Source organism: Mercenaria mercenaria, chromosome 4, assembly GCF_021730395.1.
Source record: "Mercenaria mercenaria strain notata chromosome 4, MADL_Memer_1, whole genome shotgun sequence".
Classification (NCBI taxonomy): Eukaryota; Metazoa; Mollusca; class Bivalvia; order Venerida; family Veneridae; genus Mercenaria; species Mercenaria mercenaria.
The window spans coordinates 92,902,668-93,046,144 of NC_069364.1; the positions used below are offsets into that span (position 1 = coordinate 92,902,668).

The following is a 143,477-nucleotide window of genomic DNA, read 5'->3' on the forward strand; positions in this document are numbered from 1 at the left end:
CCAAAAGTTAATGCTAAATAATTAAAATATGGCTAATAATGTACCATTTAAACAAATAGATTCTACTTTTTGCGAGAAAAAAAAATCACCCTTATTTTTGGCTAGCATTTGCCTAAAATTGACGTAAGATTTACAATGGGGTAGGCGTAGGTAATTTCAAATATCTATTAGAGTAGATCAGGTTTGGTTTTGATATTTACCTGACTGATACATACAATGATAAGCTATAATTGAAATAAAAGCTTTTAAGATAGCACTTTATGTTATCTATAAAATAAAAATTAAAACAAAAAGAACAAAAAATATCAAGATTCACCAGTTTTTAACAGTTTTTTCTTCATAAATCTCTCAGATGCACGGTGACCCCCAACTTCTTTTCTTTCCATTTTGAAGCATTTTATTGTGTAATTAAAGCTGCAAAATATTTTGAAAATCTTAAAGTCAGATTTTTTTTGTACATCTAAATATAGGAAATTGCTCTTTACTATGTATGAGTAATTTACACATTCATCCTTTCTACACACAGCATTTGAGATACAACATAAATTCCAAACGTGTTAGTTGAAAACGAGTTCTTAAAGGGGAAACTATAAAACATGCCAAGGAAAAGTCGCTGTCTTTTATTGTAGGCGTTAGGCTAATTCAGAAACATTTTAGTTACGTTTTTCTGTTTCTGCAAGAAAAATGATACAAAACAATATAACATCAGAATTGTTGGAAGCATTGAGCACAAAAATATTGCCAGTGTCACATCCCGCGAAGCCAACCATCCACACACAGAGACTATAGAAGAAACATATTGCGGACGAAATACATAAAAATACCTATAAACAAGATACGTTTAAATCCTACAGAAACGGAAGAGGTGCGGGTAAGGTGGGCGGGCTATGAAGAAAGAGTGACATTCAATGAGATGGATGGTAACAGCGTGAGAAATCGCTAGGAATGTCTTTACATGTAGCGAAGAATATGTATTGTAGTACTTTTTAGTTTTTAGTACATTTATTAACTTGGTCAATGTTTGTCATAACCAGATTTAGTTAGATTTAAAAAATGATGTTAACATATACCATTGCTAATATGGTTGTAACAAAGAAACTACAGTTTTCGTTAATACATGTTTAACTGCTGATTCATTCTGGAATAAAACAAAATGAACAACAAGACGGTGGCATTTATTTGGGGGAAAATGTGATAAGGAAATAAAATTGATGTTTCATAGCTTTATTGTAACGTTTCTATATCTTCTGAAGGACTGATAACACCAAAGAACGAGCGCTGCAAAATATTGTTCTCTGAATTATACTACAATGGAAACAATCGGAAATGAAAAATGGTTTTCGTCCAAGAGCTTTCAAAGTTACTTTGACTATTTTAAACACTTAATTCAGTGATAGTTAATACAGTTCTTATATAATTGACACCTTTATGCCGTTTAGATAAATCATATCTGTGAGTTCTAATTAACTAAGTACCTCTACTAATTTTAGATTACTTTGAATATGTCACTGCGTGTTAGACAACATCCATGTTATTTATCTTGTTATTCATTCAGTGCATATTTTAGAAAGCTCTTAAATGATTATCTTTAACTCTGATGTGTACCGTAAAACAACGTTTTCTGGACACTTTACAAACTTGACAGCGCCCGATAAATGCGGCTTAACTATTTAGGAAGTGTCAATTATAGACTGAAATCTGACGCTGGTTTACTCTCACAGAATAGTTTGACGGAAGCGCTGTCAATTAATGTGGCTATTACTTTTGATAGTATTAAAGCTTCATTAAATGTTCAAATGCTACTACCAAACTTTTCTTCTCATGCTTTCATATACACATATTTTTTGTCAGAAAATACCGAAGGTATACGAATATCTGTTAAAATGAATAAACTATTCAGGGATTCAACTAAATACGAGAAATTGTTGTTTTTAAGGGCACAAAATATTGTGGTTTTGGTCAAAAGGGTTGTATCAGGAGAATATAATAAATCTTGTTGATTGACCCAGCCATAAAATCCCCAAACATTACACCGTCGCGATCCAAAGACCCCTGTTTGCACCAGTACTCATATATAATAGAAAAATTATATTGTTTTGCACACATGATATAATAACGGTTCCACAAAATGTGCATTGTAAAAGAACCACCCAGTTGTATTTAGGTAATAATTGCGAGGGTCTGTTTTCGCAAGTTTTTACAGTTGTAGCAATATGTGAATTGAACTCTGTCGTTAATAATAAAATGAATTAAAAAATATAAATAACCATGGACAGCGGATTCTTATCAATGCAAATAATACTCTTTGTCCGACGAAAGCTCGGAACGAAAGTGACTCGAAAATTAGTATTTAGATTTCAACTCGAATCAAAATCCTTGAACATAATCAATCAGCTGTCATAAAATTTAGACGAGGTTAATTCAATAAAGTTTAGAGACTGGCATACAAGAAGGAAAGGACATCGGACAAGTTCAATGCTATTTCTTGACTTCAGTAGCTAAAAGTTTTATATAACAGCTTCAAATACTGATAAATAAGTTATATTTATATCAAACTGTCACAAAAAATAGTTTTATTTCATATTCGTTTCCTTGAAATTCGAACAGTTTGTAACTAAGGGTCATATTTTTGAAAAATTAAAAATGTGTATTTTTAGTTAAAATAAGCATTGGTATTTAAGGTATATCTACTATGAAATATTTTAACACAATAAATAAACTGATACCATGCAGATTATCAGTTTTATTGACATTTTTTAGAATAAACGAAACGGAAAAAATAAAAGTGGAACAAAACGTTTGATCCCTAACTGTACTTCAGTTATTTCAACCCGAGTGCACATGATAACACATTGATCATATCCTATTGTTTGTTTTCTATACATCTATTGCTATACTGTATTTATACACATGTACAATACTGACCGGGCATTATGTGGAGGATTATTATTGAATACATGCAGTGGTGTAGCTGGCCATACATTGGCGTAGATGGCCTTTTACAGTTGAAACGGAGGGGTGCAGGAGACTGCCTATTCCACTGCCGGATCAGGGATGCCTTACGTTTAGCATTTTATATCAGTGGAACAGAACTTCACTAGCTAGTATCAACATTTATATAGATATTCTTGGGGTGTCTGTGTTAGTTCTTTGAGGTCCTTACTAGTATTTCGGTTGGTTTGAAATAAGTTTCAGACGTGTGAGCGAATTGATGTTAATTCTTGGGGTGTCAGTGTTAGTTATGGGCGAGTCAGTATTCTATGGGTGTCAGTGTAAGTTCTGGAAGCAATTGGGTTAGTTAATTAGATGGTGTCTGGTGTAGTTCTGTTAGGGTATAGGATGCTGGATCGAATAAAAGCAAATGTTGCTCTTAAAATGCATTTTAGGTTCGCTTCAACTGTGTCCTACAAAAGGTAAAAAATGTGCACCTAATTGGCACTATTCCCATAGAAGTTCGTCTGTATTTCTTTGTCATGTTTACGTTGAAGTAACGTATGTAGTATGTCGAAGCCACTTGCTTGGTTCTTGACTTACGACAGACGCAGTTGTCTAAGTCCTGATGACACTCAATTGACGGACTTAGATATACTTAAAAGGATCTGTCTGCTTTCTAGCTTCACTTTTTATGTCCCCTATTTATTTAGTTTAGTGTTTTCTGTGCTTGAAATATTTACAAAAATGAATAAAGCTGTAGATATGTAAGGTTTAGGAAACACATTCAATAAGTGTCAAATATTTATGTAAAAATGTATTTGCTGACACCCTGTACGTAGTTTTTTTCAATTTTAAACACTTTCCCACCTGTGACCAAGTGCCATTTTTGCAGCATACGTATATAATAATTATTTACAAAGGCATGTGAAATATTTTGTCGCGTCACTGGGGTGAAAGGTGTTTAAAACGTAAAAATGATTTATGTTCATATTTTAATAGAAAAGAGAATGAGAAATGTCTACAAAGTCTTCTTTTTTGTTCATAAACTTGTAAAATGAAGTCGCATTTATCAAGAAATGGTCTTCAGCTATCGTAACTATGCAATTTCAGAAGTCTATCCCTATGTCACTTTTTCCTTAATCGGATAGGCAATCTGAATAGGAAAATGTCCGAGGTCCTTTAACTCTCCGTGTTTACGACTGCATCGAGTTGATTTTCCACCTGCTCAGACAGAAAAACCGAGAGGATGCATTACAAAGAAGTAAACGCAAAATCGCTCACGGCTGTCGTAGATATAGTGAACTATAACTTGACGCGCTGCATTGCACGTTAACGCGTGTTGTTTGGCGTTGACGTCTGTGACGTCACTATGTTTGTTTTTGACGATTACGTAATTTGCAATAAAGAACACAAGAAGACACAACGCTGTAGTAACTTTATACACCACTTATCCGGTAAAGGCAAGATAATGAGGGTATGTTAGTGGAACATCGGAAGTTTTAATTGCGTTTTCAAGAACATGTGCAAAAATAATGTATACAGAATTGAATGTAATTTCAACATCTCAGTTTACGTTTCTTTTCCAGACGCGATGATTCCGTTGCCGATTAGTTAAGGTCAGCGGTTTTATGTAGCATGGTTGATCTATTGTGATGCGGTAGGATATTATTCACAAGAAAAATATGATATCATACGCATTTTTTTAACAAGAACTGTAGCGAAATAGCGTGCTAGGGATAATGAAATCGCGAATGCACCCTATTTCATTAACTGAAAATAATGACAAAGTTCATAGATAGCCTCATGATTACATACATATGCCCGTGACAGTCCTGATAAGACTTTCTCTTCGGTAAATGTGCTTAAATACTCGACCTACCCTACGACATGCAATGAACGAATTATGCAGTTATATAACAAAACATTGGTGCATTCCGCATGGTAAACCAAACGTTTGTTTAAACCTTTATTCAATTAAAACATGTTACACTTATTCTGATATTAGAAAAAGAACTCACTGATTTTTCAGAAGAAGTATTATTTTTATCCATGCTTTTTAATCTACTTGTTTTATTTCCATCAGCATAAGAATTATAATATCTATACGTGTGTATAAATACCTTACCTGTTGGAAACCTGGCTTGCTCTTTACAACTGTGATTCGAGCATATGAGAAGGTTTTTTTGCTTACACCAAAAATGTACAAGATGTTTGCAACATTTCAATGAAATTGTTTCAGGAAAAACTCATTTCACTTGTAAGTCCTTACACATATTACATGCCAGTTGTTGTACAAGTCATTGTAGTACTGGCACTGTGTTCCTTTGTTTGTTTTGTCCTTGTGTGTTTGCTTTGTGTGTGGTGTGCGCGCGCGCGTGTGTGCGCGTGTGTGTGTGTGCGTGCGTGCGTGCGTGCGCGTGTGTGTGTTGATCATGTGTGCGTTTGGGGAGGCAGCGTTTTTAGAACGTGGTTTTCCCTGTTGGTTATTCTTCCTTGTTTTTTTTTTTGCTCTATTATTTTGAAAGTTAATTTTATAAAATATAATAGACCAAATTCTTCGGGATGTGTCAAGGGAAAACCAATACATTGTAGTTCTATAATTCTTTACCAATAATTTTTATCAGTTTTAACTTGGATATTCACTTTTATCATCATTTTAATATGACTTAAAAGAATGCACACCACTAACACGGGGAGTCGTAGTCTAGTGGTTAATGTGTCAGCCACTCAACCCAGGGTGTCGTAGGTTTGGGTCTTGCTGGGGTCAGGACCAACCTTCTCATATGATACCAGTGCTTAGTTTTCCGAGAATCGGACTCGAGAATGCTTAAAATAAGCTTTAAGCTTTTACAATCGAGCTAAAATAAATGCATAAACTAAGCAGCTGAACCGGTAGACAATAGTCACTACTGTGATATATTTCAACAAATGAACTGGACCAGGTAATATTCATCTGATTTCGTATGTAGGCTTTATTTTTTCTTTCTTTATTGTGTTTGTCACACGTATTGGTTAAGTTTTATCTATGTGATTTCCTGACTTAGTTTTCATTAAATTGAACTTTTTACTAAATAATCAATGTATTAAAAGATGAATATTGACCGTATCAACTCAGCGTTCGTATTAAGACGTGCAAACTACAATGATCACACTATTAAATATAGATGAAACTATAATTCCCTACGTTGTGTACAAAACGGCTGCCAAATCCACCATATTCTGCTACTTTGACTTGCTCTCTTCTCGAAATGAACTCAAAATTTTGAACATGTGGTATCGTTTTTTTTTTTTGTTTTTTTTTTTTGTTTCTTTTTTTTGTGTGAGGTGGGTGGGGGAGGGGCGGGTTTAACATCGCAACGACACAAATGTAGGTCATAAAGTGACTTTCCAGCTTTTGATGGTGGAGGAACACCCCAGATGCCTATCCGTGCATTGTTTCATCACGAGCGGACACCTGAGTAGAACCACCGACCTTCCGTAAGCCAGCTGGATGGCTTCCTCACATGAAGAATTCAACGCCCACATCGATGAGGGGCAAAGGAATTTGAAGTCAGCGACTTTAACCATTCGGCCACGGAGGCCCCCTGTAGTATCGTAACACATTGCATTACGTATGGACATATGACAAAGATTTTATTAGGCAAAATTGTGTTAGGTTTGGACTGATGTTTCCCGAAAGGATATTGCTATTCATGCCCATAGGAGCAAAGTCTGCGCCACTTGTCACATGTTTATTTTCAAATTGCTGTTAGCTAGATTATTTTCAGATAAGCAGACAGATATCATCACTGCCTGAAATAACATTTCAAGCTGTCTGGACGATAATTCATTTACTTTCCATTGGATATGTTCGGAAATAGTGCAACAGGGATAATGCAATCAAACCTACACGTTTTTACACTAACTAAAATGATTATTTAAGCTTTGTCTGTGAAAAACAATATTTTGATATTTTGTGCTCTAAATTATTCATATATAATGTAATTATCTTCATATATGCGTAGACATGACATTTAACAAACACTAAACTATTTTAAAACCATTGCATTGGAAACCATGCATTTTTAGTTTATTTTTTATTTATTCAATTTTTTTTTTTCAGTTTTCTTTTTTGCGGTTTTGTCAATGGAAATCATATGAGATTCCAAAAATAAATGAATGTGAAGAAATTATAAGCGAATAGTTTTCTGACTTTTTCCGCTTAGACCAATCCTTATATCCAATGTTATATAATACAAACTTCCAGCCGCGACTTTATTTGTCGATATATATGATCAGTATAAATCGAAGTGTATGCGTTCATTTAAGCTCTACAGGCCTTAGCTTTATACTGTAATATAATGTGGCGTGATTCAGAACACATGCCAATGGGTATCAGCGCAAACAGTGACTTTCTTCTTTCAAATGCAAAGAAAACGTAACTAGCAATATTTTAATAAGTGACTCATTTCTGGTTGCCATTAGGATATTGAATTTCTGAGTTGTTACAGTTTGATGGTATTTTGCTGGTATGTACGTTTGTCGTAAGTCAAGGTGTAGAGGGCACACAAGAACGAAGTGCAATTCTGAACAAAGTTTAAAAATTCTAGATTCTCTTGGTGAATTGCTACGTCTGCCAAGTTCAATTTCTAAAGAATGAACACTTGTTTTTAATTACGCTAGCGCGTGTCTGAATTTTCTAATAAAAAGACGATCAAGATAAGGTTCATGCTCCAATGCTGATTTGAAGCCTCTGTAATACAAAAGTGTATGATACAGTCGAGACTGCCTTAACGACCCCCTGAATTTAGCGACTCCCTGTCATATGCGACCCTATTTTATGCTCCGGACGCAATTTACTATTAAAAGAGTCTGAATTAAGCCACCCCCTGCCTTACGCGACAAGCGACTGTGAAATGAGGCTCCCGAATCGATATTTAGACCGTTCCAGCGACTTTGAGACGCTCCCTCGCAAGATTTTACACGATAGAGTTACCGTTCTTTATCTCGCGTGAAGTTGTTTGAGACGAGAACTTATTTGTTTACAAAAATGGCTGATGAAAAACATTAAAAAGAACTGTTTTGACATTAGAACAGCGTGTTAAGGCACTTGAATTGCTCGATTAGGAAAACCAGCGTATAAAGTCGCTGAAGAATTCGGAGTCGGTGCATAAATTAACTTTATTTCTGGTGAAACAAAAATATGACGGTACTTAACAGGAAAAGACGAAATAAACACAGATTAAAGATGCAGTCAATAATCGAATAAATGTCAATGAACAATTAGTACACAAAAATATAATATCATAAACCTCAGTGTGTAAATAGTTCAAATGGAACATTTATATTTTACTGCTCCCCTTTATTTTCTTGCCAGATCATGAGCTTAAATTTGTTTTAACAACATCATACGAATGATGCAAATTATTTGAAATTTATATTTTATCAATATGCAATTAAAGAAATAGTATTTAATCATTTTCCACTCCTACCTTAAAAGAGGCCAATATATAAGTATCCGATATTCATGTACTTTAATTGGAAAAATATATGAAACCAGCGTCATCCTGTTAAGTGAGACTGTTTTAAGAGACTCCCTGTCATATGTGACCTTTTTCGCTGCTTCCCAAAGTCGGTCTCTTAAAACAGTCTCGACTGTATTTTGTCAGTCCCTCATTCCACGATTCTTAAACTGGTCATTTAGACTTTCTCTAAAGGGCATCAGAAAAAGCCCTTCATTTTGAACACTTTGAGGTTCCCAGATGTAACCAAAACCATTCCTCTGGAGAAGAGATTTGACTTTTATGACCCAGTTATTTTGATCATTTTTATCAAACAATTTCTGCATTAAATAGCACTTGCAAACATATCTACTTTCAGGCATTTTGATAAGTTTCAACCAATATGTGATTACTCGTTTCGCTGTTTGTATATATAACGGCAGTGTTCCGTAGTCACCAAGTACTGCTGCGTTGCATGATTGGAGGTTAACATCCATATATATTTTGCAAGCGTAACTATGTTTTACCTCTGTTCAAATCCCCATATCTCCATTTATTTTTTAACATACTTCTGCAAAAAAAACAACAACAAAGTAAGAGCAGAATCTCTTTAGAAGCGCTGGGAAATATAGATAGAGAGACTCTAGTAGAAAAAGATAACGGACAAATTGATTCAAATATCTTTATATAATTCAAACGATCTCCCAACTTACATGCACTGACTCTGTTAACATTTACGAATCACAACATCTCTAAACACAGAACTGCTTAGTTCAGGCCCTGGGCCCAGTTGTTCCAAACTTTAACAGTTGATTAAGCTAACAGTCGATTAACTTTTAAAGTAATATTTCACCATTTTAGAAAACTAAGAAAAACCAAAGGTATGACTTAAGGCCACGAAATCCATGAAAATTAGTCCCCGCAGTAAATGATTTCACGGATTTTTTTCTCTCACTAAGAGCAAGTATGTACTTAACGAAATTTTCCATATCATTTATTTGCCTTTTTCAGGTCTAATCCGTGACTATTGATCCTTATGGTTCTTTTCCATTTACTGATTCTCTTGCAGACTAGTTAAGGTCAGTGTATTTTATGTAACATGGTTGAAGGACATAATTTACAAGAAAACTGCGATATCGCACGCATATTTTTATTCAAAAACTGCTGCGAAATAGCGTGTCGTAAAGAATGCAATTGACAATGCACCATATTTCATTAACTGAAAATAATGATAAAGTTCATAGATAGCTTTATGGTTACTTACTCTCGCGTGTGACAATCGCGTTTAGATTTTCTCTTCCCTAATGTTTTCAGTACTCGACCTACCATATAACATACAATGAATCATGGAATTATAAGGTAAAACATTGGTACATTCCACACGAGAAACTAAACATTTATTGAAGGCTTTATTCAATACAAACATGTTACACGGCAATATTCCTCCATATGTAAAGGTTCTATTCCCAGGGTCTATGCGACTTTTTTAGACTGTTCTGTTATAAGAAAAAGAACTCACTGATTGTTTAGATAGAACTGAATTTTATCAATGCTTTTCAGTTATAGACGGTTTCTAACAGTTGTGTTATAACTTCATTAGCATAAAAGCTATAATTTCTATACGCATGAGTAGTTCTTTCACCTGTGAGAAACTAAGTTTGCCTTTTACAATAGTTCTTCCAGCATATGATTTTTTTTGTTTCTACAAGTAGATGCATTTATCAAATTGTATTTGTATCCTTTGAAATGCTGCACTAATTCCAAAACTTGAAGTTGAATACGACAACCTAAGGCAAACATGTATAAAATGTTTGCAACGTTTCAACATAATTGTTTCAAGAAAGAAAATCCTATCATTTGTATAAGTCCTTAGCATAACATATCAGTTATTGCAGTTTTGCTCTATTATTTTGACATAATTGCTGGAAAGTTTATTTCTATAGAATATGATATATTCTAACACGATCCGCAGCAATTGCTATATAAACATATAGCGAAATCGCCTATACATGAATCTACGATAAAATATGGTTGGCTGTTACATTTCACCCTCTTATGATTGTAACATAAGAGATTCTACTTCAGTTCCATTACATACGAATTATTTCAGGGCCAAACGGTTGAAAACAGCATTTCAAAAACATAAATATAATAAAAAGTCATACTGACCTATGCGTAGGTCCGTAAACACGCTCTGATCTGTACGAGCGAATTCAATTAGCTTAATTATGATTCAGCGGTGACGTCATAAATGTATGACATAAAGTATGACGTCATAATGATGTGACGTCATATAAAAGTTAATCTCGTCACTCGTAACACAGGGTCAACTCGCTTATTTTGATGATTCTGTTCATAATTAGTTTGCGAGCTGTTAGATTACTAAATTATATATAGATCTATTTTTCAAATTCTGATAAAAAATAAACAAATATATATACGTTCCATTAGCTATGCAACACTTTCTAACCATAGGGGGTAAATTGTAAAAGCATATGACCCGAATGACGTATTACGCTGAAAATGTAGTACGTACTGTAAAATGCGAATTATTTGCGTTGTTAGAATCGAAATAATAAATCTGTTCCAATAATTTTATCAATTAATAAAACATGGGCAGTCGTTTGGATGCGAATAATTAAATCACTCGTGCTGCGCACTCGTGATTTAATTATTACGCATCCAAACTCCTGCCCATATTTTATTAAGTGATAAAATATAGGAACAGATTTATTATTTCTTAAACAAAGCTTCGGGGCATGTCTACGGAAAACCTTTAGATACATTGTACTTCTGTCATTCTTTAGTAATAATATTTATTAATTTTAACTTGGTTATTCATTTTTGTTATCATTTCAATACGATTTGAAAGAATGAACACCACTAAACAAGGGGAGCGATGGTCTCGTAGTTAAGGTGTCGGCCGCTCAACCCGGGGGCCGTTGGTTCGAGTCTCACTGAGGTCACGACCGCCCCTTTTCAAATGACACCAGTACTGGTATTTCCAGGAAGGTTCAAATAAGAGATAAGCTTTCATCACAGTCGAGCTAAAATAAAATAGTATGAACCGAAGACCTAGAATGATAGACGATAGTCATTGTGGTGTTATATTTCAACAAGTGAACTGGAAATACGAGTATTCATTTAACTTCGTACATAGACCGTTTTCTGCCTTGTGTTTGTCACACGTATTCATTATTTAAGTTTTATTTATGTGATTTCCGCCGAGGCTTAAATTTTATTACATTGATCTTTTAAATGAATAATCAAATTTACTAAACAGAAAATATTGATAGTATTTACTCGGCGTACGTTTAATTTCTGGTGTTGGTTTTTACCTTGTCATTTCTAACCATCACTGTGAAGAAGTAAACATAACCGTTTCGATCATGTATCTGATCTGCTCCAGTATTACTGTCTCGGATACCAACGCTCACATAAATCACACAACTACTATTACTGTAATCAGAGACAAAATTGCCACATAAATCAAATTGAATTTAATAATGTCTTTTCTTTACATATATATTTTTCATTTCGTTTCACGAGAAACAAGTCAATACTACAAGGACCACACCATTAAATCCACACGAAACAATAATTCAATAATCACCATATTCTGCTACTTGCAATTGCTGTCATAGGAAAAGAAATTGCTCATGATTTGGTAAACAATAGGAAATTGTGTTGAAATGTGCAAACACCCTCACGCCTCTAGAACGGATTAAGCGGTTTTTTTTTTTGTTTTTGTTTTTTTTAATCATATTTTATTGCTCTCTGTTTCAATATTACACACAATATTACAATGGTAAAATTCAACAACAACACGTGAATATTTGTCTTTTATCAATGTTTCGGCGCTTACGCCTTCATCAGGATAAATACATAATTAAACAACGGACGTGACGTCATGAAGTATTTTTTTACACAATATTACATACATTTTTTACACACAACAAAAGGCAAAAGGGTTGGGCTACGAGTTATTTCAACATCAGCATACAGCCCTTCCCATAAGCTTAAGCGGAAGTCTGCTATCAATAACATTCACTGGACTCAATGACCCCAAAGAACCCTGGGTAATAACAACACTGGGCAACTTTTAACGGCCGCCACACGGCACTTAAAGACTTCTGTGTTCAAGCATAAAACGCACTCAAGCAAAATAATAAGACTAGGTCTGACTTAGTCTTTAGTCTTTTCGAGAAAGCAATGCTTTGTGCAAACACCTCCATGATTCCAAAAAAAAAACATGAATATTAACAACACTGATTCAAAGAACCGGACATTCTTTTACGGACGCAATACAACACTTAAATACTGCTGTCAAGTCTACTAGCAAATCATTTAGGGGTATAGTAAGTAATCAGGCAAAATAATACAGCGTCTGTACAACATTAAAGTCAAATAATACCGAAATAAATAGCGTTGAATCGGATCCATATGCATCACCACAAAGAATGAGAAATAACATTTAAAACCAAGTTTGAAAATATCTGCATCACTTTGATAGTCCAATCATAAATAGGCGCCCCTCGCAACAATAGTCCATTCATAAATAGGCGTCCCTCGCAACAATAGTCCATTCAAAAATAGGCGCCCCTCGCAACAATAGTCCATTCATAAATAGGCGTCCTTCGCAACAATAGTTCATTCATAAATAGGCGCCCTCGCAACAATAGTCCATTCAAAAATAGGCGCCCCTCGCAACAATAGTCCATTCATAAATAGGCGCCCCTCGCAACAATAGTCCATTCATAAATAGGCGTCCCTCGCAACAATAGTCCATTAAAAAATAGGCGTCCTTCGCAACAATAGTCCATTCAAAAAAAGGGGTCCTTGCGTTTATCAAGACGATTTATTAGAGCACCAGCACGAATACATTCGTAAAATATAAAAGAAAAAAGTTTGATCTGAGAGATTAGATATATTTCCAACGTATCTCGCAGTCGTTTTAATTTGCCGCGGCCAAAGGGAACACTTAAGTCAAATATGGACCTTATATATCTACTTTAAACTGAAAGACTTTACTCTCTCATTCTATCCGGTTATAGTACTGTGTATTGTTAAATTAATATAAAGTAGGCTGCATTTTGAAGTCACTCGCCAAACACGTTTAAGGAGTAAACAGAATTCAGTTAAAAGCTGCTCCAGCAATGCTGTCTCCGTGCGCAAAGAAAAAATGTTGTGTCAGCCGTGTTCAAACAGGATTTACAAACAACGGCTGATGTATTTTGTTCAGTGTGTGACGAAGTTCAGTGTAATGAATGTTGAAAGGCAGTACATGTGGTATAGTGGATCACCGGAAATGCCATAGCGTCGTTGATTTACCGAAGATTTCCAGTAAGTCGCGTTTTGCTGTTCCCAGTTAAAGAGAAAAATAGAAGTAAAATCAAAGGCGGAGATGATTGTTAAACACTCTGATTCAACGAAAGAACAGCTCAGTAAAGATATCAGTGCAATATTTGTGAAAATTTAAAGAATGCGAGATGATGTGAATAAAATGTTCGACGACTTGGAAGCTTCCGTTTCCAGGGAAACTGGCGAATTTCAGGCTAATATAACTAATATGCTAGCAACAAAGCAAGCAATCTAGATGCGAGAAGCGTATCGCTGATGTTAGAAGTCAATGGAAATTGTTAATACAGTTTTGCAGAATTGGACGCTATCACAGAAGTTTATAATTGAAAAGAAAAAAAAAGAAACAGGTCAGTGGACATAACAGGAACTTGGGCAATGAATGTCAAAAATTAGAAATTGCAAAAATTTCCTTTAAATTTGATGAGACGTTAAAGTTGCCACCAGTTCTTATTAAGGAACAAATTAATGGTACTAATATTGATCATTTTATGTACAAATCTGTATATGAAAACCATTTTCTGGAAAGTGTCTTTATGTGCAAGCACTTTTATATTCACATGTGAAATCTTTAGACTTGCTTTCAGACTATGACTAATTTTTCTGTTATATTTAATTCTATATTTCACATCTGATGAATGGAGCTAGTCTATTTTTATCTTAATCAATTTTGTAAGAAAACTACAAATATAGACAGACCGTTAACTCCTATGAAATAACATTAAAATAAAATTTAGAAAAAACAACACTTTTATCATCAGTGTAGTGGATAGTCTATATAGTCTTTAGCATAGATTTGACTGTATAATTACACAAATCTATTTTCAAAACACACATTGATTGATTTTGTATCAATGGGCAATATGTTTGGTAACAGATCTGTGTTCTTTGTCAAAGACTTTCAATTTAACGTGATTTTTCTTTCAGTACTTAAAATATTAAATCAAACGGACCGCTGTATTGCCTTACGGTAATGCCGTATTAAAATGTGAACCCTTTATGGAAGGTCTGTGCTCCATGCTAATTGCCAAGAAGTAGCAGTTGATTACAATAATATATATGACCATTCAAAAACTGAATCATAAGAGACTTGTGCATTTTTGTTTTTTGCACACCAAATTGCGTAAAAGTACTCATTTATACAATAGTTATATGAATATTAGGTGAAAGAACTGACAGACAAATTGATACGATTAAATCTGGATCTAACGATAAACAGAGCATTGCAAGATATTTTTTGTACTTGATTTGCGGTATAATTCTGACACTTTATTTGATATTTATTTCATCATTTTAAAGCAATATCATAGTTAATATATTAAAGTAAATAGAAAATGTGCCAATAGTGTCTTTAGATTTGCGAGAAAAATAACAAAGGTATATTATTTGTTTGTTTTGGTTTCAACTCCGTTTTTCACAGCAGTATTCCTGTTAGGTAATGTCGGACAGTTAACCTAACCTAATTTTTCTCAGTATATACTATTAAGGTAGTTCTCCACGTTTGCATCAAAGAATTTTCTACAATGCAGATTTTGATTAAACTCTGATTCTTCAAAACTTCAGAATATACATAGAAAAGTCAGCAAACAAAAAAGATATTGTCGTTTGCTTGATTTTTTTTGCTAGACTGATTTGAAAAATTTGGACCTCACGCAATTTTTCATAATGGTAGTCTATGGGAAAATCATAACTTTGAAAACATTTTCGAGAATAGAAACGTTACAACAATGTAGATTTTGATAAAACTTCTAACACTTTTAAATAAACATGTAGCCTATAATGTGGCGAAATAAAATTTATAGGTCCGTGCGCTTATTTTTGAGATATTTGACCATGATTAAAGTGAACCGAATATTTCACGCAATTTTAAGATATTAATTTGAATTATTTAACGCGTCATATGTTTTAATATCATATTTTGACTCTAGAAATATAGTAACAGTGCCATTTTAATAAATTTACTCACAAGTTTTCATTAGTTCATAAAATGATTCAGGCTTTACGTTTTCCGGATAAATGACGTTGCGCAATCACTTCCGGTTTATCAAACGTGCAGAACTACCTTAACATAAAATCTGAAATAATAATTCTACCACGGTGATTGAAAAGTCTTTGTATCGTGTACAAAAAGGGAATGAAAGCTTTAAGCAATACACATCAGCTATAACATCAATTTTCAGCTACGCCTTTAATGCCGGATTGAAAAGGATAAAAAAAATTGCATGGCTTTCAATTTGTTAAACGAATTTGCATTTAAATGTCCAGATAAGGAAATTCTGTGAAATGTTCTCCGCCTCGGCAAGGACATAGCCTATATGGGTAATTGTCTTGTAAATAGTGCGCGTATAAAGACATCTGTTATCGGTTTCGCTGGAATATGGACATGCTCGAACAAAAACAACTAAAATGGCAAAAGACAAATAATAAAGAATATAATTCATCAAAGTGCAATAACGCCCTGTGCTAATGTTTAGCTGATTCTGTTTAGAATGACTGTTAAGAATGATAAGAATTCTACAGCTGCTACAATTTAGTATGACATCACTCAAGCTTTACGCAATGACTAACTGAACAGCAAAATGATCGTTTTGAAGCAAAATGATCGTTTTGAACCAAAACAAGAGCAATATCTCTGATAACACAGTCAGCTGATTCAATACTTGCCGGAAAGCAACAAAGAGTACAAGGAGGGAATAAAGCATCAACTAAATGTAAAGATGTGACACCTAAAGTCATAAAATTACAGTTTCTGATAAAAATGAAGGGTGATCACTCTTATTGTATAACAGATTCTGCATGTAGTTACTAAAAACCATCCTTCAATTGACACAAATATTTACATAACGTTTTTTATGTAGTAAATGTTTTACTAACATTAAAAAGGTAGAATATCAATATCATATTTTGAAGTAAACTTCATGTCATAATCTAACCTGGCATATGTAGTCTAGGTAACCAGAAAAAAATCACGCCATCTTAGTATTAAAATGTAATACCCATGTCTGTCAGTAAAATAAGAAAAATAAAGTCTCTTTTATAACTGGGAGAATTCGCATTGTTCTGCACAGCTTGACATCTTTTGTGTCAATTCCAGTATAGCAATCCAGTAAATTCTTAAAACAGAAACAAATAATTGAAACATTATATCCACCTCAACAATCTTAAAATAGGAAGAGTGTGTTTGTTGCAAAAGCGTTTTTGTTACTTAATGTGTTATTTCTAAATGGAGCTTTTCAACTAACACAATTAAGCGAGATATGTTTAGACCATGCAATACGATTTCAGTTCTTTAAAGATTCTTTTAGGATAAATGATTTATCTGTAGGGATGTGTAGTCTAGTTAAACCATGACAGAATACCATTCAGTAAATAACAATAGCACTTTCACAACGTGATTTTTTATTACTGATCCTAATATTTGCGTCCATAATTCAGTACGTTATTTACAGTAGGGCTATAATAGTACTTTACTCTGTAATGTTGTATTCGTTTCGAATGGATTTTGCCTCACCTTCCAGAAAGGCTTTTGCACCGAGTATGATCTGACCTGAAAAAATCCAAGAAAACAATATGCACCATTGCAGATCAGTGCCAACATTGATTGATGCAATATTCTAATGACCCTTTTTTAATTTACCAGTACCTATTCAAAGCGTTATATCAGCCAAAGACTGTCTACAATTTAGACAAATAGAGACGCCACTCGTTTGAAATAGTAGTTTTTGACGTGTGGAATGTCGAGAGACCATCAGTACATCATTTTGACGTCATATTTGAACCAAAGTGTTGCAGCTTTAAGGAGTCATGCGAAATGGAAGAAAATGAGTGTTGATGTCTGACTTTGTTCAGGAATATAGGCGGGTGAAAGGTAAGAACGTCTATTCTCAAATACAATTGGTACTTTATGCAAAATTCCCTTTTTATTGATATTTTGGTATTTGCTTTCAAATTACTATGTGTCCCTATTTAAGTAAAGTCGTGAACTCGATTAGTGTAACCATGCGATCTATTTACACACCTTCAAAATACTGATCTATCTATGGAACACATCGTCAGCTTTTTATACACCCGAAGGGACGTATTATGTTATTGTCCCGGTGACCGTCCGTCCGTCCGTCCGTCCGTTAGCATTTTCGTGTCCGCTCTGTAACTCTTGAACCCCTTGAAGGATTTCAAAGAAACACAAATGTTCACCACACCGAGATGACGTGCAGAGCGCATGTTTTGGATGTCTTATTTCAAGGTCAAGGTCACACTTAGGGGTCAAAGGTTATATGCGTGTGTTCCATGTCCGCTCTGTAACTCTTGAACTGCTTGAATGATTTCAAAGAAACTTAGCAAAAATGTTCACCACACTGAGACGACGTGCAGAGCGCTTGTTTCGGATGACTAACTCCAAGGTCAATGTCACACTTAAGAGTTTAAAGTCATATATGACTTTGCTGTGTCCGCTCTTTAACTCTTTAACTGCTTGAAGGATTTCAAAAAAACTTGGCACAAATGTTCACCACACTGAGGCGACGTGAAGAGCGCAAGTTTTGAATGACTCGCTTCAAGGTCAAGGTCACACTTAGGGGTCAAAGGTCATATTTGACTTTGCTTTGTATATATTGCTATGCATTTCAGTGCTCTTGTTTTTATTTGGCAGATCCCTTTTTGCTCTCTTACAACAAATTTCTTTTGAATTACTTCCCTTTTTTGTTACTATATATACTCTTGTTAACTTTATTTCAAAATGGATTATGAGAATAATACTTACATCACACTATTTTAGTAAAAAACAAGATGAAAAGTATTAAGCTGCAGTGTTTGGAAATAAAACAATTAAAGTCAGTTTTTGAAGATTTGTTTTAAGCAGACACTTTTGAGATGCTAGTAGGCGTGATGGAAATTGCTCATTTCATTTCTTCTCATAAACATACTATCAATTTGAAACCGAGTGTGTTATCAGTTTGCCTCATTCTGGTCCATGCCTCCAGAGGATCGTTTTATAGATTTTATCATTACCATATTTGTGATAGAGCTGATGATTGACTAAAATGATAAAAATAATATGGCCGAGATTTGCATTAGTTTGTTAATGTCACATACTACGACTTAAACATTTTTAATTCGCAGAGGAAATGACATTTTATCTAATTACTGCATCGGAATAGCTTATCTATTGTCATGTGTAAGTTTACGTTTAGAGCAACAGAGTTTTGTTATCAGATCTCAAAGATACTTCTTATATAATCTAAAAGATTGGAACCCGTTTCATTACAACTGATGACAGGCAACAGATAATACATTATTTTGATTATTTTATACTCATTTGGTTTGTATAAAGATCTTTAATTGATTGTTTCCTCTTGAAAGAAACTATCGTTGCCCACACAAGAAATTTCCTGGGTCAATGTTTTTATTTGATTTGAACACCACGAGAATAAATAGAGACACAGAACATTATTATTATATCAGATTTGTTGAGCACCCTTTTCATATGGAATATACGTTCAAAGGCGCTTTACAATTAAACATGTGACACATCGCAGATATGTAGGAAATAACAAAACATGACATATGCAATCACAAAACTGAAACTGAACAATTTGATTAAACGCCTTTTTTATAAATGATATATTCAATGGCGTTGTATAGTGGACGCAACTTGACCCCGATGGTTGACCTTTGTATTATAATACATAATGAGGCACAACCTATTATTGAAAAGGAGTGTACGTAAAACACGAGCTGCACGAGAAAAAGGAAATATAAATGTGTAAATATAAATTAGTGTATTGGAAAGTTTTAACTGATCAAATGTAAGTATATATACTTTGAAACTGGACTATATACAAACTAATTCCATATAAATATAATTATACAGCTACCCTAAGCACCCTTGATTTCTATAATGAAATAATCGATATGAATAATCAGCCTAAGGTCAACCATCGCGGTCAAGTTGCGACTACTATACATAATAATAAAAAATAATAGTTATTACAACAATATCATAAATGAACAATGATAATATTTACAGCCTTATTGTAACAAACAGCCATGACCGCACACACGCCCTTGAGGTCGTTTTACCCCTATTGCCAATACCAGTGCTTTAAACATCTGGTACGCCCAGACGGGCTGCATATAGTGGTTCAACCTCTCGGTAAGTGGTGCCATCATGTACTGTATTAGATAGAAATACCACACACTTCAAGTGAAACTCAAGTCTTGCGAAAAACACACACATAGATCGTCATAACCCTTAAAATGTGACATGATGAAATAAAAGCTGGATTGTCAAATTAGTTAATTACATGATGAATTGTACAGTTAAGAGATCTTCGTCAGCGACGAATGACTTGCCGTAGTTCTGTATTACAAAAATAACAATGGCATATTTATTATGGGTAGAAACAGTCACAGTTGGTATCTATGTGTTGTAGAAAATTTTGAAAAGGTGTGTTTTGAGAGCTCTTTTGAATGAATTAAGTGATGAATCTTTTCTGAGATTGTCAGGGAGAGAGTTCCATAGTTTTGCGGCGGCAACCCTGAAACGTCTATCCCCGTAGGTAACCAGTCGACTTTTTTGTGGCACAAGGGTTGTTGCTGCACTTGCTGACCTCAGATTTCCAGTTGGCATGTACACCTCCACTAAGTCTCTCATATACTCTGGCGACTGTCCATGCAAGGCCTTGAATGTTTGAATGAGAATTTTGTATTTGATTCTATCTTGTATTTGAAGCCAATGAAAATCTTTAAGGATTGGTGTTATATGTTCAAAACGAGCTGTTTTCGTAATAAGACGTGCAGCTGTGTTTTGGACATTTTGCAGTTTGCTCGTTGTTGATTTTGGCACGCCGTACAAAAGAGCATTGCAGTAATCTAATCGTGAGGTCACAAGCGAGAATATCAGGGTTTTTGTGGCTTCAGTTGTCAAATATGGTCGAATATGTCCAACGTGTCGTATTTGGCCGTAGCATGTTCGAGTCACAGAATAAACATGATGGTCCGTGTGCATGTTCGAATCAAGCGTAGCACCAAGGTTTCAAACAGTTTTTTATGGTCTTATGTTCGATTCGCCAACTTTTAGTTCTAGATTTTCAAAATGTTTGGAGTGTTTTGACTGGAAAAAAGAATTATTTCAGTTTTGTCTGCATTCAATTTTAACATGTTTGAATTCATCCATGAGATGATTTCTTTTAGGCATTGTTCAACTCGTGTGATTGGGGCTGCCTTTGATGCTTGGTCAACTGGTTTAAACGATAGATAGAGTCGGGAGTTATCTGCATAAAAGTGGTGGTTTAGACCGTGGTTTCTACAGATGGACCCGACTGGCTTTGTGTACATCGTGTAGAATTTTGGGCCTAGAACAGATCCTTGAGGAACACTGAATTTCATAAGGACTGGTTCAGAGAGTTTGCCATCGATGCATACTGTTTGGTAGCGGTCTGTTAGATATGATGCCACCCATTGAAGGGGTTTATCGGCGAATCCAAAATTAAATTCAAGTCTGTGAAGAAGAGTGTTATGGTCAATGGTGTCGAATGTAGCCGACAGGTACAATATCACAAGTACTGTGACGTCACCTTTGTCAAGGGATTCGAGAATGTCGTTCTGAACTTTTAACAACGCGGTTTCAGTTGAATGAAATTTTCTGTATGCTGACTGGTTTATTTCATGTAATTGATTGTTCGTCAGATGTTCCTCAATTCTTCTGTTTACCACCTTCTCAAGGACTTTTGAGAGGAATGGCAGATTGGAAACAGGCCTGTAATTCTTGAGTGTGTTTTGGTCAAGACTTGGCTTTTTTAACAATGGTCTTATTCGTGATGTTTTAAATGATTCTGGCACGGTTGCACTTTCTAGAGAGATGTTAACAATTTTCGTCAATATTGGGAGAAGTTCGTTTATACAAGATTTCAAGAGCCATGTAGGAAGAGGGTTCACATGACTTATTAGCTGACTTTTGAACAAGCTTTTTCACCTCCTCCTCTGTTGCTGGACTGAAACTAGTCAAACGCGCGGTATCACATAGTGATATGCGTCCGTCTTGTTCCTGTATAAAACGCTGATACATAGCTTGCGCTATATGACTGGCCTATATTCGACACGACACTTTTCAATAAGTCACAATTAAAAATAAATAAACAACTATAAAAAACAAATTTCTGGTGTTATGTTATAAAACACTTATTGAATAGCTTGGAAGTCAATAGTTTTGACTACTGACTTGCAAGCCAGTCAGTCAGTAAATAAGTGCATAGTATAATTGGTCAGTATTACTTAACATAAATTGACCAAAATGTAAGAGTTTTTCAGGCTTTGAAAATGCACACAGAAGCCTTAAACAGATATTTAGAAAAAAATTTCCCGTTTCTTGGTAGACTAAGTATTCAAACAGTTAATGTTAAGAAATAGCATTTACATTTTACAAAATCATCTTGGGTACGGATATGATTCACAGAATTGCTCAGATAATCATATTTGCTTCAGATACATTTGCATCTTTAACGATCGTTTAAGAAACGAATTAAACGTCATCAACAAATCTATTATGTGCGATGAATAATCCATTCGTAATGCATTTAAATCATGTAATTATTTGCTAAATGGCAGTGAACAACTCTATCAATGTGATTGATGCAGGAATTTAAATTCATGAATTTCAATTTAATTCTTCTCAGTATTCCGTACGATACACGATAGAACTGCGTGCAGTCAGTTTGAGAGGCGTGTTGTACATTCCGGTATCGCAAGAACTGTTTGTATATCAGAAGAAAGTCACATTTAGCACTTACAGTAAACGTTTTTAGTGTCTGTTCTTAATTTGAATGGAACGTGAAAACCCCTTGATGTCCTTCTTATGTCATCGGACTTCCATTTTATAGTTTTGACGTCCATTACAACTGATATGAGTGAGTAAGGCATTTGAAGTAAAATGGCAAGAACTACAAAAAGCGCAGGGATAGTATGCCGACATTGATTCCAGTATAAATCGCATTACGCGAGTCATTCACTTTCATTTACCAACCACTGCATTCTATAAATACATTACGATGATATTTTAATAAACCTCGCACATTCATGATCTCATTTTGACTGTTTTATATGAGTGCAAAACATGTATTCTAGGGAGCACATCTCCACAGTAATGCCATTATTCACAAGTTAGAAGGCGGTTTCATTTGTTGAGAATAGTAATTAAAACGTATACCAAGGACAAATGATTCAACGTTTTCAATGCAAATTTTATTTCAAAACAAAACACTTGTATAGTGTTCAATTAATTAATAAACCTTCCCTAATTTGATAGCATTGCAGTAGAACGTAATATAAGATGTGCAGAATTTGTGGTACTTCAAAACTCACTCTAACTCCAGGGATGTATAGGGTGTTGTTATTTTTCACTATGTGTAATGAACCATCTTCACTCACACGTTTACTGTTACAGGTTTGTTTGCGTTCAATGCTACCAATGTCTATTCATATAGATATATTTGATAAAAATAATGTGTTTTACGAATCGAAATAACTTGAATAATTATAAGCCTAACTAGACAAAAGTGTCAAAAATTTATATAGAACATTTTATGCATGAAAACTAGTAAAAGGTTACTGAATAAATGTTCATATAGATTGTTACATTGGGGGATGTTGCACATTTCATTACCCATCATGAACAGACTCAATCCCTCTCCCCCCGCACCCACCCCCGGGTCTGCTATTATGTTGTTTGGTTGCGTCCCATGCTTTCAAAGACACTTTCCACAGATTTTATGATATTACAAATGTATTTGAAAAGTCGCGAACTTAGTTTATACTAATTTATTTAGGTCGATTGTGAAGCAAGGTCTATAGAATCCCGACAGCTTATTCCTGATGGAATCCATCGCCACGAGAGTATGAGAGAACAGAAGCCAGTTTCCCTTTTAATGCTGAGCGCCAAGCAAGGGAGCTACGTTTTAATGTCTTTTAGTTTTACAACAGATAACTGGAAATAGCAAAATTACTGGTAAGTCACCCAACATCGAACACGATTGTGGAATTCAAACCGTTGGTTACATTATTTACTGGCAAAGATGAAATGTCATTTATATTATGATCTTATTCATTATTTTCCGAAGGAATATTGGAATGAAAGGATGAATCCATAAAGTTTCTAATATCAAATTTATGATGTTCATCCGTTCTGAATAATATAGACTTAAAAAAAATATAAGAAGCACGTACATTGAAATAAATAGTTCTTATGCAAGACAGAAAAATTCGTCAAACGTTTGCTCTGCAGGCAAACATAGATATGAGCGAACTTTTACATGGGACATTTCATCTTGTTTGCAAACCATTTTCAACATGCATGCAATAAATGGACAGCAGTCAAACGTATGAGTATTGTGACAAACGAAATGCGAAATTCTTCTAAGTAAACAATAAAATAGAAATTATATTCCGAACATCCGTGATGTTTTAGTTTTGATTTAAACCTCTGTTACAACCATTACAACTACTTGTAAGGTCTGATAGTTATATACGTGACATATATACACTTTCAGAGTTGTGCTAGTTGGTCCTCATGTTTAAGTAGATTTCAGTACGTTTCTTGTTTGACCCTTTGAAAAACACTTTAATCTAATTATGGATATAAAGATACTTCTAATATAGCCCGCCCGCTTAGTTCAGTAGGGAGAGAGTAGATATATGCCGAGCGAGGCGTATGTTCTCCTTGACGATTTGATAAAAGACATTGTGTCTGAAATCATTCGTCCTCCACCTCTCTAGTTACTTGCACAGAACATGTTTGTACTGGTGCTGAATCCAGGAACACTGTTTAGGTTAACTACCCGCCGTTACATAACTGAAATATTGTTGAAAAACGGCGTTAAACCCAACACAAACAAATAAACAAAAATACTTCTAAAGAACTTTAAAGGCACTGACCTAAAGATGTATGACAACAACAAAAAGGAAACAATTTTAGGTATCACAAAATTAATGCTGTATTTCTTAAAAAGGCTTTGAAACTTAATTACTGACAGATTATATGTTATAGATACACATAAGAACTAGTTGTTTTTACTAAGTTTTACACTCGAAGTTGAAAATAGTTCGGGGTAAGTATTTTTATTACAAATCATTATATTTCACGACCTTTAAATACGTATACATACGTGGAATATTGGCCAAGAACGCAGAAAATTTTCATTGCCGTGGCGACTCAGGTTCAATTCCCGACTCGGGCATACTTTGTAGTCTTAATTTGACATTTTAAAGATAGTGTAGAAACAAAAACACATATTCTAATGTTCATAATATGTTCTAACCGATTTTTACCAAGATCATTTATAGCTGAAATATGGAGGCCAGTGTCTTTCAAACAGTGTTTTAATGCCGATAACCGAAGAAAAACAAAAGCAGTAGCAGTTGTTTATTCATTTAAGTTTAGAGCCAGTAATAACTGTGCTTTTAACTGTTGTCTTATAATGAAATCCGGGAAAATTTATAAGAGCAATTTATTGTGGATGAAATAACTACCGCTACACTTGTGAATACCATAATTATGTCTTGGCGTGCCTCTCATAAACCTTTCCAGTATATAACAGGCTAAATTACGATGGAATAAAATTTTATTTTAATTGAACAGATGGCGTATTTAGCATTTGATTTCGTCGATTTAGCACAAACTATTTTATCGTCTTGCTTTATCTCTTGCGGCATGAACATACAACAACTCCAAATGAAACATTTGCGTAAATTGAATTTTGTACTAGCTTGCATTCGCGCATGATTGTTTTTTTTGTAATGCAGATAAGGTCATTGTTTACAATAATACGGTGATTTCTGCATCGAGAATAGCGTGACATTGATAATGGAATCAGAATTGCACCGCCGATAACGATAGGGGACATGTCCTTGTAGGATTGTTAACGTTTGTCCATGAAAATCACGTTTCCATTTTCTCGGCACTAAATGTTATTGTGAATGAGAACAAGACAAAACCTACTGACAATATTTATTCAGGAATCATTGATTTATCAACCATTCGCATTTGTGTGGTTTATTGTAAAGGAATAGTCTTGTATGTCAGGTGTTTACATTTCTTGATAAATAGACATTTTATCTCCGATGTACTAATTTAAATGTGAATGACTTCTTACAGTAAATAATTAATATAAAACGATCGAATTTCGTATCATTTTCGTCATTTTACAAAATAAAACATATCTCATAAGTTCCCATTTTGAAAGGGCTCAAAGGCTTCGGGAAAATCTTACGAGTAAAAAGTCGAAAATGTGACCTTTAGTCTATTTATAAAACTGAGGTCAAATGAAAATAAATTGTACGAAACACTTGTCTATCCTAGACCCAGAATAGCGTTGGTGTCCGTTACTTATTAAAAGTGATCCCCTATTGGATATTATTTTCTCATGTACCAAATATTCCCTGCAATGTTTGCAAGCTATGAATTATTTATTTATTCAGAGATTCGGCTCAGTGTAGGTGTTATATGTGATTTATTTTATATATTAGATACATACTAGATACATAGTTAAATCTACACGATAACGTAAACACAAAGTAAGCATCGGTGAAATACATGTGCAACGATTAACTTTAATGTGAAAGAAACATTACTGTACCTGTTCAATTATCCAATACCAATATAGATCACACTACATAATAAATAATTCTGCATCCGTCAATTGACTTTTATCGATGTAGTCAATGTATAATATACCTTAACGGTAATACTTCATTATTTATTCATGATGCTTCACATGTATAAGTAATACAAATCTGTTATATTGCAAATAAATCGGAAAGGTCAGTTCTGAAGGTGATTCCGGAAGATTATTGTGTTTCTTTGTGTGTGTCTTTTTTTCGTACCTGTTTTTAGAACTGATTTAGTTATGTTCAGTATGAAGAGGATATACTATAAATATGCACTAGTTATCGCAACGTGTTATCTGTTTACAGTAAGCATCATATACAAGTGTATGCCATTGGCTCAAAGCAACACCACAAAGGGTTCAGATCTACGTTATTACTTAAATAGCACGACGAAAGACAAAGTAGCGCAAGATCTGTACAAACTGAACTGGAGAGAGAATGAGAAAGTTTATTTTATGAAGGTGGGAAATTTAGTTGAACAGAGTGATATTGTTGACGTTTCAAGTGAAGGGAACAGTTTAAACTGCGAAAGTGACTCCTCTCCAAAATTTCGCAAGATCAGTGCTGGTATATATATTTATTCAGCTTACTACGACAAACGAAACGGGACTTCATATATCCGAATGATCTCCGCTGTTGCAAAAGCTATTACTAAGGAATATCTATATGCGTCACTTGCATGTGTATTTAGTAATGAAAATGGCGAGAATAAATCTGAAACTTTGTTTACTCCACTGCAGCCGTACGAGATGTGTGAAAACCATAAAAGGCGGTATGGAGGTTGGATCTTTTCCTGCCAAGTGCCCAATATCATTCGAGAGCCACCAGCAAAAATACAAATACGTTTCAATGAAATAAGCAATCTAACAAAATCGACGTTGAAAGACGTTTGTGTAATATCTCGTGATAAGAACGTTGGTAGACGGAAATTGAATTTTGGAGTATGCGTGCCCCCTCTTTATGGAGAAATCAAGGCGAAGACTTTGATCGAATTTATAGAATTTAACAGAATACTTGGTGCAGATATTTTCATTTTGTATTTAGAAAATTCTATAGACAGTTTATCAATGGAGGTAAGAAGCGTCATACGATATTACGAAAGACAGAACGTTGTGATGTCATCTCCATGGCAACTGCCATTCACATCGGATTCCATCTGGTACCATGGTCAGTCACTAGCGATTAACGATTGTCTATATAAAAATATGTATGACTTTGAATATTTAGCCTTTATTGACATAGATGAATTTATTATTCCCCAAACTGACCTTATTACTTGGAGTGACGTCATTGGTCGCTTGAACGAAAACGATTCAGATATGTTTAAACGCGCAGTAGGAATGTCTTTCAAATCGACCTTTTATTCAGAGGATTTTTCTAGACACGTTTTCTCAAACGAAGTCAGTATGTCAGTAAGAACCAATCGAACAAAACATTTCAGTTTCCGTAGGAACAAAGTAATTGTTCGACCAGAAAAGATTTTTGAGCTCGGAATACACCACGTAAGCAAACCACTGCATGAAGCTGACAGCCAAAACGTGCTAAATGTTCCAACTTCGGTCGCCCACATACATCATTATCGCACATGTGTACAGGAGTTTGGTATCCACTGTCAAGTCCGCATTGAAGACCTATCTGTGCCAAATAAATACGGACAGCGTATAATTGATAATTATCTCAAAATCCTTTTTGATATTACACCTTAGTTATAGTGACCATAACAAGAAACCTGGGTTAAAGCTAATCAAATTGATTTATAGGCCAAGTATGTTCTACTGAGATATTTGCGAGGCGTCGCGCTAATGGGAAAACATATCTGGTTGATTTCTCTTGTAATGTTGATTTTCAACGTTAACAAAATGTTATCATACTATATTATTGTTGTATTAAATATTTGTTGAACATGTTTGATTCACATAATAGAAAAAACAAATGCTCTCACAAATAGGGAAAATATTATATGCATGAGTTATATATAGTTATATTAATGAATGCTGACTGGTTAGTATGGTCAGAAGGGAATTTTGATTGCACAATTACCTCATTATTCTATATGTTTCTTTTATAATTAAATTTTACAATCTTAATGACTTATCGTTACTCATATCGCATGGGGCCTGAGTGATGTTGTACATATTTTAACTTTCGTAAACAGACTCAGTCAAAACTAGTCTGTTTAATTTCGTTTCGTTCTATATTGTTTTACGATTCTTCTACGCAACTGGAGAAAAGATGAATAATGTGCAGAATGGAGCATACCGCAGTAACGCTTTTGAACTATTGGAGAAGGCAACATTCTTCTTGCCTTTGTACCAGTATCTTCACTCTCTTTGTCATTTTTCAGAGTAATATTTACATAGTATGCTAAACTTGGAAATGAACATTTTGAAAAGTTTCACCCCGACTGTGAGTGATAAGCTTTAAACAAATTGTTAAAGACCTAGTGTTTTTGATTAGTGCTTATGTGTTTAATTAGTGTTCCGCTTAAGCCGGTGCTAGGAGGCGTGATTGGTGGTGCACATTTCAATACCTCTCATGAACAGACTCACTCAAACCGAGTCTGTTCCTATGTTGTTTGGTTATGCTTCCAAAGGATCTTTTTAGAAGTAATCTGTAAACAGAATTTATTGATGTTCTGTAAGGACGTATACTGAGAATTTTAGGATAGTCCTACATGACCGTAGTATTAACAACTGCACATTTTATAAAGTTATTTCATGGATGTTTGGTGAACAGTCAACATAATTATGGAAAAAAGCTACTACGAAAGCGTCGGCTGAAGTAAATGTCAACCTGAGTTAAAGATTTGCTTTATACGAACAGACTCAAGAAAACCGAATCTGCTATTATTTTGCTTGGTTGGGTCTATGCTTCCAAAGCATCGTCTTATAGATTTTATTAGATTACTTGTAAGGACAAGGACAAAGTCCAGTTGGGATAGCCAAGAACGCAGTGTCCCCAAATTGAAAAAAAAAATAATGGTGAACATTAATTCATCACCATCACATTCATGTACAAAGTTGTTCAGTCACACAATTATATTTTTCTCTATCAGTATGCTTTTTAACTATATGGTAATAATATAGATGCAATTAAAGCCCATTCCAGTTGGAAAAGTAAGATAGCACAGCGAAAAACAAGTAAGACACATATAGTTTATTGGTCAAACTAAATGCTGATTATGTTGATTTTGCTAGTACAGAAATGTATCTATTTACAGTACTTTCTTGAGTTGGAGAAAATACAATTTATTTTACACACTCAATCAGGTTTTTTTTTAATTAAGAATCATTACTCTTACACCAATATTTTTGTCAGATTTTTTAATTATTGTAAAGATGCAAATACTAATGAAAATCAATCAAATGACGTCTTAAATACTACAACTGAGAAAAGTAACATATTCTGCCACGTTGTATTAAGGGTGCAGTGATCAAATAGTTTAGGCACTGGCCGCTCAACCCGAGGATAATAGGTTCGAGCCCCACTGGGGATACGACCACGCCCGCTCTTATGAGACCAGTACTGATTTTTAAACCGAAATACTTTCTTTACACCATTTAGTACTAACTATGATAGTCTATTACAAAGTTAAGTTATCCCAAAGCGTGAAAATGTAGTTGTTGTTTGTTAAGGAAAAACACACACAAAAAAGAATTGAAATATAAACAAGATAACAGAACAGGTTTTTAAATTATTTCGAAAGCATTGAGCACGCTTTCAAGAGGCAGTAAAGGAAGTGTCATGCAAATTAAGTCACATCATTTATTTTATCGGGTTGCACATTGAATTTTGAAAACTGAAATTCCAGTACACAAATTAAGAGGGAGAAGACGCCATTCCCAAGCAATGTTTAGAAATTCAGTTCAGAGTTATACACTAATACGTAACAACATTTAGACATTTGCAGGATGAAATAATTTCGGCCATATTATCTTTGTTTATCAGTTTTATATTTCAGTTAATAATCAGCTGAAAGAATACTTGCGTTCATAGGATAACAGTTTGAACCAAAATACAGCTAGTGTAAGGAGGAACAGGGTTGTCAGAATACATTGTATTTTCTATTATTTCTATAATTATAGTTGACATGTTGTAAATAATAGAATTTGGTTCATTTTTTTTTTTTTGGCTGATTTGGGTTAATTACAGTGATAACTGAGTTGCAGTATTGTAATTAAGGACCAGCGTATAGAAGTTATATCTTTATAGGATAGACGAATGCTATAGACGATAGCTAATATAAGTGGAGCATCGGAAAGCTGAGGCAAAGACGCATAGTTTGGTAATCTGGAGAGTTCCAGCTACCAGACGAGCTTCAGCGTTATTGGCGAAGTACAGCCAAACCTACATGGTATTTGAATACTATGTGTTGAGGTGCAGCTTTAATTCTGATGACATAGACTGAACATCTATGCGATAGGACTCGTATCTTGTTGATTCAAAGACATCGTCTGACAAATTTCAACAAAAGAACCAGTCAAGTATAGGATCTCCAGCCTATAGGTGATTATCACTAGTCGATGGTTGTTAGTTGAAAACAATGAGTGATTTGCCTGATCCCTCATTTTTTCTAGTTCAGTATTCAAATCATTTACGAATCATTAGTACAGGAATAATTTAGGTAGTCAGAGAAAAATTTTATATATGAGATATATAGGTTCCACAAGCTCTACGTTTTAACAAAGGACATTCTACAAAGTTTGTCAGCTAGTCTAAGACATAGTCACCTTAGCGATTGGACCCATTTCATTGTTAAAAGATGTTAGAGGCGTAGGCACTTCCCTGGGTTATATAACTGGTTTCTTGACAAGAGTTTGTGCTTTTATAAACATGAAGTCCATATTCTCTTCTACAACTCATCTCACTAGTGGGTCAACCCCCTTTTACAAGAAAGTTCAAATACATCTCAGTTACTCGGTTTTACAAGAAACATCCTTACTGCGAAATCAATTCGGATCACATGACGTCATTTAATCATTATGCCTGAGATGTAGCTGTTTTCTGATCATGCGTTCACAATTTGTAAACAGATTTGTAAAATTGTTTTAGAGATTGCTGTCTGATAATCAGCTGTCAATCATTCTGAGACTATTACGGACAAATGCTCTGTAGGCGGAAACTGTTTACTCTTCTGAAAAAGCATGACAATCAATAACTTAGTGATGTAACTCCAACATTTATCTGAAACCACTGATTGAAAAAAAATGGAATTTAGAGACTGTATTTGAACAATTTAGCCTGTCAGGCAGCTGAGTATTTTTCTTGAATCTGTATTATCTGTTGCTTGTCAGTAGCTGTAACAAACAACCTTAATGTAAGCAATGATAATGCTGTTTCGAAACAATTGTAATTACAGAGTTTGGTATTATTGAAGCGCCCTGGAACCAGCCGAGAGATCTATAGTAAGTCCTACGTACAACTTACTTACTCATACCCACTCATACCCATGACGTACTAGTGCATACGTTCATAAGTCATAAATGTAAGTTACTAACTCGTATTAATGAGTAAGCAAACCGAACGTGCTAGTAAAAAAGTTACTAATTCATACGTATGAGTTAGTAAGTCATGCGTATGTGCTACTAAGTTGTACTTAGTAAATACTAAGTAATAATTATGTATGAGTTAGTGAGTTGTTACGTAAGAGTTGAAACTAAGTCATACGTGGGAGTTAATTGGACTCATCACAAATCTCTTAGCTGGTACTATGAGACTTCCATAGTTTGGCAAAATGTGACAGAAGAAAGAATAAATTTAACTTTAGTTCTAGCGCTACATGTTTTAAAACATGATTGTTCAGTATACATTTTAAATTTACATTGAACGATAAGGGGACCATATTGTGTAACATATTTTACAGCGACTGGTCCCCACTTTGATAGTGCTTCCTTTAAAAGGTTAAACAACGCTTCATTTACATCTAAAACTATGTGTGTCAATAGCTGCTTTGCTTATCATACAGTGTTTGTATTATGATAGTCTTCTTCAGATTCTGACATATATTTTCATTAAACTCCCATGTCATACTAGCGATAGCTGTTTAGAAAAGATGACACAGTGAAAGTACTTTATTTGTTCAGTAAAGATACAAAACATTATTCCAATAGGTTGTATAAGAACCGTAACTGAAACTGAAGCGTAAAACGACTGGTAGCGTTTCTTCTGACTAGTTCTGTTTATATTTTCACGACAACGTACTTCTAGAAGATTCTGTGGTTGTTTTATCCACGGTTAACATACGTAATTCTAACATGTTTATATAACTTATTAAAAGCATTTCGCGTAGAATTTATTACCTATGTTTTTGCATTTGTGCGCTGCTGATCGATCGTTTGTAATATCGCACAATTAAAGATACATTCATGTTGGTTACATTAATTTGTATTGGTTTGAGCATTTTCAAATATACTGCAAAATAGTCATAGTTACTTGAGTATAAAATTATTAACGTATTAATTTCACGTGCATTACTTGAAAGATTTATTCAAAATTTAACAGACCTTTGCAATCAATTGTAATCTTAGTAATGATCCATTTGTGCCCTTGCTACAGTATGACGTTTGAAGAACGCAGTGCCACTGTGAAGACAAATCACAGCAACGCCTTACAACAAACAAATTAATATATATTTTGGTATACACTGGTTGCACTTCAATTGTTTTTTCCATACAATTACAAGGTTGGCTTTTTGTCAGCGGCCCGTTTATTATGCTGTATTTCAATATAACCGAAATTGAAAAATCCGCATTCACTTCAAACAAACGGAAAATGACACATATAGATAGTAATCAAGTAATTGAACTGCAAAATTAATAAACTTACAATTACACCCACTTGTGACAGAAACATATGCCAGTATATTACATGTTTTTCGCTCAGTTATTGAACTATTAAAGTGAAATATATCTGGTATTTTCACAGTGAAAAATATCGAATATATATATAAAAGAAACTATAAAATTGGTAAATTTAATCAAAACATGAAATAAATGAAAATTTAGTTTGCTTTACATGTGAGATCAAAATATCTGTCATTCATGAACACCATATATAGCATTGTCACTCGTTGAAATATTGCATCTGGTGTCCACTCGTGAAAGATAGTTCAATTTACACTGAAACAACCCTCTCCGTAGTACATATATCGATTTAAATAAGAGCCTAAATTGGTGAGTTGGTTCTCTGCCTGCAGATTGCTTATTGCATATAAAGCAAGGTAAAACAAGTTCCATTAGTACTCGAAATCCTCAGTCTTTTACGTTGTTTTCAAACAAAGTCCCAACGTTATACCGACTCGTTGAGACGACAATCAACTGTTAGTTTAACTTGAAGCAACAAGACTAATGTCTGCGTGATTGTATTTTGACATTAAAACATTGTCATCTGCATGGCATATTTATATAACAACTTTAGTGTGTGAAAACAGTTTCAATGAACAGGGACAGTTGTATAAAATCCGTTATTTTATATCGAAAGCCGCCATGCATTTGCTATTGATGTATTGTTTCATCAAAATTAAACTAGTATCCAGATATATCGTCATTTCTGCTGACGAATTTGACTAGAAGATCTATCTCAAAATCGTAATGAACAAAGAAGAGTAATTTGCAGTTACAATTAGATCTTTAATACTATTTTATGGAACTTCAAAGTCATTGCGCAGATTAATTAAAAGATGAAAGACGATATTTTCGTAAGATGTAGCTACTTTATTAAAAACAAATTGTTCTTTATACAGTGTGATAGCATACTGGCTAATAATTAAGTGATTAACTAAATGTGTAGCAAACTGCAGTCGTGGAAATGAAATTAAGCTATTTCACAATTTTGGTATTACACTAGTGTAGCAAAGCTTTGATGTTGAGATTGTTTCAGCAGGAAAAGCTTACATGTGATAAAAAGAATATTACATTTGTGTTTTTCCACATTGGATTTTATAAACATGTTGAATAAAATTTGCAGACCCTCGCAATTTATTATTTTCTTAAAGCTCGTTTAATAAATGCAATATGAAAAGACGCTCGTTTAATATCCTCCGTATTATATTACTAATACCATGTCTAATGAGTACGATAATATATAATTGAAGATGTTACGAACATTAATTTGTAGAATGGACGTAGTGTTCCATTGTTAACTCACTACAAAACCAGGGGTCGTGAGTTTGAGCCGCGCTCCGCCAACTAAAATTACTTATATCTGAATAAGAGTCCCATACATGGATGCCTTACACATGGCACGAGAAAGAAACAGGGAAGTTTGTATCTTGCACTATCCTCCAACTGAAAAATACTAACAGTTCCCTAGAGGAGTTGCCCATATGTGTTTCCAGTGAATAAGCGTACAAACAAAATACGTCGCATTGTGTCAGTCACATTTAAACCACCAACAAATTTTGTCCAAACTGTTTAAATGAGAGTTAAAACCAGTGTCATAATATATAGGATTTCGCGTGTGCTTGGAAACAGTCAAGAATGTAGGGACAACTTATGAACTATTGCCAGAGACCGTTCTAAATAACGTCCAAAATATCGGTGGAAACATCTCTGACTGTACAAAACACTTTCATGAAATAAAAGTATCATTACCAAATGAATGTCTTAAAATGACCAAACCGCCTCGGTAGCCTAGTGGTAGAGCGTCCGCTTTGAGTGCGGGAGGTCGTGGGTTCAATCCCCGGCCGCGTCATACCAAAGACGAAAAAAATGGTACTAGTAGCTTCCTCGCTTGGCGCTCAGCATTAAGAGGATAGTTCTAGGACTGGTCAGCCCGGTGTCAGTATGTGACTGGGTGGGGTATCATGCCACGTGTCTACGGCGTGATATTCCAGTGAGGCAGCACTATAAAGTTGGGCATTGTGCTCACTGCTACAAGTAGACACCGTCGTTTATATGACTGAAAAATTGTTGAGAAAGACGTTAAACCCGAACACACACACACACACACACACACACACACACACACACACACACACACACACACAAAATGACCAAATAACAGAGCTTTATCTCTGAAAAGCTACCTTGTTTGTCGTTTTTTTTTACGATCCCACTTTTCGTTCATTTCAAGCAAAGGATTATTTGATGACTTTTTGTTTTGCTTCATATTGGCACAAGTCTTCTTGATACTAGTATGTGAAATCTAGTTACATGGAATAAAGAAGTCAAACTGTTAAATGTGCTTATTATGCACATATAATATGACCAGGCTCTACAAAAACGTTTGTGCGTGGCGTTTGTTAAGAGGAGCTTTTTGAGTGCTTTGATTAAAAACAAATATGTTTTTTCTGACCACTAATAATATAATTAGACGTAATTATAACAATTAGGTGTTCAAATATTTACATTTTCGTCTCCATATCTTGACTGACATTTGCGATAACTGTGCCAGTGTGAGTTTTAATGTATCAATTACCAATACTTGTTGACTAATACAATATAAAATATTGTATTTTTGATAATTTAATAGGATAAAAATCTTGATTAAATATTTGCCATCAATTATGCAGTATAAACATCTAGAGCAGCACATCTTTTCACTATGTTCCGAAGTGTTCTTAAATCTGTTTCGATAACACCCCGGTGAGACCTTGCTGAATTAGTTACGGTTTTCTTGTCTTTTATACCAATTCGAACGAGCTGATGCAAGCTATATATTTGTAATACATTTTTGTATATTTCAGTAGCAATATATTATCTTGTGCCTATCAGTGTTTACCCCTTTTTTGTTCTCTCTCCCATGCGTTTGTGAATATCATTCATAATGAACGTCTCCAATTTAGGTCTTGCATTAAGATCACCTTCACTTGTAAATTGGTAAGAATGAAAGTGTGATAAATGTTACGATGACGTGACGATAAATGCGATGGCGCAACATAATGCGATGGTTTCATTTCAAGATCGTCCTTAGGACAAAAGGATGATTGCACGAGAACAAGATGCGAAAACTCGATGCAAAAGTGCAATATTAACGTCGTATAATCGTACCTTCGTCGTATCACCTTTATGTCGGAGGAACAGTAGCGCGATCATTGATATCGTGTCTTCGCATCGTGTTTTGGGGTATTCGTTTCATATTATCATGACATTGTATCGCATCTGAGCCTTTTAGCATCGTGTTGTCGCACTATCTCCGGGTAAATTGGCAAAGCAGTGGCGACCGTAACGAAATATAGAAGAAATCATTATTATAGAGCATGGAACTTGATTCTATATTGTCGTATAATATATTTCAAACAGGATCTGTGTAATTCTCAAAGCATGAATTCCGCAATTTTTAAAGAGTATACTTAGAAGATGATTTCCTTTCGTTATTGTTTCATTAATAGCAATCAAGTAAATGCGGATAAATTTCAGAAAGTTTTACGTATGGTTTTGCTACTTTCCGCAATGACCTCCATCAAATGGCAGATATATATTTCCTAGTAAATTACTCTTTGTACATAGACATCTCCAGAGCAATAACTTCTATAGAGTTTAAACGAAATTCAGCCTTCCCAGTAATGTTGTGCTTCAGAAATGGCACTACTTCGTCCGGATTATGTATCAGCTGAAAATGTAAAAACTGTTTTAACTTAAAGATGATATTGACTTATTTTGTCATATAGAATACAATTTAGAAGCTAGCAGGGAATTATGATACGGTAGAAAAATAGCTTTCTAGCACCAAAGCAGCAAAATAGATATGGAACCATTCTTTCTGTTTGCTTTACAACATCTGAGAGACATATTTTACCGGACGTAATCCTTTATCGAATAAAAATGATATGCTGGTGTTAAAACATATTTGGGTATTGCTGAAGCAGAATAAAACTAATTCAGTCAGACTGAATCTAATCAATCTCGAAAGACAAATGTCTATTTAACAATTGTTTAAAAACTGATTCTAATTGTTGAACACATAAGAAAACTGACATAACTTTTGACCATTTCATCAAATCATAAGTCAACTCCAACAGAACAAACAGTGAATAATATTCAAAGGTTATCGAATTATAATTTTTCAAGAACAAAGTGCCTTATAAAAAGTATATAATTTAGAAAGAATATACTAGAAAGTTTTCTCGGACTTAGACGAGAAAAGACAATACAGTTTAAACATAGCCAACAAATGGCAACACGAAGGTGGAAATACTTCATTCTCAGATCATTATATTGCGGACAAACAACAACTGATATTTCAGTTTGTAACCAGCATTTCCTGAATTGCGGCTTTATTATATAAGTTGTGTATCATGTTCTCCAGAGTTGCAATTAGCATATCTTTGAATTCTTATAATACTTAATAAAAATATCAATATAAAAAATGTATTTTGTTCTGTATAAAATTCTAACCTACTGTGAAGTGCTTACTAAATTAAAGTATATGAAAATGTTTTCTTTAGGCTAACTGAGATACCCTGAAAAACAGACAATTTGTTTGCTACTTGTGTTTGGCATGACATGAATCCACATTGCCAATTCCGAGAAAACAAACCGCGACGTTTTCTACAAGTCATCCACAACACAGGGTCGTAATCAAACAAAATCCGTTATATAATATCAGACATGGGTTCAAATTTAACATGGAACTATCCTTTGATATATCATTAATCAATAGCTGAACAAGTACTTAGACACAAATCATCCGATATACTGTTATTTCTGACGGTGTCGTGGGCAAGAAGATTCAATTCTAGATCATAAAAGATGACGTTTTATGATTTCCAGACGCAAACAGATCTTAAATCGTATTACATAGCACTTCAAACACGTTGCGTACATTAATTCCAGTATCAAAAAGCTATCTGTTAATAAGCCTAAGCTAGAAATTTCTCTGTTCATATTAGGTATTGTATAATACTACAAAACATATATTTATGTACATAATTTCTGTTATGTAATTAAATTAGAAAACAATTCTGAGCATGTAATACATCTGTAATCCTGTAAATAGCGTATACGTTAAGTTAAATGTTTTATATTGTGTAGTATTAGGGAAAAATACCTTCACTGCAGTTGCAGTTTCATTCCTGTATCATTGTTTCAATAAATGCAGCATTTTGCAACCACCAAATCATTATATTGAAAAACGTAAGTTTGAGAAAAGAACAGTTCTAAAATTGACTATTGACCCTTTTCTCATTATAACTTTGAAATTGTTCATATGAAGCGATAGCACCGTATATTTATATTTGCAAGCATTAAGCAAACTTTGACATCAAAGGCCACGAGTTAACATATACATATTCACTATGATAAATTGGTCAATTAGAAATGTATATATCCGAAACAGTGACCTGTCATTGAATAAAGTGAATTTTGGAGTTCAGATGCGAAGGAGTTATATCACGAGGGCGCGGCTAAATGACAAGCAATTCAAGAGCAAGTCACTGTTTGAGATACCGGTATGTTATCACGTTAACAAGGATTACTATGTACATCCTTGATAACTGCCACCAAATATTTGGGACGTGTGAACAGTGAATTGTTTTATACGTAATACACAATTTTCAGTTTTCTTTGTTCAATAGGAAAACAAATCGGGTCGTGATAGAATGAAGAGTAGACACACTTTTGTTGTCGTTTTTGTTAATAAAAAGACATAATGTTTAAAGCAATTCAGGGGATGAATTGAAAGTAACTCTAGTGTATAGAGTGTACTGTTGAGTGTACAGGCTAGCACAGTTATATGATTGGAGAATACAGTATTGCATGGCACAAGGTGCCTGATACAAGATACAAACCTAGCAACCTGTTACATAAATATCACAGTGAAGGATAAAACATAATATTAAATCATAAAATACAAATATTTATTTTGCAAACACAATTTCGGTGTTAATAATATATATTATCCTGCATTTGCATTTGATTCATATTTGTATTCCTATTTAGGCATCATTACATTAAAATGTGTTGTGCATTTAGCTTAGGATTTTCTGTAGATGGTTTGTATTGTCCTTGCATTGTCTGTCGCTCCGTATACGTCTGTCCTACTAGTAAAATAAGTGTTCATCAGTTCTGTCAAATCTTAAAGAGAAATAATGTCATTTATATGTTACAAGAGATCTACAGTAAACTCATAGTATACCGAGTTATTTCTCTTTTACATTTTTACATCACTGTCTATGTACATAGTAAGAAGAGCCTATATACAAAGCAAAGGAACTCGTTTCTTTGCTAGATATGATATAATTGATAAACTTTTATCAATTTAAAAATGGAAACCTCGACCTCTTAGTGCCAGACATAATGTACAGGTGTAATTGAATGAAACCCGTTATTAAATAACAATAGCTGAAGCAAAATGTGTGCAAAAATATCCTTTGAAACATTGGTTCACCAGTCAATAAACAAGCATTCAGACAAAATAATTAGATACATTGTCATGTCTGTAGACTTCAAGTATATTAAAATTATATTCTAAGTCTTAATCAATCAGGAGGAGAGATTTCCAGACACAAATATAACTTTAATCATGTTACATACGCCGTTGCGTCAATTAATTCAAGTACCGAGTTTCAGCTTATTTATGGAACTTTCGCAGCTATTGTAAGATATTCTTAAATAAATCTGTGATTAAATTATAATTACAGAGACCGACTGATTCAGATAAGAAATCTGAGCAGCTAATCTTGCAATGTAAAGCTAAGTAGATGTCTTATAATTTACCACAAAATCTTATCAAGTAAAAACTTTTAGCTGTAAATGATTAAACATATGCTACGGAAAATACATCTATTTATTTATTAATTAATTTATTTATTTATTTATTTATTTATTTATTTATTTATTTGGGTTTTATGGCGCAGCAACACAGTATAGGTTATATGGCGCCAAACAGGACTACAAATTTTGGTTTCATATCTCATTTACATCGAAATAAAAACATGAGGTATGGAATCAAAATTTGCATACCTGCTGGAATCACAGAGTTACAGCAAAACCAAGTATAAAGACCCTATTAGTCGCCTCTTACGATCATGCAAGGGTAAGGCAGTGGTTCCAGTTCTTTTCATACACAGATAGTCACAGAACCACATGGAAAATACATTGTGTATTACAGATAACCATTTGGTGTGAAATGAAAAAGGCTTACTTTTTAAACACCAGTTGGCATAAAAATATCCTGTTTATATGTGATCATGTTTGCGATAACATACTTTTTAAATCATTAGATTCTGAAGATAACATGCAGACAAGTAATTGGTATACAAATACGAAGTTACTGCTCACTTCTCAGTGCCGCTTTATTTCTATACTATTATGAAAGATATCTTATTTTAAGTAAGTCTACTAAAAACGCTTTGATATTATTGAAGCGTTTAATGATACGCCCGGGTACCTTGATGACCATTTAAACAAAATTAATGTTAATTTCACAAAAAATATTGAAAAGACTTAATATTAAAAAAAGGATACTATCGCGGACTTACAACCGTATTTTTGTATCTGTAAAAGCAATTTAGAAACACGTCCTTAATATTGTCAGCTACCAACAGTTAGAAGTTGATGCCTCGTTAGCAACAACCTGCTGATTCTATATTATTAATATGTTAACACGTATAAGTTTTGCAAGAGCGTACACCAGAATAGAAGGTTTAGATAATAGCAATCTTTATATTACGAAACAATTGCTTATATTACAAACAATGATGTCCTTCACTAATTTTACCATAGATCGTTCGAACTTTTAACCATCTTAAACATAGCTTTAGTATATTATAAGAATGTTATATATAAAATAGGAAAAATTGAAATAAAAACATTTAGTATTATCAAACATTTGTGAAAAGTGCTAATATGTTTATTCAAAGATGAAATGATGCAACAAAAATGTGCAAAATAGTTTATGTATGGTTACTGACCACTTTACAGTAAAGTTGTTGGTTCTAGGCTACTCAAAGTGCATAATTCATAGATTCTTACTTAAATGTTTGACTCTGATTATTTGACTTCAAATAAGTTAGTGATTACTTTGGTAAATAGTACCATAGATAGACTAGAACAGAGTTATCAGACACAGTTAGATATAGATAGTGTTTACAGTGAATGGTGTAATGTTGTTAAAAATGACATGTATCAACATATACCATACAAAACAATCAGTCCAGGTTCTTGTAATAAACGCTTTAGATCTGGAAAGCCCTGGTGAAATGATAAGTTAACCGGACATTGGGAAAATATTAGCTTGTGTGAACGTCAGTGACTACAGTGTAGTGCCAGAAATCAAAAATCTCTTTCTAAAGCGCAGTTTGTACGAGCGCGTAAAGTCTTTGACGGTATTACTATCTTTGAGGTACAAAAAGCAGTACAGTCTGCCAAAAAATGGTAAAACGAGTGGTATAGATAAAATTCCAAGCGAAATGTTACAGAACAATACATCTATATTGTTTCTCCACGCTCTATATAATGTTTATTTTAACAATGGCTTTATCCCCTCATCATTGGTCAAATGTATTTTCAACCCAATTCCGAAGTCTTCTACTGTCGACCCTAGGGATCCACTTTCTTACAGGGGTATAGCTTTAGCTAATAGGATGTATTACATGTACTATAATATTTTGAACAACCGTTGAAGTACATGGTGTGATGGTAATAACAATCAGGGCTGTTATATTTCAATCTTCTTCTTCTCAGATCGTTCAGCATGACTTTTATGTTGGGTTATTGGTACTGTTTAGTTTCTCAGCATGAACATTTCGGCCTGGGTGGTTCCAATACGCCCGCTTTCATAGCTTTGGGTATTGTATAATCACCCCTTGGATATGGTGCCTGCTTTATAATTTTGTCTTTTGGCAGTTCCTATGATATGCAGGTTCCATAACCTCAGGTCCCTTTTCTAAATTCCAGTTTGTTTAGTTCTGCCCATTGTTTTCTCGTCTAGGGCAAACACATTATTTTAACTGGGGATCATACGCCGCTTTTTATGGAATTACACACTAGTGTAGCATTGAAGGTTCCATATACACCGCCGTATGAACACATTTGCGGATGTCTCTAAATTGTTTTTTGTACTTTTAACATGTGTAAATGTTGAGTTCTGCTCAACCCGGGGCTAGAGGGCGTGGACGGTAGCATGCATTTCCACTACCGTCTATAACAGGCTCAATCAAACCGAGTCTGCAACATTTTCGTTTTTGTTGTGTTGAGCGACCTGTGGAGTTTCCACTTTTTCTATTTTTTTTTGTGATGAACAAAACGGTTTTAGAAAGAAGCGTAGATCATATTTCAGCCTTGACTAGTATCACTGACACCAGGAAAAAGTTAAAGAAGTCTACCTTCTGTGCCTTTATTGATTTCTCTAAGGCTTACGATTTAATGAATAGAGACAAACTTTGGGTAAGATTTCATGAAACTGAAGTCCGTGGTAAAATGCTTCTTGCTCTTAAATCACTGTATTCTTCTGTTTCATCTTGTGTTAGAGTTAATTCTTTTACTACTGATTGGTTCAATGTACAGTGTGGATTGAAACAAGGCTGTGTGCTGTCTCCGACTTTGTTGAACTTCTACATAAATGATTTAGCACTGTATTTAATGTCGGAATCACCATTGACAACGATCACGTTTGCATTTTATTGTATGCAGATGATATAGTTTTGTTGGCAGATAATGCTGAAGATCTGCAGATTTTATTAAATGTTCTGTCAGACTGGTGTAAATTAAATGATATGTCTGTTAATATTAATAAAAAGCAACATAGTGTAATTTCGGCCAAATTCATTTGTGAGGAGCGATTTTTGTTTCCAGTGTGGCAATAATGTATTGTTCTAAGTGAACATTTAGATTTTAGTGTTACAGCTAGGGCAGTAGCACAGAGTGCTAGTCGTGCCCTTGATCTAGTTATTGCAAAGTGTAAGACTATTGGTGGAGTCCCATACAATGTATTCACAAAATTATATGACTCCATTGTTTGGCCCGTCATAGAATATGGTGCAGCTGTATGGGGCTGTAAGTCTTTTTCCTGTATAAATGCCGTCCAAAATCGTGCCATGTGATACTTTTTAGGAGTAGGAAAGTACACACCAAATGCAGCTGTCATGGGTGAAATGGCTTGGCAACCGCCTTTAGTACGGCAGCGGAAAAGCATCTCTAGATACTGGGTCTGCCTTTCTAACATGGATATTTCTAGAACAATAAGCGCATTGCACTCTGGGCTACTTCTGAAGCAAAATTAAGTGTAAAAATTGGTCATTTGTTGTAAAGAGTCAGATAAGCTTGCTTATTTGGATGGATATACAGATATAACGGTTCCAATTCCTGTATATTTTTGTTGAGAAGATAGTTGGGAAACAAATGGATTAATTTAAGAATGATTGGTTACACTCTATTTGCAGGGTTGACAGTGCTTCTGGGCACGGTCGTAATAAATTAAGTACATACAGATGGTTAAAATCAGAGTATTCTCCTAAGAAGTGCTGTAATATTATCCTTCCACTTAGACACAGAGCTTCATTTAGCAAATTTGCAAATGTGGCTCCTATTAGACTGGAAACAGGAAGGTATGAACACTTTTGAGGACAGATTATGTCCTTTTTGCAGTGTTCTAGAAGATGAAGCACACGTTTTGTTAAACTGTAGTCTTTATGAAGACTTGGGTATTAATATGGTAGATATTGCTGTCAAAGTTGATCCCTGTTTTAATAGCAAGACTCTCAATGACAAATTAGTGTTTCTTCTTATTCACCCTTCTCTAATACATAGCTGTGTCAAAACCTATTTTAATGTCTTACAAAGACGCAGTTTTTATCTTTGTAGATAATCGCGGTTAACATTTCTTAAACTTATTTTATATAGTTTTATTACATGTGAGTAGTAGTTGTCAAATAATCCACTCTCTGTATGACTGAAGTTGCTAGAAGTTCTTCTCTTCTAAATGTAAATCCTCCTTTTCTTTTTTTAATCATTATTAATAACTGCTTCAATTGTGGTCCAACGCTTTTGTATTATTACACTATTGCAAAATTACCGAATGTATTTTGATGTACTATAGTATTATATGTCTTGATGTACTGTTGCTATTGTATATATCTGTACTGTATATTCATGTCTTGATGCAAATTTACAATCATGTCTTGTGTGATAATTGCAATACAATATGATTAAACTAAAAAAAAATCTGCTCCTCAGTTTGTTTCTTTTTTTAACATGTATATATATTTCTGTAATGACTATGATTTTTACCTGTGATATGTCTCTTATAATTCTGATATTAGAATGGCTATGTACCAATTTGTAATCATTTATGTTAATATTGTTTTGTACATAGAAGAGACTGAAATAAAGAATAAACTAGGTCTGACGACACCTCATATATTCACCCTACATGTGTGTTTTAACAATTATTTATTTCGTAACTCTTTACCACCATCTTGATCTATATAAATGAGAACCATATTACATGTTTGCTCCGAAATGAATGTAATCGTCAAAAACAATGTATATTATCTGGAAAAAAGCACCCAACAAATACATTTACATTAATGGTATTAAAATGAGTAATTTCTTTCAATTATCGTTGGAAATTAAATAGAATGTAAATATTCTACACACCCATTAGGCAAATTTTATACACCCGCAACGAACTCAGCTTTGCAAAGCTAGCGTTTATTTCACATCATAAAAACTAAATGGTACAGATTTCACCGAAGAGGACCATGCATCCTCGACTAGTTCTTTTTAATCGCAAGTGAAAATAGGACTACTGTCAGATAATTACAATAGTCTATGGTATTTTAATAACTGCTGTATATCTTAAGTATTCAGTGAAAATATTTGATTTCTTCAGAAAGTCTAAGACGTTTTACATGAAGTTATATTAATCCTGTATCATGAATATATGAATCTTTCGTAACTGGTCATCAAACTTAAATGCAATTGTGTGGTTTATGAAACAATAATAAAAGTGATTATAAATTATCAAGTGTTTTTCTATGAAATGTGCACACATTTTTATAATTAGTTTGAGCAATTTTGATTTTTATTGATATCAATTTTATACAATTTTATAAATAAACCATATTAATGAGTCAAGCCTTGTTATTTACACTTTGTACTTTTCATCACTGAATACTAATGTCATCCTTTTCATTGTGATAATACTTTAAAATTGCGCTGGAATCGGTCAAACAGGTGGCAAAGAATTTTGCAATATATGCAAGATCGAAGGATCATTTCTCCACAGGAAGGAAATACTTACTCCTTGTAACAATTAAAAATACATTCTTTAGTAAATAAAATTATATAACGATTTTTATTACCATAAATTAATATCTGAAACATCACTCATAACTGAAGTATTGATGGCAAAATATTTATAGTTTTTAATAATTTTCTATTTGAATTTTCAAAATGAAACGATAGAATTCCCAACAAATATAATATGTAACATCATAAAAGGCATGAAATTATACAAACAACAACAATCATCATTCCATTATTTATTGCTGGTGGTATTTTGTATCATGTTATTACTTATTGCTGGCCCTTCTTGATATAACGGTAGATGCTAAGAACATCCTGTTTAGTTAATCGCCTTAGAAAACTCCCAACAAGCCGCTTTTATTCTGTTCTTTGAGAAATTCAGTCCCGCAGACATTGGTTATTAGTGTTAACGGGGCGACAACACGCTTCAACAGAATAAACTTTAAGAGCCATTGAAACATTTTAATGGCATATCTTGACGTCAGAATTGATAACTGACAATTAAAGCTTCCTACATTATATTTGATCCCAAACTTCAAAAAAGCCAAATACAGCGCTCTGTTATTTGCAAATAACTATGTAGTAAATGATGTATTTCTCTTCTTTTGTCTTACTGCTTAGTGCAAAAGTTGTTACTATAAAGTGTATGAAAACTCTAGGAAATTGTCTAAGCATATCAAAGATGTCAAATATAAACTTTTCCAGTACTCAACAAATAAAGATATCTGATGAAAATTTAAAAGCTTTTTTTTCAAGTGGTAAACTTCAGAAACACGCCTTATTGGTCCATGATCAGGTATGAGAAGGACTGAATTTCTTCTTTGAAAAGTGGGTAATAGACATTTCTAACGTAAAATAATGGTCTAAGGCAGATTACTATTGCATTACTATTTGATGAAATTGTCTCCCATAGACCACAAATTTTACGGATTCAGTATACCGTTTCGTAATTACGTTAGAAAGGTCTAATATAGAATACACGAATTTGTTCCTGCAAGACTTGTCTATTATATATATTTCTAATATGTACATATTAAATTCGAGAACCAAATAATAATAAATTAAGGATAGCATGTCAATTGAGCATGTGATACATTTCTATCTGATAGTGGTGAACCAATCAGATACCAAGAAAATATTTACATTTTATGTACTGATAGATCCTTAAATGATCGATGTTGTTAAACCATCACAAATTCAAAAAAAAAAATCGTTTTCATATCGTTATATTCAGCTGACCCTTTATCGTATATAATCAGTATCATGTTGGTGATTTTATATATTTTATATATAATGTTTTATGATCTTATGCCTAAATAAATTTGAATTGAATTGAATTGATTTGTCTGTGCTATGAGATGCGTGCCTACCGCTACCGATATCTGTAACAAATATCAAATGCCCGTAAAAGTCATGACTTAAAGGATATCAAATCTACCAGTAGTTTTAATTATACATGCTTGCGTGAGTGGACGTGATTTTTTCCAGACATGAAACTCTAGATCGCAGTCTACCTGGTCTATGTTTTGTGAATACCAGACAGCTTTTAATTAGTGGACGGTGTTCCATTTATTCTTGTTATTGCACCTTAATTAAAGAGTAAGGAAGCCATCCAGCTGGCTTACGGAAGGTCGGTGGTTCTACCCAGGTGCCCGATCGTGATGAAATAATCACGGAGGGGCATCTGGGGGTCTTCCTCCACCATCAAAGCCGGAAAGTCGCCATATGACCTATACCTGTGTCGGTGCGACGTTAAACCCAATAAAAAAATTAATTAAAGATTTTAAGACAGGCCTACTTTTTAACATAACGCTAGATTTTAGAACATTCGGACAAATTATTATAATAGAGAAAACTGTTGTTGTTGAATTGGTCATATTATCACATCATGTTTATAAATTTTGTATGACATAAATTTCAGCACCAGCTCAACGTACTCCGTTCTCATCTAACAGAGGCCCGTCATATTGCTTGAGATCAGGTAAGCGGTTCATACAGGGACCCAGTTCATACAGGGGACCAGTTCATAAGGGAACCAGGTCAAACAGGGAACCATTGTAAACCTCTTGTACAAAGTTCACACACGCCTAAATAGTATTCCCTACATATTCTATTTAAAACTGACATTATTAAAAAGCTGCCAAACATAGCTAAACCCATTTCATATTTCCCATTTCAAAGACTTATCATAAAACTGACATAAATTGTAGAGAATAATATAGGGCATATGTCTTCTAAAAGAGATTTCTCCTGTCGCATTTGCTTACTGTAAAAATCACATCAAAATCACAAATGCTATGACCTGATAGTACCACTCATACTAAAATGGACTTTCACTTCACCAAATACAACATTCTGTCTCCTTTTGTTCTAACAAAATGTCAAAAATACATCAACAATGAAATTTGAACAAAAACAGCTTTAATGTACACCTCTGTTGCCATGCGAAGTGAAAAATTAGTGTTCAAAAGCATGTCCATCGTTACGCTCCCACGCTGGTTCCTTTAGGCTGAGTCGGGCCTTGTTCGGGATTCCTAGGTTCACGATTCCACCAAAAATGAATTCGATAAATAATTATGGACAACATCAAAATATTGAGATACACATTGAAAGAATTAAATATTTGCAATATACTTATTTCAATTATTTATTTATCATAATCACAGTATACGTTTGGTAACTGAACCCGTAATTTACTGATATAAATATATTAAGATATTTTTCTACTACATACATTACGAAGGTAAACTATTTGCAAAGATTCGCTTTGGCTGCAGTTGGTGTGCTCTGTTCTTCAAGGATTTCCATATTTAATTTTTTATATAGTTTTTATTGTTAAAACGAATTTCATACAGACAACTGTTAACTTAAAGATAGCACGAGAAAAATTAAATACGGTAACACAGTTTAGTCACTGACGCGCTCCGTCTAGAAGTTATACTCCAGACAAGATTTATAAGCCAGTCACGAACAACCGTTATTGATATTATAGACATTAAGTGGGGCTCGCCTCTGAAAGAAAATCATTATAAAATAAATGCACGTAGAAGGCTTGATCAAGGATACAAGTTTTAAATGTCAGAGTTAGGCTGGTAATCCATATCTGTCCCAAGCTTTACACGTAAAAGTGCGATTTTGTCTTTAACAGAAGAGGTTGACAATCCTATTTTCTGTTTTGCGAATCTTCATTGTTTTGAACAGTATCATTTTAGCTATTTCAGTCAGTGTACGGTGAGTTTGCCAAAGAAATTAACGGACTGACAAAGTTACATCTAAAAACCTGCTTGCAGGTTTAGTGGACATGAGGGACGTGCTTATGCTTAATTGATATTGCCCGCTTCTCTCAGTCTGAAGAGCACAATACTACAAATAAGATGTCGCAGGCCCAATCCCCGCCCTAGGAAAATGTTTTCGTGACAATTTGCGTGAAGACATGACTGCACTTCTTGTTCATATGAGGAATTATGTTACAAGTCAGTATTTAAAAGATTCCCGGGACTACAGCAGGAAGCTTCCTATTTAGATACACACAGTCACATAATTGCTAAACGAACAAAAAATCTAACAAATATTAACAATCTGTTACTATTTTCAATTACGATCTCTGCACTTGAAATTTGTTACAAAATATACACAACATAACGGTTTGCTCAACAGACCGTCAATTAACGAGTAACATATCATGAACGATTATGTACCTACTTTCATATAAAGGTACGACATGTCATTCACTTATGTCAAATCATGTGATACCATAATATCAGTACATTTGTAATATGAAAAGTCATCTCATAAACTAAAATAAATCTAATGGAAAAGCTATGTTTACATCTACATTCTGTACCTATTTACATTCACGCACAGCAGAACTTTAGTAATAATAATCAGAGGTCAGACTATATTGATGACATAACTGCGTGATGGAGGTAGTGGAACAGAAGATACACCGATCTTCACAGATTATTATGATAACTGACTAACATAGATAAATGAACGTTGACGCCTTGCTCACGAAAATATCATTTTGATTCACTCTCTGGCTTTTTCGTTTTGCACAAAATTTCGGGTGTGTTTTTTTTTTTTCTTTTTCCTTTTTCTTTTTTGCAATTCGCAACGTTGATCTGTTGTCAAAACAAATAGATATTTAAACCATCATTGTGGTATTGGTCACCTTTGTTGAAAAGGTCCCTGTGTGAAAACCAAGACATGCGTACGCATGAAGTTTGCAGCAATGGTGAAATAAATAGAAAGATCGGCTTTCGCTGAGAGACTTATGGGTTTGATGTCCCGTTATTTTCTTTTTAAAATAATTAAAACTGTCTTGAACCGTTATATATTGAAAACCACTTTTTCATATGACAAAACACCATAGGACTTTATTCAGTGTCTTACTGTTTTTGCTATTAAAACTATGCTATACATGTACTATTACTCACGAAATGGTACAATGGTCTGGTCCAGAAACATCATAGTTTATAAAAACTAAAATACTGAAATACAAACGACGGTGTCTGTATATATTATGTGATTCTCATTGATTCCCACATTATTCATTTTACATTTGCAAATTTTAAAGGCTGGCCCAAATTCCAATATGGAGGAATAAGGTAATAAAATATAGACGGCCATTGTGTTTGATGTGACTTTTTTGTCTCTCCAGTTGATTTCTTCAATCTTGACAACACTTCAATTGTATATGTTTCAAAACTGTAAAAAGTTATAATTACTTTAGGGACAATGCAATTTTCCGAAATTCTGAGACTAGCTTTATGCACAGAAGCATCAATTTCTTAGTTACATATAGTCTTGACATCTGAACATTATTATATTACCTAAGATGTTATTCCTATTATATTACTGAATATTCCCAGCTCACTGATGACTTCTTGATGCAGACGAAGCGACTGACCGCTCTGTTCAAATGAACGTTTAAAAACGAACCACATCTTTCTTTCCCAGCGGTATTCTGACATTTAAGCATAACTTACCTGCACTGTCTGTTCCGAAAAACAGACAAAGGTCTCTAAACATCAGTCACAATCCATAGATGTTATCGTTCAGAATCACTTTTTTTAATATTGGAAGTCAATACAAATTGACAGTGCAAGTGGTCTTTAAAGTACCGCATAACCAGCAACAGAACAAGCATTCAGACAAATCTAATCAGATATATTGTTATTTCTGGCTACTTTGTGGGCAATAAGATTCAATTCCAGATCATAATGAATTAGGATAAGAGAAACTCAGACGCAAAAAGATATTTAATCATATAACATACAACTTCAAAATCGTTGCGTAAACAAATTTGAAGATAATTAGTAGCTACTTGATGAAAACTCTTGTCTGTTCTTTTCTTTATAAGATATTGAATGAATAAATCTGTGATTAAATATAGAGACATATTTTGCACACGAACAGAACTCTATTTATGTGATGTTCAGCACGATATTTTATACGCTTAAGTTAAAGGAACGAAACGTGGACATTAACATGAATATGGTGCTTGCTCGTGATTATGGTGGGTCATGAATAAACCGGAAGTCATGGCGTAACGTTATTTATTCCGATAACGTGGAGTAAAGCCGGCAGGGAATGTAATCCTACGTGTATATATATCATCTCGTGTGTACATTCATAACCGCGTAAGTGAGCGGTGTTGTATAGCTTGGCCATTTGTCTTGCCGCTAACGTGACAGGCGTGTCTTGCGAAAGAAAGGGGCTCTACACATTTTGGGTGGCTTGTTTTGTAGTATGTCACTCTAGTTACATGTAATGTGCTTATGCACATTTAAATTTTATTTTGTTACTGCCAGTACTAAACTGCGTACAAGAAAGTGTGAAATACGTCAACAAACGTTAAAATTTTTGAAGCTCCTTAGTCGGGAATTGTCCTACAGACACATTTTATACGTCTTATGTTGTTTTTCTGTCAGTGTCGTGGGCAAATCTAGATCATAAAGAACGACATCTTGTGATTTCCAGACGCAAATAGGTCTTAAATCGTATTACATAGCACTTCAAAGATGTTGCGTACAATAATTCCAATATCAAAGACTACCTGTAAACAAGTAGCTACTTTATGAAACCTTTTCTCTGTTCATTAGTTTGTAAAATAATCTATACAATCCTTTAGTATAATACTACAAAAGGATTGTATAGATTTTCTTTTATGTAATTAGACTAGAAAACCATTCTGATTACGTAATACATTGTGTACTCGCTAAGACATTTCATCTATAACTAATAAAGGGTTTATATTGTTTACAGGAAGAGATGACATGTGGTAGTGGATTCTATTTCACCAAAAATACTATTACAAAAAATATTTAAATCATACATTCCTTGATATTATACCGATGGTTGAACATACTAATGGTAAACTGATTGTCTCTTTGAAATATTCAAAATAAATGTTTACCTTTCTTAAAACCGGTTATTTGATTCAACATAACAAATGTTTCTTTAGGAGCAAAGATGATGGGCTGTTTCACCAAATGTAACAAAAGAAAGTCCAAACCCTACTTAATTAAACGTCCGTCTAATTTAGTACTTTGAAAATCCCTCAAAACAAGAAGATCTACGTGTAGATATAGGATGCAACCAAAACCTGTTACGTACAAATGAACCCTAGGTCGCAGTTTGCCTGGTATACGTTTGTGAATTCCAGACAATTTAATACGTGGATATTGTTTTATTTACTCACGTTATTGTGCGTTGGTTAAAGATTGCAAGACACGCATATTTTTAACAAGACATTTTAATTATCAGAGTCTAGATTTCAGAACATTAGGGCAATTTAAAAACTATTGTGTTGAACTTCTTATCTAATTATAGCCTAATTATAGCACATGTTTGTAAATCACATTGTGAATTGTGTATGACATAAGTTTTATCACCAGCTAAACGTACTCCGTTCTCATCCAACTGAGGTTCGTTATAATCTCGAGACCAGGGAACCAGTTCATACAGGCGAACACAATAAAACAATTGTACGTGAGGGTGAACTTGGTTGGGATTACTACGGTCACGATCCCATAAGGATAAAACAAATTTTATAAATAATAATAGATAAACATAAAAATATTTAGATACACATTATAAAAATGAAACATCTGTTATATACTAACCTAGCTTACGTTTTCAGTCTATGTCAGTGTATAAAACAAAATTCTGGGAAATAAACCCTCAAAATGGGGACTAATTGAAATGTATTCAAAGGAGATTCTAATACTATTGGGAAGAAAGTTGGTCGTCCGAAATACAATTTACTTTATTAAAGCTTTTAATGATGCATGAAGATACATTCTTAATATTTCATAGCTGGGCAACGTTCATTTGTCAAAGATAGTAAAACGTAAAGGAAATAGTATACAAATATACACGAGAGCCTGATTCAATATTGTCTACATTCAATAGCGTATTCATTTCATAATAATATAATATTCATTTTGCAAATGTTACATAGCATTTACAATAGCATTTATTGCAATTATTCATTTATCAAATTCACAGTATACGTTTGGTAATTGGCCCTGTTATTTATTGATATCAATATATCAAGATAGCTTTCTACTGCATGCATTACGAAGTTACACTATTTGCACAGATTTTCTTTGGCTGCAGTTGGTGCGCTCAGTTCTTCAAGGATTTCCATGCCTATTTTTACTGTTAAAATGAATTTCATACGGTCAAAGTTTAACTTGAAGATAGCAGGAGAAAAATCAAAAACGGCAACACAGTCTAGTCATTGACGCGCTCCGTCAAGAAGTTGTACTTCAGACAAGATTTATAAGCTAGTCACGAACAACAGTTATTGATATGATAGACATTAAGGTAGTTCTGCACGTTTGATAAACCGGAAGTGATGGCGTAACGTCATTTATCCGGAAAACGTAGAATAAAGCCTGGATTCGGCGGACGGAAATGAAAAATATTTTATGAATGAATGGCAGCCCGCGACTAAATTTATTACAGTGGCAATGTTGCTTTCTTCCTAAAGTTAAAATATGATATTTAAACATCTGACACGTTAAACAATTCAAAATAATGTCTGAAAATTAGCTTGAAATGTGCTGTTAACTTTAATCATGGTCAAATATCTCAAAAATAAGCACACGGACCTATACATTTTATTTCACCAAATTATAGATAATATATTTATTAACGACTTTGAGAAGTTTCATTAAAATCTACATTGTAGAAAAAATTCTATTCGCGAAAATGTTATGAAATTTGCGATTTTCCCATAGACTCCCGTTATGAAAAATTGCGTGAGGTTTAAATTTTTCAAATGAATCTAGCAAAAAATCAAGCACACGACCCTATCTTTTTTATTTGCTGAATTTTCTTAGTATATTCTGAGGTTTTGAAAAATCAGAGTTTAATCAAATTCTACATTGTAGAAAAAATTTCGATCCAAACATGCAGAACTACCTTAAGTGGGGCTCGCCTCCGAAAGAAAATCATTACAAAATAAATGCACGTAGAATGCTTGACCAAGAATAAAAGTTTTAAATGTCAGTATTAGGCTGGTAATCCATATCTGTCCTTACCGTTACACGCAAAAGTGCTATTTTTTATTTAAGAGAAGAGCTTCTGTTTCGCGAGAACAGCTCTTGAAAAAGATATCATTTTAGCGATTTCAGAATCTGTCTATGTGTGGTGAGTTTGCTAGAGAGTTTAACTGACTGAGATGAGAAAGAACAGCTGAAACACCGTTTGCAGGTATTGAGGACATGTGGGACGTGTATATGCTTTAATTGGTATTGGAGTTAGTACGCTTCTCTCAGTATGTAGAGCACAATACTATAACGTTCAACCCCCGCCCCCACCTATCACATCTCAGGAAAAAAAGTCGTCACAACTTGAAAAACGGCATGATGTCTGGATTAATACTGCATTTCTTGTTCATATGAAAAGTCATATTACAAGTCAGTGGTGGAACAGACTCCAGGAACACAATATGGTCATCTAACAGGCATTAAATGACTGAAATATAAAGTAAAATTCACGACAGCATGAAACTTCCCATAGAATTGCCGAACGAAAAAATACTAATAATTCATATTAGTAATCGGATACTTTGTACCAGTAATCCAGGAGATATCTGCACTTGAAATTTATTACAAAATATACACAGCATAACGGTTCGCTCATGCCGTATGAGATTTACTTCGTCATTCTCTTATGCCAGTACATGTAATACCGTAGTATCAGCAATATGAAATGTTTTGATAAGGTTTTTTTGTGAAGCAGAACTTCTTTTATTCATATAAAGTTATATATACATACATACAGCAATGATACAAAAGTCAAATACAGTTTCATTGGTATAGATGAAAATAGATATGTATTTTCTTGTAAACATTTTTAAATATCAACTTAAATGTTGTCTTGAATTTTACTGAAAAAGTTATATTAACAGTTTTGAACTTATAATAATGATGCATGATTTCGAATTCTGATCTAAAAACTTTATAAATATCATATTCTATTGTCCAATTTTCACTTGCAAAATACGATTTGTAAATGCTAAACCCTACTATGGTTAAAAAATATGTTGATATAGAAATAATTAGGTTCAGAAAGTTTGTATCCAAAAATTAAACTTTTTATGTTGCGCATATTTCTTTGAATTCCACACTTATAAAGCAGATTTTTATCCAGAATATACCTACTGTTGTACAATTTATGAAAAGATGTTCATAATCCTCTAGGACTCTACATTTAACACACAGAGGAGTTTCAGAAATTCTCCAGGAGTATCTTATGTCTCCACTTGTAAATATTTTATTTAAATTGTTTATGTCGATTATCGGGAATTCTTTTTATAAACTGATAGCTGTTCCATTCTATTTCTTCATTTATTTTAGTTGACCAATATTTATGAGTAATCGGTTTCGTAGATATTGTTTTGACTAATACCTGATAAATAGCTTTGGTATCTAGCATATCTTAAGATTTTCTTTCAATTTTTAAAATTCTATCAGTTTTTACTTTAGTTTTAGACGAGTCCTCAGATTTGAGCTTTTGCTTCCATAATTTTGGTATAGCCTGGAAAATCTGTTTCAATTCAGCTAAACTGTTGTCTGTCAGCTTTATTCAGTATGATATTTTGATCAATTTCTCCTTTTGTGTTTATTATGTTATTCACGAATATTATATTTGATTTACTCCAACTTTCAAAAAATAGACATTTATTATTTATTTGTACGAAACTGTTACCCCATAACATTTGTCTTCTATAAGCTACAAAATCAAATACATCTAATGGCTAGGTCTGAACTTGTTTGCATTCCAAAACAGTCGGTGTAATTATAATGACCAGAGGACAATCCCTTTCTAGTGCTGATAACATGATTTCTTAACGGAAATTGCGTGATGGGTTTAATGGAATAGAAGATGCACCGATATTCTTTCACTGAATGTAATGATAGCTGACAACATAGATAAATGAACTTGGATGCCTTGCCCATGTAAATGCCGTTTTGTTTCACCCTGTTCTGACTTTTTCACTAAAATCTCCTATAGTTCCGAACACAGTTTTTTCTTACGTTTTTGCTACTGGCAACGTCAAGTTAACCTGTTGTCAAAATAAATATGTATGTCAGCCATCATTGTGGTATCGGTCATCTTTGTTGAATTGGACCCTGAGTGAAAACCATGGCATAAATACGAGTTTGAAGTAATGTTGAAATTAATTGAAAACGGCCATTATTGAGAGTTTTGAGTTCAATGCCCCATAATTTTTTATCCAGAATAATTCAAAATGTCTTACAATGGTTATACTGAAAATCACGTTTTCATATGACAAAACATCATAGGACTTTATTTAGTGTCTTACTGTTTTTGCTATTAAAACTGTTATACATGTACTATTATCATCATGATCATAGATTACTTACTCCAATATCAGCACGCAATGGTTCAATGGTATCGTCTAGAAACATCATAATGTTAAAAAGTAATGAAATACAGACTACAGTGCCTGTATATAAGTGCTTCTTATTGGTTCCCTCCTTATTCATTTTACATCTGCAATTGTCAAGACTCGCCAAACGTCAAATGTGGAGGGTTAAGATAATACGATATAGACGGTCATTATGTTTGATGCGAGTTTGTTTGGCCATCCAGCTGATCTCCTCAATCTTGACAACATTTAAATTGTTATTCTGGTATGCATATGTTAAAAAGATGTGATAATTTATGATAACCGGGGTTGCAGAGAGACTATACTTTATACGGACAAAGTAATTATCAAAATTCTGAGATTAGCGTTTAGCACAGAAACATCAATTTCTGAGTTACATGTATTTGTTGTCATCTAAACGTGTTTTCCAGTTATATCATTGTATATTTCTAGTTCATTTAGGATTTTTATGTAGACGTAACGGTTGACAGCACTGTGCAGAAGACAGTTTAGCAGCGAACCACATATTTCTTTGCTAGTGGTATTTTGACATTTTAGCACAACTTATCTGCACTGTTCATTCCGAAACAAAAACAGACCAAGATCTCTAAATATCAGTGACAATCCGTAGATATTGGAAGTCAATACAAATTGACAGCGGAAGTGGTCTTTGAAGTACCACATAGCCAGCAACAGAACAAGCATTTAGACAAATCTAATCAGATATATTGTTATTTCTGGCGACTTTGTGGGCAATAAGATTGCATTCCAGGTCATAATAAATTAGGATAACAGAAACCCAGACGCAAAAAAGATATTTAATCATATAACATACAACTTCAAAATCGTTGCGTAAACAAATTTAAAGATTATTAGTCGCTACTTGATGAAAAGTCTTGTCTGTTCTTTTATTTATAAACTATTGAATTAATAAATCTGTGATTAACTGTATAGAGACATATTTTGCACGTGAACAGAAAGTGTAAAGCTAATATGTCGTGCAATTTAAGGCTAATTGCAGATTTTTGTCATAAACAGCACAATATTTTATACGCTTAAAACGAACAGTGCACCTGAACATAAATATGATGGTCGTGATTATGGTGGGTCACTGATAAACCGGAAGTTATGTTGTAACGTTATATATTCGGATAAGGTAAAAAAATGAAGCCTTGTCACAGCATACGCCATTTTGCCTCCGCATACCTAGGCATTCATTCTATTTCCAGGAAATGCCCGGCTGTACGTACGCCGATGTGTGCCAGTCTGGCGAGACGTGGAAAACAGCAAACAGCAAATGATATATTCGCGATAATAATTTGGGTATACACCAGTAAAGGTAGAAATACACTAAAAGGAAGATCTGAACAAGCTGCATCATAAGTCTTCTTGCCACAAAAGTGACCGGTGTTGTGTATACAGGAGCGTTCATTGCGCTGTCATTTTTCTTGCCGCTCACGAGATCGGCGTGTCTGCGTTTGGCGAAAGAAAGGGACTCTATATACATTTGCAGTATATGTCAATCTAGCTACATGTAATGTGCTTATGCATATTTATATTTTATTTTGTTACTGCCAGTACTGAAAGAGAGTACTTGAAAATGTGAAATACGTCAACAAAGGTTAAAATAAGTGAAGCACTTCAGTCTAGGAAATGTACTTCAGACACATCTTTATACGTTAGTCACGAACAACCGTCGTTAATTTGACAGGCAGCAAGAGCTCTATTCCGAAAGAATAATGTAATAAAATAAATGCACGTCAGAGACATGTCCAAAATCAAAATGTCAATTATTCTAGGGGATAGGCTATAAATCCATTAACTGTTTCTAGGATAACACAGACAAAAGAGATTTTAAACAGCTCTCGAGAGTGAGTAGTGTTGCAAAACGTCGTGTGGTGGATATATGTCGGTGCGTGATGACAGTAAATATATACTAGAAAGAGCTGATATCCACTTGCGAGTAATGTAAATAGAAGCTGGACAGAAACTTTACCTTAACATATTAGATCTACAGTTCGTCCGCTTCTCTCATTCAGAAAAGCACAATATCATAAATATAGAAAAACGAGCAAATTCAGTAAATTGGTATCCTCCGCCGGACGGGATAAAGCATTTGAAGAAGCAGTTTTACCTACAATAATAGTTAGAAGGTATTAAATGCCTCCGCTACTATTTCTAGGTAAAAATAACAATTTATAACATAATTTTATCAGCATTGCCAGTATTTCACTTCTTGTGAGGCTACCTATGTGTTTAGGCAATCAAAAAAATACCAAAAATATGGGGTTGACCATAATGCAATTAAACCATGGTCATGTGACTGAGGCACGTGATGAAAACGCCAATTTTGCGCAGGTAGACCTCAGGAAATACCTACTTTCACTTTCATTTCACCCAGCTGCTTTGGTATAATTTTGGAAGCATATAACGCAGCTGTAAAATCATTCGCGGACATTTCTCTTTACAATCACCAATAAAGCCTATATCTGGCATTAAAATGGCCTTTACCAGGCGGGGAAATGGCGCTTTTTACTAATATAGACCACGGACGCATATCAAGCGAATTACTACCTTCATAACTGAAGCAATTACATGCAACTGAATTTCATGATCTTTGAAAGCTACTCATTCCTTACTAAATTATTGATTGTAAAACACTGTTTCTATTTTAAGTAACAATGATCTTGACCTTGACCAATGGAACCGAAAATAAATCTAAAACCATGGCCGCAATGCAAGCTTCATAAACTCAAAGTTTGGTCATAATACCCTATTCCTTACTGTACTTATTGACCAGACAATTTTTTATTTTTAGTAACAGCGACCTAGTTATTTATTTATAGGTTATATGGCGCCAAACAGGACTAAAAATTTTGGTTTCACATCTCATTTACATCGGAATAAAAACATGAGGTATGGAATCAAAATTTGCATACCTGCTGGAATCACAGAGTTACAGAAAAACCAAGTGTTAAGACCCTATTAGTCGCCTCTTACGATCATGCAAGGGTAAGGCAGTGGTTCCAATTCTTTTCATACACAGATCGTCCCAGAACCACACGGGGCAACCTAGACCTTGACCCCTGTGACAAGATCAAATACCGTATATCAGTTTCCAAGAACGCTATATATGTACTAAGCTTGCTCATAATGCCATTAAATTTGCGAAGAAATACGCTATATAGTAAACATTGCATAAGTACTAAGGCCCATAAGGAAAGCTTGCAGAGCTACATTTCCCTGTTACAATAAACGTTATTACAATGTTTTATTGAAATCTTTCCAACCATGTCTGAAAGATGACTCCCGACGGACAGAAAATGTGATTAAAAACATTGTTTATGTAATAGATATACAAGTATATAGGGCCATAAATCTCATTGTCATCAAGCTATCTGTCTGAAACTGACAGGGCCACATTTCCCTACAGCAGTTTTCATTTCTACCATGTGTTAATGAAATCCATTGAACCATCTGAGATATGACTCCAGAGGAACAGAAAATGGACTGTTTATGTACTATGTATATCAGTACAAAGGGCCAACAATTTCATCTTCCTCAAGCAATCCCAGTGAAAATTGCAGGGCCGCATTCCTTTTATAGCAGGCAATGTTTCTACCATGTATTATATAAATCCTACAAACTAATTCTGAGATATGACTCTGGACGGACTGAAATTAGACTATTTTTTTACTATATATCTTAGTACAAAGGGCCATAAAGCTTGTTGTTTTTTTATTTATAGCAGTTAATATTTCTGCCATATTCTATTGAATGTTGAGATATGACTCTGGATGGACAAAAAATCCATGAAAACACTACATCTACCATATATATATACATAGTTGCAAAGGGCAATAAAACTTGTCTTACTCTAACAGTCCAAATGAAAGTTTGCACTATAGCAGTTAACATTTCTACCATGTTTGATAGATATCCTTCCAACCATATCTGAAATATGACCCCGGGTGGACAAAAAAATGGAATAAAATTCTATATATATAATATATATACATGTACAAAGGGCCATAAATCGTGTCTTACTGGGGTAATCTGACAGAACAGTAGTTAACATTCTATCATGTTTTATCTAAATGCTCCACATCATGTCATAGATATGGTTTTGGATGGACGGACATACAAAGCCAAAACTTTATCTCTCCGTCTTTGGCGAGGGATACTGAGAAAGAAGGCAGAGTATGACACAAAGCCCAGACGATTCGATTTGCCAGAAAAGGTCTGAAGTCATAATCTGTATTTTGTTCACGTGGGAAGTTGTCAGTTATTTGAGAAACACTAAGGTTAAACACTGATTCAGAAAGAGTTGTGTAAATGGTCATGACTGCATCGAAAATGATGAAAAGATTACGTCGTTATCAGTGATCCAACTTGATCAAAAGCACTGCAGGCAGAACTCCACCAATAAAGTTGGCTTACAAGAACAAGAGGACCATGATGGTCCTGAATCGCTCACCTATCCCCATATGACCCAGTGTTGAACTGAGTATGACGTCGTTATTTCTATTATTTGACATAGTGACCTAGTTTTTGAGCATGTGTGACCTAAATATCATCAAGATAAAAAGTTCTGACCAATTTTTATGAAGATCCATTGAAAGATATGACTTCTAGAGAGGTCACAAGGTTTTCTATTATTTGACCTAATGACCTAGTTTTTGAAGGCACGTGACCCACTTTTGAACTTGACATAGATATCTTCAAGTTGAACATTCTCACCAATTTTCATGAAGATCTCGTGAAAAATATGGCCTCTAGAGGTCACAAAGTTTTTCTATTTTTCTACCTACTGACCTAGTTTTTGACCGCACATGACCCAGTTACGAACTTGACCTAGATATCATCAAGCTGAACATTCTCATTAATTTTCATGAAGATCCATTGAGAAAGACGGACTCTAGAGACATCAAAAGGTTTTTCTATTTTTAGACCTACTGACCTAGTTTTTGACCGCACGTGACCCAGTTTCAAACTTGACCTAGATATCATCAAGGTGAACATTCTGACCAATTTTCATGAAGATCTCTTGAAAAATATGGCCTCTAAAGAGGTCACAAGGTTTTTCTATTTTTAGATCTACTGACCTAGTTATTGACCGCACGTGACCCAGTTTCGAACCTGACCTAGATATCATCAAGGTGAACATTCTGACCAATTTTCATAAAGATCCCATGAAAAATATGGCCTCTAGAGAGGTCACAATTTTTTTTCTATTTTCAGACCTACTGACCTAGTTTTTGACCGCACGTGATCCAGTTTCAAGTTTGATCTAGATATCATCAAGGTGAACATTCTGACCAATTTTTATGAATATCCATTGAGAATTATGGCCTCTAGAGAGGTCACAAGGTTTTTCTATTTTTAGACCTACTGACCTAGTTTTTGACCGCACGTGACCCAGTTTCAAACTTGACCTAGATATCATCAAGGTGAACATTCTCACTAATATTCATGAAGACCTCTTGAAAAATATGGCCTCTAGAGAGGTCACAAGGTTTTTCTATTTTTAAACCTACTGACCTAGTTTTTGACCGCACGTGACCCAGTTTCGAACTTGACCTAGATATCATCAAGGTGAACATTCTCACTAATATTCATGAAGACCTCTTGAAAAATATGGCCTCTAGAGAGGTCACAAGGTTTTTCTATTTTTAAACCTACTGACCTAGTTTTTGACCCCACGTGACCCAGTTTCGAACTTGACCTAGATATCATCAAGATGAACATTCTGACCAATTTTCATGAAGATCCATTGAGTAATATGGCCTCTAGAGAGGTCACAAGGTTTTCCTATTTTTAGACCTACTGACCTAGTTTTTGACCCCACGTGACCCAGTTTCGAACTTGACCTAGATATCATCAAGGTGAACATTCTGACAAATATTTATGAAGATCTCTTGAAAAATATGGCCTCTACAGAGGTCACAAGGTTTTTCTATTTTTAGATCTACTGACCTAGTTTTTGACCCCACGTGACCCAGTTTAAACCCTGACCTAGATATCATCAAAATGAACATTCTGACCAATTTTCATTAAGATCCATTGAGAAATATGGCCTCTAGAGAGGTCACAAGGTTTTTCTATTTTTAGACCTACTGACCTAGTTTTTGACCCCACGTGACCTAGTTTCGAACTCGACCTAGATATCATAAAGGTGAACATTCTGACCAATTTTCATGAAGATCTCATGAAAAATATGGCCTTCAGGGAGGTCACAAAGTTTTTCTTTTTTTAGATCTACTGACCTAGTTTTTGACCGCACGTGACCAAGTTTCGAACTTGACCTAGATATCATCAAGATGAACATTCTGACCAATTTTCATGAAGATCCATTGAGAAATATGGCCTCTTGAGAGGTCACAAGGTTTTTCTATTTTTAGACCTTCTGACCTAGTTTTTGACCCCACATGACCCAGTTTCAAACTTGACCTAGATATCATCAAGGTGAACATTCTGACCAATTTTCATGAAGATCTCATGAAAAATATAGCCTCTAGAGAGGTCACAAGGTTTTTCTATTTTTAGATCTACTGACCTAGTTTTTGACCGCACGTGACCCAGTTTCAAACCTGACCTAGATATCATCAAGATGAACATTCTGACAAATTTTCATAAAGATCCCATGAAAAATGTGACCACTAGAGTGGTCACAAGCAAAAAGTTTACGCACTGACGACGGACACCACGCGATCACAAAAGCTCACCTTGTCACTTTGTGACAGGTGAGCTAAAAACAAATTGACATGGATTTCTCTTTTTAACCAAAACTGTCAGTTTTTAGTGATAGAGAGACAACATATAAAGTCATGTTGTTTAATAACTTACCTTCAAGTTGTTAAAACTCTATACCACTAGTTTATTTCCTTCAAAGGAAGCAACATAATAAAAGAAACCGTGGTTCCGTTGGAACATAGCATGTGATGCAACATACATGACCAGTCAACTTGACATCAAAGAGGGATAACAAGCATAAGGTACTAAGAGGTTACCGAAATTTAACTTCCCTCTGGCGACCATACAAAGTTTCCATTCAAGAATTCATGATCAAAGAAACAAAACATTCAACATATTTCATATTTTACTCCCAAATAAACTATATAGTAATTTAATAAATGACAAAAAATAATAGAAAATTTAAAAAAAATCTCAAATACCACTGGGATAAGCTTCAAATAAGTAGAACAGGTTAAAGGTCACTGGGCTGAACACAACTGTACAACAATGAAGCAACGACACAGTGATTCTGTGAATGCGAAATAGAACAAACAATTCTATAGCAATGCAATATCATCTCATTGCAATGCAATATCATCTCATAGCAATGCAGTGATGAACATTTTTATAATGTGAAAATTTATATATAAATAAGTCAACAGAATTGTGTCTGTAGCTATGCCTATCAAAATATCTACTAATATCAGCAACAATGGTAACAGTAGTAGCAACAGAAGCAGTAACAGATATAATAGTAATAATGATCATAATAATTACAATGATGTTGATAATAATAATGAAAGTGCAGCTGACCCTGCCTTAGCAGTCAACTGTTGTTTAAGCAATCACTTGGCTTAAGCAGCGAGTCTACTAACAATTTCCGAATTGACTTAATGTTCAAAATTACAACTTAAGCAGCTGCTTTAAGCAGCCAGAATTTGTTGCTCCTTGGCTGCTAAATACAGGCTTGAACTGTATACCAGAAGATTACTTATGTCTTAGATCAAGTAAACAATAAGACTAATTGAAACATCCTGAAATTTTAGGATTTGTTCATCTTTGAAAATTTGATAAACTTAAATAAACCAAGAATTTACTTACTTTTCTTTTTTTTAAAAAATCTAAATCAAAGATTTTTATTTCATGCTTTTCACTGAAATATTGATTTTTATCAGTGAGATAAAATTGATATTTTCACTGTTTCAAACAATGAAAATATCATTTTTATTTTTCACTAGTATAAAACTACACTTGAATGCGAAAGAGTATCAGTTACAAATAATCAGAAATTCTTAGCAAAATTGTCTTTAGTAAAGATATAGATGTACATAAAGACATACGTTCTGTCACAATGAAATGTAAAAGAAATCTGGAAGTGATTGTATATCATGATGTCATGACATTATGACATCCTAACAGGATGCACTTGACTTTGTGGAGGGTAACTGAATATAATTTTGGTTTAAACCATTGAAAATACATAAAATAAACAAGAGCACCGCCTTGCGGGTGCTGACGCTCATCTGATTTTTTTTGTATAATAGAAATATTGTCCTACCCATGATTTTCTAAGTCTAAAAAGGGCCATCACTCTTGCAAAAAGCAGGATAGAGTTATGTTTCTTGATGTACAGTGTCCACTTATGATGGTGAAAAACTGTTGCAAGTTTTAAAGCAATAGCTTTGATAGTTTATGAGAAAAGTTGACTTAAACATAATATTCAACCAAGAAAATGATTTTTCTAAGTCCAAAAGGGGCAATAACTATTGCAAAAAGCAGGATGGAGTTATGTTGCTTGCTGTGCAGGGTCAGCTTATGATGGTGAACAAGAGTTGCAAGTTTTAAAGCAATAGCTTTGATAGTTTAAGAGAAAAAGTTGACCTAAACATAAAACTTAACCAAGAAATCTGATATTTTCTAAGTCCAAAAGGGGCCATAAATCTTGCAAAAAGCAGGATGGAGTTATGTTTCTTGCTGTACAGGGTCAGCTTATGATGGTGAACAAGTGTTGCAAGTTTTAAAGGAATAGCTTTGATAGTTTAGGATAAAAGCTGACCTAAACATAAAACTTAACCAAGAAAACTGATTTTCTAAGTCCAAAAGGGGCAATTATTCTTGCAAAAAGCAAGATGGAGTTATGTTTCTTGATGTACAGGGTCTGCTTATGATGGTGAACAAGTATTCCAAGTTTCAAAGCAAAAGCTTTGATAGTTTAGGAGAAAAGTTGACCTAAACATAAAACTTAACCAAGAAATCTGATATTTTCTAAGTACAAAAGGGGCCATAAATCTTGCAAAAAGCAAGATGGAGTTATGTTTCTTGCTATACAGGGTCAGCTTATGATGGTGAACAAGTATTCCAAGTTTCAAAGCAATAGCTTTGATAGTTTAGGAGAAAAGCTGACCTAAACATAAAACTTAACCAGGCAACGCGGACGCAGACGCCGACGCCGACAACCGCTCAAGTGATGACAATAACTCATCATTTTTTTTTCAAAAAATCAGATGAGCTAAAAAACTGATGTGTTTGTTTCAGTGTAAGATGGATAAATATATTTCAATCTTACACTGAAACAAACAAATCTCCTCTATATATAGACTGACAATGCAATGAAATACCAAGGAAATTATTACAGAAAACACTGATTAATGCAGCATAACTGTCTAATGTGGCTGACAATATTGATGACATTTTAATTCAATACCTTACAAGTATCATAAATTCCTCTTGGTGCTACTGCAGGATTACATGACATTTTTCAGTATTGGTACAGACTTTATGTAATATTCATTAGTGCAGTTTTCTTATATTAGAAATACCATTTCCATCTGACACCGGCTGGTTGTTAAGCTACCATTACTCATTGAATTGAGTGTGCAACTTGTATCTGTCTGCAATTAAGGAGTTGAAATAACTGTACCAGGAAATGAGTTTAACTACTAACACAGCAAAAGGCTTCATTCTTGTCTTAGAGAGCAGACTGTACTTTCATCACATGGTTGATTAGAGTGTATTATATCATAAACAATTGTTTACCTACTTGGACAATTCCTTAATATTGAAAGTTTAGTTTACTCTTGTGAGTCTCACTATAATATTTGGTATACTGCTGATCAGAAACAATAACTGTGTTGAAATCAACCAAGATATAAATGCTTGGCATTAAATCTTACATAACTATTTTAGCAAACTAAGCACAAAATATTGTGCATTGTACCAGTTATCAATTTAAATCAGTCCCTGGTCAATAAAAATCGCTCTATTTTGGCTGAGGGCAGAGTGATTTCCTAAATACTGCTACTGAATATAATTTTTATACAGAGATAAACAATATAGGAAAATCTAGCCTTCAGAAACAGTGTACATGTATTTGCAAAGATAAGATAGTGAATAAAAACTGTGAACTTTATAAAACAGAAGCAACTGAAGTGACTATGTTGACAATGTTACAGAAAGTCAAATATATTTTATACATATATAAATTTACAAATACAGAAATTTTTGCTGTTCTACCTCAAAATCATTTAAATCAACAACCACTATCTTGCCGACACATCTGTACCAAATTCTCACATACTTGTAACAAAATATGCATATTTAGACCAGTCGATAACTGAATATATTGAAAGACTTTGACAAAGAATTTAAAGACCTTGGGTGATTTTTCGTATAAACAAATAATTTTAATACCGAATTCTGATCAATTTTGTCATTTTCACTTTTTATCTAAATTCAAAGACATATATTCTTAAAATGTTGTGTTTTAATTTTACATATTCAGTCTGTTCATGGCTTTATGCTAAGGAAAGTAGGTAAAAAATCATACTTTTGATCTAATTGACAAATTTAACGGTGCACTTTCTTAAATGTTGTCTGAAAAGAGACATTTCATCTATATCACTGTAAACTCTACATTTATATCATATTGCACTGAAACAGGGTGTGAAGCTAGAATCAATACATGTTTGTATCACGTACCAATAACTAATGATTTTATAGGAGGAGCTGTCAAGTTTTGTTGCAACGGAAGATATCTCATTAATCACTGGTGTTTTAACTAGTCCCAGCTGTCAGCGGGATGTGATATTACAGGCACTTGAAGCTCCGTCAAAAAATATTTTTGTTATCATAACCCACCCACTTAGTATACTGTGAAAGAAATTTAGTTTGTAAATATTTGTATTCATTAAGCAACAAAAGCCTGTAGTCATATTTCACAAAGAATTGAAATCATGTTAACAGGAAACCATGTCCAAGTTAACTGGTGTAATAACAAGAGCTGTCCGTAAGACAGCCAAGCTCGACTATTCGAAATATTGTCACAGAAGCAGGAAATTATTACCCAAAATGTTAAATATCAAAAGTTTGAAAGGGGACATAATTTGACCAAAATGCATATCAGAGTTATGGGACTTGATGCTATCAACTAGTTTTATAACCCCGAAGAAACATGTTAAGTTTCAATTCCATATCTGCATTAGTTTTGGAGATAGTAACTTGAATGTAAAACTTTAACCAGAATTTTCTAAGTCCAAAAGGGGGCATAATTTGCCCAAAATACATGTCAGAGTTATGGGACCTGATTCTGTCAACTAGTTTTATAACCCCGAAGACACATGTGAAATTTCAATTTAATATCTGCATTAGTTTTGGAGACAGTAACTTGCATGTAAAACTTTAACCAGAATTTTCTAAGTCCAAAAGGGGGCATAATTTGCCCAAAATACATGTCAGAGTTATGGGACTTGACCCAGTGAGGTAGGTAATTGATCTAGAAAAAGAAAAAATAAGTTTTAAATCCATATGCCTTTTAGTAATAGCTGTATGTACTTGCATGCAAAACTTTAACCAGAATTTTCTAAGTCCAAAAGGGGGCATAATTTGGCCAAAATACATGTCAGAGTTATTGGACTTGACCTAGTGATGTAGGTAATTGATCTAGAAAAAGAAAAAATAAGTTTCAAATCTATATGCCTTTTGGTAATAGCTGTATGTACTTGCACGCAAAACTTTAACCAAAATTTTCTAAGTCCAAAAGGGGGCATAATTTGGCCAAAATGAAGGTCAGAGTTATGGGACTTGCTGCTATGAACTAGTTTTATAACCCCGAAGACACATGTGAAGTTTCAATTCAATATCTACATTAGTTTAAGAGATAGTAACTTGCATGTAAAACTTTAACCAGAATTTTCTAAGTCCAAAAGGGGGCATAATTTGCCCAAAATACATGTCAGAGTTATGGGACTTGACCCAGTGAGGTAGGTAATTGATCTAGAAAAAGAAAAAATAAGGTTTAAATCCATATGCCTTTTAGTAATAGCTGTATGTACTTGCATGCAAAACTTTAACCAGAATTTTCTAAGTCCAAAAGGGGGCATAATTTGGCCAAAATACATGTCAGAGTTATTGGACTTGACCTAGTGATGTAGGTAATTGATCTAGAAAACGAAAAAATAAGTTTCAAATCTATATGCCTTTTGGTAATAGCTGTATGTACTTGCACGCAAAACTTTAACCAAAATTTTCTAAGTCCAAAAGGGGGCATAATTTGGCCAAAATGAAGGTCAGAGTTATGGGACTTGCTGCTATGAACTAGTTTTATAACCCCGAAGGCACATGTGAAGTTTCAATTCAATATCTACATTAGTTTTGGAGATAGTAACTTGCATGTAAAACTTTAACCAGAATTTTCTAAGTCCAAAAGGGGGCATAATTTGCCCAAAATACATGTCAGAGTTATGGGACTTGACCCAGTGAGGTAGGTAATTGATCTAGAAAAAGAAAAAATAAGTTTTAAATCCATATGCCTTTTAGTAATAGCTGTATGTACTTGCATGCAAAACTTTAACCAGAATTTTCTAAGTCCAAAAGGGGGCATAATTTGGCCAAAATACATGTCAGAGTTATTGGACTTGACCTAGTGATGTAGGTAATTGATCTAGAAAAAGAAAAAATAAGTTTCAAATCTATATGCCTTTTGGTAATAGCTGTATGTACTTGCACGCAAAACTTTAACCAAAATTTTCTAAGTCCAAAAGGGGGCATAATTTGGCCAAAAACAAGGTCAGAGTTATGGGACTTGCTGCTATGAACTAGTTTTATAACCCCGAAGACACATGTGAAGTTTCAATTCAATATCTACATTAGTTTTGGAGATAGTAACTTGCATGTAAAACTTTAACCAGAATTTTCTAAGTCCAAAAGGGGGCATAATTTGCTCAAAATACATGTTAGAGTTATGGAACTTGACCCAGTGAGGTTGGTAATTGACCTAGAAAAAGAATAAATAAGTTTCAAAGCTATATGCCTTTAAATGATAGCTGTATGTACTTGCATGCAAAAACTTAACCAAGGTGTGACGCCGACGCCGACGCCGACGCCAGGGTGAGTAGAATAGCTAGACTATTCTTCGAATAGTCGAGCTAAAAATATAACCTTTTTCCGATTGTTTAGGAAATCATTATTTTTCATTCTATCCTACAGGTCTATTTAGAGTGAATATTGCCGCTCTAGTCTCAGGAAACATGCTCATTATTCTGCCAACTTCAACAGTCACCAAGATCAGATCTTACATGAAAATTGCTATATAGAATTACACATAACCTTCTTCCTTAAAATTCCCTTATTTAACAAGGGATAATTGACAGACTTAGTTGTTAATGGTCATTTTTTATGGGAAATTGTCACATTTTTTCTCTATAAAATGTACAAAATTGTCAGATAATTGTAGTCATGCCAATCTTTTCTCCTTTCCCTTTCATTAGCATTTTTTTGTTACTGTTTGGTTTTGAGTCACAAAGACACAATTTAGATCATATGGCATATAGGAGTACCCAGCAGGTGCCCTCCCCACTTCCCGAATTATTTCATCCAAATAGAAGCACCAACCTTCTTTAAGCCCTTTCATTAATAAACCAAATATATATCCAAATCAAGCACAAAAGAATATTTTCATCAACCTTCAAAACTTCAAAATAGGCTTCTGCATTTACAGATACTTTTCCGAAATGTTTATATTGAATGAACTAAAAGCAACAGTAATATCAAATGAATAGAGATATTACATTTGACTCCCTCCTTCAATAGCATCATTAGAAGTCAGTTCTTAATAAATTATCATTAATTTCTTAATTAGTCAAGAAGTACAACAATTTTTACTTTACAGACATTACTGGTATTATTAGTTTTAGAAATTCTGATAAAGAAGTGTATATTTGGAAGCATGCTTCTTTGACCTCTCTTTCACTCAGACTTATGAAACTGTATTTTACAAATGCTAACAACACTATCAGCACCAACTAAATTCTCCTCACCAAAGATAACCTAGGATTCAATACACTGCAGCGCAACAAAAGTAAACTTAACTGGCATTAAATATATAATCACATTGTGTTATGACTAGTTACATGATCAAGTTTTAACAACATCAACATCACACTTTGTACATAAACAAACATCAAGCAAACTTTAACAATATGATATATAACCAGAGCGGTGGTCTAGTGTTAAGGTACAGACTTCATCCCAAAAGTTACGGGTGTGAGCCTTACTGAAAATATGACCAAACATTCTAAAATGTCACCAATACTAGTTTGTCATGGAAGCGGACTTGTGAATGACTCAAATAAGCTATCAAGTTTTCATCAAAATTGAGCTAAAATAAATAAGTATACACTTACTTAACAATAATATCAGTTGGTTGAATTTGTAGCAGTATAAAAGTTAAAGTTCCAAGTTCTGATCAATTAAATTGCAGAAAAAGGCCCTGGCTTGTCCTGTTTCAAATGAAATTTGACTGAGTACATCTGGATGTCAGGAACATTGCTTGTTATATTAAAGAAAACTAAAACCTTCAATTGATGGTAGTGATGTTATTGCAAATTATCATTAAAGGTAATTTTTTTCATTTTATATACAAAATAAACAAATCTTTTTTAAACAAATGATGATCCAAAAATGCTTAAGAGGAACTTGTGAATTTGTTAAAGGCATGGTTTGGGGTTTAAATGATTTCTCCATCGTATATCAGTAAAATTATGGCAACAGATAAGAGTTTATCATACAACAATCAATAAAACAGCAGTTTCCCTAAGTTACTGGCAAACATCCCAGAAAGTTAACTAAGTTCTAGAAAATAAATGCTGAGTTCAGAGATCAAATGTTAAACACAAACACAAGTTTTCCACATTACTCGGAATTAACAAAAACATGTAATCAGTGGATATTGCAAAACAAAAATAATGCTGTGTTAAATTTACTAGCATGTTTTAAACAATATCTGCAACAACCAAGTTCTTTCAAATTTGGTCCTATTAAAGAGACTGACCTCCAGATTGTATGAGAAAAAAGAAAATTTTTTAGATATATCGGGATTTATTGCCATATTTCTTTTGAAGGCTTTGGAACTTAGTTAATGACAGATTATATGTTATGGAAACATATAAGAATTAGCTGTTTTTACTAATTTTCCTTTAAAATTGAAAAGCGTTTCTCACATGGTACAGAACGTAAGCTGCTTTAATTATAAAGCTTTATATAAATGGCTGTTAAGTACAAATTCCTACATTGTGTATTGGTAACGATGGTAGGAAAGGTTTTATTGCAGAGGCAACCCGGGTTCAATACCCGACTCAGACATGGCATTTTTTCTTGATTAAGCATTTTCTAAAGATAGTTTAGAAACAAAACTCATATTCTTCATAATATGACCAAACTTCCACTTCAAAGAAAGATAATTTTTATCCAAAATCTGGAGTACAGTCCCTTTATCAAAAATTTGTCAGTTAATGTTAGAACTTTTCTCATTCACTCAACGTTTAAGCAGACAATAATAATAATATCTAATTGTACATAAACTTAATAAACTTCTAGCAAAACAGACGATCACAATGTTGATGTATGTAACTAACAAGTACAATGATAACTTAACTGCAAACATAATGTTGCTAACAGTTAACAAAGCAGAGGTCACAGTGACCTTGACATTTGACCTACAAGCAGTTAACAAAGCAAAGGTCACAGTGACCTTGACATCTGACCTACAAGCAGTTAACAAAGTATTATACGCACCAAAAATAATATCAGTATTCTATTAAAATATAGCACTGGACATATAATAACCAAGGACAACATTGCTTAACATTTTTCTGTTTAATTATAAAAAACTACACAATGCCAACACAACAGAATGTGAAGACAAAACTCAACCAAGTTTATAATACCCATAAAAAACTTTATATAAATAGCATCTAATATATAGTACACAACGGATTTCTACATCTACAAATTTACATAAACAACCCTGATTATGCTGAATGTTCATAAAGCAAAATTAATATCAAATTTTTGACACTTTTATCATCTCTATACCCTTTTTTCTACTTATTCAGAGCGTTATACTGGTAACTGGTAACTTTATTAATGTATAACAGGTAAACTTTGGTGATCAATTTAGGTCAGCAGTTCCTTACTTATTGCCTATTTCTCTTTCACTGCAAAAATGAGTCGGGTTATCGGAAGTCTGAATATCTGGTAATTCAGCATGCAGTAAATAAATTAATATCAAACTTGCCCAACACAATGAGTATACGTCCTATTGCAAATCATGTCAGTGTGACAGCACTATTATCATACCGACATTCACCAATACAGATACTATTTTAACTTAATCTTACTTAAAGTGGACCTACATCAGGAATAAAGTGACATACAGTGAAATTTGTGTGTATAAGTGGTCTTAGTTGACACATGGTCTCTCAACTCAGTTTAATTTACACTATTTATGGTCAAATAAATTGAGAAAATAGTGGCCTTTACAAGCAGGTGTTATAGTTCAACACAGGTCAACTGTACTGTTATATACACCTGCAGGCATGTCCCTTAAATAAATAAATAATACATCTAACATAGGTAACATCAACAAATACAGTTAGCAAAATGAAACAATATACTGAAAGTGCATAAAAATTTCAAGTGCACGAAATAAACAAGCTGAAATTTTTCATCAAATGATACATAAAATGAAAAATGATTCTTGTTTAGTTTTGGCTATAAGTCACATCAGCAAAGTTTTCAAGACATGGCGACTTTTCCAGCTGTAATGATGAAGGAAGACCCCACTTGCCAAGGATATCAATTATCTGGTTGTCTCCATCATGTAACATGTATTTTCAACATTTGTAATGCGCCTTGAATGTAATGCTAAATGCATAAATGACAATTTAATTGCTTTGAAAATGTTCATTAGCAAAACATCTATAACTTATACATAGTAACTACCAAAAAAAAAACCATATATAAAACAGTTAAAACATCACAGTTTCCTGGTACAATGTTGTTACGAGACCACATCTAGCACTGTAAAAGCTGAGCCATGTACGCACACACTATCAACTTGGCCTGTAAACATAAAGCATAGAACTTTATAATATATAAGTCTTAACAAGTTTATGCTGTGAAAATGAAGACATTCAATACAAGCAATTAAAAATTCTAAACAAGAAATACTAGAAGATGTTTTTGTAAAAAAACGCAAGTCTCCCCCACTGCATAGTTGTATAGGCAAGAAGTCAATAGGGGACAGGAGCAAAAGTCAAAGAGACACTGACGGTTGGCTGCAATAGAGATCATCTACTTGGCATGTCCAATCATCCCACAAAGATTCAACATTCTGGGCCTAGTGGTTCTCAAGTTATGAATTGGAAACAGTTTTCCATGTTCTGGCCCCTGTGACCTCGACCTTTGATCGAGTGACCCCAAATTCAGTAGGGGTCATATACTCTGCATGTCCAATCATCTCACTAAGTTTAAACATTCTGGGTCAAGTGTTCTCAAGTTATTGATGGCCCTTGTGACCTCGACCTTTCATGGAGTGACAACAAAAACGATAGGAGTAATCTACTCTGTAAGTCGTATCACCCTATAAAGTTTGAAGGTTCTGAGTCAAATAGTTCTCAAAATATTGACCGGAAATGGATTTCCATGTTCAGGCCCCTGTGACCTTGACCTTTAATAGAGTGACCCCAAAATCAATAAGGGTCATCTACTCTGCATGTCCAATCATCCTATGAAGTTTCAACATTCTGGGTCAAGTGGTTCTCAAGATACTGATCGGAAATGGTTTTCCATGTTCAGGCCCCTGTTACCTTGACCTTTATTAGAGTGACCCCAAAATCAATAGGGGTCAAGTACTCTGCATGTCCAATCATCCTATGAAGTTTCAACATTCTGGGTCAAGTGGTTCTCAAGATACTGATTGGAAATGGTTTTCAACATTCAGGCCCCTGTGACCTTGACCTTTAATAGAGTGACCCCAAAATCAATAGGGGTCATCTACTCTGCATGTCCAATCATCCAATGAAGTTTCAACATTCCGGGTTAAGTGGTTCTCAAGATACTGATCGGAAATGGTTTTCCACATTCAGGCCCCTGTGAACTTGACCTTTAATAGAGTGACCCAAAAATCAATAGGAGTCATCAACCCTGCATGTCCAATCATCCTATAAAGATTCAACATTCTGGGTCAAGTGGTTCTCAAGTTATTGATCAGAAATGGTTTTCCATGTTCAGACCCCTGTGACCTTGAACTTCAACAGAGTGACCCCAAAATCAATAAGGGTCGTCTACTCTGCATATCCATTCATCCTATGAAGTTTCAACATATGGGTCAAGTGGTTCTCAAATTATTGATCGGAAACGGTTTTCCATGTTCAGGCCCCTGTGACCTTGACCTTTAACAGAGTGATCCCAAAATCAATATGGGTTGTCTACTCTGCATGTCCAATCATCCTTTGAAGTTTCAACATTCTGGGTAAAGTGGTTCTCAAGTTATTGATTGGAAATGATTTTCCATGTTCAGGCCCCTGTTGCCTTGACCTATGATGGAGTGACCTCAAAAACAATAGGGGTCGTCTACTTCAAAAGCCCTGCCACCCTATGAAGTTTGAAAGTTCTAGGTCAAATGGGTCTCCAGTTAATGATCGGAAATGAAGTGTGACAGACGGACAGGGCAAAAACAATATGCCTCCCACAGTGGGGGGGGAGGGGGAGGCAGACATAAATATACATGTACATCAAAAGCATGTTTATTTATACATTTAAACACAAACAAGAGATCATATGCCTGTGGAATAATTTCAGAAGGGTGTATCCTGAGTAAATTATTCAATGCAGCATATAACCTATTTGCAATGTTTACATATACTGAACAAGAGCTCTGCAATACGTGGCAATATACACCTAAAGCTCTAGATCAGAGGAGGAAAAAGAAAAATTTAAAGAAAAGTTTTTTTCTTGGGTGTGTGTGTGTGTGTGTGTGAGAGGAGGATTTTAATGTGACAGAGGGTGTGAGGAGGTGGGTGCATAGCAAAGGACACATTTCACTTAATTTGTGACCTTAAAGTTCATGCGCTGTGCACACTGTCTCATTGCAACATACATTTAAGCCAAGTTGAAAGTCAATACCCTGAATGGCTATTAAGTTATGCTCTGGACACAAAATATGACAGACACATTTGACGTTGCTGTAACAATAACCTTTGACCTACCAACCTAGGGTTGTGGTGGGGTGTGGGGGGTCAGGAGGGGGTAAAGTGGATTGTTGCACCCCCCTCACATCACCACCCACCAGTATTCCAAGTTTAAAGTCAATATCTTGAAAAAATTAAGTTGTGCTCTGGACACAAAATTATACATGTCATGGAAAAAATTACTTAAGCATACAGGTCAAATGTATCATTGTCAATTCACTGTGAGAATGAAGTGTAACACCATTTTCTTATTTCACTTCAAATTCTAAAATATCTTTTATCTCATCTCAAATAATATGACCTGATGTTATAGTGCCATATGCCCACCATGATGGCCTTCGGGGGAGGAGTCGGGAGAGAGGGGTCTGGTAGGAGAGGCACCATTAGAAATCAACTTACCTTAGAATCTTTTGTTTTTAATGTATTGATTGTCAGTAAATTTCTTCCATCAACCAATGGTGAAAAAGCTAGCACAAAATTACCCTCCTGAAAAATATATGACATTCTCAAGTCAATCTAAAGGACCAATTCAGAAGTTTGCAATGATCATACAACACCATTTTTAAGGAAATGTACTTACGACTAAATCCAATAAGTTGAAAAGCTTCTATCACAATCCAGATAGGGTACTATGGAATTTAATAAAGAGATAGCTGTCAAATAAAAGAGCATCAGTTACTTATTACATTAATTTAGGTATCCTTTCATCAGACCAATGAGATTCTGAAAGCATGTGGTACACTGGAAAGGAGAAATTGGCAGAAATCCACGAAATTACTCCTCTTAATTAATTGAGGATATTTGTTTCAGTGTAACGACAAAATATCTTTCACTGAGTTAATATCAGATGAAATTCTTTCACAAGTGGCGCAGACATGGGTGAAAAATTTAATCTGGTTTTCATAAATGAACGACTTTTCGACATTACATGTAAAACAACAACTTTTATTTGTTGTGTCTTTTGAAAGGATTTTATCAAATTTACCAGTTCTATTCTCATAATGTCATGAGCACTGGGCAACATCTTATGCAAAATCATGGTGTCACAATATTAATATTGGGAAAAAAGTTATATATTTTTTTCATATTTTAATATGGTGGGGAGATTATCCTTATGTTTTTGCAGAAATTTATACACATGTACTTTACGTATTTATTGATGCATATTTTGGAAAGAATTTCTATTCTTTATTACTCCTATTATTTTGCATTCAAGTGTAGCTCCTTCATAACAAACACTCTCAAATGAAAATCCTACGATTTGAAACTGTGAAGTTTCACATATAATTCACTGTTATGTTTCAATGAACCTCTGAAAGGCATTAAATGAAAGGTGACCAGTAATTAGGGCAGAGAACTTTTCTGTCCATCTAAATAAAATTACCCTTACACTGCAAGACAAAAATTTGTTTTAAAAGGTAGAATTTACACAACATGTGTATTATTTCAATCTATGCAAAGGGAAGCATAAGAAACTAAAAGGTCTTTCAAAAGCTTCTATTACAGCTTGTTTATCTTTGTCTCCAATAAGATGTATAAGAACTTCTCTGATGGAATAATATATTACCTCTGTAAGACAAGACTGATGATGTCCATTCAATGTAACAGCCTTTACTGCACTCGGGCCATAAAGCCGACACATCACTTCTTGGTTGGAAAATGTGGCATGACCAATAAATAACAAATACCCTATACCTGAAAAATAAAATTTCATTTTGTTTGGGTGAAATACTGCTTGAGGGTTTTACTTCCTTATTTGCGAAGGGAAGTAACTCCACTTTACAATTCTAATCCAATTTATTGGAGTTATGGTTTCACAAGCCCATCTAAGTTTTAGACTGCAAAATGGCAGGATTAAGAATTCTCTACACTTATTCAATCCCTAGTTAAGTAAACTTAATGCAAAGGAATTAGATTAAGGCAAAGTAAAAGTGAATAAATTATTTGTTGTCAACAACTCACCAACTGTAGACTGTCATCCTTTACTTGTGGCCATGATATTTCAAGAAATGATTATATATCTTAATGACTTGCATGTAATAACAAATATGGAATGAATTTCTCATTGAGTGGGAGGAGAGCAATTCACTATTTCCCTGAAATTTTCTACAAAAATAGAGCTAACCTTGAAATGATTAATACCCTTGCTATGTTACTTTGTCAAGAGGAAATAAGATCCCCCAACTCTTCAATGTTTGGCCTCGCACCTCCCAAGAAAAAGTCAACCACATCAAAACTCCACAATGAAAAGTTCCATTTGAATCCTTTTTAAATGGTTGAAGAACGATATCTGCAACAGACAGACTGGGACTGACCTTATGACTACCCTCCTTCCCACTTCTTTTGGGAAGGTGTAACAAGACAAGGGACCAAAATGAGCCGAAGTAGCCCACAAGAGGAGGACCTTCAACTTTTAAACTTACTTTTGTCAAAGTTTAGCAAAATTCCATTCTGCATTAAACGGTTCATTAAAAGTTACACAGAGCGTTTTTTAAACATTTTTTGCTGTGATTTCCTTAAATGGCAGTCGTAGTCGTTCAAAGAATTTTCTAATCTTATCTTTGGCAGTCTGAATAAAGTCAGACCATTACAACAAACTTGAGGAAGGTCTATACTAGGATGTTAAAGACCAAATTAAGTGAAGATATATAACAAAGTTCATGAGAAGTTGCTTTTCCTTTTATAACTCTGTGGACTCGAAAAGCTCAAAAAAGGTTGATACGGGGATGTTACAGACTTATTTTGGTGCAGGTTTGTCAGGTTTACTAGGTTTTTGTTTCTATTTTCAGCTCTGACAGTGCCTAAATGGGGTCAAGCGGACCAATCTGAACTTACAGCTCACCCAGAAGAGAAGCATATTCGAACACTTCAAATACAACCGGATGATCTTACTGTTTTATTCATTTTACAGGATAAAAAAGTTAAACCTGAATTTGGTGGTAGCAGATTATGCTGGAATGCAATTTCAAACTTCTCGCCATCACAAATGTTGAACAACTGCGGCTTGAACAAGGACGTCAATATCTTTGCGGTTCCATTAAGAGTTATTGACACCTGCTTGTTGAATTCCGACATAACTCTGAGGGAAAAACAAAAATCGTTTTTGTATTTCATTATCTAAGCTCGGAATTACTACAAAGATCTTAACAATGATTTTCTCAACAGGTTTTCAGTTGAAATTGCAGTGAGTTGACCTAACAACTGGTCCTGGATTCTGTAGCAGTATTTACATGCTCTCTGCAAGTAACTAATTTCTTGCACACATGAATCAGAGGTTGGGGGTCAAATTATTTTAGATTTGTTGTCTTCTGTCAAATTATCATAGAGGACAAAGGCCTCATCAAGTATTCAAATTCACCACCTCTAGATCTACAGTCTTGTGTTTTTACAACTGACCTGGCTCTTCATTTTGTTCATAAATAAATATTAAAAGTTCAAGTGTCATGCAACAATAGAATGAAAACAACATTAAACTTTGGAAAAATTGCCATTTTTTACACTTGCATGGATATGCAATCATGCAGGATTTTATTCTTTATTTCAAATAGCAACAGTCAAAATGCAACACATTGTTATTATCACTAAGCCATACACATTTTTAACATTCTTGTACAACCTAAATCTAAAGTCCTAAACATGTACATTTACATCTAGCAGATTAAACTATAAAATGATCAAATAAATTTTACAAAACCTTTAATACTATGTATAGTGGTTTACTACCTAAACAAGCATTGAAATTACAGTCTCTATTATAAATTATTATATGTGAAATATTTAGAAACAAAAATCGTTTGTATGAATATTGTATGAAGTTACATCTTGTACCTTTGGATGTGACTTGTAAGTATAACTTCAGTGTCAGTGTGATGTAACAACTTGAGATAGTCGAGGGCAGTGTGTCCTGCCTGTGATGTTGTATTGAAGTTGGCTCCACATTCCAGTAACAACCACAGTATCTGATTATGCCCTCTCTTGGCAGCCTAAACAGATAAACATTTCATTCTGCTTGATCTTGCAACAGATATAAACACAAGAGATAAAGTTTATCTAGCAATAATGTATAAGATAATCTGGAAATTGTGAAGCTGTTCTTGACCCTGTGTTACAGTCTTCTCTGTAGATTCTTTATTTTTCAAGTTAAAATGATAATTCTGACAAGGATTTAAAAAACAAGAGCTGTCTCCATAGGATGACACATGCCCCCGATGGCACTTTGAATGAATAGTTATGGCCGATGTTAGAGTTTAGGACCTTTGACCTACGGACCTGGTTCTTGCGCGCGACACGTTGTCTTACTGTGTCACACATTCATGTGTAGTTATTTTAAAATCCATGCATAAATGACAAAGATATGGACCGGACACGCCCATCATTGCACTATCATGAAATATGACCTTTAACGTCTAAGTGTGACCTTGACTTTTGAGCTACGGACCTGGGTCTTGCGCGCGACACGTCGTCTTACTGTGGTACACATTCATGCCCAATAATTTTAAAATCCATGCATGAATGACAAAGATATGGACCGGACACGCCCATCAATGCACTATCATGAAATATGACCTTTAACGTCTAAGCGTGACCTTGATCTTTGAGCTACAGGCCTGGGTCTTGCGCGCGACACATCGTTTTACTGTGCCACACATTTATGCGTAGTTACTTGAAAATCCATCCATGGATGACAAAGATATGGACCGAACACGCCCATCAAAAGCTTTGATGGAGTTTAGTTCAAAACTGTTAAAGATTTCCAACTGCAACATGCGAATTAAATTCCTTGAAATTTAAATTTTCTTTTCATATAATGCTTATCAATTTCAAATGATATCCAGTAGTCACGTTTTTATTTATAGAGTACCTTCATCAAAAGAAGAGAAAACAAAGCACAAAAGGGTTATATATGATATTGCACTGTGGTATTTGGCTGGAATGGATGTGAATTTTTCTAGTCCTGCATCACACTAAACTCTTGAACCAAGTGCGATCTGGCCTGGCAAAATCCACAAAAGCTGAAGGCATCATTGCAGATAAATGTACAGTAAAATGACCCTTTTTTATTATATATATCCTCTTATCAGTCAAATTAATCATAATTTCAGGTAAATAGCACTAAACATTCATCTGAAACAGTTAACTATTTGGCACATGGAATGGCAAGACACCATCATTACATCATTTCTGACTACAGCAAGTAGTATCATCATCGATGATTTTCAAGTAATTGATGGGACATAAACTGAATACAGGGCTTTGTATTCACGTGTGAAATGCAAACTGTATTGCAAGAAAAACAAGAGCTGTCCATAAGACAGCCAAGCTCGACTATTCGAAATATTGTCCCAGAAGCAGGAAAATATTACCCAAAAAGGTTAAATATCAAAAGATTTTTAAGTTCAAAAGGGGGAATAATTTGACCAAAATGCATATCAGTTATGGGACTTGCTGCTATCAACTAGTTTTATAACCCCGAAGGCACATGTGAAGTTTCAATTCAATATCTGCATTAGTTTTGGAGACAGAAACTTGCATGTAAAACTTTAACCAGAATTTTCAAAGTCCAAAAGGGGGCATAATTTGCCCAAAATACATGCCAGAGTTAAGGGACTTGATCCAGTGAGGTTAGTAATTGATCTAGAAAAAGAAAAAATAAGTTTCAAATCTATATGCCTTTTGTAAATAGCTGTATGTACTTGCACGCAAAACTTTAACCAGAATTTGCTAAGTCCAAAAGGGAAAATAATTTGGCCAAAATGAAGGTCAGAGTTATGGGACTTGCTGCTATCAACTAGATTTATAACCCCAAAGACACATATGAAGTTTCAAAACAATATCTGCATTAGTTTTGGAGATAGTAACTTGCATGTAAAACCAAAATTTTCTAAGTCCAAAAGGGGGCATAATTTGCTCAAAATACATGTCAGAGTTATGGGACTTGACCCAGAGAGGTTGGTAATTGACCTAGAAAAAGAAAAAATAAGTTTCAAAGCTATATGCCTTTAATTGATTGCTGTATGTACTTGCATGCAAAAACTTAACCAAGGTGTGACGCCGACGCCGACGCCGACGCCAGGGTGAGTAGAATAGCTAGACTATTCTTCGAATAGTCGAGCTAAAAATTTGAAGGTGTATAACAAGTCATGATGACCCTGAATCGCTCACCTGAGTATATTGAACCACATGTTTCAAATGGCAAACTGATGCTAAAATATTAGAAAGTAGATCAGTAGGTCACATTTATGGTCACTGAAAGACAGTTTAAAGATTGGTGTGCAAAACTGTACACGTCATTCAAATTTCAAGGCTGGATCTTAAACTATGTGGTCACTTGTGAGCAAAAATTTACACACAGACACACGGACGACATAGACCTACTGATCTAATTTTTGACTGCAGTTGACCCAGTTTCGAACTTGACCTAGATATCATCAAGATGAATATTCAGACCAACTTTCATACAGATCCCATGAAAAATATCGCCTCTAGAGAGGTCACAAGGTTTTTCTATTATTTGACCTACTGACCTAGTTTTTGATGGCAGTTGACCCAGTTTCGAACTTAAACTAGGTATCATCATAGTGAACATTCTGACCAATTTTCATGAAGATCCATTGAAAAGTATGGACTCGAGAAGTCACAAGGTTTTTCTATTTTTAGACCTACTGACCTAGTTTTTGACTGCACGTGACCCAGTTTCGAACTTGACCTAGATATCATCAAGGTGAACATTAAGACCGATTTTCATGAAGATCCATTTTAAAATATTGCCTCTAGGGAGGTCACAAAGTTTCTATTATTTGACCTACTGACTTAGTTCAGCTACGGCAAGGTATGTTTCAGTATGGATAACTATGTTTTAGCACGTTTAACTATGGATGAATAAGTTTCAACCAAGTTGGACTAAAGTCATGCTCAAATGGCTACGGATCGCTCAAACTTTTGTGCATGTTCAAAAGTTGGAGAAACTTGCAAGTTTGTGATAAGTCTTGAATACGTTTTGACAAAGTGTTGGTATGGATTGATATGGATTACTAGTTTGAGGTATGGCTCAGGTACGGATCGATACGGATTACTACGTTTCTATCCGTGGCTAGACGTAGCTATCTGCGCCGTATGTGTGACTGGGGTATTATTGGCGTCATTAGCTACATCTCAAATGCCTCTCAGATAAAACTATCACTTGTAATGCAAAACATAATCTCCATCTTATCATTAAAATATAACTTCTGACAATGTCCCTCTTCCAAATAATGAAAATATTTACTTACATAAATAAGAGCTGTTTTTCTGTCCTTGGATTCCAAATTAACCTTTGCACCCAACTCTAGCAACAAATTCACTGTACTGACCTCAGCCTGGAAAATGAATGAAAACTTCTTTATATCATGCTGATCAAACACAATTAGCAAACAAGAGTCATCACAGGAGACAACATACTCGACTATTTTGACACTGGATAGTGAAACTGGGCAGATCTGAGGAAGCTGGAGCTGTCACTGGAGTGTTTAAAGAAACAAATGTGGATTAAGATATTGGGAAATAGCTTAAGTCTGTGTCAAATGTATTAAGTAATAACAGAGATAAAGTGTATCAAAACATTTTAGAAACAAGGAGCTGCATTCAATAAACGCTTGATGCCCCCATCCTTGTCGATACAAAGCAACCTAAGTCCAAAACAAGGTGAAGGTCAAACTGAGGTCAGGTGATGTTTGAAGATGAGGAATGGTCACAGGTTACATCTGTATTAGTATCAATTCATTCTTGTAAGTGGTATTAATGCTAGACGAAACGGTCCCATTTGGTTAACCAAGAGATGGCCCATATAAAGCAACCCAAGTCCAAAATGAGGTCAAGGTCAAACTGAGGTCAGGTGATGTTTGAAGATGAGGAATGGTCACAGGTTACATCAGTTTTAGTATCAATTCATTCTTGTAGTGGTATTAATGCTAGACGAAACGGTCCCATTTGGTTAACCAAGAGATGGCCCATATAAAGCAACCTAAGTCCAAAATGAGGTCAAGGTCAAGGTCAAACTGAGGTCAGGTGATGTCTGAAGATGAGGAATGGTCACAGGTTACATCTGTATTAGTATCAATTCATTCTTGTAAGCGGTATTGATGCTAAACGAAACGGTCCCATTTGGTTAACCAAGAGATGGCCCATATAAAGCAACCTAAGTCCAAAATGAGGTCAAGGTCAAGGTCAAACTGAGGTCAGGTGATGTCTGAAGATGAGGAATGGTCACAGGTTACATCTGCATTAGTATCAAGTCATTCTAGTTAGGGGTATTGATGCTAGACGAAACGGTCCCATTTGGTTAACCACGGACTAACGGACGGACAGGACGATCACTATATGCCTCCCGCATCAGTAGATGCTGGGGGCATAATAAGTATTAAAGGGACATGATTCAAGGAAAACTTCTGCCTAAGTAATGCACCATATATAATATCATGTGGCTAATAAATTAAATGTGGAACAACCATTTTCATTTTGAATCAAATATAACTGAGATAGAGCACCAGGACGCCAACCCAACCCTGGGTTGAGAGGGATATATATGCAGTCCAAATATGGGTTATTACTGCTGTGTACGCAAGGCCAATTGAATTCAGTATTGTACTCAACACTGTTAAATTACCTCTTTATTTCACACCATAAAAAGATAGATGTAGAAAACAAAACTTCATACATTTTTACTCGCAAACAACAACACACATTAATTTAAAATACGTTCTTCTCTGATGACAAATAGATTCTATACATTTAGATCTATTCTAGGTGCAAAAAATTTCGAAAACAACTTTTCGTGAAATTTTGAACCGAAACCATGATAATTGGGTAGAAACGTTCTAACTAAGAAATTGAGTGCTTACACTAACATGTTTCGTTCAAAAATAAGAAAGTTATCGCATTTTTTCAAAAACATTTACTGCTGTCTCTATATACAAGGGAAGTAATTCGAAATCTCCTTATAAGGAATCGGAAGAGTTGTCCTGTCCAATATGAACAAGCGGGTCATGAAGGCCCTGTATCGCTCACCTGACCTATTGACCTAAAGATCATCAAGATTAACATTCTGACCAAGTTTCATTAAGATATGGTCATAAATGTGGCCTCTAAAGTGTTAATTAGCTATTCCTTTGATTTGACCTAGTGACCTAGTTTTTGACCCGATATGACTTAGATCCGAACTTGACCTAAAGATCATCAAGTTTAACATTCTGACTAAGTTTCATGAAGATACAGTCATAAATGTGGCCTCTTAGAGTGTTAACAAGCTTTTCCTTTAATATGACCTAGTGACCTAGTTTTTGACCCCAGCTAAACCAGATTTAGACTTGACCTAAAGATCATCAAGATTAACATTCTGACCAAGTTTCATTAAGACATGGTCATAAATGTGGCCTCTAAAGTGTTAACTAGCTTTTCCATCCTAGTTTTTGACCCGACATGACCCAGATTCGAACTTGTCCTAAAGATCATAAAGTTTAACATTCTGACTAAGTTCATGAAGATACAGTCATAAATATGGCCTCTAGAGTGTTAACAAGCTTTTCCTTTGATTTGACCTGGTGACCTAGTTTTTGACCCCACCTAACCCAGATTTGAATTTTTGAGCTACAGATCATCAATATTAACATTTTGACCAAGTTTCATTAAGATATGTTCATAAATGTGGCCTCTACAGTGTAAACTAGCTTTTCCTTTGATTTGACCGGGTGACCTAGTTTTTGATCCTACATGACCCAGATTCAAACTGGACCTTAAGATCATCAATATTATCATTCTGACCAAGTTTCATGAAGATACAGTCATAAATGTGGCCTCTACAGTGTTAACAAGCTTTTCCTTTGATTTGACCTGGTGACCTAGTTTTTGACCCCAGATGACCCAATATCCATCTCGTTCAAGACTTTATTGAGGATAACACTCTGATCAAGTTTCATTAAGATTGGGCCAAAATTGTGACCTCTAGCGTGTTAACAAGCTTTTCCTTTGATTTGACCTGGTGACCTAGTTTTTAACCCCAGATGACCCAATATCAAACTCATCCAAGATTCCATTAAGGGTAACATTCTGACCAAGTTTCATTAAGATTGGGCTAAAAATGTGACCTCTAGAGTGTTAACAGTCAAATTGTTGACGACGGATGGATGACGGACACAGGGCAATCACTAAAGCTCACCTTTGAGCACTTTGTGCTCAGGTGAGCTAAAAAGATATGGATTTTTGCCAATTTTGAGACTGGCGTCGAATATGAAAAAATATGGAGTTTGTAGATTGTAGATTTCGGATGTTCCTATATATACTTCAGAAAATGTGACACACAGTACAATACTGGTTTCTACTGTATTGTCACGTGATAGAAAGAAAAGCTTCCAATTGGTTAAAAATATATGTGTGTGAAATAAAAGGCATATATATTCTCTATACTGCTTTCTTTCCATGTATCAAGTTTAATAAAAAATATCTTGTACTTAATAAAGTTATTGAAGGATCCCACTTTGTGTGATTGACTGATTGACAAACTGAGATAAGCACAAATGGATGGAAAACCCAAAGTCTCCTTCGTTTAACACCAAAGAGGACTAAAAACATCAACTTACACTATGGCAAGCTATCATTAATGGAGTCATTCCGTTGTCCATCTGAGCATTTATATCAGCTCCATGTTCTATAAGTAAATCCGATATGTCGTCATGTCCTGTAATATAAACATGTTATTCATGAAACAATGCATTGCTTCACCTTCAGGAATTTTAGTATAGTTTGGCTTAGTTTACACTAATTTCTTTCATCTTGAATGTAAAGACAGCTAAAAGCTTAAAACTCGGAATCATTGTCAACAGTGTTTGTCAAACCATACTTCCTGATTCTACTCCCTTTCATTTAATTCAACATAAATACCAGTAGGTCAAAGGTTTTCTTCTGAAAATGTGCTACAAATACTGAAAACCATTAATCTTTTATTATTTCACAAAATGCTCCCAAAAGTTAAAGCACTGTATCAAATCAAATGGTACCCGGCTTACTTAAACCTAGATCAACCAATAACTGCATGAGCAAGGTTGCGACAGACAAACTGAATGATGATTATTACATTTATCAACTTTGGTGGAAGATGAAATAATGAAACATTCCTATTCTACACCGTTACTAACCTTACTAAACAAAACAGCTATCTTACCATGCTTACTGTATCTTAATATAACTCTAATATTTCATTAATCTTATCTGATGCCTGATCTTTTGTTTCATACTTACTAAATGGTTTATTCAGAATGATATTTATGCTCATTTATTTCTTACATCTTTAAGATGTCTTAATTTTTAGATGTAACATTTTTTATGTGTTTGTAAAACATCACTGAATATGTTTTACGTAAAAATAGGCATTAAATGAAATAAAACAGTTTCAAGTAACCTTGTTGTACAGAGAACATGAGTAATGTTTTTCCATCTGTATCAGGGTGCTCCAAGTCGTACTTGCGGTCTCCAATCAAAGCTTGTTTAATCAGGTGATAATCCCCTGTCATTACAGCAGTGGCAAACTCATCTGAAAATACCAAATTACAAATCAAACGCTGATCAATTAAAGCCAAAAACATGAATCAATGCCTACATATATTCCCTACTTAACACTTTCCTTGTTAATACACACCCAAACCTAGTTTAAAAAAACATTCTTTAATGTAGGTTGTTAGTGAATGCCAGTGCTCACTATGGTAGTGCTAAATTCCTTCATTGTAAGTTTCATTTATAGTTTATAATGGAAAAAAAAAAGAGTAAAAATACATGATAAACCTAGTATTTTCCCTGTTTCATGTCAAAGACTGCATGCCTAAACACAACTCATTGACAACTTAAGTGAAGCAGAGAATACCAACATATTTCTCATTATCTGACTGGGATTCTTACTTAACCGACCGGTCTGAAACGTTCTTCTTTAAGCCTAAAATGTCCATTTATCTTTAAAAGTAAATTACAGTTGCAAAGAAATTACTAATTCTATCACATATATATTGCAGAACTAAAATTGAGCCCTACCTGTCATATGACAATTTGGTAAATGTTTTTTTTACCAATTTAGCTTTATGAATCATAACTGACAGCAACAGTAAACAATACCCACCATTAGTAACTACGATTGGTTCTAGTGTCACTTCCGTATTAAACAGGTCCCAGTCTATATCATCCAGCGCTATATCTAGGTCCTGATCTGTCGGTATATCTACAAATACAATAAACAAGTGAACTTAGTTCCCTCGAACTCGAAGGGACAAGCAAAATTTGTTCTAGTCATCGGTAGTTTGAGCCATGGAAAAATAAACAGTATGCAGATACATGTAACCTGCCTTAACGGTCACCTTGAATCGGCGGTCACTTGACGTAAACAGTCAGTTTGAGATGCCCCCGATGTAATTCTATATTATACTTTGATTTGGCTGTAACCACAGGTGATGTCCACAGCCAGCAGCCACTCAAATTGCAACCATAAACCTAAAAACGGCATGCATTATACGGTCAGCTGTCAATCCCCCGTCCATGTTTAAAATTGGATTTCACAGGTTGCTAAATTGCAATTCTTTTACTAAATGGCACAAGTCTGATGAAGATCCACTGCCATCAAGCGTTTCATGAGAAGTTCTTTAAAGATTTTCCTAATTGTGTGTGTGTGTGTGTGTTCGGGTTTAACGTCTTTTTCAACAATTTTTTCAGTCATATAAACAACGGTGTCTACTTGTAGCAGTGAGCGCAATGCCCAACTTTATAGTGCTGCCTCACTGGAATATCAAGCCGCAGACACGTGGCATGATACTCCACCCTGTCACATTATACTGACACCAGACTGACCAGTCCTAGCACTATCCTCTTAATGCTGAGCGCCAAGCGAGGAAGCTACTAGTACCATTTTTTACGTCTTTGGTATGACGAGGCCGGGGATCGATCCTAATTTTAGCACTGGTGGCCCCTAGAAGGAGCCATGGTGAACAATATGAACAAACTTGATAAGGTCCATGCCAGGATGCTACTGACCAAGTTTTGGGCGATTCTGACCTGTAATTTCAGAGGAAAAGATTTATGTAAACAAGAGCTGTCCGTAAGACAGCCAAGCTCGACTATTCGAAATATTGTCACAGAAGCAGGAAATTATTACCCAAAATGTTAAATATCAAAAGAGTTTAAGTTCGAAAGGGGACATAATTTGACCAAAATACATATCAAAGTTATGGGACTTGATGCTATCAACTAGTTTTATAACCCCGAAGAAACATGTTAGGTTTAAATTCAATATCTGCATTAGTTTTGGAGATAGTAACTTGCATGTAAACTTTAACCAGAATTTTCTAAGTCCAAAAGGGGGCATAATTTGTTCAAAATACATGTTAAGAGTTATGGAACTTGACCTAGTGAGGCTGGTAATTGACCTAGAAAAGGAATAAATAAGATTCAAAGCTATATGCCTTTTGGTAATAGCTGTATGTACTTGCACGCAAAACTTTAACCAGAATTTTCTAAGTCCAAAAGGGGGCATAATTTGCCCAAAATACATGTCAGAGTTATGGGACTTGATTCTATCAACTAGTTTTATAACCCCGAAGACACATGTGAAGTTTCAATTTAATATCTATATTAGTTTTGGAGATAGTAACTTGCATGTAAAACTTTAACCAGGATTTTATAAGTCCAAAAGGGGGCATAATTTGCCCAAAATACATGTCAGAGTTATGGGACTTGTCCCAGTGAGGTAGGTAATTGATCTAGAAAAAGAAAAAATAAGTTTCAAATCTATATGCCTTTTAGTAATAGCTGTATGTACTTGCACGCAAAACTTTAACCAGAATTTTTAAGTCCAAAAGGGGGCATAATTTGGCCAAAATGAAGGTCAGAGTTATGGGACTTGGTGCTATCAACTAGTTTTATAACCCCGAAGACACATGTAAAGTTTCAATTCAATATCTGCATTAGTTTTGGAGATAGTAACTTGCATGTAAAACTTTAACCAGGATTTTCTAAGTCCAAAAGGGGCATAATTTGCTCAAAATACATGTCAGAGTTATGGGACTTGACCCAGTGAGGTAGGTAATTGATCTAGAAAAAGAAAAAATAAGTTTCAAATCTATATGCCTTTTAGTAATAGCTGTATGTACTTGCACGCAAAACTTTAACCAGAATTTTCTAAGTCCAAAAGGGGGCATAATTTGGCCAAAATGAAGGTCAGAGTTATGGGACTTGGTGCTATCAAATAGTTTTATAACCCCAAAGACACATGTGAAGTTTCAATTCAATATCTGCATTAGTTTTGGAGATAGTAACTTGCATGTAAAACTTTAACCAAAATTTTCTAAGTCCAAAAGGGGGCATAATTTGCTCAAAATACATGTTAGAGTTATGGAACTTGACCCAGTGAGGTTGGTAATTGTCCTAGAAAAAGAATAAATAAGTTTCAAAGCTATATGCCTTTAAATGATAGCTGTATGTACTTGCATGCAAAAACTTAACCAAGGTGTGACGCCGACGCCGACGCCGACGCCAGGGTGAGTAGAATAGCTAGACTATTCTTCGAATAGTCGAGCTAAAAATGTTGACGAAGGACGATGGACGACAGAGTACCTATACTATTAGCTCACCCTAAACAAAGTTCAGGTGAGCTATAAAGGGAACAATTATTTTTTACTTTTACAATAAAAACTGTACCTATGCAACCTTAAACATTTGAAACACCAGACAGTACGCTAACTTAATGCATTTGTTACCATTTTTTCTTATACGTAACATGTCAATAAATAAGAGCTGTCACAGGAGACAGCGCGCTCGACTATTTCGATGCTGGATAGTGAAACTGGGCACATCTGAGGAAGCTGGAAATGAAGAAGTAATGAAATACATGTTGTTGTGTTTTTTTGCATATGATATACTTAAAAAAGCACAATTTGGGTTCGATTTTTTTTTTAAAAATCGAACACGGGAGGGGGTACCCCTCCCGCACCCATCCCTAATCCCACCACACAAACTTTACCCCAGCCCCTTAAAAAAATTTCTGGGGAAAGGCCTGGGAGCTGTCAATAAAGTGTTTAATGACTCCAGTAAGAATGTATATATCGGACAATAGCTCGAGTCTGTGTCAAAAGTATTAAGTAATAAGAGAGATAAAGAACATTAAATAAGTATAATTCTAAGCAAAAAGGGGGATAATTCATGAAATATTGGTGCAAGAGTGATTTTTGCATCTTGTGTCATATGATGTGGGTGATGATGTGGAATAACAACTTCAAGTTTGAATCAAATCCATTTAGTAATAACTGAGATATATTGAAAATGCATCAAAATTAACCTAGAAGTCTTAAGTAAAAGGGGGCATAATTCATGAAATATTGGTTCCAGAGTTATGGACCTTGTGTCATGTGATGTGTGTGATAAGGTGGAACAAATATTTAAAGCTTGAATCAAATCCATTCAGTAATAACTGAGATAGAGTGAAAGTGCATCAAAACTTAAACCTGAAATTCTAAATAAAATGGGGGGATAATTCATGAAATATTGGTGCAAGAGTTATGGCCCTTGTGTCATATGATGTGAGTGATGATGTTGAATAACTATTTTAAGTTTGAATGAAATCCATTTAGTAATAACTAAGATAGAGTGAAAATGCATCAAAATTTTACCTAAAATTCTAAGTAAAAGGGGGCATAATTCATGAAATATTGGTATCAGAGTTATGGACCTTGTGTCATATGATGTGGTTGATAAGGTGGAACAAATATTTTAAGTTTGAATCAAATCCATTTAGTAATAACTGAGATAGAGTGAAAGTGCATCAAAATTAATGGAAAAACACATATGGGCTAATATGACGTAGACATTTGATAATATACAGTTGTGATTTTGCGCATTTGTGACTCAGTTCTCTTTTTCCAATTCTTATACTGATAATAAATTGTTCAATGGGAAATAATATCTTTCCAGTAATATACATGCACTATCTACTCAAATTCTAATCTTTACAGGTAAATACCCAAAGAAAACAATACAAACCTTTAAAGGCATGACTTGACAAAGGAGGAACCAGCCTTTCATCAACACCTTGCCTGAACAGAGCTTCACTTTTCTCGCTAGCTGGTGAATGTATCCCACTATCTAACGTATGTTCAGAGATCTGTCGAGACAACTGTGTATTAGCACTTAATAAAGGTCCTTCGTTATTGTTATCTAAACTGTTTAAACATTCATTCTTATTCACACTTGTGGGGCCTGAACATTTATGTACATGTATATCAGAATGTAGAGATCGGTTAAACTGTGAGAGATCACTTGAAGGAAGACTGTCTAAAATTTCATGGTTGTTATTAGATTTGACTGATGCAAGCTCTCTGATTTCAGAGATTGCCTGTTTTTTAACACAGTTATTTCCAGCATTTTCGCCTGATTCAGGAAGATCAGGGTCAAATGGCCTGTCTAAATCAGTATTGCTTTGAGTTTTGAGATCAGATATGATATTATCTTTGTGTTTATTATGTTCTCCAAGAATGTTACTGTCCATTGATTCAAGCCTCGGTACTTTTGAACTTTCTGCAGGGAAGTTTGTTAAACTTGTTGAGGAAACCTTTCGCTTCTTATCTCGTGACTCGTGTCCATGTGGAGAAGATTTTCTTGACTTGTGCTTGTGATGCTTATGATGTTTCTTCTTCTTTGAATGATGAGAGGAAGACGATGCTTTTTGCCCTTAAAAATAAAGGTACCAGTAATACACAAAGATATATTTCATAAAGTGAGTCAAAAAATCTTACAAGAGACTTTTTGCATGTGGAAATGTTTGTGAATATTTTCTGTTCTGATGAAAAGAAAAACAGACTTAAGAAAATGGGCTGAAGTAAATGATGACTGTCAAACAGGTATCATCAAAATTCTAATGAATGATTTATGAAATTTCAAAGTTATGTTACTAATAGCTTCAAGTATTAATCTCTTTATGGAGAAACTAATACTTTTAGCTGAATGGAATTACTTCGGACACAGTATTTTTGTATCTAAAATCTTTTAAAACTTTGGGCTGATCACAAGTAAGACATCTGGTTTGAAATCGTTGCGGGTTGCAGTCGGTATCTGATGTGAATAGGGCAATAAATTTGTAATTAGCACTACAAAAGTCTCCCATGTTTCATCCCTCTTTTAGCACACTGTACACTGTTCTATATCTTTTAAACCAAACAAACAGTTTTAACTTTGCACATAACCATTGTAAACTAACACACTGTTTTCCAGACTAGCGCCTCCCTAACATAATCGTGAATGATTGCTTGGAAGAAATGTGTAGATGTATACTAAACTGTGTCTAATGGCATGTAAGAAAACAGCGCCATTCACTACTCAGTAGTACTGTTAAACAATTAAAGAATCTACTTTCATTGAATTTTGAGCAAACCTAGGCTAGAGTTTTCCATACACATCTCTATATAGATTAGGTAAACTACACATACCACTGCTACTTTCAAAGCCTTGCATATCTGGTGTTTTGGGGAGAACTCTGTAGCTAGATCCATTTTCTTGGCCTGCAAGAGAGCATTTCTTTCCCATATCATCTGTTATTTCTGGAATCTTCTTGATCACCAGGTTTAAACATGGCTTCAATAATTCACTATCTGAACTGTCAGAGTTCATCTCGGCTTTTTTATCTGTTGTCTGAGCACTGTCAGTTTTTTCCACTTTTTGTTTAATATCTCTGTCAGTATCAGAGTCTGTTACAAGACTACTAAAGTCAATACAACGTGAACTTTCTGGTTTTTTACTTGATTTGTGGTTAGATGTACCTTTGGTTTTCTTTGTAGTGCTTTTAGATTTTCTAGAACTGCTACCTGTGGCTTTTGGCTGACTGGCTTTTTCTGGATTACTGTGGTTTCGTTTCTTCTTTTTTTCTGTTTTGATGGCTGACTGATCTGTGTCTGGTGAATTCTGCTCATTATTTCTGGACTGTAATGTCATAGACCTCTTCTTCACTTTTGAATACATGTCATTGTCAAAAACGTTCACCCTTCCAGCCTCTAATTCCTTCCAAAATGTGTTCTTGAAGTTTGATGGGTATGGTGAACTACTGTCACTTGAGGAATCAGAACTCTCAATACGGCCTTCCATTAATAACTGAAGAAAGCAAAGATTTAGAAACTTTAACAATCAGGCTAACTAATTGTCTAAAAAATATTTCCAATGCTGTTACCACCTATAAGTTTTATATTGATAAACTTTCATAAAGCAACTGCACTGTGGAGTGTAGAGACAGGTGTTCACTTATTAACATACCGGGGGTATGATCTATATATGTGAACAAGTGAACTGCTCTCTTACCCATTATTAACTAATATTATGTCATCAGTTGTTAATCAATACTGGGATCGAATTTAGCGGTCGCTAACTCGCAAAATTCGAGTAAAAATAGAAAAAATGCGAGTAGGAAATCATGCCACTCGAATATTTTCGCGATCACTTTTGAAAATTCACGAATTTGCTCAAACTGTCCTTTGCTCTTTAAAACCTCCTTTTACTGATAATCATGTGACTGCTTGTAGACGCCTGTCGCTTAATACATATGTAATTATAGGATATTTGAGTTAAAGCGGCTAGACAATATTTGTTTTTGTTTTGGTCGGTGATTCGCAACTGCGAAAATGGAGAGGAAAACAACAAGTTCCTTTGGGCGAAAAAGGTCCACGGAGACTGAAAATGCACCACGGGCAGTGACCTGAAAGAACATAAACCTCCGAGTCCAGCCAAAAGTCCAAAGAATCATTGAGTACTTTGGTTCGTGCTTCTGAAACCAGAAAGTCCCGGCCTGTTTGAACAGTGAAAAAGTGGGAAACGGAGCTGAACATTAAACTTTTATTTGAAACCAAACAACAACAAAACAACTAAATAAAGTTAGCATGTAAACAGCCTTTAAATAACTGCTAATTAATGGAACCCACCATTTTGCTAGCGGAAAAAATAGCACTAGCAAAAAAATTACTATAACACAAATCAGATGTAGGTATGGTTAGAAAACTCCTAGAGGACAGGCTAGGCACCTAGTTACTTGAGTTAAAGTACAGGCCCAGGGTCCTGTCTATGTGATTGTGACACAAGACACTTCCTAAACTGTTCCATATTCATCACAAAATACACATATGAGTGAAAATCCCAATTATTAGAAGTACTCAGTATGTCCTTACAACTCACATGTACACATTTCTCTACCTGTTTCATTTTTCTCTCTTCAGTCCTCTTTTTTGCAATTTCAGTCTGTTTCGCATCATACTCTTCAATTAGGTCTTGGCAACTCTCCAAATTTTCCCTTGGTTCCCAAGTATCATCTTCTGGCCCATAACCTTTCCACCGCACCTTGTACACAATGGACCCCTTCAGAGAAAAAAAGACAATAAGGTTATATTAACAAATCGTGGGGTTAGGTCAAGTTTGCAAGATTTTTGCTTTATCACTTTTGTGTGGGTCGAAATAACACGAGGACGAAATATATCAAATTACTTCGGCAAAATTCCTTAAATGAAGCATACAAGATCGAGTAAGAATACGACAATATAACTTTTAAAGCAAGAAGATAATTATGTACTATTAATAATATACAGTTTCATTCAATATAATGAAGAAATCTTCTTTCTTTGTTTATATTTACGATCCGGGCTTGGCCGATTTACAGGTCTTTGACCCACATTTTCGCTGCAAAAGGAATGTCAAGAATTTCCTATATTACGACTATTTAAGAGCTTACTTTGATCTTAGATTTTCCGATAATCTTATCAACTTCAAATAATTCCTCGTCAGCATCACTCTGCTCACTTTCTTCGCCCGTATTTTTCATTTTTTCACCACCAATCCCAGCCTCGTCCCCACTTTCCGCCATGTCGACAAGTGCAAAAAAACTGGGTCATGCGCTCTGGTATGGGAACCGTCCATTTTTGATACAGGTATGAAAACTTTTGACAGGTAATAATTTTGGTCTACATATTTCACTATGTAAAGCTAGCAAAATTCTAGTCATCATATAAAATCAAGTTTATCCGTCGCACATATCCAAATGATATCAGGTTTCAGTTATGTAAAGGAACCTCTTATTTATTCCACCCCTACAAATACCCCACTGAAAAATGGATGCTCCGTAGTAAATATTTTTCTAAATTTAGTAACAACTGTACAACAAAAGCCCTCTACAGACGGTAGGTTTTTGTTGTACAACACCAAATAAATTCAAGATGTACAGCCAAATATTATCGTGTGTATGATGCTATTCCTTGATTTCGTAAATCTTAAGTCTTGACTTACAGATTAAGACATGTTTTATTTTGTAAGTTTTGCCTTACGTACCACCCACGTTGACAAGCCACAAATTGGTAAATAATTAATTGATAAAGAGGCAAGTGAATGAAATTCCAGAAACAAATGCCCAAAAAATAAACACAAATCTGAAAATAAAATGGCTTCTAATGTATAATGGAAAAAGGATGACACTGAAAAGTTAAATGATTTGAGCTGCGCCATGAGAAAACCAACATAGTGCGTTTCCGACCAGCATCCGCACAGTCTGGTCCATGCTGTTCGCTAACGGTTTCTTTAATTGCAACAGACTTTGAAAGCAAACATCCTGACCAGACTGCGCGGATGCACAGGCTGGTCTGCATCCATGCTGGTCGCAAAGTCGCTATGTTGGTTTTCTCATGGCGTGGCTCATTTGTGTCATGCGTAATCAAATTCATGGGACATAAAAAGGTGAATATTATTTTTTTTATTATTAATGGTTACATTCTTTTCAGTACCTGATGCACTATGTTTACTAGGTAAATCTCTGTGATTTATATGGGAATGGAATACTGCCTATATGTGAAAAATGTACAATTTCAAAATTGTACATCTTTGAGATAATTAGTGTTGTACAACAAAAACCTACCGTCTGTAGAGGGCTAATTAAGCTGACCATTTAATTTTAATCTATTGAGTAAAATTATGTCTACATGGGTGCTACAATCAGTTGTATACTGGAAGGCCTAAAAATCTTTGTTTCCGGTAACATGCTAAAAAACAATTAGGGTAGGTAGCTCCAGGTCGGATTTTTTTTGGGTGGGGCGGGTTTTATTGAGTGAGACTGTTCGGAAAACATTTCTATGTCAAAAAATGAATACAAATAAGGGGGTTATGCCTTAAGAGCATCAGTAAGTTGATATCTAACATCACTGACCATGTTTACAGCATAAAAAGTGATGTTTTGCAACTTTTTGCTAAAAAGTTGAAAGAAATTTTCTCCAAGGCCATAAAAACATGGAAGTGTCTAGGGCCTCTAGAGTCTGATTCTAGAGGTACGGATCCGTACCTCTAGACAAGCCTATTAGGGGTTTTCTAGGGGTACGGACCTCCGTTTTTCTAGAGATTAAGGGTCATTTACATTTCAAATTTTGTTGCGAATGAAATAACAAATAACATTTCATCAGAATTCACCTTAAACTTGGATCTAAATGGTTTACAGATACTAACATTCATCCGATTTGTTACATTTTCTTTCGGAACGTAAATAACAGAGGGACACCAAATAAATCACGATCGAGGATTCGGACTGGCAGGAAAAAAAAGATATAAAGATTAAACAAAATAATGTTTATTATCCGTACCTCTAGACAAGCCTATTAGGGGTTTTCTAGGGGTACGGACCTCCGTTTTTCTAGAGATTAAGGGTCATTTACATTTCAAATTTTGTTGCGAATGAAATAACAAATAACATTTCATCAGAATTCACCTTAAACTTGGATCTAAATGGTTTACAGATACTAACATTCATCCGATTTGTTACATTTTCTTTCGGAACGTAAATAACAGAGGGACACCAAATAAATCACGATCGAGGATTCGAACTGGCAGGAAAAAAAGATATAAAGATTAAACAAAATAATGTTAAATATGTTGGGGAAAAAAACTATTTTTAATTGATAATTAACCCTTAGTGTATTCATGTTTTTCACACATTTGGTAGCCGTTAGGAGATACATGAGACGTTTTCACAAACAGTTTCTTTTACTTATGTCGCTTAACTGATTATTAAACAATCAGTTCCGTGCCGATTATCATTATACCTTGTTAAATAACAAAATAAATTGATGCATATGATCATGCCTAATTTATTTATTTGCTGAATTTCAAATAGAATTCATTTAAGGGATAGATTCATTCATTAATCTAGCTGTTATCAACAGGTTAAGGTTTATTTGGAGGGCGTGGGCAACCTATTTTTAAACTGGTACAAATAATAGCCTATAGAAGCGCTTTAACTTTCAATTTTTTTATATAGGCCTAAGCGCATAAAAGGTAGAAAGAAGGAGCATTTATATAAATCTGGTATAACAGTAACCACAATAATATCTTTTTAAAGAATTTCTAATCTATCAACGGGAGGAAATGTCTCCATTGATTTTCGAAATTTTGTAACTTTTAAATAAGTATTTAATACATTTTTTTCAGTCCTTCCAGGTTTGGCAAAGCATTTTTCATTTTACATGAATAAATATATGATTTACATGAGATAAGGACAAGGTTTCTTGCATACCAGACGGGGATTTCCAGTATCTTTACCGGTGCTGGAAAAATCCATCTTACACCCGGTGACTCTCGTGCTGTAAATGACGTATAACGAACCACATATATGTAGAAGATTTATGTAGTAATATATATTTTATTTAAAAAACGGAATAAAAATTCAATACCTTAATTGACAGTTCCTATTGGTTCCTGATAGCATATTTCTCGATTCAAATCACGTTATTTTATCAAAAACTCATAACGTTACGCTGCAACTGATAAAACAAAACCGGAACTAAACATTGTTATTTATTTTGAAACGTCATGACGTCTTTCCTGTTTACGGACTTTGGTTTCCCGCGCTTTGTTTAAATACAGTGCCATATGAAATAGTTCTAAAAAGAAAGCCGTCCGATTGATTTCATTTTTATTATTATTTCTTGAAATCGGTATGCAAGAAAAAGATTCTGTCACTGGTTATAGGTGCAGATGGAAATATCCGGCTCTCGGGTAACTGTTTAGGCGGTAACTCGGCAAGGAGCCTCGTTACCGCCTAAACAGTTACCCTCGAGGCCGGATATTCCCATCTGCATCTACAACCAGTGAAAGAATCTTATAAAGTACATCTGGAAACAGTCTGTTACCAAATAAAATATCAGTATTTGTCCAGTTTGCACCTAACATAATTGATGAACACTTACTTTGAATCCAATTTCTAACATTTAACCAGAATGTGGTTATAAATGGACATTCGTAAAACAGATGTAAAATAGTTTCTGAAGCTCTATGACAAAAGGAGCATTGGTTATCATGTTATCCGACAAACTTAATTCTGACTCACGGCAGCACAGCTTACCTTTAAAAATGATCGCTTTTCGATCCGTCTGTATGAATTGTGAAATAATTCTTGAAGTCGAGTTGATTTCATTATAATTTGAATTTGAATATTTCTTGTTTCGTTTCAGTCTTTATAAAAGCTGTTTTCGTGTAAAAAATGAACTGTAGGGGATATAAGGGTCCATGGCGGTGCATCCGAAATTGAGTTTTCAGTCAGTTTCATTCTAAGATTTAGTATGAAAACCAGATGGTTTGATTTGTATGGGTTATTTTTCGCACGAGTCAAAGCACCTGGGTTTGAAAATGATTTTAATGAGCAGGATTACAAAGAGATGGTCCGTTTGAATACACATACGAATTTTTAACTGACGATGTTCTAAATGCACCAAGAGTAATACGAAGACCTTAATTATGGATGGTAGTAAAATTATCTTGCCGGACTATAAACAATACAATGGATCTAGTCAATGCTCTATAAAGTCTAAATAAAACCACCATTGGGCAATACGTATTTGAAATTCAGCGACTGAAACCATTTGGCCATCAGATGTTTTATATGTGGCATGAATGTAAGCGTTTTATCAAATATAATATCAAGAAACTTTGTTCACTCAGGTTCACAATGTTGTTTCCATAATTGACAAAAGTAGACACACTGAGTTCTCGATTTGGAAAATATAAAACCAATTCCATTTGCCATGTTTGAACTTTATTCAACACTGATGTAATTTGCGTTCAGTCGTACGCATATTTTCGAACGATTACGTATTAAAAATCATTGACATATAATGAACAATATTTCCCTGGGAACAAACATTTCACTACATTATCTAATGGAGCAACTACAAAATCCTGACATTTCTCGAGACAGTCAAGTAATTCTGATTGTAGATTTTATTTTGTCGGCCGCATACAGATATTGTAGTCTGGCCTAAATACGTGTAATCTTCTTTTTTTTTTAGAAAAACAAATAATTCTCTTATATATTCTGACTTCATCAGTCTTGGCTCTGATTATCTCCTATGTTTTAAGAAGAGAAGGGACATAATTATACAAAATTTGAATAGCCTCAAGAGTTATCTCCTTTGAACAAAACACATGATCTGAACACACACTATCGTTTCAAAGCTGCTGTACTTCTTTTTCTGAACAGGGGTCGAACCAATTTTTGATGGCTTGAACGGATCTACATAATTGCTTTTGTTATGGTTACATAATTATGACCATAAGTATGTCCTTCAAGTTGCACTTTGGTGTACAAAATGGCTTTGAATAATAGTCAATAATGACAGATATCACAACACATCTAACGGTTTTGTTGCCAGTTTTATACAGTCTTAATGTTAACTTTCGTTAGCTCGTACATTTTGACATACACGAAGGAAAATATATGTCGAGGAACAACAGTATCGATTAGTATACCGTCGTTCTGGATGCATTTGAAAAGCAAGAAACGACTGACAATGAATCAAAGCCCTGACAGGACCGATAACCGGTGCTTATTGAGTGATATTTCAACCGAATCAACATTTCATTGTGCATAGACCGGTTATGATTCGAACGATTTGTTGGTAGAGGTCCACTAGACTACATGCCAAATATCTAAGCTCTGTGCTTTGTGGTTCTGGACAAAAAGATTTTTAAAGGTTTTCCCCACACAACTCTATGTAAAACTAAGTTTGCCCACAGGGTGGGGCCAATTTCAACCTTAACCATAATCCTATGACATAAACCCTAACCCTAGAGCGGAGTGATTCCGAATATTTCGAATGTGAATATAAGTTCATAATTATTCTAGAATCCGTTGCTGCTTGTTTGTGTTGCTCACACACATATACAATACCAAAATTATAAAAAATAGATATGGGACTATTTTTTGCACGTCCAGAATATTGTGCGATGCGGTCACATAGAAATAGAAGGAAAACGCAAACGACGCGAGGTCGAAACTTGGTAGTTGATTTAGAGTTATAGCCAGTTGATAGAGCATCGGCTAAAAATGCCGTTTTGAGAGAAGTCATCAGGACAAAGTGAACAGTGAAGAAAGACACTGCCGAGCGAAGTCATCAGGACAAAGTGAACAGTGAAAAAAGACACTGCCGAATGAAGTCATCAGGACAAAGTGAACAGTGAAGAAAGACACTGCCGAGCGAAGTCATCATGACAAAGTGAACAGTGAAAAAAGACACTGCCGAATGAGGTCATCAGGACAAAGTGAACAGTGAAGAAAGACACTGCCGAACGAAATCATTAGGACAATGTGAACAGTGAAGAAAGACACTGCCGAACGAAGTCATCAGGACAAAGTGAACAGTGAAGAAAGACACTGCCGAACGAAATCATCAGGACAAAGTCAACAGTGAAGAAAGACACTGCCGAGAGAAGTCAACATGACAAAAAGAACACTGAAGAAAGGCTATTTGGATTGAAGTTATCAGGACAAAGTGAGTAGTGAATAAAATGCAATGTCGGGAGAGGTCATGCAGACAAAAAGAACACCAAGAAAGGCAATATCGAGAGAAGTCAGCTGAACCACGTCAACACTGGTTGAAATCCTAGAATTCATATCCACATGAAATAGCCGTTTTATTCATAACCACGAAATTTCGTGCAAAGGAAGTTAATTGATTTGTGATATCAAGTATATGATATAAAACATCCGCAAAGAAGCGGGTAGGGCAGATGGGCAATGCCCAATGGATAAATGTCAGAAAGGCATTAAGATTCCCCACTAACAGTTTTCCTTGCCTTCCTCCAACACGTCTGACCTTGTCTACTGCTCTTCGCTCATGAATAATAAATATATTATGAAATTATATATTGTTAGTGGAACATCTTAAGCTGCTGTGCATTGTACGTTTCATAACATGTCATTTTATACAATATCATAAGATACGGACATGTGGAACACATGACTAAACTCAGGGAGTAAACAACTGCAACTTCATTTAATCCAATTAGTTTCTGGCTATATTAGTCTTTCATCATTCATATTAAACACTTACTGAATGGCTAGGTCAGTAGTCAAAACATAACTATTCATCGCAGTCTTTCGGACGTCGGACAATAGAACAAGCAACTCAGTAAATGTTTTACTACAAAGTATCAGAAATAAAATCATATTTGTTTTCTTAAGTATTGGCATTAGCCAAATTCTTTTGTTGATAAGTCAATAGCACAAACAATGGACCAGCGACTTTTATAAGGAATCGTGTAATAATATATGGAAGTTTAACCATAGGCGTTATGCAGAACTAGTAGGTGTGCCTAATTTTTAAAATAACAGTAATGTACGGTGTTCGATAGGGTAATAGTTTGTAAGTCCTTTTGCCCTGAAGACTGATAATGACGACAGTACAAAGATACGAGGAATGGCGCGATATAACGATCTGAAAACGCGACGCGAAGACGCGACGTGTAATCGCGTCTTCACATCGTACTGTTTGCCAGTAGTCGTCATCGACTGAAAGTAACTATCAGCAAACTGTTTAGTTCATTCTTACATACTTTGTTGCCGCACATCAAATGATTAAATAGTCAACTGATTGGTTTCATTATAATTTATTTTGATAAAGTAGTTATTGATTTGAGTAATCACAATGTAGCGTACATGTATGTGATTGATTACATTTGAAAAACAAAATAGTTGTGATTTAATCGATTACATTCATTTGTAATCATTTCTAGGTCTACAACATATAATTCTTCACCTTAGATCAAATAGACACCGCAGTGGTTACTCTGGCTATTAAGACGTCAATATACGCACTTGTAGCTCGGTGATCTCATACAGGATAACCCTGTCTTTGCCCACTAGGTGACAAGAAACATTAATAACATTAATAACAAACATTGAAATGTAGTTCTGCATATATCCATCAACATTTATACTTCAACATCGAATATTTCGCATTTTCATACATTTGTTACTGCACTTGCTTTTTAAAAGTGTAAATAATCCTAATTTATGTGTTTTTGACGACTTTCAATTTAAATTTTACCACTAGAAAGCTTTGACAAAGTACGTTGATAGATTATCTCTTACAACACACACAGTGATCACTTTCAACTGGCTTTCAAGCCTTTATTATTCTGCTTTGTTGCATTCTATGCTTCCAAAGGGTCTTTTTACAGCTTTTTAGATGTATGAATTAATGATTTTTATCTCTTAAATTATGATTGTAAAATTTAATCATTTGAAGGCATATGGTATTCCACCAGTCTGACTTGAAACAATAACATGTTCTACCGGCCATAAGAACATTAGTCAGAAATTGTTTACTTTTAAAATGTTAAGAAAAAACTATTTAATAGAGACAAAGTTATGTAACAAAGGCCAATAACTATTCAAAGGATGTATTCATACACTGATATATTCAGTTATTTTTCAATAAGCAAAATAAGCACTTAGCATTTATCAGTTAACAATTAGCATTTAAAGTTTGACAATTATCATTTGACATTCAATATGTGACATTCAGCATTTGGAAAATAGCATTTTGCATTGAATATTTGTCAGTTAGCATTTGGCAAAAAGCATGGTGCACTGGCCTTCCATAATACACTGTCAGATGATGCGCTTTTCTCCCTCTAAGGTCACACACGCATGTATATCTAGGTAGAAACGATTAACTACTGAAATTCAGTCGCACGGAAAACCAGACGATTGTTGCAAGATTCATTGAAATTCTCGAGAGTGACTTTTTTAAGTCACAAAACATGTTTTATGTTCTTTGATCACGTTACATTTCTTCATATCAGTCCAAAGTTGAGGTAGGTCCAAAATTAGGTGGGACAGACTAGATAACTATAGCTTCCTGTCAACGCTGTTCGTTTAGTGATTGTCATTCTTTTCCTGATTATTTCTACAAAGTACATAGCTATGGCATAATATGCGGTAGGGCTATATACTAGTATATAGCCGATATCTGAAATGGATTTTGCTTCACAAAATGAAGTATAGCAACACGGCAATTATCATAATTATCACCACATTTAGTGTCCCAATGCCTTTTCCTGATTTTCCTTCACACGGCCTTGTTTTCAAAGGTTGATACGTCCGGTCCCATTGTGTCATTATTGCATTTCTCGCTCCTTGCCAGGCCCCTGGTCCCATTAGACGGTACTGGTAGGGCGTGCACGGTCCAAAATAACACTCAGCGGCAAGTTTCGGGTCTCTCAGAAGAAGTTGTTCTGCAAAGAATGGTTTAAAACGGGTATATTCAAGGACAGTATAGATAAGCTAAAAGAAATGTTTTTTTTTTTCTAGTAAGATTTGTCCACAGGTTAACAGCAGTTAGTAGTAATACGTAAATAAAAACCGTTTTAGAATTCAAACTTCGGAGCAAGGACGTTCCATTTACCATAGTAACGCATAACGGCGCACGTCGTTTTATATTCATAAGTGTATTACCGACAGTGATATGACAATTTATAGCTGTCCAATAGCTTTAGAAAGAAATGTTATCGTCACATAACAGCTTTTATTGTAAATTTGCTGCTTTTCGCTTTTCTAATTTTAATGTTACCGCGTTTTTAACAGTGTGAGAAAGTTTATAGCGTCATCGGGAAGTTTGTATTTTGGGCAGATATGTTTTACGTGCATCTCGGTTAGACGTCGTCGGAAATTTATAAAATGATGTAGATTGTTACCAATGAGCATGATTAATCTGAAAATAATAATGGAAGAGGATGAATTCTGCCACTTCAAAAATTATCACAATGTATGCATTGTGTGTATGCATATCCTATCCCTCTCTGTAGTAAATGGAAAAACGGATCCCTGTCTGTTCGAGCACAGGACTTCCTGTGGTAACAATGAACTCCAACGTCGCCGCTTTGTCAGGGAGCTCGGAAATTCATTTTTTTTGTCCTGAACACAGGTTTATGCATAAAAAATATGAACCACGGGAAAACGTAGCTATATACCCCTGCTTTTTATTGTTACATTTGTTTTATCAGTTTGTTGTTAGCGTTTTTTCCTCCTCCTTTAATTACTCCTCCTATCGCCCCCATCCTTTCCCCTTGCATTTATGCTCCCTTGTTTTGGCATCCCCTCCCCCTTTACTAAGAGTAAGTTTCCTGCCCCCACCCACCTCCCTTTATTTGGCTGCCGGAATCCTAAGGCGGTACACGATTGTTTTTTCCTGCGTATATGCGTGCGTTTGTGTGCTTGTGTGTCTTGGGCGGTGCCCTACAGTGTTGTTGTATCTTACTTGTCTGTTTTTCCATGTTAGTTAGTTAGTTGGGTGTGGCTGTGTGTGTTTATCTTTTGTACTGTATATTCATCCTTGTTCTACTTCCCCCTCAACCTCATCCCCTACCCCAGTTTCTACCCCTTACCCCTTCATCCCCCTCTATCTATATTTTGCATAAAATTTTAATGTACTTGTTGGATTTTTGAAGCAACCCGTCTGTAATATTTTTCCGTTACAGCTTCTTTTTGTTGTGGGCCTACTTTGCAAATGCGTGGCTCTAAGGCTGTGTTTTTAGTGTTCTGTGCTTACGAGAAATCTATCTTACCTATTTTTTTTTCACATGACCGTCCGAGCATTACTTGAACCTTCAGAAAGGCTCAAGTGAATGAAGGGCTGAGGCCGCTGACTCTGAATCATTTGCCCCTCAGCCCCTCAAAGCTGTGGAATTGAAACTTCGCCTGGGGTGAAGAAGCCATTAAGGTTGGTGGTTTTACCCTGGTCCCTGAACTTGATTAAATAATGCCCGTAAGTCTTCCTCGATTATCGAAAGCATGACCTATCACTGTGGCGGTGTGACGTTAAATTCAACGATATAACACTATTGGATACTACTATATTGAGTAAGGAGGCCCTTGCATTTCTTATTCATAGTTTAGTTTGTTTCATACGGGTTTAACGCAATTTTCAAAAGTATGGCTGCCATATAGCAAGAGTCAGTTAACTTAATCAGTGTTGCAGAGGAGGGCGATTACCCTTTACATTTTGTCTTCAGGTAAATCACGGACTTGCGATCCCTCGGTTGATATACTTCTGCTGTATTATTTAAATTAAATCACCGTCATCAACAACAGTATCATGGTTATTAACTGAACACAATGATCAAAGTTTTTATTTGTAATGATACGCTATCCGAATGACACCAAAATATGTTTTTGAAAACTGTATAGTCACTTGAGACTCTAACTTACTTAGGTCCGGTTTGCAGCCTATCATTTCGGCAAGTTCGTCCATAAATGGTATGAAATCCACCTGTATTGTATGGCGTGTTGATTTCTTGTATCTGAGAGCCATAGCCTCTTGTTTTCTTCTTATATCCTGCCACATCTCTTCTTTATCTGGCAACCCAACCAAATCCTAGAATACAACTAATATGTATCAAATCATAGATCATACGTTAAAATTCTACGACCATTGCCAACGTTTACGGCTCCTTTTATTAATAAGAACAATACAAAAATTTATTTTTATCAAATATGCATTTTACTATATAGCTATTCGATTTACTTCTACGAAATTGTTTCCAGAAGTATGAAAGTACTTAATGGAATTTGAAATGTTCCATGCCATTGCCTCGCTGAGTACTATTTTACGTAGGTATATACTAAATTCCTGTCTTAAATGTTTTAATACTGGCAATTTTGTTGACTATTTCTGAGAAAAGTATTTACTAAAAAGCAAACCTACTTTAAACACACGTGTAGCCAAACGGCATTGCATCTCGCTCACTGGCATTATAGCACCAAGTGGCTGGAAACATCCTATTATCGCAAGCGTATGCTTTTCTGAATCTGGTAGAAACATATTCTTATACAGGTTCACTTTGTTGTCTTTGACTTCAATCACATTTTTATCTAGAAATGGAAAACCAAATATGTAACCGGTTGCAAACACAACAGCGTCCAGGTTATCAACTCTAGTACCATCTTCAAATATTGCACCAGTTTCTGTAAACTCCGATACGTTAGCTTTGATAATAACACCACCAGCAATGATTCTGTTTGGAAGTTCGTCGTTAGCGGTCGGATGAGCTGACAATGGACTGTGTTTTGGCTGCAGGCAATACTTCTTATGATCGAACCTATTGTTTAATCGGTTCTCTGCTAGTTTCACAGCTAAAGATGGAAACATCCTGAAAACGGCTCTTTTGAATCGCCTTGAGTTCACCATATCGCCCGGGTCTCCCTTGTCACCGACACGATTGAAAATCCAAGTACCAGTCCGTGTACTCAGGTACACCTGGATAAAACAATAAATCATTTACGATTGACAAAGCATTCTGTATAACAGTTTTTTTTGATTCGTTTTTGAGATATTCTGTACAACTTACAACAGATTAAATATCTTGTTACATAACTAATGATTTTTATGTTCTATAAAATATAAAACTGGGTACAATAAGTAGGTATACTAGTTGAAGGAGGTTTTAAACTACTACTGATTTAACTGTAAATTACCTGTGCAGATATTCGACTAAGTTCTGTTGCCACATCTCCGCCAGAGTTTCCAATACCAATAATTAAAACCCTTTTGTCCTCATAACCATGGTAATCCTTGTAATCATGGGTATGTGTCACTTTGCCTTTGAACAATTCTAACCCACGAAAATTCGGCATGTTTTTTTCTGCATGATGACCAGTACAGACAAGAACTGCATCAAATGTATCCGTTCCTGTGTTCCCTGTTGTCCTATCCCGGGTTACAACTTCCCATGTACCGCTGGTTTTAAAACTGCTTGTCGGTTTAACCGAAACAACCTGTAAATCAATGAAATATTTCGGGTAAAAATTATTACCTTTGACTTATTTCATATCATTCTTACATGAGATCAATCAAATTATATATATCAATTATATATGGTAATGATACTGTAGCAATCATAATATGTTTGTTTTTGGTTCCGTACGTATTAAAGATGTGATTATAATCGTATGAAATGTTGAACCAGGTACTTACCTCTGTATTGAAGTTTATATGCTTTTTGAGTTTGAATATGTCAGCGTACATGTGCAAATACTTGTCCACGTATTTATTGTGCATGTAAATGGGAAAATCCCCTGGTATAGAACAATCGCTGTAGCACATCATCTCTTTTGATGTATTGATCACCGTGGACTTCATAACGCATGCCTGACCCTCTTCAACCTCATCGGTGTAGTGCCATAATCCACTAATATAGTTTGTTCTCTCGAAACAAACAGGCTCGAGACCCTCGTCAAGACAGCATTTTATAGCAGTTAGTCCACTAGCTCCTGCACCGATTACTACGACGCGCCTCATGTTTTATATTCATACACCTTTATACTGGTAAGTAATTATACTATAGAACGGTGTCATCTATTTTGTTTACGTTTGCTTTATAATAATGAAAAAAAAACAACAACAAGCGCTTCTTTTATCTAACGTAATGCGTCCCAGATTGTAACTCGTTATCACTGTTATTGAACTGATAATTCTTGTGCGTATTAAACCCGTGTTAGTTGGTCGAGTATTTATGACCTTTTGCAAACGTTTTATCAATAAGGTTGTCTCGCTTGGACTATATTGTCATTAAAGCCCTGCTCCCGTCCTACCTTTTAACCTTAAATTGTCACTGAAAAAGCATGAAAATCCTGATAAGAACAGTGACGCTTGTCAAAATAGAGTCTATTTTATATAAAATTCAATGAGAAGTACCTGTGGTATTACGTGCTAAAGTGTTGCACGTGGCCGTTAACTGTTACCTATTGTAATCATGGGTTGCATACACATAAAAGAATTTGAATAGCCGCGGAGCAGGGCTTTAACTGCTAGATGATTTCATATTAGTATTAAAGTATAAAAGATTACAACTGTGAATCACAAAAGACAACAGAAAGATACAGTTGATTCTTTATGATTACCCAGTGTAAACTTCGCATTGAGTTAAGTCATAAAAAAATCGACCGGACTAACGTGTCATTTATGTAATAAAAACATTGAAGTTTAAGCTCCAAACGGGCATCTATCCGTTACCAAGCACACACAGTGCCTGTTTCGACATTACTGGACAGAGCTGCAACTGATTCAGACCAGAATGCCTATGTTCTAAATCTGGAGTCAAGGATAACGTGAATTTATCGACAGTTTTTCATAAATCCAACTATTCCAGTAATTAGAAATAAACTAAATTCATTTAAAACGATATCTTTTTAATTATTTAGCATTGTAAATGGAACACACACATTGTCAGATCTTCTTTTTTTGTTTTTGAAGTGAAGCATGTTTCATTCATAAACTCACGTTAGGTATCAATGTTTCTCCATTAACATGTATTATCAGAGAGTGTTAATATAATCAAATAAACCATGTAATACCAAAACACATTTCCTTTTATAATTTTCCCTTCTAAATTATCTTTTTGTTCGATTATTGTTTATAATAAAAGGATTCAGAAAAAAAGGACAGATGTCCATCGGGAAAATAAAAATAAAAGATAATAAGGGCCCCGCCTTTTCCGACGTTATTTAACATTCACACAAAGGGCCTAAATATTTATTGATAAGATGTCGTGCGCTCGAGATAAGATGTTGATCGCTCGAGATAAGATGTCGTGCGCACGAGATAAGATGTTGATCGCTCGAGATAAGATGTCGATCGTTCGAGATAAGATGTCGTGCGCACGAGATAAGATGTCGTGCGCACGAGATAAGATGTGGATCGCTCAAGATAAAATGTCGTGCGCTCGAGATAGGATGTCGTGCGCACGAGATAAGATGCTGATCGCTCGAGATAAGATGTCGATCGCTCGAGATAAGATGTCGTGCGCACGAGATAAGATGTTGATCGCTCGAGATAAGATGTCGTGTGCACGACATAAGATGTTGATCGCTCGAGATAAGATGTCGTGCGCACGAGATAAGATGTTGATCGCTCGAGAAAAGATGTATTGCGCACGAGATAATTTAATCTTAAAAAAATAAATGCATGTCCTAAATGTACCACCGTACAGGCAGGATATTTCTTGCATACCAGACGGGGATTTCCGGTATTTTTACCGGTGCTGGAAAAATCCATCTTACACCCCGGGGTGTAAGATGACTCTCGTGCTTTAAATGACGTATTACGAACTACATATATGTAGAAGATTTATGTAGTTATTTATATTTTATTTCGAAAAACGGAATAAAAATCCAGTACCTTGACAGTTCCTCTTTATTCCTGATAGTATATTTCTCGATTCAAAACACGTTATTTTATCAAAAATCCAAAACATTACTCTGCAACTGATCAAACAAAACCAGAACTAAACATTGTTATTTGTCTTTGAAATGTCATGACGTCTTTCCTGTTTACGGACGTTGCTTTCCCGCGCTTTGTTTAACTACGCTGCTATAAGAAATAGTTCTAAAAAGAAAGCTGTTCGACTGACTTTATTTTTATTATTATATCTTAATATCGGTATGCAAGAAAAAGATTCTGTCACTGGTTATAGGTGCAGATGGGAATATCCGGCTCTCGGGTAACTGTTTAGGCGGTAACTCGGTAGGAACCTCGTTACCGCCTAAACAGTTACCCTCGAGGCCGGAAATTCCCATCTGCACCTACAACCAGTGAAAGAATCTTATAGTCCGCACCACATTATAAAATGAATCCAGTTATATTTCTCAATCAAATCCCACGGACACATACACATACTACTTGATGAGAGAAAACAAAACCTGAAATGGTATTAATACTTCATATTCTTACAGACATAAGAAGTAAGCCATTATACTTCTTGAAAATTGAAAAAAAATGGTTCGTTTTAAATTTTCTTTCTTCGTAACAATAACATATATAATTTGTTTTGCAACATGAACAATTATCACAGCAAAGAGTAAACGAAGGTTCAAATTTCTTCTTGTAATCTCTCTTTAAATCGATCCATGGAATTTGTTGATCGATATGTTCAGTTATCCTTTATATATCGAACTATACTGGTGGAATATAAGCAATTATTGTTTTGATTTATGCTGCCCTTGAAAACTGCTTTTGTAAAAGACGAAAGCGCTCGGGTTTGTAATTAAACTTCTGACACTGATTTAACATATATTCTTGTATCTATCTGGGGTCAGGTGTGTTTGAACGGCATTTCGTTGATGTTTGTTTTTACTTTATTTACTGATTTACGTCGTTCATTATTAGATTGTTATTTGAACCACAAAAGATTGACTTCGCCTCTCATGAATAGATTCAATTCATAAATCCAGCTATTCCAATTATTTATAATAAACAATATTCATACGAAACGCTGTTCTGTAAACATTTTGATACATAGCACTTTCAACTGGACAGAAAAAAATCATATTTTTAAGTGAAGCATTTATCATTCATATTGATGTTTTGGTTAAAAAATATGCAGATTGACATGAAAGTTTATCCAACTATTAACTCTAAAAATAATTTCTTAAAAGTTTAGCGTTTAATGCAAAATTTAGACAATTTGTAAATGTTTCGTTTCTTTGAGCTCGAAACCATAGTTTTCTCATGTCCTTCCAATGATTTAATCTTGTAACTGTGGTTCCTTATTACTACTTTGTCCTTCATAATTCTCCTGAATGAAGAAATTAAATATATTACATCATAACTTACAATAAGTACGTAAAATACTGTGGCACAGAGGTGACATAGATGTTTTATTTATTAGTACGTGTAATAAGCAATACGTACTACTATATAAAACATCTTCGCACGTATCAACTAATACGTGCGCACGTATTACTTTATACGTACGAAGATGTTTTTTTTATACCATTACGCCCGTAGATGTTTTTAAACTTACATGTGCGCTGATGTTTTTTTTATACCAATACGTACGCAGATGTTTTTTAAACTAATACGTGCGCAGGTAATAAGTTCTACGAGTGCAGATGTTTCTTAAACTAATACGTGCGCACGTATCTATTACGTGCGCACGTAATAAGTTACACGAGCGCAGATGGTTCTTCTACTAGTATGTGTGCATATGTTTTTATACCAATACGTGCTGTGATGTTTTTTTAAACTATTACGTGCGCACGAATTAGCTATTACGTGCACACAATACGTTATACGTATGCAGACGGTTTTTCTACTTATATGTGCGCTGATGTTTTTTATTCTAATACGTGAGCACGTATTAGTTATTACGTGCGCACGTACTAGTATAAAAACACCTATGACTCCTCTGTGCCGCCGTAGTTATACTTCATGGAAATTGAAAAATCATTTGTTTGCCAGAATCTGTTCATTAGTCCTTGTTCGATTCAACTGAGATCGAAGCATTTATGTCTTTGCAACATGAAACATTATCACAGCAGTGAGTGTACTACAGCCAAAATTTGTCTTTTTTGCAACGTCTCTAAAAGTAGATCTATATGATATGTGTGTTATAACTCGTTGTTATAAGCGAGACATCAGTATTAGCTAATATGAAAGTAAAAATATCGTCACAGGACCGATAAAAAGACTGGGGCCAGGGACTTTTAGCTAGGTTGGTTCTGCGTGTATAGTGGTCACCTTTATATATGCTTTTCTAGCTAACATGGGTCAGTTGAATTACTGGTCATACTATTTGCCATCTGTATCCAGTTTTTCATAGGTTTAAGTACGGATGCAATGGGTCACTGACAAAATGCCGAATATATATTTTTCCTTTGAAGTGGAATCAAGGGAGGGATAGCTGTCCTATACTAGTATACACTAAAGCACTGCGCATTTGTAAAGCATATTAAATCTGAGGGTTTTCACAAAATCATACGGCCTCCCTTACAACAATTTAACGTTTTTCACTGCAAAGGCTGTTATATCTTTAACATTCAGTGTTCAGTTGGCAACATGTTGTTAAAACAGTGTCATATTGTATTTGAAACATTTTGTTATACTTTACTTTTGCTTCGTCAGTTCCGTGGAAAAGCAAGGACATATTTATACACCCTCAAACCTTTTATTGACTGAAACAAGATGTGTATACACACCTAGAGCTACCGCAAGGAAAATAAAAAAACTGCATGAAAAGGGAATCAATTAAACACAGAGCGTCATTTTTGTATTCTTGTACTTTATGTCACACATATTGTTACATTTACGTGAAATCAAAGACGGAGAAAAACATTGGATACAGCATGCTCCCCCGCGTGCATTCGTACAGACATACATAGGTTTGGCACACCAGTTGTTAAGCTTCCTGATATCTTTTTCGTAAATGTTTGACACTTTTTTCTGATTATTATTTTTGATAAACCAGCTTTTATTCTTATATTGTTTGCCGTTCAAATAAATAAGCATATCAACATCACGGCCATCATTATAAGCATCGCCATTTTTAATGTCACACTGCCCTTTTCTGGTCGCCTTTCACATAACCTTGTTTTTAAGGGTTGGTACGTCCGGTCCCATTGTGTCATTATTGCTTCCCTAGCTCCTTTCCAAACTCCTGGCCCCATAAGCCGGAACTGGTAAGGCGTGCAGGGTCCAAAATAACATTCAATAGCAAGTTTAGGGTCTCCCAGTAGAAGTTTGCCTGCAAACATATTTGATATTTTGTGTATTCAAGGACAGAATAGATAAGTGAAAAGACATTTTTGAATTTACAATCAATGTATCTATTTTAATGTACATCTATTAGCTGTATTTTAGCCTGATTGTACGATTTTAGAGCCATTTGCCAAAAGTTCCTCTGCCATGTAAAAGTGATTGCTGCTAATATGGGCTATTTAGTCTTTTCGCGGTAAAATAACGGGTGCACCCGCTAAAACTCACTACTCAGTGGGGTCGCGGAGCGAAACCTCGACCCGATGAGCGTTTAAATTAACGTCTTTTCGTTCTGCGACCCGGCATTTTGTCACCCTACGTTTTTTCTCGTATACTCGCTAATCAAGATATTTTTGACCGGCTCCTTCGCTGTTTAGTGAGTGTTCGCCCCACAACCCTGCTACTTTTACATCTTAAATCATAATGGTTTCTGTTCAGCTTTCAGAGAGTCTTTCAGTATTATAACATAACATGTATTGATATCAAGTGCTTTAAACAACATGGAGTTTGAATAGAACCTAAGTCGTCGGTCCGATATTCCAAATATGTCCCTGTGTACATGTAGTATATCAGTGATAATAACGTGAAACTGATCTGACCTGGACTGGGACCCCCGCAGACCATTTAATATAAATAACGTTACCATTTATATAATTAATAAAATAATGAGAAGATCCTTTTGAAGCACACATTGCAAACAAGCTAAATAATTGCAGACTCGTTTCACTGAGTGAATAGTTATGGAATGTGCAACTCTTTAGAATAGGAAATATATTATTATTCATACATGCAACCAGTGAGCTTACATCGTATTCGCAGTCAATTTTTGAAACCTGAAAGTTTGTCTAATACAGAAACATGTATGGAACACTGGGCCCGAACTCTTACTTGCGGAAATTAAAAGGAGATACTTTATTCTATGCGAAATGAAGTCTAGCAAAATCTATTTCATCAACACCTTAATTAACGGGGGCATGGGACGAATAGATGAGATGTAAGAGACTTAGTTGTGGGCCGTGGAGATAGAAAACACTTATAGGCTTTCACTTTTAACTGAGATTTTGCTTCGCGGCCTCGACTTTGTAGCTCTTAACTCTCGACCTTTGCACGCAATCTCGTTGATTGTTGGGTTTTTGTTCAGCATCCCATCTGTTTAGCGAGTTTTTGCTCAGGAAGCTCGTCATTTACACGTCTTATACCTTGTGGTTTCCGTTTGCACGCTCGCGGGGCGAAAAGACGAAAGGCACATATCAGCCAAAATATTTATCAGTACAGGCTTGTTCTCCCAAGGTTTCTTTCTGAATCAAAAGAAGAGTGCGTATTATTTAAATGACATTGTAATCTATCTGCGAAATCACGAAGAACATGATTGTCCTTATTTGGAGTTCAGTTGAGAACGTGAGAACTCTCGAATGATAATCTTTTAATGCACCTTCTTAAGTCGACGAGGATGATTGCAAACATTAGATAATACATGACAAACCTGCATATACTTACTAAAGTTTGGTTTGCATCCTATTATTTCTGCAAGTTCATCCATGAATGGTATAAAATCAACTTGTATTGTGTGACGTTGTGATATTTTGTATCTAAGAGCCATTGCTCGTTGTTTTTCTCTGATGTCTTTCCACATCTCCTCCTTGTCCGGTAACACGACCAGACCCTGGAATACACATAGTCTAGATATTTTTGCATGCCTATAGGTTAGGTTAGATCCTACGGTAAAACATCTCTTCCGATGTTTATGAAAGTCTTCTTGGAACATATAAAAAGCCTTAAAGCTGGTTGGTCAATCACATTTGCTCAACATTTTATGACAATTTTCAGTTTTCGTACATTTTGCCACAGACAAAACTTACTTAAGGAACAAAAAGATATATTACCTAGAGTTAGATCCCTATTAGAAATGTATGTTTTATTATTTTTTTATGAAACTATCCAGATAACTCTCTTTCATATTAAAGTTTTTAAAAGCGGACTATTATTTATTTCAATATAATTTGTAGTTTTACATTTGCCTTTGATAGACATTGATATATTTCAACTATCTAAAACAAAAGGCAAGTTTTAAAATGGCGTGTAGTTTCTGAATTCATCTATTTTCAATCTCTCTTGGTTGCTCAACTGAGATAGGCAAAGGGAGGTAAATTATGATTTTAAGAACATTATTTCTACTGAATTTCGGCAAAATATATACTTGTCAATGCAAATCTTAGACAACTTTAATACAATATTCCTTATATTCATATCATTTCGTAGGCATAATATGTTTATTAAATTTACACTTATGCTAAAATAACACTATCTTGGTTGGACAACCACGATAGGAAAATCAAATTTTAGAAATATTTCCAGTGAAAATCTAACATGCATCAAGAACGTGATGAACACAAATGAGTGCAAGTTATTAGTTGTTCAAGTTTGGAGAAAATCCATTACGTGACAAAAATCTGATCAACCACCTTTAACTCAAACGCTCTCATTGATTGATGTGCGTACTGACATGAAATCAAGTCATTTAATACTTATCATACGTAGAATACACTCATTCTTACAACGTCTGTAATATTTTGCAATTCATTTAAATCTGTAAACTATTTTCTCCGAAAAGTCTTTACTGAAAAGCGAATATACCTTGAATACACGAGTAGCCAAACGGCACTGTAGTTCACTCAATGGCATTATGGCACCAAGCGGTTGGAAGCATCCTATTATCGCAAGTGTATGCTTCGCAAGGTCCGGGGAAAACATGTACTTGTACAGATTCACTTTGTTGTCTTTGACATCGGCCACGCTTTTATCTAGGAATGGAAATCCAAATATATAACCAGTGGCAAATACTACGGCGTCCAGATTGTCAACTTTAGTACCATCTTCAAATATTGCACCAGTTTCTGTAAACCTCTCTACGTTAGCTTTGATAATAACACCACCAGAAACTATTCTGTTTGGGAGTTCGTCGTTAACTGTAGGATGAGCTGACAAAGGACTATGTTTTGGTTGCAAACAATACTTCTTATGGTCAAACCTGCTGTTTAACTTTTGTACGAAAAGTTTCAACGCTAACGATGGAAATATTCCGAAAAAGTCTCTCCTTGCCCGCCTGTTACGAGCCATATCACCCGGATTGCCCTTATCACTGACACGATTGAAAAGCCAAGTACCAGACCGTGTACTCAGGTACACCTGGAACAAATGAAAACAACAAAAACAAAAATAATTTAGGATGAGTTTTTCAATTTGTGTATTTTTGACTGATTTATGTATGATTAATGAACCGCACCACGAGGAAACCAACATAGTGCATTTGCGACCAGCATGGATCCAGCGCAGTCTGGTCTGGATCCATGCTGTTCACTAACGGTTGCTCTAATTGCAATAGGCTTAGAAAGTGAACAGTATGGATCCTTACCAGCCTGCGCTGGCTGGTCTGGATCCATAATGCACTATGTTGGTTTTGTCATGGTGCGGCTTATTCATTCTTCATTATAATTGTAGACTGAATATTTTGCATTTAAACTAGTTGTTTTATATAAGCATGTCGAGCATGGTACTCCTATTCCTTATACTTGTTATCGTTTTATTTAGATCGGCTTCTATCTTACTTGTGCAGATATTCGACTTAATTCTGTAGCAACATCTCCACCAGAGTTTCCAATTCCAATGATCAAAACCCTTTTGTCCTCGTAACCACGGTAATCCTTGTAATCGTGGGTATGCGTCACATAGCCTTTGTACCTGTCTAAACCAGGGAAATCTGGCATATTTTTTTCTGCATGATGACCAGTACACACAAGAACTCCATCAAATATATTTGTTTCCATGTTTTTTGATGTCATTTCCCTGGTTACAACTTCCCATGTACCGTTGATTTTAAAGCTGCTGGCTGGTGCAACCGAAACGACCTACAATCCATTTAAATCTATTGTATAAATGTTTGAGTTTAAAATGCCTTCGAGTGATTTCAATTTACCTGCAATTTATCAGCAAACACCAGCTAAAGATACTCATAGGGGTAAATTTGAATTTTTGGACATTTTGTATTTCATATAAATCCACCATACTTCCCTTTAGTAGATGCCAAACATGAAATATAAAAGTTCTAATAAAACCTGTATTTGATTAATTTGCAGGATAAACAATAAACGTTTTACATATGTATAGAATATCACCTGAAAAGAACAGCCAGGCAACAAATTTAGTAACGGTATTTCTCAAACATCAGCTTAGCATTTGACTTACTGAATCTAGTTGATTATAATATGGTTATCCAAAGCTCTAAAGGGAGTGTTAATGTGAGTTTTATTGATTTGATGTAACCAAAAGTGTATGGGTGATTTTCACCAGGTAAATGTAACGAGGCCTAATTATTTTTTAATAATTGTTAGTAATCCTATTAAAACATGGAATTTAAGAATGAAGTTGTCTGATTCATTGGCAGAAAAATAAAGGACGTTCAGTCTTTGACGAAGGAGGAGCTATAGGACACAGTTCATTTAATACATTTCCGTCTTTTTCTCAGAAATTTACAGCTTGGTAAGTGATTCAGTTCCTTTATTATAAATGACATTGCATAAAACTTAGCACTCTGCTTCTTTGAAGTGTGGTCCATAAAAGTGTATCATGGTTATGTAATAAACTGACCCATCCTTGAGTTATATCACTTTTTTTTCAACGAGAAAGAAAGGAATCGGACACCCCAAAATAATTGATTTCCCTGTAACTCTTTTTTTCTGACAATGCAGATAAAAATTGATACACTTTGTTAGTTCATGGGACTCCCACACTGCACACAAAACTTTCGCTCATTCGAAGTACGAATGAGAGAATTGAAGCTGTTTGAATATAACAATTGAGTTTTAGATATTTTGTTATCTTAACAGGTTCTTGATGTATAAAATCTTATTAAGGTAGTGCCATGGTACTTCACAGATTCTTGATGTATAAAATCTTGTTAAGGTAGTACCATGGTATAGCTTAATCTCTTAATTTTGATACATTACAGAGCATGCTTTTTCTTTGGACACGTGGAAGAAAACCATGTTAAAGCAAAGCACGCCATCACTCCTTAGTTTGTCCTTAAATCAGTAAGATTGGTACTGTAGCATGAGAATTTTATTTTCACAACCGTCATACATTCTGAATTAAAATAAAATCATACCCATATAAAAAAGTAGCATTTACCTCTGTATTAAAGTTTATGCACTTCTTGAGACCAAATTTGTCCGCGTACATGTGGAAATACTTGTCCACGTATTTATTATGCATATAAATGGGAAAGTTCTCAGGTATAGGAAAGTCACTGTAGCACATCATCTCTTTGGATGTGTTGATCACCGTAGATTTCATCACACATGCCTGACCGTCTTCCACTTCATCTGTGTAGTGCCATAATCCGCTTATATAGTTTGTTCTCTCGAAGCACACAGGTTCGAGACCCTCGTCAAGACAGCATTTTATAGCAGTCAACCCACTAGCTCCTGCACCGATAACAGCAACTCGTTTCATTTTTATTTGTAAATATTTGCACGTAAAAACACACCGTTATATTCTTTTGTTTTTATGTTTGCAAATGAATAATGTATGTAAAGATGACACGACTTTTGTCCAAAATCAAAATGATGGTCTTTTAGTTACTAGGACATGCTTTTGCATATTAATCATTACAATATTCAGTTCGAATATTTATATATAATAGTATAACCTACTTTATAACCGTCCTCAACCAACTGATAAAATAGCGACACTTAGGAATCCGTTTTGATATGATATGTCAGCCATCCAGGCCTCTTATTTTATCAAAACCGTAATCTTTTAGTGACTGGGTTATATTTTTCAAATCAAATCTATAGAAAACTTTTTGGAAACACAAAACACAACTAAACAAAATGATCGCAGGTTGCGTCTGTTCATGAGAAGTAATAAAATGTGCAACACACTTTAACCATTGGTGACTGATGTGTGCCATTTAGTCTATTGCCTCGAAAACTCAAACTTTAGGGGCATTGAGAGAAAACTTGATAAACAGCGGGATTGTGGGACGAAAACCCGCTAATCAGCGGGGACTCCGGGCAAAAACTTGACACAAATTGAACGCTAATTCACGTCTTTCTGCTCCGCCATCACACCATTATGTCCCTCATATCTCAAGTTTTCGTACAGCTCCCTAGCTTTTTAACGAGTTTTCACCCGCGCGCCTGCCGTTTTATTTCATTTACCGCGCTCCCGCTTTTCAGCGTGTTTTCGCGCTGCACCCTCGCTGTTTCCCCTGCGATCCTGCCATTTTACGTTTTAACTCTTTCTTTAACTGCCATACTAGTTTCTTAATTTTGCCGTAACAATTAGTTTGACCAGAAAATAAGCATAACAAAAATAAAATAGGAAGAATGCAGATAAGTTTAAGTACGAAATATTGTTGTCTACGCAATGTACTAAGCGTTATATGTCAACAATTCAGGTCGTATTGATAAATCAAGAGCCACTGTAATGAAGTATTTCGACCCCATAGAATAATGACCCCCCGGTCATTATTCTATGGAAAACGTGACCCCTCGGTCATAGTATTATGACCTCCAGATCATAGTACTATGACTCCCCCACGTGAAGTAAACTGAACCTCACGAAGAATATTGACTCCCATAAAAAAACGACCCCCGGTCATTTGGTCAAATTTAGTGATAACTCATGTATCTAAGGCTTAATTGCTGCATTTTATGCCCCCACTGGGGGGAGGGGGGCATATAGATTTGCCCTTGTCCGTCCGTCCTTCTGTTTGACCATTAGCCCCAGATACCATCACTTGATACAGAAATCAGAGCATTCCGCAACGGGAAAAGGGATTCTATTTCTAGACGCTGTATCTTGGTGTATACATTTTTTTTTTCAGGAAAATAACAATTCACAAGACGTTCACAAAACACACCAGTGTCAATAATCCCTGCAAACTTCGGTATGAAGTAATTCTTCAGAAGAAAACTGCACAAGAAACTGCTAGCACAGAACTTAGCATTAATAGAAGTTGCAATACTTAGCAGTGACAGTAAAGTACAGTAGCGGCAACAATAGAAAGTAGTAGTAGTAGTAGTAGTAGTAGTAATAGTAGTAGTGGCAGTGATAGTGGCAGTTGCAGTGGCAGCAGCAGCAGCAGCAGCAGCAGCAGAGGAATAAGTGACAGCAACAACAGCAGCAGGAGAAGAAGAGGTAGATGTACAAGACGTATTAGTGGAAGCAGGTATAGTAGTATCAGTAGTAGCAGTTGTAGTAGTAGTAGTAGAAGTAGTAGTAGTAGTAGTAGTAGTAGTAGTAGTAGTAGAAGAAGAAGTACATGTAGTAATAGCAATAGAAATAGCGGCACCAGTAGTAGTAGTACAATCAAAATGTTAACTATTGGCAATGGAGGGTATTAGAGTTGTAGATTTAGTAAAATTGTCCGTTAGGTTTGGTGGGGATCACGTTCTAATAGATATTATCGTCGAAAGTCTTTTTAGGAGCCGATGTTTTACACGGAAAGAGTATCTATTTTAAACAGAATAATGTCCGGGAATCGATATTGTATGAGAGTTCGAATGTAGTAATTTCGGCAGTGAGTATTTTACATGGAAGGAATCACTTTTTCTATAGAATAATAACCGGGGTCGTTATTCTATGAGATTCGAAAGGAGTCATCTTTAGGGAGTCAGTATTTTACTTGGAGGGGTCAGTTTTTCTATAGAATAATGACCGGGGTGTCGTTATTCTATAGAGTTTTCAAAGGGAGTCAGTTCTTTTTTATAAGGGGAGTCAATATTTTACAGGAAAGGAGTCACATTTTCTATATAATAATGACCGGGGGTCGTTATTCTATGGGGGTCGAAATACTTCATTACACCACCACACATGCCTGATCGTCTTCCACCTTGTCTGTTTAGTACTTATATAGTTTGTCCGCTCGAAACATACAGATTTAATAGCCTTTAGTCCACTAGCACCAGCACAAATCACTGCTATGCGTTTCAATTTCTAAATTGTTTTTAAATATCAGGGTCAAAATGTATGTCGAGTTTAAATGCAAAGGTAACCAACTGTATAACAGCTGATAACGAATTTAGGCACAGGTAAACTCAATATTTGGACAGGTTTTACTTTAAGTACACCAAAAGGTATGATATACAGGTTTTATTGCTCACAAACTTTATCAACAATATCCAAGCGCATCTTTCACTAACTTGTTTATTTTTTATATAAACTTTAAATGTAGAAATACCTCATCGGACATACAATAAACTAATTAAATTGTTTTTGGTAGAGCTATATTCACCAATGAATGTCATTTTAGAAAAACGTTTCAATGGAAGGGTACATTTGTACTGTGCTAAATTATACATGTGTTATGTGTATACAATTTTGAATTTAACATGCAAGTTTACTGTATACACATAAAGTGTTAATTTTGTGCTTTTATATATACTATGAAGTATTTCTTCATGTTTTGAAATATGACTTTGGATCTAATCTATATTTAAGTTATTCTTGATTACAGTAAATCAACGACTAAGTAATAAACAACGAAAAGAGAATGCATATTAAGGTTCTGTTTATTAAAGTATAAAGCCGTATTAAGATTCTGTAGACGAGAAAGCATAATTAGATAATCAGATATATTTTGCAAAAAGGGTACCTCTGTGGCCGAGTGGTTAAGATCGATGACTTTAAAAGACTTGTCCCTAACCGATGTTGGTTCTAGTCTTGCTTGGGGCGTAGAATTCTTCATGAGTGGAAGTCACCCAACTTGCTAACGGAAGATAAAGTGGTTCCGTAAAAAAAACTGTCCTTTATCAATGAAAAAGTTGTAGTTACAATGCAGTGTTTGCTAAGCATGCACTAGTAAGCACAACAGTTGTAAAGCTGGCGGTAACTATTTTTAATCAGTTTTCCTTTGTCAGGATATACATCACAAGCGAATCATGTAAATCAATCAGACACTATAAATATGTAAGCTAAGTATGCATTTGTGGCATTATGTAGACGTTTTGGAGAATTAGTTTGAGGAAAATAAAGTGCTGTGAAAACCATTTTCAAATACCTCTCAAATCAATTCGTTAAAGAAATAACATATTTTCTAATTCACACATGGCACACTTTTGTAAGGACCCAAAATTGTACGCATAATTCTTCCTCAAATACACCATAAGTTTTGCTACAAAAAAGAGTAGATCAGTACAGCTACTGCAAGCACTACCAACACGAATAATGTCCCGAAACCATTGCTTGTACCCTTTTCACAGGGTCTGGTCTGCAGCGGTTTATAGCTGCGTTCCCACTGTGTCATGATGGCCTGCCTAGCTCCTTTCCAGGGTCCAGGTCCCATTAAGCGATACTGGTAGGGTGTACAAGGTCCAAAGTAAACTTCAATCGCCAGTTTTGGGTCTGTCAAAAGTTTCCCTATATTGCAAAGGAAATCATATTTTGATTGAGTGATTAACGCAAATTATTTGCAAAGATCAAACAATGTACGGTAAAAGATAGCATCTGTGACGGAATTTTTATCAGCGAATACCTTTTTCCAGCTGGAGACAATGTAGATATGATTTGCGGAAGACAGAACCTTTTTAAATATGGAATTACGCGATCGTGTTCAAACCAGGGACACTCGGATTTGAACTACATACGCCGTTCCAGCATTCTTGTATTCTGTTTTTCCTTCGAAATATGTCTTTCATTTATTTATTAGTGCGAACGTCATCCCGACACTATCACATATTGTTCATCTGAATAAAATCTGAATCCTAACTTATTTATATACTTTTACTTATACTTTATTTATACTTTTTATATATTCATCAGTTGCTTGCATTTTGTTAATCTAGTGCACTGTGTGCGTTTAAATTACTTACCGACGTAACGTATCGGTATTTGTATATTTAGATACGTTCCAAAGTTTTATCACGAATCGCTAAAACTGAAAATCATAATGAAGTTGTTTCGTGCTTTTTCACATAGCCAAGCATGGAATGAATATGTCATTATGATTCAATACTTACACAAGTTTGGTTTACAGCCGACTAATTCTGCTAATTCATCCATAAATGGAAGCCAATCTACTTGGATGGTATGACGCATTGATTTCTTATATCTTGAAGCCATGGCTTGTTGTTTGGCTTTGATGTCTTTCCACATCTCGTCACTATTTGGTAAAGCCTTTAACCCCTGAGAATATAGAAAATGTTTAATTGCATCAGTGCAAAATGTATTTTTCGCCAAAAAATATGTATTCATGTCTGCGGTGAAGAGTGCAAATGTAAAATCTGAAACTCCCGAGTGAAATTTAGTTTGATCTTAATGTCCGCTACCAGGATGGCATCCTAAAATTAAATGATTCCACACCACACAAGTAAAAGTTAACCTAAGCAAAAGACAAAGGGTACAAGTGGTAAGTGACCACTAAAATGTTTACTTGTTTCATATTTTACCTACCTTAAATACCCGTGTAGCAAGGCGACACTGCATTTCACAGATAGGCATTAACGCCCCAAGAGGTTGGAAACATCCAATAATTGCCAAGGTATACTTCCGCAGATCCGGTGGGAACATGTATTTGTACATGTTTACCTTGTTCTCCCTCACTTCTAGAACATTCTTATCGAGAAACGGGAAACCAATTATGTATCCTGTGGCAAGTACTACAGCGTCTAAATTCTCGACTTTAGTACCATCTTCAAATACAGCTCCTGTTTCCGTGAACTGTGCTACATTGGCTTTTACAATAACACCCCCTGCAATTATTCTGTTTGGAAGTTCATCGTTTACCGTAGGATGAGCAGAAAATATTCCATGTTTCGGCCGAAGGCAGTATTTTTCATGATCGAATCGTTGGTTGGCCTTTTTCGTTGCCGCGTTTGCTAATAATCCAGGAAATCTTTTTATTAGTTCTGCGTTGAATCGCGTTGAGAGGACCATGTCCCACGGAACCCCGTTGTCAGCTATACGATTTTGTATCCATGATCCCGAACGGGTGCTCAAATATACCTATAAGAAATGGATTATTAATCTTACATCGCAGCCCAAACAGGTATGTCAAGAAACATTTGTTTTGCGAAATTATTTTGAAAATTTGTATAATTTGCTTTTAATGATACGATACGCGGTACTTCCACTTCAGTTTAGCTATATGCAGTGCCTCTAATTATAGCATGTGGTACTTTGATCATTTTATGTTGTTACTTGCATCTGTAAAAATTAACACTGTTAGCGAAATGATTGGAAACAACTGATATACGATATACAGAAGTATTCTGCCTATTCGGGTTTAATTCAAGCGTGTATAGATGTAGTCGTTTACACAACGCAATTGTTGAAACCATGGTTCTTTAAGCTAGAATGATTGCAATCACTGCAATACGTCGCTGTAACCGTATGGAATGCACAATTGTTTGAAATCCTATGTCAGAAATTTCGGCGATGTTCATTAATTGTTTTAAGAGGCTGAATATTATTATTTAATGGAAATGAAGTTTGCGCCTGAAATACCATTGAATTGTCCGCATAATGCAGTTGTAATTACGGAATAAAAGATTGACAGTATTGCACGTATAGTTGTAAGTATCCTACATGAAGTTTAAACCCTAACACAATGACAGGTGGACTACCGAACGTTGAGAGAACTGCACTTACAACTGTGATTGACTCGTTTTGATACATGTTCCATCCTTTGGTGCTTCTTGCTCTGCTTTCAGCAAAGGCATTGAATACATTTGTACATGTATATGATTCTCTATTATCGTTTTGTCCTTCAATTCTAATTGTTTTATTTTGTATTTGTGTGAATGTAATTCATTTAACTTTGCAAACATAAACTACTGTATTGTCCTGTTCCGGGTTGGCTCTGTTCTCTAAAAGTCACTACTCCTATTGGATAATTATCCTTTCTTGGTGTAATTTGTATGACCGAAATGGTCCTATAAAACTTACCTGTAAACAGACTAGAAATATATTTGAATGAATGAAAAAGTTGAAAATACCTGCGACGAAATGCGGCTAAGATCCATTGCTACATCACCACCAGAATTTCCAATACCTATGATTAAAACATTTTTGTCCTCGTAACCATGGTAATCCTTGTAATCACGGGTATGCGTAACCTTGCCCTTGAACTTTTCTAATCCCGGGAAGTTTGGAATATTCTTTTCTGCATGATGTCCGGTACAGATAAGAACACCATCAAATATTTGTTGTACTTCTTTCCCCTCAGAATTCTTTATTTTAATTTCCCATTTGCTGTCAGTGTTGAAACTTTCTGCTTGTTTCACATACAATACCTGCAGTTATCTAATAGGCATCAAAATTGAATATAGCAGATGTCACAGCAATCGACATTGACATGAAACATTCGACGCGAATTGCAGCCGGCCGTAACATGTATTAACTGACTGGATGGCATGCACATTTGGCTGAACCAAAGGAGATGGATGTAAAATTTATCTCCCTAAACGGTGAGATATATTCCTTATACACGCAAAACAAGCATATTTTCTTTTTTATCTACTTATTTACCATGAAATACGCAGTTCACAATACTTCAGTCTCAGCGCGGGAAACTCAAGCGCGAAAACGAAAATGTCGTCAGACGTGTTGTGACCTTGCAAAGTTATTAATATCCCAAAAAGTGATTTGTTGTTGGACGAAATTATTGTTTGTTTGGAGTTCATATGCAAATGAAATCACTGTTTGAGATACATTAATAAGAAACTAATAATTACGAGATACAAACTGTGAAGTGGATGCATAACACACAGTTTCGGTCTCATTTGTTATGTACGAAAACATCGGATCATGTTAAAATTGTAACGTTAACAGAACAGAGAAATATACAATGCACTATAAAGAACAAAGGACAACACTTCTATTCCCGTTTTCGCAGAAACTTCGGTATTAATATACCAGGCAAAGCTAAAGTACACACAGTTTAGTACTTTTCACTGATAAGTCAAAGTCTTTCTCAGAATATTTTTAATAAAAGTGTTAATTAAATCAAACAAAATACAACACAGAACTGGTTTTGTCTTGTGTTAAAATGCAACCTTTACTTGTGATTATACTGCTCAGTCATCTGAACATTTCCATGAGTCTATGCTCATTTTGCTTATCAAGTGTTTCATTCATTTCGATAGATAAGGTAAAGTTCTGGTATTAATGAATAACATAGCTTAACAAGATAGCGTAGTCACGGACGAGATGCATGATATGCCAATGATGATTAATGACAAAGATATAGATCAAATATTATCGTAACATTTAAGGAATGTTTACCTTGTCCCGTTATCATTTAGTATAAATAATCTTAACGTAATCATGATACCCTTTCTGCAGAATAATCAGATAAACCTGATAAAGCGCAGATCTTCAGATCGCAGGGTCGTATGATCGAGCCCAGAGCAAGGCATATTTTCTACGTGACGATATGATAAAAGAGATTGTGTCTGCACTCTTTTGTCCCCGTGCTCTGATTCATGAGGAGAACTTGGCAGTTTCTTGCGGAGAATACGTTTGTACTGGTACAGAATCCAGGAGCACTGCCAGGTTAGCATAACTGCCCGCCGTTACGTAACTGCATTCTATCGGAAAACGATGCTTAACAAAAAACAGACAAGCAAACAAACAAACATAATCTTTCAACGGTATATTCAATGCATCAATTTATCGCACAAATATGCGAGGGATATATATATTTGATAGTACAGAGAATGGCAACATAAAATTCAGACAAACGCAAGCTGTGTCTGAATCATTAAACGGTACTGTCTCGTTGAAATGAAATATTCAATGGACATTTAAATGATTTTTTTATGTATTTTTTTCCTTTAATTCCTATATTATACTGAGTCTGAGTAGTAGATCAACCTCGTTTGCTTTTACATTACATAACGTGCTACAAACCAATATATTGTTCCTTATTTTCATTCATCAATTGTCCTTCAGTTGGGACGTTTTCCCCCAGAGGATGGTATATAGGACAATGCTAAACTTACTTGCACTTTGACATATGTATCAGTCACTTTTGTGAAAATGCACTAAACATAGGGTCTTTTTTTATTTTCCCAAATGTTCAATAACTATAGAAGAATGTCAAGGCATTTAACGCCCAAGGAACCCGTTCTAAATGCGGTACTGGTAATGATTTCGTGTTACTTACCTCCGTATTGAAGTGTATGTATTTCTGTAATCCAAATTTGTCAGCGTACATATGGAAATACTGGTCAACACACTTATGGTGCATGAATATCGGGTAATCTGCCGGTATAGGAAAATCACTGAAGCACATCATCTCCTTCGATGTGTTGATCACCGTGGACTTCATAACACGTGCCTGACCTTCCTCCACCTCTTCTGTGTAATGCCATAATCCGCTGATATAGTTTGTCCTCTCAAAACACACGGGTTCAAGTTCCTCGTCAAGACAGCATTTTATAGCCGTTAGACCACTAGCACCAGCACCAATTACTGCAATGCGTTTCATTTCTTTCGTTCCAGTTGTTTTCTTTACACTGTATAACAAACTTTTTAGAGAACCTTTATAAATTCAGTACGTCTTCTTAGACAAGATTTGAAAAACGTTATGAAGAGAACTGATAACGTCCAGGACTTTATATGCATTTCAAAATGTTTATATTATGTATTAAAGCTGTTCTGGAAGCACAAAATGCAAGGATACAACGCGACAGTGTTTATTTGCAAACTGCGTGCAAGGTTAACGATCTATAAATACTTCAGTAAAGACACAATAACTTGTTTACAAATGCAATTTAAAAGGTAAAATAAACACAAAAAAAATGAAAGAAACCGTGTGTTTATATTTGCAAGTAAGAAAAGTAGAGCATAGAATTGAAAAGGCATATTTGATTATAATTTTAATATGCAAATCTAAATGTGTTGTTATATTTTAATGCGAGGAGCATAAATCTTGCTTAATCATCATTTCCGTTTATTTATTACTGAAAGAACTGTCTATATTTTGGAATCGTGACCACCGTCTTCAAACAGTAACGCAAATTTACTGTAATGACGCCTACTAAGTAGCGCTAAATAGCAGTAAATTAAATGGTGAAAACAGTACGAACAAGGAGCAGATAAGGAAGCCTTTCAATATTGCAGTTACTTTAACAGAATTGAAGAAAGCACGTATGTACATGAAGTGGAGAGACAATAATACAATGTTCATTTGTTCGATAAAAAAGCTGTTTGCTAAGGCATTCGTGAGAACCAGGAAACTTGAGACGGATTTAGTAATATTTAACATGTTTTATACAGAAATACCGCTTGTGGCGACCAACCTTTAATGTTAAAAATGACTCTTCGGTACCCATCAGCCAAACGTTGGTATCAAAATTGAAATATTTTTAATACCACGCATAGTTTTGCTTTCGTTTTATCCGTTTACAAAGAAATGTAAGCCTAGACTACGTTGGAAAATACGAGCCTGGTTTGATTCTGTAGTCGGAAAGCTTACTTATTCATGACATAAAGATACAAGAAATGTTTTATGACTGCTTCTTTTCTTGACAACATTTTCTTTATATTACAACTTAGACACATCTCATCTTTTGGAGTTCAGCCCTTTTTTGGACGCAACCTTTCCTAGTGAGGCAAGAAGAATGATTGACAGTTCTTTAAGTCCACTGAGACGACCTATTTTGATACTTTTTTCTTGCCTGTTTCATCCTTAATGTGTTAATTTTCTTGCTCGCTTTCTGCAAAGGCATTTAGTATATGCGTATTAAGTTTTGTTTGATATATTATATATTCAGTTCACGAACTTTTACATGTTTTATACATTGTGTTACCCGTATGTATGTAAGGGATAACTTTACTCTGTCCTGGAACTTCCAAGATGGAACATGGTGGGGATATGAAAGTATGGAATCGGCATGAGCCTCCAAGTAATGGCCGTCCCAAGGTGCACCGCTGAGTTCCTTAAATTGTTTTCTACAAAGTAACTTTTCATTAAACCTCGTTTTTACAAACTTTCAGAATATACTAAGAACAATTTGGCAAATAAAACAAGTTAGGGTTGTGTGCATGATTTTTGCTAGGCTGTTTTGAAACATTTGGTCCTCACAAAAGTTTTCACAATGGGAGTCTATTGAAGATCACAATTTTGATATCATTTTAGCAAGTAGATTTTTAATGCTTTTTCTCTCAGTAGTAAATAATTTTCTATTACATGGTAAGTAAAATATAAAAAATATAAATGTCCGCGTGCTTGTTTTGGAGTATTTGAAACTTTGTTTATCATATTGTATCTTTATTTATAAAACGTTGCCAAATTAAGTACCGGAATGCTAAGAATTCGTGCAAAGTATTTCGTTTCTTCCATAAACCGACTCCAGACTTTAATGCACGTTATCCTGATAAATGACGTTATGCCATTACAACCCAAACGTGCAAAACAACATGCATGTGTTTTATTTTTTAAGTTATCTATTCGTTTTACTTTATTTACGTTATATATATGTATCTCTATCGTTTACACCTACATATAGACGCTGATGTGGGGTTGTGGCTACTGCTATTGCATCGTTGTTATAGGTTTTGTTGGCGTATACAAATAGCTAGCAATTAACTACAAACAATTTATCGCTATCAGATGGAAATTGTAAACAAACAAAAGTATTTCATGTTTATTGTATCTTTTTGTAAATAATTAGGAAAACTTAATTATATTCACCATGATGCTCATTTAAGCAAAGTATTGCATAACTGGTTTCGTTGACTTTTTCGCATCGTAACTGTTTTTTAAACAAAGATAGAAAGTTATATTCCTACATTTAACAAGGAATTATGTAAACCATACACTTGTCAAAATGATGTCTGGTCTCGGTCTTAGTTTCCACATGTTAACACCACTAATAAACTATGACACTGCATAAGTCAGAACACCCACTGCTTGAACTTTGGATAAGAGATCCGCATATGGATTGGTGCTTTACCCCTGGCACGCCAACGAACTAATGACGCCTCCAAAATTGGGGCACCTACTATATCTTGTGCTTTCCTCCGACAAAAAATACTTCATTCGCCTGTCAGATGGGTGAATTTCGGTACATAATAAGGCCTAACAAATTCTTTGTTTCCGGTAACATGCTCAAAAAAATTAGGGTAGGTAGGTTGGTATTTTTTTTTTTTTTTTGGAATTTTTTTTTTATTAAAGGAGACTTTCCGGAAATTATTTTTGTGTCAAAAAATGATTACAAATAAGAAGTTATGCCTTTAGAGCATCAATAAGTTGATTTCTAACATCACTGGCCATGTTTAAAGCATAAAAGGTACAGTTTTGCAACTTTTTTGTTAAAAAGTTGAAAGAAATATTCTCCAAGGTCATATTTAGGGTCGGGCCAAAAATTTAGGGTAGGTCGGGATACCGGAAACAAACAATTTTTTACGCCTAATAAGCGTAGATACACTTCACATGCCAACTGGATGAATTCTTTTTACACCAGACCGAAATTAGAGGCAAAAGTATCAGGCGAATGATTCATTATGTTAATTACTTTCAACAACAGAATTAAGCCTTTTCTATTTTCCAGCTTAAACTACGCTTAGACTGTGTTTCGTACACGGATGAAACATTAAAGGTAAATATGCCAAATATATAAAACACATATGTACATGTTTACTCAAAAGTTTCAATGATGGGTACCGCACAGCCGAAGTTTCCATTAACCTGGTGTTTCTTTGTAAACATGTCAAATGTTTATAAATCCAGCAGTACCTAATAGTGTTTTAGTTACTGCTGATCGATTTTGCCGACAAAAAGCCTAATGGGATCGTCGCAGACAATTATGATATGCTTTATTATTCTAAAAATACTACGTAAACACAATAACAACAATGTGAACACCTTTCAACACCGGATCTTGAGGTATTACAGGAAACAAGACTGCTGTCCTCTATCTTCCGTGTCCACATAGGTTTTTCTTTCAGTTCTTACGTGCCTCTCGTTACGGGAGGATTTCGCCATTTTGTTTATTTAATTTAGATAATATTATAACTTTTCTAAATTACACGCCAATAGTACTTGCGTACAAGTTAGACCTACATTTTTTTGACATTTTGTGTTTTGAGAATTGCCTTTAGATGTTTGACTTAAAAAAAAGCAAAAATAAACAAAGTAGAATGTTTCTTCAAACCAGATAAATCCAGTTTTGACCTGCCTTCAACAGTTTTAAGGCAGTTCGCCGGCCATGTACCTGTCAGTGCTCGTGATATAAAACGTTACGCTACATGCCGCACGTAGCTTCTGTTTTTGATCTTTATTGGGAGAACTCAATGCACTACATTTTAGTCAATGGCCATGCTGAACTTGTTTATGTTTTCTACCCGTCTCATTGGACTGGATATCGGCCCTATTTCCAATGCCAATAAGGCTGCATTTTCCCATCCCAAATAGGAAGAAAATATTGCAACCCCAAAGACCAAAATCCTAACTGAAAGGTTTTTGTTATTAAACAAAAAATAAATGAATAAATAAACTAGCGTAGTGAATTATGTTGCTTATGAAATGAAGCAAGTTCTTGAAAGGTCAACTCTTAACACTTTTAAGTACTTAAAAAGAAAGACTGTCTGCATTACAATAAAAGAATGAGTATATAATTATCTGCTGGTATAGGTTTATACTAAGGAAAACAAAACATCGGACACAAAATATGTTTTAATTACCATATATAAGCACCTTTAAGTAAATATTTGATTTGCATACTTTTGAAATATTTTAAAATATATCAACATATATTTGAAAATGTCACACATATATGTAAGCATGCTCGCCTAAAAGTATTGAGTATATCATGCAAATTATCTTTGTGACATTGTCTTACATTTTTGTATTTGTATTCCTTTATGCGTCGCCGTCCGTTCCTTTTGTTTTGTAATGTGAAAATCGGACATTTACAACCAACTTTCCTTCTTATCTAAAACTAAACGCCCTTGAACGTACCAAGCCTGTTTATGTTAGGAATGCAACAAATTATGGAGTGGAGTCTTTGAATGTAGTTTGGAGTGAGATTTTGGAGTTAACTTGGAGTGATACAAATAGAGTGAAAATCAAAGTTTTGCTTTTTCATATCATATATATTTATTACATGATGTAGATCATAAAAAAGACAAGTGGTGGAACGAGGATTTTGTTGGAAATGGAGCAGCTACTGATAATGATGATGACGATGTTCGTGCAAAGTATGCTGATATAACTTATGATAAAAATGCTACTGATGATGTTAATAGCACTGATGATTATGTTGTTATTTTGATAAATTGAGAAAGGGAGGGAAAATATTGACATGTAGTTATAACACTTCTTTATGATGATTTTGTTGTGCTTTGGTTTTGTGTTATTGCTGTTGCTGCTGATGATAATAATGATGATGATGATGTTGATGATTTTGATGACAGGTTGGTCTAATGATGATGTTCTTAGCGAAGAAGATGTTTTCGTGATATTGTTTTCAGTGAAATAAGAATAACATGTATATATCAATGATGATGATTAATATTTTTGTTGTTGATGACAATTATTGACAGAATCAACATTATCACAATCACCATTGTCATCATCCTTATTATCAGTCATTGCATCATCATTAGCATCGTTAGTTTTACTAATAACGGTGTGTTGTCTTATTGTTGATGATGAGGATCACAGTGATGGAGGTGTTTATTTTGCTGTTAAAGATAATGATGATGATCCAAATTTAGAAAATTATTGTCCTTAGAACTTTTTAATGCTTTTATCTGTCAAGGGTAATACATTGGTTGATAAATTGGTTTTCAGGATAAAAATGACGATGACAATGATGACAATAACATAATTGCTGATAAACATTTTCATTTCTAAAGACAAAAACAACAATTTATATATTTTTTGTTGTTAACCTAAATATATAAAAACAAATCCTTATATAACCCGTAATCATGAGTATAACTACTAAATATCTCAGGCTACATTGAATTTGATTCTTCATTCCAACAATCACCGTACAGCAACAGCAATAACACAAACATTAATCAATATTGTATTTCCTCTGATGGAATTTCACCATTAATACCACTGCTTCTAATCGCAATAACTTTGAACGAATAACTATATTATATTAGACTCCAAAATCTCAGCCCAAAGTTAGATTCCAAGGTCACTCCAAAATCTCACTCCAGACCTCACTCCAAGACTCCACTCCATATTTTGTCGTATGCCTTATTTAACATGATAGCGTCCTTCAATGCATGTATTTAAATTGTATACATAGAAACAAGACGAGACTAGCGTCCTAGTTTTCCTCATTTGACGAAAGATGAATGTCCTGGAAGATATCGCCTTACTTACGTTGACCTGCATGTTTACAACGTTTACATTATTGCATGATCAAATTAATTCGGTTATGAATCATCGAGTCGGTCCAACAGCAAATAGTTATAAACGAGGACATGTCCGGCTGAAAAAAGCCTGTGATAACACAAATGCAGCTTTTTTCTTGTTACTTGTACCATTCTATTTTAGGAACCGACGACTTTTTAAAACTAATCCATATTGGATCGAACTAGAGAAACCTCGATTCATAATTTTTAGTTTAACCATGAATTCAACTGGATAACTTGGCATATACACATATCACATTGGTTGAACATTATTTGTCAAAAATTAAACCTGCAAAAAAAAAACCGGAATTCTAAGTGACTCTGAAGTGTAATTATACGATAATGAGACTACCTCAGATGATGATGTTGACTACACTCCGTACGGAAAATAGCCAGTACCTTTAAGATCAAGTTATTTCCCCTTAATTGAAATAAACGCCATTTGTAATACAGAATCAATGAACAAATCAAGTACTAAAAACATTGAATTAAAGGTATATACAAGGCAATTACCACGTCATATTTATATGTTAATTCACAATTAATATTCATGTTCAATAATGTTTACACAAAGAGAACAAGTTCTTATTGAGTAATAGATAACGCAACTTACTTTAATATTCACATATTAGGTATTATGAAATGCCGCTTGCGGACTTACATATGTTTCGCTGTTTTAATACTAATTCTTTTCAAAACGATGTTCTTTTCATTTTATAATCTACTGGTGTTCTTTCCCTCCCTTCCTCAATTTAACAAAATAACAACATAATCATCAGTACCCTTACTTTTTATTTTTCATTTAATAATTTCCTTATTACGTTCAGTTCACCAAGACGTTAGTGTGCTTTAAACAAAAGTAGCTGCGTGTATAATGTACACATATATAAATAATTTATATTTTGTCTTAGGCATGTCTTTATGACATACTGAATCATGGCTAACATATATCACAAATCAACAGTATCAAATCAGTGGATATACAGGAAAAAATGTTTCGAGAAAAATCGGTCAAAATACGCTTCAGGTAAGGTTCATACCTACAACCCTGCTGTAGTCTTTATTATGGGAAAGCTGTATTATGAGATAACCTCCCTAGCGACTACTCCAAGGGCCCTATCACAATCAGCTGAGCTCAATATCAAACTTTATATCATATAAAGATAAATTCACTTTTTACACGCGAATTCCGATTGTTTCGTGACCGAGATATATGTTATAAAATTGGATTTTCGGATGGTCAAATTCGATAGACTGTGTTTATTAAATGAATTAGTCTGTAAAATTGGTACTTTTTTGTTGTTTTATTAAAGATTTATTTATTTATGAAACCATACAAATAACAAATGTGTTTAGTCTTGAGAAACAACATGTAACTGCGGATTCGACAAATAATAATGCACTCGTCTCACAATCCACGCATTGTTTCTTCTATGCATACTTATTGAAGTTCACCTTGCAGTAAGAAATAAATTATTTTTGCGATCGGTTGTCATTTGATGATAATTGTACTAGAATCACGCCGTTAAGTAAATAGCGACGTTGTCCTACCTGAGGATGTCTCTTTTCAAATTTTCAACTAGATGGGTGCGTCAAATTATGTCTGTCTCAGTGAACGATTCGGAGAGTTTTAAGTAGTGCAACATGTGGCCTAATTATTTTCTAGAATGGAAAAGTTGGGGAAGTACCCAGAGTCACAAGTTGGAACTAAGCGTTTAATGAAGCTCATATAGGACGAAATTCCCACTTTAAATTACATTAAGACACGAAATTATGTCATCTGCATTATTTCAGGCATGTGCAGACCGGATAAGGATTTTATGATATTTTAGATTAATTTTATATCACAAATTCATTTGAGGCAATAAACCATATACAACCCCTCAGAAGCCTTTTCATAATAATTGAAATGCAGGCACTGCAAACAAATATTGGCAAAAGCGTACATAGATGTAGAGGCTATCAGCCCAATGGTGTACTGAAATGTACTAGCTGTGGACGTTTAGGGCACAGTTTGTATTACTGTAGAAGCGGTAGGTCTAGTAACAGTGCTAGTGCAGCTACAGAGGTATATCAGGAGCAGGTGCAGGAGAGTAGTAAAGGAGAGAATAGAGATAGTAGGAAAAATAGAAGCACGGTTAGAAGCCGTGACCGAACTAGGAGTAGAGGTAGAGGAAAAGATAAAGATAGGAGATAGGAGTCGTTCAGGGAGTGAAAAGAGTATAATAGAACTCAGTGATGTTGAGGAGTTGCGTATGCTGAGCTACAAACGCTCGTACTTTTGCTGGTAGGGATTTAATCGCTATGAGAGATACAGGTTGTACATGTGTGATAGTGAAAAGGGACTTGTTAGAAACAAATCAGTTTTTAGAGAACACCCGTAGATGTAAGTAGAACACAGAGATGGAGTGAACACAGGCTAGACGTAGCTCTAGAAAACATTGACTGCTCATATTTCAAGGGTACGATTGAGGCGTTGTGTGTAGACAGCCCTACAAATGATGTTATAATTGACAATGTACAGGGAGATGTAGAACCTCAGTTTAGCAGCTTAGCGTCAGCAGTCGAATCTAGGGCACATGCCAAAGTTAAGAAACAATTTAAACTTAAAGTTCCATCACAAATTCTAGCTCTCTCTAGAGAGGAATTTCTGGAAAAGCAACAGAAAGATAGCACTTTAGATTTGTGTAGTAAGTAGGCTGGGGAAAGTACGAGTAAAAGGTGTTGAGGTGGTGGGGTAGTAAAGTTTGAAGTAAGAAATATACTGTTGTATAGATAATATACCGCCCGGAATGCAGGAAGAAGTAGACAGTTAATTGTACCAAAATATCCCAGGGAGACCGTGCTGAAAGTTGCGCATGATTCGTTATTGTCAGGTCATTAAGGAGTAAGTAAGACAAGTGATGCAGTCCTTTAGGAAGGATGCCTATGATTGATACTCCGTTTAAAGGAGTTGATGTTGATATTATTGGCCCGATTGAACCTGTGACTGAAAGGACAAACAGATACATTTTGACTATGGTAGATTATGCTACTAGATATCGGGAAGCTACAGCGTTACCTAGTATTGAAACTGAGAGAGTAGCAGAGACATTAGTAGATATGTATAGTACATTAGGAGTTCCAAAGGAAATGCTTATCGGCTGTGGAACACAGTTTACGTCAGACATTATGGCAGAAGTTAGATCTAGTAGGTTATTGTACCTAAGGCAGTTGACAAAGTTAAGTTTCAGTTTCCGTTTAAAGTCAAGATCTATGTCGTGTTGTTTTTTCAAAAGTAACCAGCTTTTAAATATTAAGCAAACATCTTCTGATTATGAATTTAGGGCCAGGTAAACTCTATCAATATTTGGACAGATTTTACTTTTAATACATCAAAAATGTAGGATATACAGTATCATTACTCCCTGATATCAAATGTAGAAGTATCCGATGCTCATTTTTCACTAAATTGTTCATTTTCATATAAACTTTAAATGTATAAATTCTTCATCGGTTATATAATAAACTAACTGTGTTTGTAGAGCTACTTTCACAAATAAATATCATGTATAACAGTATTTGTATAAAAAAATGATATTTTATTATATATATGTATATACACATGTACTGTGATAAACCATACATGTATTATGTGTGTAGAAGTTTGAACGTTATACATGTACACAGTTTTCTTTATATTGGCTAGCGTCCTACAACCGGACACTTTTGTAATATTTTTCACGATAACTCGGGAAATAGACATATCTAATGGTTGAAATTTCATGTGAACAAAGCTAGGTTCTCGTCCCAACTAAAGAGATGATTTGTTTATTTCTAGAATTAGCTGGGTCAAGTACTTTTTCGAGGCCTGAACGAAGGGCCACCGAATCACGTTGTTTTAAGGTCTAACAGTACATGTACTATGTTTCCGGACCATATATGGACAGCGAGTTGTCACTTTATGGATTTTCAATTTACGTTCAATATTGAATTAAACTTTATTTTCAGCCAAGGGAAAGTAGTCATACAGTGCCTGGGTCATAGAATTGTACGAATTAACTCTCTTGAATCGATGTTTTGATCGTATCTCTCCCGACTGAAATTTTTAAAATATCACTTTTCGGAGTGGATATTTTGATATAAAAATGTGGTTTAGAGTGTATTAAAATCATGTACTAAATTATCAAAGCTGTATTTCCCCGGTTTAAGTGTTTACTAAACGTCTCCTCTCCTTACCTCAAATTTGCATGGGGACGGGACCTCACGGAAATACTGTGCATGCGCATCACGCCACTTCCTACTTCCCCCGACATGTAAACTTGCTTAGTGAGTGCAGACGAAATGAAATTATTATTATTATTATTATTGTTATACTGTGCATTTATGTAGCATGTAGCATTTATTGTAAAATATTTAAATTTAACCGTTGTTACTTCGCTGTGTTGCTGATAATCAAGCGTCCATTTGATCGTAAACAGATGAGCAAGGTTAAAGAGCGAAATGAAGCATTTAAGGGTCTGTCCGGTTTGGTGGTCGTCCGGATTTGTGGTCTCTAGCCAGCACAATAAACTTTTTCATGTTGCGTTTATATAGATACTACGAAGAAATTGTTCCTGTTTTCAAACATGAATTTGGGTAATTTATGTTTAAGGACTGTTTGATTATAGTCGAACGACGACTAAGTAATAAATAACGCAAAGAGAATGCATATGGAGATTTTATTTATTTAAATATAAAGCCAAATTAAGATTCCGTAGACGAGCAAGCATAATTCTATAATCAGATCTATTTTATAAAAAGGCGCTCCGCAGCCGAGCGGTTTGGTCCCTCACCAATGCTGGTCCAAGTATCACTTATTGCGTAGAATTCTTCATGTGAGGAAGCATACGGTCAGTGGTTCTACACGGCACCCGCCCGCGATGAACCAATGCCAAGAAAAGATTTTGGGCCTTCCTCCACAATCAAAAAAAGTCACCAGAAGGCCAAAACTGTGTCGGTGTAACGTTCAACCCAACACAAAGAAAATTGCAAAACAGTTATAATTGATTTTGTTTCGTTAACTCATTGCCTATGCTTAATATTGGACATTAATTTGTAAATTATTTGCATATAAATGCGAGAAAAACAAATTATTTTTCTTTATCAATGTCAGAGCTATACATGCCCTAGATTCATAGCCTTAGTCGTGAAAAAGATAACGGGTAAGGGTAGATTTCTAAGAAGCACAGAACACCGCAAACACGCCTCAGAGCCACGCATTTGCAAAGTAGGCCCACAACAAAAAGAAGCTGTAATGACGGGTTGCTTCAAAAATCCAACACGTACATTTTAATTTTATGCAAAATATAGAAAGTGGGGGAGGAAGGGGTAAGGGGTAGAAAGGGGGTGGGGTTGAAGGGGAATGTGGAACAAGGATGAATATTCAAAAGGGAATGCTACATGTACAAAAGACACACACACACGCACACACGCACACCAACACGCACACGCACACATCCACACACACACACATATATGTAACTAACTTACATAGAAATACAGACAAGTAAGATATAACAAAACTGTAGGGCACCGCCCAAGACACACAGACGCACAAGCACACAAACGCACACATATAAGCAGGAAAAAGCAGCAATCGGCCACCGCCTTAGGATTCCGGCAGCCAAAATTAAGATGGGCACGATAACTTGCTCATAGTAAAAGGGGAGGGAATGCCAAAGCAAGGGAGCGCAATTGCAAGGGGAAAGGATGGGGGCGATAGGGGGAGTGAGGAGAAAGAGGAAAGAAACGCTAACAACAAACAAGACAACATACGCAACACAAAATACAAGACAGACAGAAAACAAGTTGAAAATAGGGGCACCGCCTTGGAACGGTCAGTAACCTATATAAAGGAAACTGGGGGTTTAAACGCGTTTAGGGCATGCCAACCTCGCACTTACCCTATTTTCAACAAGTTAGACAACACAATGTAAATAAAATCATTCCCCGTTGAGAAAGTCTGGCTCTAAAATTAGCGAAAAAAAAAATAGCAGATCATATTAAGTAAACCATAAAATTATGGTCAATCTAAGAGTTTTAGTTACAATGCAGTGTTTGCTAAGCTACACTAGTAAGCACAACTGTTGTAAAGCTCGCGGTAATATTTTTTAAAAAATCGGTTTTCCTGTCAGGATACACATCTCAGCGAAACATGTAAATCAGTCAGGCACTATAAACATGTAAGCAAATTATGCATATGTGGTATTATGTAGACGTTTCGGGGATTCCATGAGGATGTTCAGATAACATGCTTGAGATTTCACAATTCAAAATTTACTTTCGATCAATCTGTTAATCTTAAATAAACGCAAAATCTGATAAAGTAACCACAAATACTCGGGAAACAATTTTCAAATATCTCTCAAATCAATTAGTGAAAGAAATAACATATTTTCTTATTCATAAATGACACTTTTTTGTAAATACCCAAAATTGTACGCATAATTATTCCTCAAATAGTCCACTACTAGTGAAAAGAAATGTGTAATTTGCTACAAAATAAAGTAGATCAGTACAGCTAAGGCAAGCACTATCCACACGTATATTGTCCCAAACATATTGCGTGTGCCATTTTCACAGGGTCTGGTCTGCAGTGGTTTATAGTTGCGATCCCAATGTGTCATGATGGCCTGCCTAGCACCTATCCAGGGTCCGGGTCCCACTAAGCGATACTGGTAGGGTGTACAAGGTCCAAAGTAAACTTCAATCGCAAATTTTGGGTCTGTCAAAAGTTTCCCTATATTTCAAAGGATAATCATTAACGCAAATTGATCTTCAGAAGATCAAACATGGTACCGTAAAAGATAGCATCTGTGACGGTTGGAGATTAAGTTGTATTAGCGAATACTTTTTTTCCAAATGAAGACAGTGTGGATACTATTTGACAGAACCTTTTTGATACGGAGTTGCGCGATAGTGTTCAAACCAGGAACAATCTGATTTGAGCTACATTCGCCGTTCCAGCATTCTTGTGTTTATAGGTTTCATTCGAATTCATTTATTTATTAGAGTGAACATCCCGACAATATCAAATATTGTTCAGCGGAACAAAGTTCTAACTTATTTATACAGTTTTCCAGTTCAGGGGTTATATGTGAATGGATTTTAGGCACATCAGTTGTTTGCTTTTTGTCAATCTAAGTGCACTGTGTGCGTTTAAATTATTTACCCTTCTGATATTTTCCTAAACCTGCTTAATTTAGGATCGATGCGGAACGTTTAATTCAGTTTGAGAAGGTTTGACGAAATGTAAATAGTTGTTGTTCTGAACAGTATTGACGTCATTTCCGCCGTGACGCCGTCTATGTGATATTTCGCGCAGTAGATTTTCAATTACGTTGGTAATTGAACTTGTTTGTACAGTTTTATCTGATACTGTATTTCTATAGAAATTGCGTGGAAACAAAATGTTCGATGCACTGGGCCCTTGCAAGAAATATGTAATGGTTAACGCCTGTAATTTGTAGGATACATATTGTACGAAACGATTAATTCATCCTTCATTCCGAGTGAGCTCTGTGCCAATGCAGACAGTTTACTGATCTTCATCGTTGAATCTGGACAGTGAAGTTTGTATAAGTATGAAATATGTTCTACCCTACAATTGTATTACACACGTGTGAACGTTTCAGTTTGCTCAGTCTAAAAGCATTTTTTCTTGTATGTTCGTTGTCTACTAATTTTTCTCCGTCCAGGAAAGACAATTTCACGTGTAAATCATCTATCTTCGATTACTTTTTAATTCCCCTTTCGGATATATCAACAGGCGCACAGCCTGTGAAAGAGAAATATTTTTACAGTAGTATTGGCGGGAGATGTCAAAGTGATATTGAAAACAGTTAAAAATGTTAGATACAGTAGACGATAGAATAATCTGGTTGATAGCACACTTTGTTACAACTAACTGCATGTATGGCAGAACAAGATGGGAGGTTGTTCCATACGACGAGAGTATTTCGAAAAAGGAAAATTTATAATTATTGAAATGTACGTGGGAGACGTTACACACGTGGACATCTATATTTTCATAAGCGTAACTTTTCCAAAATGGCGAACATATGAATGGAAGTGTATCCACCGGAACAAAAAATAACGTCAACGTTGCTCCAGATGAGAGTGGCTCCAAACATATGCCACATCGTTATGTCAAGCCTGTAGTTTATTTCATATTCATTTTTGTAAAGAATTTGATGAGAAAAATTGTGACAGAGACGAAGAAGTAACACATTGATATTATTTTAATGACATGAAATAAGTTATGTTTATACCAGCTGAACTATTACTTCCACGTTTATGAATAATTCTGTTACGGGTTGTAACCAGTACCCCGAATATCAGCGCATAGGGTTTGTGACAATATGGGGATAGGGAAGGGGCAGTATACAGCAAAATAGGTTGTGGCATAACAATCATCGGTTAATAACGACTTCTCATTCTCTGAATTCGCTTATCTTTAACTTGTGATTAGCGGACTTCGAAGCATCGAAAAATTTGTTAAATAAGGAATGACAATTTTAGCAGATAAATAATGAGTTCTAACGTACAGTTTCTGTTTGAGTTCCGTCAACCATTACATTAAAATTGCATTAAAAGCATGGTAACAAGAATATAAAAGAGGGAAAATGAACTTTGTAATGTAGGCAAGCACAATATTTTAGCGACTTTTAAAACCACATAATAACAAATTATTTCCAACACACACGCACGCAGGCACACACACACATACGCGAACACGCACACACGCACACGTATTTATATCCTGTATATCAAAATAGTCCAAATTTTGATAAAAATGGTTGCGAGTTTGTGCAGTGATAAAAAAACCGACACTAATATAGAGCAGATGGTTTTAAAATGCAAATTGTCTAATATAATGAGTTTTTGAACGCTTGTGATAACAGACTGCCTATACTAATACAGCTCTAGTTCATTCGTACACAATCCTAGGCTTCGGCACACAAGCGCTATTCAAATGTCCATTGGTTGACAGAACTAATGAAAACTCGGAACTGAAAGGATTCATTTCAGTGGTACATTGGACTGATCAATAAGCCCAGAAGGAACAGTACTGGCGTAAACAAGATAGCCAGAATACTTCGTGGTTTAGAAATTTGTTTACCCACACCATAATCCAAAACGTTTTGAAATCATTATGTAACCGTTGAACAAGGAACCGTATTAAACAGATTTTATCATATATATTGTGAGTTTTTTTTTCACATCCCCATTAGATTAGTCCGTGAACTTTTCAAAATATTTTGACGGGAACATTACGTCAAATAGTATGATGCCAAATGCAGTCAAAAGCGTAAAGCTAAGAAACAAAGGATCAAAATTTACAAGAAATGGCACCGTTTTTGCATTGCATTCAAGGAAAAATAACAAAAACAAAAAACAAAAAAGTAAAAATG

General features: G+C 34.9%; 4 protein-coding genes across 4 annotated transcripts; all 4 read right to left on the bottom strand.

Annotated features, from left to right (window-relative positions):
- Positions 1–67,935: 67,935 nt before the first annotated feature.
- On the bottom strand, positions 67,936–95,840 carry LOC123552451 (M-phase phosphoprotein 8-like). Its single transcript, XM_045342123.2, has 13 exons — positions 95,550–95,840; positions 95,018–95,179; positions 93,271–93,928; positions 91,829–92,515; positions 87,924–88,022; positions 87,216–87,347; positions 86,398–86,495; positions 83,056–83,142; positions 79,616–79,770; positions 78,715–78,866; positions 77,355–77,482; positions 76,187–76,273; positions 67,936–73,658 (listed from the first exon to the last, which is right to left on the bottom strand). The coding sequence occupies exons 1-13, from the start codon at positions 95,679–95,681 to the stop codon at positions 73,611–73,613; spliced, it is 2,625 nt and encodes an 874-aa protein (XP_045198058.2). The 5' UTR covers positions 95,682–95,840; the 3' UTR covers positions 67,936–73,610.
- A 6,886-nt stretch (positions 95,841–102,726) lies between these two features.
- LOC123553578 (flavin-containing monooxygenase 5-like) lies at positions 102,727–108,520 on the bottom strand. Its single transcript, XM_045343273.2, has 5 exons — positions 108,106–108,520; positions 107,607–107,906; positions 106,837–107,388; positions 106,341–106,506; positions 102,727–104,368 (listed from the first exon to the last, which is right to left on the bottom strand). Exons 1-5 carry the CDS (start codon positions 108,427–108,429, stop codon positions 104,121–104,123), a joined length of 1,590 nt encoding a protein of 529 aa, XP_045199208.2. The 5' UTR covers positions 108,430–108,520; the 3' UTR covers positions 102,727–104,120.
- A 4,631-nt stretch (positions 108,521–113,151) lies between these two features.
- LOC123553579 (flavin-containing monooxygenase 5-like) lies at positions 113,152–119,318 on the bottom strand. The gene is made up of 5 exons (XM_053542466.1): positions 118,846–119,318; positions 117,267–117,566; positions 116,296–116,847; positions 115,159–115,324; positions 113,152–113,650 (listed from the first exon to the last, which is right to left on the bottom strand). The coding sequence occupies exons 1-5, from the start codon at positions 119,167–119,169 to the stop codon at positions 113,400–113,402; spliced, it is 1,593 nt and encodes a 530-aa protein (XP_053398441.1). The 5' UTR covers positions 119,170–119,318; the 3' UTR covers positions 113,152–113,399.
- A 2,898-nt stretch (positions 119,319–122,216) lies between these two features.
- Positions 122,217–128,304, bottom strand: LOC123552453 (flavin-containing monooxygenase 5-like). Its single transcript, XM_053541964.1, has 5 exons — positions 127,829–128,304; positions 125,658–125,954; positions 124,114–124,665; positions 123,681–123,846; positions 122,217–123,081 (listed from the first exon to the last, which is right to left on the bottom strand). Exons 1-5 carry the CDS (start codon positions 128,150–128,152, stop codon positions 122,837–122,839), a joined length of 1,584 nt encoding a protein of 527 aa, XP_053397939.1. The 5' UTR covers positions 128,153–128,304; the 3' UTR covers positions 122,217–122,836.
- Between the last annotated feature and the right edge of the window lie 15,173 nt (positions 128,305–143,477).

What these genes read in the sequence shown, in the direction of transcription:
- LOC123552451 (XM_045342123.2), bottom strand. Translation starts at nt 95,681, where the DNA reads ATGGCGGAAAGTGGGGACGAGGCTGGGATTGGTGGTGAAAAAATGAAA. An exon ending in AAGAGAGAAAAATGAAACAG is followed by an intron (nt 93,929 to 95,017) that starts GTAGAGAAATGT and finishes TGCTTTCTTCAG; the next exon opens with TTATTAATGGAAGGCCGTAT. An exon ending in TCTGCTACCACCAAATTCAG is followed by an intron (nt 77,483 to 78,714) that starts GTTTAACTTTTT and finishes TTTATTTTTCAG; the next exon opens with GTATAGGGTATTTGTTATTT.
- LOC123553578 (XM_045343273.2), bottom strand. Translation starts at nt 108,429, where the DNA reads ATGAGGCGCGTCGTAGTAATCGGTGCAGGAGCTAGTGGACTAACTGCT. An exon ending in TGGCTACACGTGTGTTTAAA is followed by an intron (nt 106,507 to 106,836) that starts GTAGGTTTGCTT and finishes GTTGTATTCTAG; the next exon opens with GATTTGGTTGGGTTGCCAGA. An exon ending in AGGCTGCAAACCGGACCTAA is followed by an intron (nt 104,369 to 106,340) that starts GTAAGTTAGAGT and finishes CATTCTTTGCAG; the next exon opens with AACAACTTCTTCTGAGAGAC.
- LOC123553579 (XM_053542466.1), bottom strand. Translation starts at nt 119,169, where the DNA reads ATGAAACGAGTTGCTGTTATCGGTGCAGGAGCTAGTGGGTTGACTGCT. An exon ending in TAAGTCGAATATCTGCACAA is followed by an intron (nt 116,848 to 117,266) that starts GTAAGATAGAAG and finishes CATTTGTTCCAG; the next exon opens with GTGTACCTGAGTACACGGTC. An exon ending in TGGCTACTCGTGTATTCAAG is followed by an intron (nt 115,325 to 116,295) that starts GTATATTCGCTT and finishes TGTGTATTCCAG; the next exon opens with GGTCTGGTCGTGTTACCGGA.
- LOC123552453 (XM_053541964.1), bottom strand. Translation starts at nt 128,152, where the DNA reads ATGAAACGCATTGCAGTAATTGGTGCTGGTGCTAGTGGTCTAACGGCT. An exon ending in ACATACACTTCAATACGGAG is followed by an intron (nt 125,955 to 127,828) that starts GTAAGTAACACG and finishes AGATAACTGCAG; the next exon opens with GTATTGTATGTGAAACAAGC. An exon ending in CGGCTGTAAACCAAACTTGT is followed by an intron (nt 123,082 to 123,680) that starts GTAAGTATTGAA and finishes TTTGCAATATAG; the next exon opens with GGAAACTTTTGACAGACCCA.